Raw genomic sequence first — 130,401 nt, 5'->3', positions numbered from 1 at the left:
TCACTGAATCAGCTTTCCTCGCGTTTTGCATGCTTGCATTTCTGGCCCAGCTCTCCCTGCTCCCGGATCCTAGACCTGAACACCTGTCAGAACACTCTGGCCAACAGAGATCCCGCAGATGTACCTGCTCTCCTCGCTGCTCTAATTGCTGTGTTTTGCTGACAAGCAGCACAGGAGCAGCAGATTCAAAACTTCCTCTGCAGGTCTGTAGGAAATCATGGGATTCTTGCACAAACGTTTTGATGACAGAATCCCCACAGGTGCTCCGCAGCTGTTGCAGCTTGCCGCCTCGGTCCTGAAGGCACCCGCAGCACTGGCCTTTGCTCCACTTACTATGCGTGAACCTTGCGCCACCAGCGCGATTTTTGGGCCACCGTAGAGTGGGAAAGCCCATCGGCTAACTGTGCATCGTCCGCCGCATTTTCTGCCGAACTCCGGAAGGTTTTTAGCTCATCTATGCCACGCCGAGATGCCGCTCGCTCCCTGATCTTGGCCACACAGAGGCATCGCTCTGTGGCAGAGTTCGCGGCTGACTTCAAGACCCAGGCCATTGACAGCAGATGGGATCACATGGCACTTTATGCCACTTTCCTCCAGGGCCTCTCTTCTGCCGTTAAGGACGAACTCGCCACTCGTGATCCACCCCAGGATCTGGATTCTCTGATCTCCTTGGCTACACGCATCAATCGGCACATAAGGGAGCGCCACAGGAAGCGTTGTTACTCCGCTCATGCTCTTGATCCTTACCATCCTTCCCCTACACGCACCTCCCCACCACGTGCTTTGGGTCGAAGTACCCGCTCTCTCTCTCTCTCCGCCGCAGGCCATCGAGATAGGACGCCACCACCTGACCCCCACCGAGAAGGAGAGACGTCAGTCGCTGAGTCTATGCCTCTACTGCGGAAGCAAAGGGCACATGGCCGCATCCTGCCAAGTAAAAGGCACGGCTCGTCGGTGAAGGAGAAAGCACCCACAAGCCCATCTTCCCCTGCTCCCTCCAAACCCACCATCTTGGTCCACCTTCAGGCAGGCACGGAATTGGCTGTCTTCGTCGATTCTTGGGCCCACTCTGAGTGCATCAACCTCGAGCTTGCCAAGCAGCTACAAGTCCCCATGGAACCCCTACCCGAAGCTTTGATAATCAGAGCCCTGGACGGCAGCCTTTTAGACCAGGCCACTCACTGCACCAAGCCTCTACTCATGTCAGTGGGGGAACAACATCAGGAGTGGCTTTCCTTTCATTTCCCCACCCCAAGATCCCATCATGCTTGGGTTCCCTTGGCTGCAGAAACATAACCCATGTGTGGACTGGATGACAGGGCATTTACTGGATTGGGGTGTGCATTGCTTTGGTCACTACCTACCTTCCACCTACAAAAACTACTGCCGGTTGTCACTCCTAAGCTTTCAGATTTAGCTTCAGTTCCTAAAACCTATCATGACTTTGCACCTGTGTTTAGTAAGGCCTTGGTTACCTCCCTGCCTCCCCACCGTCACTTCGACTGTACCATTGAGCTGCTTCCCGGAACCAGTCCCCCACTGGCCTGTATCAGTTATCAGCCCCAGACAGAGCAGCCATGAACCAGTGTATTCAAGAGTCCCTGGCAGCAAGTATCATCCGACCATCCTCCTCCCCTGCTGGGGCAGGGTACTTCTTTGTAGAGAGGAAGGATAAATCCCTACGCCCATGTATCAAACTACCGGGGTCTCAATGCCTTCAGTGTTTGGAACCCTTGCCGCTCGGCGTTCAAGCGCCTGCATGGTGCCACGCCTTTATTAAGCTGGATCTATGCAACGCTTACCACCTGGTGCGTATCAGGGAGGGGGGAAAATGTAAGGCCACCTTCAATACCCCAGCCGGTCACTATGAGTATCTCGTCATGCCATTCCGCCTTACTAAAGCCCCGGCTGTCTTTCAGGCACTGGTAAATAAGGTCCTCAGAGACATGCTTAAGAGCTGTGTTTGTCTATCTAGACAATATACTGATCTTCTCCCGTTCCATGGACAAACACGTCCGGCAGGTGCGTCAGGTCTTGGAGAGACTCCTCAAAAATGGGCTCTACGTGAACATAAGAAATGTGAATTCCACACCTCACTAACCTCGTTCCTGGGATACCTGCTTTCAGCTGGAAACATCCAGATGGACCCTGCCAGGATACAGCCCATCCAGGATAGGCCAGCCCCCACCTCCCGCCGCCATCTACAAAAGGTTCCTGGGCTTCGCCAATTTTTATCTCCGCTTCATCAAGGGCTATAATTCGTTGGCGGCACCCCTCCACCGCCTGACGTCCTCCTTCTGCTTGTGCCTTTGGGCCCCGAGACCAAGGCACCCATCCTCGTCTTTCCCAACCCAGCCCAGCAATTCATAGTCGAGGTCGATGCTGCAACATAGGTGGAGGGGCAGTGCTCTCCGAGGTGTGTCTTGAGGATAACCGCCTGCATCCTTGTGCCTTTTTCTCCCGACGCCTTTGCTCCTCGGAATGTAACTACCCGGTGAGAGAGAGCTCCTTGCTGTCAAGCTGGCCTTGGAGGAATGGCACCACTGGTTGGCGGAGGTCCCCTTTCTGCAAACATATAAATACCTGGCACATTAATACATGACACATTTTAACAGTATTTCAACTATTCAAACTAGCACCACTGTTTCAAGTCAAGTCAAGAGGCTTTTATTGTCATTTTTACTATACACAGTGGTACACAGTACACAGTAAAAATGAAACAACGTTCCTCCGGAACCCTGGTGCTACACTAAACAACAACAGCATAGAGCTACAACACAAACATAAAGTGCTTCGAGTGCAACCTGGTGCAAACAGTGCAAACAAAAAACAGTGCAGACAGACAACACAAGACAACACAAGACAAGACAAAAAAACAAAAACAAAAAACAGAAATCTAATCTGTTTCTATCTAACTATCTATTTCCAATCAACAAACTTTATCAAAGATGGACTCTAATCAAGGTTTAGAAATGTCTCAGCAATGATAAAGACAAATTGGAGGCACCCAAGCTCATTTTAAGTTAATTTCAAGTCTTGACGCAGCTTCACAAAATGTAAGAATTATAGAATAAAAATTTGAATACAAGTGAACTATGTGTATTTATTCATGTTGAGCAAGTATGGGCAACTGTGGCAAGGAAAAACCCATTAGATGGTATGAGGAAGAAACCTTGAGAGGAACTAGACTTAAAAGGAAACCCATCCACATCTGGGGACAGCAAGATGGGAAATTATACTTCAGAAAAAGAATACAAAGAATTATTAATGCAAAGGATCTAAATGCTTATGTACACGTGAATTTTATTTTTTTATAAAAAAAAATGTATTACATACATATCTAGAATTCAGTTTTTACTTCGTCATTATGGGGACCTGAGTGAAGATTAATAAAAGATACCTTTGAATGATTTTAGTATCAGACAGCAATATAGCAACATTTAAAAGCAAATAGGTTTTAAAGTTATATTTTACATACTTGCACTTGGACATAAAACCTTCAGCATCAGCTTTAAAAAAGGAGTGAATGTGTGAGAGTGGGGGTAGTGGCGTCAACACCCAAACTTTCATGATCTCTGAATGCAAGATGGGTGTGGCAGAAGTTCCACAGGCAGGCAAAACAAGTTATTTATTAATGATTAACAGTTGCATAGAAAGGAGATGATGCACCAACACTCCCAGTGACAGAAATACTATTTAAAGGACTACAGTATTTTAACTATTGTGTTCTTCCTACTATCTAAAAATTGTAATATCTGATATTTCTTTGCCAAGCTCATCTCTGATGTGTTCAGTAAGATTCTACTGTTTCTTCTGTAAAACTTTTAATCTTAAGTTAAAATAATTTCATAAGTAAAACCGAATTTAATGGAATAATCTGACTGGAGAACTTTTGTAGCACAATTATTTTCACAGTAAACATTTATATAAAAGTTAATAATTGATCATTATTTGAACCGATGAAGATTTACTTGTGTGTGTGTGTGTGTGTGTGTGTGTGTGTGTGTGTGTGTGTGTGTGTGTGTTCATAGTTGGTCAAAGATACATGAAAACCTTAACTTTAAGTCAAAATGACCTACAAATTAACAGCAGCCACACCATGTATACAAATAAACTACTGTACTTTTGTATTTTAAAAATACTACACAAATACTTGAGCATGACATTTCTTCACAAAACTTAATTAAATTAAATTAAATTAAACTGTAATTTGGCCTGTTTGATTTGTTCCTTCAACATCAAACCGACTTATTCGATTAAGTAAACAATGTTTGATAGCAACAGCTTTTCTCTGCCCGAGGTACGCAAAAAATCTGACACATGCAACCAGTTAACAGAAAAAAAATTCACATACATAATCCATGTGATCCCTCAGATGAAGATGTGAAGATTCTTGCGCTACACACAATAACACAGTTGCTTAACCAAAGGTCACTTTTTTAAATGGACATTTGGTGGAACCCAGATGAGGATGAGGTTCCCTCTTGAGTCTGGTTCCTCTCAAGGTTTCTTCCTTCTGCATCTCAGGTAGTTTTTCCTTCACCACAGTCTCCACCGACTTGTTCATCAGGGACAAACTTACACTTATAAAGAACATCTTCATTTTAATCACCACATTATCTGTGTAAAGCTGCTCTGAGACAATGTTCATTGTTAAAAGCTCAGTACAAATAAACATGAAATGAAATTAATTGAATTATTTGTCTTTAAAAGGTAAAATATTACACCAAAAGGTGGTTGAACAATTGGTGCAGCCAGAACTTATAAAAAAACAAAACCCAGCCCTGCTTCATTCTGTTACTGACAGTGACAAAAGCTGTAGTTCTACAATCTTCTCTGACATCATAGAACTTAATCTCAAAAAGCTTCAGTTGTCCATCCAAATGATACTATTGCCGTTCAAAATAATTCCGTATATACACATAGTTTACATTTCTCATCAATATGTCAATAGCCATACTAATATTAATATTCATACAGTTACATTACTATTCAGAACATACCTAAACATATTTATAAAGTGAACATTTTATATGAATGTTTTTCTCTTTCAATACTGGAGCATTTTGGTGACTAATTAGTAATAACTATTAGGTTAAATGTCAACACATGTTGCCCAAATACTGACACATTAAAGTAAAATACTTGTATATTATGGTTAAATAATGACTAAATAAAATGGTTACTGTATATATTAAGGTCTGTATATACTGTAACTGTATATACTGTGTCTCCTTGTTTATATTGCTTGACCATAGTACAAATATTTCTTCTTGATAGAACATGTTTTTGTACTAAATAAAATGGTTACTGTATATATTAAGGTATTCTAATTTTAAACTTTATTTAGTACAAAAACATGTTCTTTCAAGGAGAAATATTTGTACTATGGTCAAGCAATATAAACAAGGAGACACAGTCTGGATCAGAGACCAGTAGAAGGTCATTTACCAATTAATCTTTAGCAGGGTGTCAAGATGATTAAGATTACTTTAGCAAATGTGATGATAACGGCAGTTACATTTTTTAAGCATGATATTGTAACTTTGACCAGTAGATGGCAGTGTCACAATAGTCTCAGACTAGTCTCAGGTAAAGGTCTGAGAATGATGCTCATGTTTTCTGTCAGTGAACAATGTTGCTGCTGAGGTACAGCCTTACCGCATGTCAGTTTTGCTTGGAGTCGGAGTGTATATTTAAAAACAGCATCACAAAACAGAATTACAAACAAAATCAAAGATTGGCTTGCAGCTCCAGATTCCGGCTTCCAACTCGGCTTGATATGGTCGCTCTATTGTGACTTCATCTAGGAGAGGTGGGCAAGGCAGCATTGGCCGGAGTGCAGGAAGGCCTGGACTGGGGTATGGAATAGCACATACATAGACTAGACATACAAACAACAAAGTACAATACAACACAACCAGTGAAATATTGTGGGACGTATCGTGGCTTACAAGAAGTACACTTTTAAATGGTGTGTGGTTACTTCAGGGAACTACATGCAGTTATAAAAAACATAAACAAAAAAACAATACAAATAATGAAGTGCCACAGAGATTCCAAGTGGCCTGTGCATATTAAGCTCTTACAGGTAACTCCATTTCCTTTAAATCTGCACACATTAGAACATGTTTATCTCAGTCGGTGTGTCAACATGGGTGTGTTTGTAGAAGTTCAGTAGCAAGCAGAACAGGTTTCATGTTGCAGTTCAACCCTTTCAAAGAGAGAAGATTCACTACAATTCTGACTGATGGTTTGGTAGAAGAAGTTAATGTACATTAGAGGGCCAGAGTGCAGTTAGTGTTATTTGTTATCCATGTTCATGTGAAGATGGTTCTTCTTCTTCTTCTTTCGGCTGCTCCCATTAGGGGTCGCCACAGCGGATCATCCGTTTCCATACCACCCTGTCCTCTACATCTGCCTCTTTCACACCAACTACCTGCATGTCTTCCCTCACCACATCCATGAACCTCCTCCTTGGCCTTCCTCTTTTCCTCCTACCTGGTGGCTCCATCTTCAGCATTCTTCTACCAATATAATTCATGTCCCTTCTCTGCACATGTCCAAACCATCTCAATCTCGCCTCCCTCACCTTGTCACCAAAACATCCTACATGCGCTGTCCCTCTAATAAACTCATTTCTAATCTTGTCCATCCTCGTCACTCCCAACGAAAACCTTAACATCTTCAGTTCTGCTACCTCCAGCTCTGCCTCCTGACTTTTACTCAATGCCACTGTCTCTAATCCATACAACATCGCAGGTCTCACCACAGTCCTATAAACTTTCCTTTCATTCTTGCAGATACCCTACTATCACAAATCACTCCTGTCACTCTTCTCCACCCACTCCACCCTGCCTGCACTCTTTTCTTTACTTCTCTAACACACTCTCCATTACTTTGCACTGTTGAACCCAGGTACCTGAACTCCTCCACCTTCTTCACCTCTTTTCCCTGCAACCGCATCACTCCACTGCCCTCCCTCTCATTCACACACATGTACTCTGTCTTACTCCTACTGACTTTCATTCCCCTTCTCTCCAGCGCATATCTCCACCTCTCCAGGCTCTTCTCAACCTGCTCTCTACTCTCACCACAAATCACAATATCACATGTGAAGATGGTTAATCCACTAAAATACTGTGTAGAACATTTACATTTACATTTGTGGCATTCAGCAGACGCCCTTATCCAGAGCGACGTACAAAAGTGCTTTGAGTCTCTAGTAATGAATAAATCTATACTGATACGCAAGATTACAAAACTTAATATAAATATAACTCTTGAATTCTACAAACTTGGAAAGTGCTAATTTAAGTGTTTCAGGAAGAGGTAGGTCTTCAGTCGTCAATTGAAGAACCTAGGGTTGAGTGGCCCTGGAGTAACAAGGTTTAAGCTAGCATGAACTTGCAATAAAAAAAAAACAAACAATGCAAATAATACATTTAATATGTAAACAATATTTTATTCACAATAGAACATAGAAATTTTTAAATTGGGGAAATGTACTATTTTAAGGAAAAAAATAATCTTATGTAATGACACATCAGAAAAATTATGCACCTTACTGTGTTTAATTTAGTTTTGCTAATTATAATACACATTCTCATTCCAGCAATGACTAGTCAAAACCCTTTATTGAATGCATTTTTGATGTAATGGAAACCAGAGAACCTGAAGTATATGTCATTTGAAATGAAAAAATCTGCACGAGGAGAAAGTCGGTAATTATTGTACACTGTAAAAAAAAAATCTGTAAAAAAACGGTAAAAAAGACTGGCAGCAGGGCTTCCAGAGATCTTCTTCTTCTTCTTTCGGCTGCTCCCAATAGGGGTCGCCACAGCGGATCATCCGTCGCCATACCACCCTGTCCTCTACATCTGCCTCTTTTACACCAACTACCTGCATGTCTTCCCTCACCACATCCATGAACCTCCTTCTTGGCCTTCCTCTTTTCCTCCTACCTGGTGGCTCCATCCTCAGCATTCTTCTACCAATATAATTCATGTCCCTCCTCTGCACATGTCCAAACCATCTCAATCTCAAAAACGTCCAACATGTGCTGTCCCTCTAATAAACTCATTTCTAATCTTGTCCATCCTCGTCAGTCCCAATGAAAACCTTAACATCTTTTGCGCAAAAGTAAGCTCCACAACATCTTCTCTTCACTACTCAACACCCCTGCTGCACCTGCTCCATCCTCCCTGACTGCTAATGACTTTGCCTCCTTCTATGATGAGAAGATTAAGAAAATCTGCCAGACCTTCACTTCCTTCCCAACAACGACTACACAACACAGCCGACAATCCACTACGTCTCTGTCAAGCTTCTCAAACTTAACAGAAGATGAAATACTGCAAGTCATCCAATCTTGCAATCCCACCACCTGTCCTCTGGATCCAATCCCTTCAACTATGCTTCAGACCATCACACAAGATCTCCTGCCCTTCATCTCCACAATCATCAACGGGTCATTAACATCTGGCTATGTACCAACTACCTTCAAGCAAGCAAGGGTCATTTCCATCTTAAAGAAAGCTGCTCTGGATCCATCAGACATCAACAACTACAGACTGGTATCACTTCTCTCCTTTCTTTCTAAATCTCTGGAACGCACTGTTTTTAACCAACTGTCTGTCTATCTCTCACAGAACAACCTCCATGATCCGAACCAGTCTGGGTTCAAAGCGGCACATTCCACAGAGACGGCCCTTTTGGCTGTTTCTGAGTAACTGCATGCTGTTTGGTCAGCCAAGCTGTTATCTGTACTTATCTTCCTGGACCTTACAGCAGCATTTGACACAGTCAACCACAAGACACTTTTGTCAACCCTCAAGAGCCTCGGTATCCACGGAACAGCATGGGAATGGTTTGCTTCCTACCTGGAAGGTCGTTCATACCAGGTAACATGGAGGGGATCCACATCTGCCCCATGCAGACTCACCACTGGTGTCCCACAAGGCTCGGTACTTGGTCCCCTCCTTTTTTCTCTCTATACCCGCTCCATTGGTGAAGACATTTCCTCAGATGGGTTTTCTTATCACTGCTATGCTGATGACACTCAACTAATCTTTTCTTTCCCTCCATCAGATACCACAGCTTCCGCTCGGATTTTGGCATGCTTGACAGACATATCTTCATGGATGTGTGCTCACCAACTAAAACTCAACCCCAGCAAAACAGAACTGCTGGTCATCCAAGCAGTCCCTGACTATCTTCAAGCGACGGCTGAAGACGTACCTCTTCCTGTAACACTTAAATTAGCACTTTCCAAGTTTGTTGAATTCTAGGGTTATATTTATATTGAATTTGTAATCTGGCGTACCACTCTAGATTTATTCATTACTAGAGATTCAAAGCACTTTTGTACGTCGCTCTGGATAAGGGTGTCTGCTAAACGCCGCAAATGTAAATGTAAATGTAAACATCTTCAGCTCTGCTACCTCCAGCTCCGCCTCCTGTCTTTTACTTAATGCCACTGTCTCTAAACCATACAACATCTCAGGTCTCACCACAGTCCTATAAACTTTCCCTTTCATTCTTGCAGATACCCTTCTATCACAAATCACTCCTGCTATCACTCTTCTCCACCCACTCCACCCTGCCTGCACTCTTTTCTTTACTTCTCTAACACACTCTCCATTACTCTGCACTGTTGACCCCAGGTACCTGAACTCCTCCACCTTCTCCACCTCTTCTTCCTGCAACCGCACACCTTCACTGCCCTCCCTCTCATTCACACACATGTACTCTGTCTTACTCCTACTGACTTTCATTCCTCTTCTCTCCAGCATGTACCTCCACCTCTCCAGGATCTTCTCCACCTGCTCCCTACTCTCACCAAAAATCACAATATCATCCACAAACATCATAGTCCAGGGAGACTCCTGTCTGACCTCATCCGTCAACCTGTCCATCACCACTGCAGCCAGGTAAGGGCTCAGAGCCAATCCTTGATGAAGTCCAACCTCCACCTTGAACCAGTCTGTCGTTCCTACTGCACACTTCACTGCCATCACACTGTCCTCATACATGTCCTGCACCACCCTCACATACTTCTCTGACTCACCTGACTTCCTCATACAATACCACAACTCCTCTCTCCACCCTGTCGTATGCTTTCTCTAAATCCACAAACACACAATGTAACTCCTTCTGACCTTCTCTATACTTCTCCATCAACATTCTCAAAGCAAATAATGCGTCTGTGGTGCTCTTCCTCGGCATGAAACCATACTGTTGCTCACAGATGGTCACCTCTTCTCTCAGCCTGGCTTCCACTACTCTTTCCCATAACTTCATGGTGTGACTGATCAACTTTATTCCCCTGTAGTTACTGCAGGTCTTTACATCACCCTTATGCTTAAAGATCGATACCAGCAAACTCCTTCTTCATTTCTCAGGCATCCTCTCTCCTTCTAGAATCTTGTTAAACAATCTGGTTAAAAACTCCACTGCATCTCTCCTAAACATCTCCATGCTTCTACCGGTATGTCATCTGGTCTAACCAACTTTCCACTCATCATCCTCTTAATCGCTGCTCTCACTTCCTCCTTACTAATACTATTCACTTCCTGCTTCACAATCTCCACATCATCCAACCTTCTCTCTCTCATTTTCCTTGTTCATCAGCTGCTCAAAATACTCCTCCATCTTCTCAACACACTCTCCTCACTAGTCAACACATTTCTATCTCCACCCTTTATTGCTCTAACTTGCAGCACATCCTTCCCAGCTCGGTTCCTCTGCCTGACCAATCGCTACAAATCCTTTTCTCCTTCCTTAGTGTTCAACCTCTTATACAGCTCCTCATATGCCTTTTCCTTGGCTTTCGCTACATCCCTTTACCTGCTGCTGCATCTCCTTGTACTCCTGCCTACTTTTCTCATCACTCTGTCTATCCCACTTCTGTTTTGCCAACCTCTTTCCCCTTATGCTCTCCTGCACTTCCTCATTCCACCACCATGTCTCTTTGTCTTCCTTTCTATTCCCAGATGTCACACCAAGTACTTTTCTAGCTGTCTCCCTCATCACTTCTGCAGTAGTTTCCCAATCATCCAGCACCTCTTCACCACCACGAGCCCTTGTCTGACCTCTTCCTGAACCTCACACTACACTCTTCCTCCTTCAGTTTCCACCATCTTATTCTTCTTTCAGTCCTCACGCTCCTTCTCTTCTTCTTTACCTCCAAAACCATCCTACAGACCACCATCTGATGCTGTCTAGCTACACTGTTGCCCGCCAACACCTTACAGTCTTCAATCTCCTTCAGGTTGCATCTCCTACATAGAACATAATCCAATTCAATTCAATTCATTTTTATTTGTATAGCACTTTTAACAATGAACATTGTCTCAAAGCAGCTTTACACAGATAATGTGGTGATTAAACGTAAATATGTTCTTTGTAAGTAAGTTTGTCCCTGATGAGCAACTGTGGCAAGGAAAAACTCCCCGAGATGGCATAAGGAAGAAACCTTGAGAGGAACCAGACTCAAGAGGAACCCATCCTCATCTGGGTTGCACCAAATGTCCATTTGAAGCAGATATACAAAGTTGCAGGGTACAGTGATGACGATCAGAAGCAAACTGCACTCCCGAGTCAGTGCAGCAGACCGCCAAAACCAACTACAGTCAATCCGTCCTCAAAGCACCCGTTCTACTCCGAATTACATGGAACCACCCAAGGTGTTGATGAGATACCGTCCCAAGCTGCACAAGTGTGAAGATCCACGGAGGAGAGGGGCAGGAACAGTGGTCACTGGAACCTCAGGAGCATGTTTAACTCGACCGAGAGAGAGAGAGAGAGAGAGAGAGAGAGAGAGAGAGAGAGAGAGAGAAGGATATGGATTATTAAGTGTCCCTATTGGTGTATGAAAGTTAATGTCACTGTGCAGTTTGGACTCCGGCAAGACTCGCTATGGCAGCATAACTAAAAGGGAGAACCAGAAGGTAACACAGACATGAGGATCTCTGGGATGAGGCGACCCACCACACCACCGTCAACAAACCCGAGTGAGCGTGTGAATGTGAGGGGCGACAGCATACAAATATACCAGTTCACCAAACACTCTATATCCATGCTCCTGATCAAAGGCTCTACTGATCAAAGGCTTGACTAAATAAATAAGTTTTCAACCTCGACTTGAACACTGGTTGGAAGGCTGTTCCATAACTGTGGGGCTTTATAAGAAAGATCTGCCCCTGCTGTAGTCTTCATTATTTGAGGAACCAACAGATAGCCAGCACCTTTTGATCTAAGTAGGCATGGAGGTCATACTGGTACAGAAGTTCACTCAGATACTGCGGTGCGAGACCGTTAAGTGCTTAATCGTCTGTCCCATTTGCAACAACCTGCAAAATGTGAATAATTTTAACAAAGAGGATCATACAATATACATGTTATTTTATATTTAGTATTGTCCTGACTAAGATATTTAACATCAACGATTTTTCCATATGGTCCACAAGTCAAAACATGTCTTTTTCTTCTTCTTTAGCTGCTCCCATTAGGGGTCGCCACAGCGGATCATCCGTCTCCATACCACCCTGTCCTCTACATCTGCCTCTTTCACACCAACTACCTGCATGTCTTCCCTCAACACATCCATGAACCTCCTTCTTGGCCTTCCTCTTTTCCTCCTGCCTGGTGGCTCCATCCTCAGCATTCTCCTACCAATATAACTCATGTCCCTCCTCTGCACATGCCCAAACCATCTCAATCTCAAAAACGTCCAACATGCGCTGTCCCTCTAATAAACTCATTTCTAATCTTGTCCATCCTCGTCAGTCCCAATGAAAACCTTAACATCTTTTGCGCAAAGTAAGCTCCACAACATCTTCTCTTCACTACTCAACACCCCTGCTGCACCTGCTCCATCCTCCCTGACTGCTAATGACTTTGCCTCCTTCTATGATGAGAAGATTAAGAAAATCTGCCAGACCTTCACTTCCTTCCCAACAACGACTACACAACACAGCCGACAATCCACTACGTCTCTGTCAAGCTTCTCAAACTTAACAGAAGATGAAATACTGCAAGTCATCCAATCTTGCAATCCCACCACCTGTCCTCTGGATCCAATCCCTTCAACTATGCTTCAGACCATCACACAAGATCTCCTGCCCTTCATCTCCACAATCATCAACGGGTCATTAACATCTGGCTATGTACCAACTACCTTCAAGCAAGCAAGGGTCATTTCCATCTTAAAGAAAGCTGCTCTGGATCCATCAGACATCAACAACTACAGACTGGTATCACTTCTCTCCTTTCTTTCTAAATCTCTGGAACGCACTGTTTTAACCAACTGTCTGTCTATCTCTCACAGAACAACCTCCATGATCCGAACCAGTCTGGGTTCAAGCGGCACATTCCACAGAGACGGCCCTTTTGGCTGTTTCTGAGTAACTGCATGCTGTTTGGTCAGCCAAGCTGTTATCTGTACTTATCTTCCTGGACCTTACAGCAGCATTTGACACAGTCAACCACAAGACACTTTTGTCAACCCTCAAGAGCCTCGGTATCCACGGAACAGCATGGGAATGGTTTGCTTCCTACCTGGAAGGTCGTTCATACCAGGTAACATGGAGGGGATCCACATCTGCCCCATGCAGACTCACCACTGGTGTCCCACAAGGCTCGGTACTTGGTCCCCTCCTTTTTTCTCTCTATACCCGCTCCATTGGTGAAGACATTTCCTCAGATGGGTTTTCTTATCACTGCTATGCTGATGACACTCAACTAATCTTTTCTTTCCCTCCATCAGATACCACAGCTTCCGCTCGGATTTTGGCATGCTTGACAGACATATCTTCATGGATGTGTGCTCACCAACTAAAACTCAACCCCAGCAAAACAGAACTGCTGGTCATCCAAGCAGTCCCTGACTATCTTCAAGCGACGGCTGAAGACGTACCTCTTCCTGTAACACTTAAATTAGCACTTTCCAAGTTTGTTGAATTCTAGGGTTATATTTATATTGAATTTGTAATCTGGCGTACCACTCTAGATTTATTCATTACTAGAGATTCAAAGCACTTTTGTCGTCGCTCTGGATAAGGGTGTCTGCTAAACGCCGCAAATGTAAATGTAAATGTAAACATCTTCAGCTCTGCTACCTCCAGCTCCGCCTCCTGTCTTTTACTTAATGCCACTGTCTCTAAACCATACAACATCTCAGGTCTCACCACAGTCCTATAAACTTTCCTTTCATTCTTGCAGATACCCTTCTATCACAAATCACTCCTGCTATCACTCTTCTCCACCCACTCCACCCTGCCTGCACTCTTTTCTTTACTTCTCTAACACACTCTCCATTACTCTGCACTGTTGACCCCAGGTACCTGAACTCCTCCACCTTCTCCACCTCTTCTTCCTGCAACCGCACACCTTCACTGCCCTCCCTCTCATTCACACACATGTACTCTGTCTTACTCCTACTGACTTTCATTCCTCTTCTCTCCAGCATGTACCTCCACCTCTCCAGGATCTTCTCCACCTGCTCCCTACTCTCACCAAAAATCACAATATCATCCACAAACATCATAGTCCAGGGAGACTCCTGTCTGACCTCATCCGTCAACCTGTCCATCACCACTGCAGCCAGGTAAGGGCTCAGAGCCAATCCTTGATGAAGTCCAACCTCCACCTTGAACCAGTCTGTCGTTCCTACTGCACACTTCACTGCCATCACACTGTCCTCATACATGTCCTGCACCACCCTCACATACTTCTCTGACTCACCTGACTTCCTCATACAATACCACAACTCCTCTCTCCACCCTGTCGTATGCTTTCTCTAAATCCACAAACACACAATGTAACTCCTTCTGACCTTCTCTATACTTCTCCATCAACATTCTCAAAGCAAATAATGCATCTGTGGTGCTCTTCCTCGGCATGAAACCATACTGTTGCTCACAGATGGTCACCTCTTCTCTCAGCCTGGCTTCCACTACTCTTTCCCATAACTTCATGGTGTGACTGATCAACTTTATTCCCCTGTAGTTACTGCAGGTCTTTACATCACCCTTATGCTTAAAGATCGATACCAGCAAACTCCTTCTTCATTTCTCAGGCATCCTCTCTCCTTCTAGAATCTTGTTAAACAATCTGGTTAAAACTCCACTGCATCTCTCCTAAACATCTCCATGCTTCTACCGGTATGTCATCTGGTCTAACCAACTTTCCACTCATCATCCTCTTAATCGCTGCTCTCACTTCCTCCTTACTAATACTATTCACTTCCTGCTTCACAATCTCCACATCATCCAACCTTCTCTCTCTCTCATTTTCCTTGTTCATCAGCTGCTCAAAATACTCCTCCATCTTCTCAACACACTCTCCTCACTAGTCAACACATTTCTATCTCCACCCTTTATTGCTCTAACTTGCAGCACATCCTTCCCAGCTCGGTTCCTCTGCCTGACCAATCGCTACAAATCCTTTTCTCCTTCCTTAGTGTTCAACCTCTTATACAGCTCCTCCTATGCCTTTTCCTTGGCTTTCGCTACATCCCTTTACCTGCTGCTGCATCTCCTTGTACTCCTGCCTACTTTTCTCATCACTCTGTCTATCCCACTTCTGTTTTGCCAACCTCTTTCCCCTTATGCTCTCCTGCACTTCCTCATTCCACCACCATGTCTCTTTGTCTTCCTTTCTATTCCCAGATGTCACACCAAGTACTTTTCTAGCTGTCTCCTCATCACTTCTGCAGTAGTTTCCCAATCATCCAGCACCTCTTCACCACCACCGAGCCCTTGTCTGACCTCTTCCCTGAACCTCACACTACACTCTTCCTCCTTCAGTTTCCACCATCTTATTCTTCTTTCAGTCCTCACGCTCCTTCTCTTCTTCTTTACCTCCAAAACCATCCTACAGACCACCATCTGATGCTGTCTAGCTACACTGTTGCCCGCCAACACCTTACAGTCTTCAATCTCCTTCAGGTTGCATCTCCTACATAGAACATAATCCAATTCAATTCAATTCATTTTTATTTGTATAGCACTTTTAACAATGAACATTGTCTCAAAGCAGCTTTACACAGATAATGTGGTGATTAAACGTAAATATGTTCTTTGTAAGTAAGTTTGTCCCTGATGAGCAACTGTGGCAAGGAAAAACTCCCCGAGATGGCATAAGGAAGAAACCTTGAGAGGAACCAGACTCAAGAGGGAACCCATCCTCATCTGGGTTGCACCAAATGTCCATTTGAAGCAGATATACAAAGTTGCAGGGTACAGTGATGACGATCAGAAGCAAACTGCACTCCAGTCAGTGCAGCAGACCGCCAAAACCAACTACAGTCAATCCGTCCTCAAAGCACCCGTTCTACTCCGAATTACATGGAACCACCCAAGGTGTTGATGAGATACCGTCCCAAGCTGCACAGAAGTGTGAAGATCCACGGAGGAGAGGGGCAGGAACAGTGGTCACTGGAACCTCAGGAGCATGTTTAACTCGACCGAGAGAGAGAGAGAGAGAGAGAGAGAGAGAGAGAGAGAGAGAGGGTGACAGGAAGAGAAGGATATGGATTATTAAGTGTCCCTATTGGTGTATGAAAGTTAATGTCACTGTGCAGTTTGGACTCCGGCAAGACTCGCTATGGCAGCATAACTAAAGGGAGAACCAGAAGGTAACACAGACATGAGGATCTCTGGGATAAGAGACGACCCACCACACCACCGTCAACAAACCCGAGTGAACGTGTGAATGTGAGGAGACGACAGCATACAAATATACCAGTTCACCAAACACTCTATATCCATGCTCCCTGATCAAAGGCTCTACTGATCAAAGGCTTGACTAAATAAATAAGTTTTCAACCTCGACTTGAACACTGAGACTGTGTCGAGTCGAACACTGGTTGGAAGGCTGTTCCATAACTGTGGGGCTTTATAAGAGAAAGATCTGCCCCCTGCTGTAGTCTTCATTATTTGAGGAACCAACAGATAGCCAGCACCTTTTGATCTAAGTAGGCATGGAGGGTCATACTGGTACAGAAGTTCACTCAGATACTGCGGTGCGAGACCGTTAAGTGCTTAATACGTCAGTAGTAATATTTTAAAATCAATGCGAGATTTGATGTAGTCTAATCTAGAAGTAACAAAAGCATGAACTAGTTTTTCTGCATCCTGTAACGACATCATATTTCTAATTTTAGCAATATTTCTAAGGTGAAAGAAGGCGATCCTGGTAATATTATTCACGTGAGACTCAAAGGAAAGACCTGGGTCAATAATCACACCAAGGTCTTTGACAGCCGTACATGCTGAAACAGAAACACCATCTAGAGATGCTACGTAATCCACCTGTGTGCACCTTCCTCCACTTATATCGTCACCCTATGATCCTCCTTCTTCTTAAAATACGTGTACACCATCTACCACTTCATCTAATTCATTTCAGAATCTAGTCAAAATGTCTAAAATGATTAAAATAACTACCTTTATGAACCTAAATGGTTCATAAAAAGCGCTGAAACTCGGCCAATAGCTGACACTTTAGACAGCTTAAAGTGTGTAGTTTTAGAATAAGTTGGTGAAATAAAAAAACATATGGTTCCAATGACTATAAATCATTTGAAACCAAGTAGAGGCACAGATTTTCCACCGCAGCTCATTATCTGATAATGAGCTGAGAGCGGACACGCCCCCCCGCTATTCACAGGTAAAACAGTTCACACGTTGAGTCACACACCCCAGACAGTGGCATAAAACAATGCCAGAGAATTTACCTTTTCATCCGAAGAAGATTGCGATTCCAACGAGGAGCGTTTGCATTTTGAAGAGCGAGGACTTTCCAGCAAGTTGCTACGATGAGTAAGTTATTTAGTCTTACATTCTGATCATATAAAACTGATATTGTTTGTAGACATCTCTGCCTAGCTTTTGTCAGCATTGCCTTTTAATGTTACAACAAAAATCCGCCAATATCTGCTCATTTGTAACATTAACTGTTTGTAATTGAATGCCCCAAATATTGTTGACGTTATATAGTTATATTTTAGCCTCAGTTCAGTTTTGGTTGGTGTCACTGATCATCCTGAAAGGCTGTTATGTAGTGTTAGCTAGCAGAGATGTTCCGGAAAGCTGAGGTGTAAATGCTATATGTACAATGCATGCTAACAAATATATTTTGCACATCGGCCCAAAAACCAGTACACAGAAGCTCCAGCATCTCAACCTGCATTTAGACAGATGTTCAGTGACCTGGGAGTTATTTTAGACAGCAACTTATCTTTTAAAAATCATATCAACCAAGTTACAAAAACAGCCTTCTTTCACCTTAGAAATATTTCTAAGCTAAGAAACATGTTATCTATATCTGATGCAGAGAGCTCCTCCATGCGTTCATGACCTCCAGAATAGACTACTGTAATGCATTACTAGGTGGATGTCCTGCATCATTAATAAACAAGCTTCAGTTAGTTCAGAATGCAGCGGCCAGAGTTCTTACAAGGTCAAGAAAATATGATCACATAACCCCAATCTTCTCATCCCTGCACTGGCTTCCTGTTAAGTTTCGAATCGACTACAAACCACTACTTCTTACTTATAAAGCCCTAAATGGTTTGGCTCCCATGTGTCTCTAAAGTCTTTTAGCACGCTACAATCCGTCACGCTGAGATCTCAAAACTCTGGACTTCTAGTAGTTCCTAGAATAGCAAAGTCCACTAAAGGTGGTAGAACATTCTCACATTTAGCTTCTAAACTTTGGAATAGACTTCATGACAGTGTTTGGGGCTCAGACACACTCTTCCAGTTTAAGTGTTAATTAAAGAGGGGAGAGGGGATGTCGGAAGCGCTGCTTGAGGACGCGGGAGTGCGGCAAGCGGGCGGGTGTCCATGCTAGGCTAAATGCTAACCCTAGCCGGCCAGCTCTCCCGTCCATTTTTCTTTCTAACTTCTGCTCCCTGGGCAATAAACAGGACTACATCCGACTCCAGTGAACCACACGGCGAGAGTTTAGAGACTGCTGCGTCTTTGTTTTCACAGAGACGTGGCTCAGTGACAGAGTTCCGGAAGCCGCCATCCAGCTAGACGGGCTAACCGTGTTTCGAGCCGACAGAAACGCAGCTCTGTGCGGTAAGACTCGCTGTGGTGGCGTGTGTTTATATCAACATGGAATGGTGTAAGAACTCTGTGCTTGTTTCACCTTAAACAATACTTTGATTTAAAATTTAAAAGACACTTTTTACTTTGAAAGGCCATATGCGAAGAGGCGTCGACATGCTGTGACTGACAGCTTCGTAGACAATGGGTCGCATAATGAGCTGTCGATTACATAATGAGCTGTGGATCACTGAGCCAGGATCTGAGTGAGAAGTACAGTACTACAACAAGGAATGCGTTTTCTTTGTGGTTTATTTAAAATACACATTAGCAAGGACAGCATTAAAAAGGGAATTGTGTAACAATAAAACAATACAGTACAGTATGTATAAAAAATAAAGAGTGCAACAAAAACAATACACTACAGTAGGGTTCCGCAAATCCTAGCCTGTAGGGCTACAATACTATGCATTAAATAATAATAGTGTATCCATTTGAGGAATCTGCAAGAACAAACAACTTGAACCCCCACTTAGTCGGCGATACATCTCACTCACGGTTACATCTCTCCATTTGTATTTGCGTCCCTTGGCTATTGACTTGGCAGCTTAAGCATTTGTGTTGTGGCACAAAGTTGACACAACACTGTCCGGGAAAAACATTTTCTATAGACTACATGGAGAATGAGAGTCAGAAGACCTCAGTTGAGGTCCAGGATCATGTGCGGGCAAGAATTGCTGAGTCTGTGGAACTGTGTCGTTATCTGTCTGATCCTTCCATGACATGGTGGACTGTGTGTGCCTTTGCCCTTTTTGGAGCAGGTGCTTGATCACATCTGTTTATGAAACACACACACACACACATCACTAATTGTGTCATTGGTAAAGTTGTTTGCATGTCATACAATGCAATAATGATTCAAACTAAATATAATTTAAGAAAATATAAAATATGTACTTGCTCAGGATGATTCTCGGTCGAACTCAAAATGGAGCGACGCCTGCGTGGCCTGGTGTGAGTTTCCAGTGAAGGCAGGGGTGAGGCAGCCACACTCCTAAAAATAACCAAACAATATATTTTAGGATGATGAATAAACTTGAACAATATATTTGTTAGCATGCATTGTATAGCCTATAGGCCTATTTGTTGATGGGCAATGGGACAGATAAATGTTTGTTGATGGGCCATAGACCATAATGCATCTCAGACATTTACACCATCACCATTTACAGCTGAGCAAATAATATTGTCATTGATAAAGTTGTTTGCATATGTCATACAAAGCAATAATGATTCAAACTGCATATAATTTAAGAAAATATGAAAAATGTACTTACTCAGGATGCTTCTCGGTCAAACTCAAAATGGAGCGACACCTGCGTGGCCTGGTGTGAGTTTCCAGTGAAGGCAGGGGTGATGCAGCCACACTCCTAAAAATAACCAAACAATATATTTTTCAGTATTTCTGATGAATACACTTGAACAATATCTCCGTCTTATCAGAATTTAATAATAGAAAGTTATGAGTCATCCAATCTCTTATTTCTTTAAGACACTCAGTTATCCGAGTTAATTGAGCGTATCGCCTGGTTTAGATGAGATATAAAGCTGGGTATCATCAGCATAACAATGGAAGCTAATTCCTTGCCTTCTAATAATACTTCCTAAAGGGAGCATGTATATTGTGAAGAGCAGGGGTCCTAGAACTGAACCTTGTGGCACACCATAATTTACTAGCATTAGCCTGGATAGCTTTCCATTTAAATCTACGAAATGGTAACGATCAGACAGGTAGGATTTAAACCAGCTTAAAACCTGTCCCTGAATGCCGATGTAATTCTGTAAGCGATCTAGGAGAAGATCATGATCTATAGTGTCGAGTGCAGCACTAAGATCTAGTAAAACCAACAGCGAGATGAAGCCTTGGTCTGAAGCTAAAAACAGGTCATTAGTGATTTTAACTAGAGCAGTTTCTGTTCTATGATGGAGCCTGAAACCTGACTGAAACTCTTCAAAGATGTTGGTTTCATTTAAGTAGGAACAGGACTGGGCAGCGACAATCTTTTCTAAAATCTTAGACATAAATGGGAGATTTGAAATGGGTCTGTAATTCGATAGCGTGTTTGGATCCAGATTAGGTTTCTTAATGAGGGGCTTAATAACTGCTAACTTGAGGGATTTAGGGACGTGACCTAAATATATTGAGGAGTTAATAATATTTAGAAGAGGCTCACCAGCTGTATATAACACTTCCTTTAATAGATGAGTTGGAATAGGATCTAACTGACATGTTGATTTAGCTTTGGTAATAATATTATACAGCTCTTCCTGTCCTGTACATGTAAAACAGTGTAGTTGTGGAGTTTTAGGTGAGACTGTGTCAGGAGATGATCTTAGAGGTTGGACCGCCACAATTGTTTTTCTAATGCTATCATTTTTTTCAGTGAAGAAATTCATAAAGTCCTCACTACTAAACTGTGATGGAACACATTTTTCAGATCCCTGATTTGTAGTTAGTTTAGCTACTGTACTGAAAAGGAACCTGGGATTGTTTTGGTTGTTTTCTATGAGTTTGCTCAGGTGTTCAGCTCTAGCATCTTTTAGCGCCTGTCTGTAGCTGAGCATACTGTCTTTATACGCAATTCTAAATACCTCCAATTTAGTTTTCCTCCATTTTCTCTCCAGATTACGGGCTGTTCTCTTGAGGGCATGCGTATGACTATTATACCAAGGTGCAGGTGCTTGTTCTTTAACCTTTTTTAACCGGATGGGGGCAACAGTGTCTAATGTGCTAGTGAGGATAAGGTCTATGTTGTTAACCATTTCATCAAGATCATTAGCAGTTATGGGTTTAGTAAGAAATTGAGATAAATCAGGCAGGTTATTTATGAATCTGTCCTTATTGGTCGGGAACAATATTCCTACCAGGTCGATAACGTGGTGAAACATGGCTAATCTGCTCCACCGGTAGTGTGTACAGTATGAGGTAATGGTCGGTGATGTCATCACTCTGAGGTAAAATATCTATATCAGTGACGTCTGCTCCGTGGGATATTATTAAGTCTAGTGTGTGGTTAAACGGTGAGTTGGTCTGGTGACGTTTTGTTGAACCCCAAAAGAGTTTAATACACTAGATGATTGAGCTCCCCTTAAGACCAAAATGATCAGGGAGAAAAAATTAGCACAGTGGTATAATGATCATACGCGCACCTTAAAACAGACCACTCGAAAACTAGAACGTAAATGGCGTCAAACAAAATTAACAGTATTTCAAATAGCATGGAAGGAGAGCCTCCTAAATTATAGAAAATCTCTTAGTGCTGCTAGGTCAGCATATTTCTCCTCCCTCATAGAAAATAACAAGCAGAATCCTAGATTTTTATTCTGTACTGCAGCAAAATTAATAGGGAATAAAAGCACTGCACTAACATGCACACCATCATTAGGTAGTAATGATTTCATGAACTTTTTTAATAATAAAATTGAGAACATCAGGCAAGAAATCCAGACGGTTAATATAAATCCAAATTATTTTACAAGTAACCCTGTAGACAGCAGTGTAATTATAGCAGACAATCAACTACAAAGCTTCACTCCTATTCATGAGAATGACTTAATTTCATTAATTACCTCATCAAAACTCATCAACCTGCATTCTCGATCCCTTGCCTACAAGTTTCTTTAAACAAATAACTCCAGAGGTAATCAAACCTGTTTTAAAAATAATTAACTCTTCCATTAGCACTGGTTATGTACCAAAATCCTTCAAACTGGCAGTTATCCACCCCCTTACTAAGAAACCTGACCTTGACCCATGTCAGTTATCCAACTACAGACCGATATCAAATCTCCCCTTTATATCCAAAATTCTAGAAAAGGTTGTAGCACAGCAGTTCTGCTCACATCTACTTATAAATAACATTTTTGAAATGTATCAGTCAGGATTTGCTTCCATTGCTATGCTGATGATACACAGCTGTATATTTCAGCAAAGATGAGAGAGATCAGCTTAACAATGTTGAGAAGTGTGTAAAGGACATTAGACAGTGGATGCTTAATAACTTTCTTCTGCTCAACTCAGATAAGACGGAAGTACTTTTACTAGGACCACATGCAGCTAGAAGTAAACTTTCTGATTCCGTAGCATCTCTGGATGGTGTTTCTGTTTCAGCGTGTACAGCAGTCAAAGACCTTGGTGTGATTATTGACCCAAGTCTTTCCTTTGAGTCTCACGTGAATAATATCACCAGGATCTCCTTCTTTCACCTTAGAAATATTGCTAAAATTAGAAATATGATTTCGTTACAGGATGCAGAAAAACTAGTTCATGCTTTTTGTAACATCTAGATTAGACTACTGTAACGCTTTACTGTCTGGGTGTTGGAGTAAGTGCAGAAATAAGCTTCAGTTAGTTCAGAATGCAGCAGCAAGAGTCCTCACTAGATCTAGGAAATACGATCACATCAGCCCTGTTTTAATCAGTCTACACTGCTCCCAATTACATCTCACACTGATTATAAAATACTACTACTGACATATCTTTTTAGCAAAGCCTACACATAACACACATCACATCATAATCTTGTGCTCCAGAACATCTGATCACATGCACATTATCAACTTGTGCTGTTAATATCATGAACAGCAGCTACGCTAATTTCTCTCCACTGCTTCTCTTTCTCTCCCCATCCCGAGGCTTCCTGAGGTTTGGCCAGCTCCAGTCACGTCCCACCTCATGAAGATTATGGACTTTAAAGAAGTAGATGCCAAACTCGCAAACATCCTGAACCATCTAGAGACGTACCAGTGCCAATTGGATCACACTACATGTGTGGAGTTTGACATTGGACTTCCTGAAGTGTTTAAAGGCTCTGGCATGGAGAAGCTGATGCTGGATCTGTGATGATCACAAATGTTGAGCTCAGTAGCTCCTACTTTTATACCAAAGACTGTAGAAAGAACATTTTACTTATAATCTTATACTCCAGTGCTCATGTTAGTTCTCACTCTCCAGTGTTCTGTATTGTTGAAAGATTTATGATCAAACTCTTCATGTCATCCAAATGAGGATGGTTCCCCTTTTGAGTCTGGTTCCTCTCAAGGTTTCTTCCTCATAACATCTAAGGGAGTTTTTCCTTGCCACATTCACCACGGCTGCTCATCAGGGATAAATGCACACTATTCACCTTGACTGTTGATTTCTGTAAAGCTGCTTTGAGACAATGTCTGTTGTGAAAAGCGCAATACAAATAAACTTGACTTGACTTGACTTAATAAAGCACTTAACGCTCTCGCACCGCAGTATCTGAGTGAACTTCTGTACCAGTATGATCCTCCACGCCTACTTAGATCAAAAGGTGCAGGCTTTTTGTTGGTTCCTCAAATAATGAAGACTACAGCAGGGGGCAGATGTTTCTCTTATAAACCCACAGTTATGGAACAACCTTCCAATCAGTGTTCGGGACTCAGACACAGTCTCAGTGTTCAAGTCGAGGTTGAAAACGTATTTATTTAGTCAAACCTTTGACCAGTAGATTGTTTTTTCTTAGGTAAAGGCTCAGATCTGGAGGGAACATGGATATGGAGTGTTTGGTGAACTGGGATATTTGTATGCTGTCGTCCCCTCACATTCACACGTTCACTCAGGTTTGTTGATGGTGGTGTGGTGGGTCGTCTCTTATCCCAGAGATCCCTCATGTCTGTGTTACCTTCTGGTTCTCCATTTTAGTTCTGCTGCCATAGCGAGTCTTGCCGGAGTCCAAACTGCACAGTGACATTAACTTTCATACAACAATAAGGACACTTAATAATCCATATCCGTCTCTTCCTGTCACCCTCTTCTCTCTCTTTTTCTCTCTCTCTCTCTCTTTCTCTCTCTCGGTCAAGTTAAACATGCTTCTGAGGCTCCAGTGACCACTGTTCCTGCCCCTCTACCCTCAGTGGATCTTCCCACTTCGTCCAGGCCTGCCTCTGGATAGTGTTTTCTTCGACTGGAGGCCTCTCTGTGCAGCTTGCGATGGTTTCTCATCAACACCTTGGGTGGTTCCATGAAATTCCTGAGTAAGAACGGGCGCTTTGAGGATGGATTGGACTGTAGTTAATGTCAATAGTCTGCTACACTGACTCAGGAATACAGTTTGCTTCTGATCATCATCACTGTACCCCGCAACATTGTATATCTGCTTCAAATGGACATTTGGTGCAACCCAGATGAGGATGGGTTCCCTCTTGAGTCTGGTTCCTCTCAAGGTTTCTTCCTTATGCCATCTCGGGGAGTTTTTCCTTGCCACAGTTGCTCATCAGGGACAAACGTACTTACAAAGAACATATTTACTTTTAATCACCACATTATCTGTGTAAAGCTGCTTTGAGACAATGTTCATTGTTAAAAGCGCAATACAAATAAAAATGAATTGAATTGAATTGAATTTACTAAGTCCACAAATGATAATCCTAGAGCATCGTTTACATCATCTACATGAATATTAAAATCTCCTACAAGCAGCACTTTATCAAAATTGATCAAGAGATCTAAAAGAAAACAAGCAAACTCTTGAAGAAAATCAGCGTAGGGCCCTGGGGGTCTGTACACGGTTACCAGAGCGAGTTTTCTATGCATGTCTGAAAGTACAACTTTAAGAACGAGCACTTCAAATGATTTAAAGCTGAATCCTAATCTCTGACTAACATTAAGAGAGGCACTATAAATGGTTGCTACACCCCCCCCACGACCAGTCTGACGCGGCTCATGCTTATAAACATATCCTGACGCTGTCGACTTGTTTAGACCCATATAATCACCTGGTTTAATCCAGGTCTCAGTGAGACAGAGTGCATCATGATTATTATCTGTGATCATCTCATTTACAATCAGTGCTTTGGGTGCAAGTGATCTAATGTTTAAAAGACCAAACTTTAGAACTTTGTTGTGTTTGTTTATCTGGCATTTTTCAGTTTTAACTGTAATAAGATTATTTCTGGATCTTGTGTATTTAATTCTTGGTTTTACTACACGAGGAATAGATACGTTTTCTATAAACTGGGCTGTGTGTGAACTTGTAACTATTTGGTCTGTTGTATGCGTGTTCTCATAGTCGAAGATTTCCTGATGTCTTACCAGTCAGATGGTGTGAAGGACCCTAGAGATGTTATCTGATAGTACTGCTGCTCCAACTCTGCTGGGGTGCAGGCCATCAGGGCGGAAGAACCTAGGACGCCCCCAGAAACAGTTCCAGTTATTAATAAAGAGAAGTTTGTGCTCTCGACACCATGACTGTAACCATTCATTTAGTGCAAGAAGTCTACTAAACTTCTCAGCCCCTCGCTAGTGAGTGGGAAGGGGTCCTGACACTATGATCCTGGTTGTGGGTGATGTACCGTCTCTACCAGGATCCTGAAATCCCGCTTTAAGATCTCCGTTTGCCTCAGCCTGGTGTCGTTCGTTCCGGCATGGAGAACAACCGCTCGGAAGTTCTCGTTCAGGATCGCGGGTACCTGCGCAGCGACATCGAGAACACGAGCACCAGGAAAACAGCGAGTGTGCAACTTACCTTTGGCTCCGGTAGCGTGGACATGCCGGACGATGGAATCTCCGAGAATCACAGTATTGCGTTCCGTCTCGCGGAGAGGGGCGAAGCGGTTCTAGTTCGAGATCTTGAAGGCAGGTGGTGGTGGCGGGGGAGACGTCCTCAACCGGGGCTTGGCTCGTGTATTTTTTTATTTTTTTTTTATATTTTTATTAAGGAAGGAACAGTGGGAAGCACAATAACAAACAACAGTAACATTAAGCAACAGATCATCAACAGTATTTTTCACATTTCCTGCCCCCCCCCCCCCCCCCCTTTTCTTTTTTTCCCTTTTTTCCCCTTTCTCTCTCCCTACAATTCTTTCAACAACCCCCCACCCACTACCAAAAAAAAAAACCAAAAAAAAAAAAAAAAACACAAAATCACATAGTTATGACATTACAGACAATGAGGAAATACTGAACAACATTGTTAGCCCATTGCACCTGACGGCATTACCTGTTACAATGCGCACAAGCCTTCCAACTCAGTTTGGGGGAAGTGCTGCACCCTTTCCAAAATATGAGATCATTGGAGTCCATACTAAATAGAAAAGTTTGTTGGATCCTCTAAAAGAGTATTTAATTTTTTCCAATTCCAAAAATAGCATCAAATCTTTAAGCCAGAGTGAGACTAAAGGTGGTTTACTTGATTTCCAATCAAGTAATATTCTTCTCCGAGCGACAACGCTCACACGCGTCAGTTACGTTGGTGTATATCTTGGACAGCTTAACCTTGCTGTAATAGAGTCTGTGGAGGACCTTGAACTGAATCAAGCCTAAACGAGTGCAGGAGGTCGTCCCATTCACCCTGAATAATGCATTTTTCCAGGTTTTCTCTGATATATCAACTCCCAAATCTTTTGTCCATTCCGCATGGATTTTGTTCAAATCTATATTATTTACTGACATTAAAGTGTCATACACATTAGAAATTACTCCCTTTAAGTGTATTAAAATATTTAGAACTGCATCCATTCCTGTACTAGGAGGAACAGAGGGATATGTGGGACAGTGGCTTTGGATTAGATGATGAACTTAAAAATATCTAAACAAGTGTGATCTTGGCAGACCGTATTTTGAAGAGAGAGTTGAGAATGAGGCAAAAACATTATCTAAAAAAAGATCACTAAATCTGACAAGACCTGAAATTTGCCACTGACTGAAAACCGAGTCCAGTTGACCCGGAAGGAATAGGTGGTTCTTGCATATAGGGCCGGCTATGGAGAAGTCTCTAAAACCAAAACGTTGTCTGAATTGAAACCAGATCCTGAGGGTATTTGCTACAACTGGGCATTGCGTATATGATAAAATACAAAGGGGCATTTTGGATAAAGCTAAAGCTGGGAGGGATGAAGAAGTACAAGAATACGCTTCTGAAATGCACCACACATCACCAGGGTTCTGAAGCCAATAAAGTACTTTAGATATATTTGCAGCCCAATAATAGTATCTGAAATTAGGTAGTGCTCATCCCCCTTGAATTTTTTGTCTCATGAGAAATTCCTTCTGAATCCTAGGTGTTTTCCCTCCCCATATAAATGATAAAATTAGACTGTCTAAGTTCTGAAAAAAGGATTAAGGTAAAAAGACTGGGACACACTGAAACAAGACAAGAGCCTCCGTAAATTGTTCATTTTTACACAATTAATCCTTCCTGCAAGGGAAAGAAACAGCAGGTTCCATTTTTTGAGATCAAGTTTTAACTTGTCAATTAAAGAAGCAAAGTTTTCTTTGTAAAGGTTAGGAAAACCCTGTGAGATATTTAAAACCTGATACAGACAATTGAAACGGTATAATCATTCCCTAAAATTTGGAGGCCCCTACTGTTTATGGGGAAACAAACACTTTTTGAAAAATTTAATCTATAACCTGAGAATTCTCCAAACGGATTCAAAATCTTAACCACTTGTGGAATACCTACAATCCGTCAGAAAGATACAACAACATATCATCAGCATACAAAGACACCCTATGTTCTATGTTTCTACTGCTAATGCCAGTAAAATGTTTAGAGCATCTTAACACTATGGATAGGGGTTCGATGGCTAATGTAAAAAGTAAAGGGCTAAGAGGGCACCCTTGTCCCATACCCCTTGATAGAGGAAAAGACTTTGAACGCACTCCATTTGTAATTATCGATGCCACAGGAGAGAAGTATAATAACTTAATATAACAGGGTCCTGAGAGAGTTTAGATAAGTGGATTACCACCAGCAATCTCCGAATATTACTAAAAGAATGACGACCTCTGACAAAACCTGTTTGGTCGCTTGAAATTAAATTCTCTGTTACTGTATCTAAACGTAAAGCAAGGATTTTTGACAAGATTTTAGTATCAGCGTTAAGGAGTGATATTGGCCTGTAAGAATTACATTTTAGGGGATCTTTGCCAGGTTTTAACAATAGAATTACGTTCGCTTCATTCAAAGTCTGCGGCAAGCTTCCCCTTACAAAAGAGTCCTCAAACATATCAAGAAGAATAGGGGCTAATTTAGTTGCAAATTAATTTTTATTCAATTAATCTATTGGGTAGCCATTTGGGCCAGGGTTTTTTTATTCTGCATTAATGTAATAGCATTTAGAATGTCCTCCATTTGTAGGTTTCCCTCCAAATATGTTTTCTGCACTGAATCAAGAGTGGGTATATCTATACTGCCCAAAAATTCCAGCATTCCAGAGTTTAATGTAGGGCTTTCAGAAGCATATAAAGCTAAAAAGTAGTTCCTAAAGGTTGTATTAATTTCAATGGGATTAACGATTAAATCATCATCATTGTTTTAAATTTGAGATATAATTTGAGAGGCAGCTTTAGATTTTAATTGGTAGGCTAAAAGTCGACCTGCCTTTTCCCTATGTTCATATATATACCCTCTAGCACGTAATATGCACCATTCAGTTTTATTTGTTAAGAGCAGGTTATACTGAACTTGAAGGTTCAACCTTTCCTTATAAAGTTCAGGTGAGGGGGACACAGAATAGAGGCAATCCAGTCTTCTAATAGAGTCAATTAAATTGTCTAATTTTTGTTTATTCTTTTTATTTAGAGTTGAAGTATATGAGATTATTTCCCCCCTTATGACTACTTTCAGTGTTTCCCACAATGTAGATGCCGATATAGATTCTGATCTGTTATGCAGTAAGAAGTTATCTATGGCCGTAGTTACGAATGTACAGAATTCAGGATCTAATAACAAGGACGTATTCCGTCTCCACAGAGGCCGTTCATTGTACCTCAGATTGCAAATGAGATCTAATTGCACAGGAGCATGATCTGATTCCACAATAGGTAAATAATCGATTTGTTCAACAGAAGGAAGGAGAGATTTATCTATAAAGAAGTAATCGATTCTTGAATAGGAGCGGTGTACTTGCGAGAAATAGGAGTAGGCTTTGCTGCGTGGATCCCACTTGATCAAAGAATGTGGATAAGGCTTGGGCCATCTTAGAACGGGATAACGACCTGGGATTAGAACGATCGAGGGGTGGATCCATAACAGCATTCATGTCACCACCAAATATCATGCGATGGGAGTTAAGATCTGGCAGTATAGAAACAAGCTTATCAATAAAACTCACATTGTCCCAGTTGGGGGCATATACGTTAACTAATAAGACAGGAACATGATACAAACTCCCAGAGACTATAACATATCTACCCTGAGGATCCATAATAGAAGCAGAGACCGTAAATTGAATGTTTTTGTGTCAAAATGGCAGTGCCCCGTGCCTTAGAGTCAAAATTAGAGTGAAAAATCTGTCCCACCCATGATTTCCTGAGTCTAAACTGATCACTAATACGTAGGTGTGTTTCCTGTAGGAATATTATTTCAGATTTTAATTTTCTTAAATATGCCAAAATCCTGCCCCTTGTGGTTGGGCCATTTAGGCCTTTTACATTCCAGCTAACAAATCTAACTTTTGACCCCCCAGGAAATTTAGCTAATTCGGCCTTATTAGCCATGTGCAAATATAAATTTAAACAGGCAATAACAGCACAGAGATGCAATCAGCAATACAAGTTTCCTCACCGCTAAGAACTTCTGAAGACATAACATAAAACAAAACTTCTTGTAATAAACAAAACGCAAAACCAAATCTCCCAAAATACTCCCTAAGCTTGTTTTCCCAACTGAAACAAGCCGCAGCAACCCGTTTAATTCGCATGGCTTCCAGTTATCCATTCTCTACCACTCAAACTTCTTGAGGAACCCCAAGCCACTAACATATACATGAAGTACAGTATAGTGTCACTACAATGAGTCGTGCAGCTTAAACTACAAGGCATTAAACAGAAACAAAAGCAAAAATTCCGTCTCTTCTTGGTGTTTTAAATGACCACATCCCTGAGTGTTTTGCTATTATTATTTACCTTCGCAGACACTGCAGCCTGTTACGGCCAAAGCCAGCTTTTAATCTTCTGCAAAAAGTCTCAGCAGCCGTAGGTAAATCAAAGGTGTGGGTTTCCTCCCCGAACTTCACACAGAGACGGGCAGGATACAGAAGTTTAAACTTTATGCCTTTCTGATAGAGGGACTGTATAACTTCTTTGAATCCGGCACGTTTCTTTGCTAAGGCTGGGCTCAGATCCGGGTACAGTCTCAGTGACACTCCGTTGTATTTAATATCATGTCTCCTGGCCCAGTGCAGTGCCCTCTCCTTTTCCTTAAATCTGTGGAAGCAGACAATGAATGGTCTTGGAGATTGTCCTGCACCCGGTTTGGGGCGAAGCGCGCGATGTGCACGCTCAAGTTCAGGAGGACTGTCAAACACGCTCTCCATAGTTTCTTTAAGCAACCCAGATACAAATCTAACGGGGTCTTTTCCATCTTCACTGCCTTCCGGAATGTTAATAATACGGAGGTTAGCCCTACTGGATCTGTTCTCCAGATCATCAATTTGGTCAAGAAAAGATGAATTTTGCGTTTTCAAGGCTTTAATCGTCACTTCCGCTGCGATCAGCCTTTCAAAGTTTTCACCAGCTAATACTTCAGTGGATGTGAGTCGATGTTGAAATGAGCTTACTGTCTCCCTTAACGTGTCAAGAGAGGCTTGCAACGGCTTGATTGAATCTTAAATTAAGCCAGCCATGTCCTCCTTTAAACTGGCCCGTTGTTTTGCCAGTTCGGAGATTAGCTGGCCCATCGACAAATTGTCTATGTTGTCTTTAACAGGTAAACCCTTGCTTTTAGCGGTTTCGTTAGACGCCATGATTGCTAACTTGCCCGCTATAGTAGCACCTGAACGTGTTGCTGGTGCAGTACCTTGCTTCTGCTTCAAGTTGCTCATTTCTCTTTCCGAATTAAGTGTAGATCTTATATCTGATGTCGTTAAGCAATTAGATAAAAAAAAAAAAAAAAGAAGACGCTTTAACAGGTTTGAAAAGAGTGTGGTTGAAAGGTCCTCATCCCTGCTGCCCTCTCTCACATCGCAAAAAACAGAAGTCTTGGCTCGTGTCGCTGCTGCAGCATCCAGGGTCCGTGGTGCACCAGTGCCAAAGTGAACGATACCTGGGTGGGAGTTGCGCTGGGCCTGGGCAGAGAAACACGCGGAGTTGAGGTGCTGGGAGCGTTAGGTTCAACCAGGGAATTTAGCCTCCATCTCCAACTCCACCGTTTGCAACTCGAATGAGTCCTCACCTGTGCTCAAAGGCAGACACACAGCCGGCATAGTGCTTATAATCGCGAACGGATTTAAGAGACAGAGATATAATAAAGTAAGAGGCAATGAATATAGTCAACACCAGTGATAGTCGAGTTAACCAACTACAGGCACAAGTCAGGAAGACAAAAACAATTTAGGATTATTAAAAGAGGAAAAAAAAGGATAGATAAATAGTAAAGTTTGTTTAAAAACGCAGAGAGAAATACAAACACAGAACTCGTGGCATACAAGCCAAACACAGGAAGTCATGGTCCAAGTTAACCCACAAAAATAATGTAAATTTAATGTAATATCAGTTATTATACCTTGACTTCAATACCGGGTCCAAAATGTTCAAACTTTTCTACCCTTTGATGCCTCGCCACAGCCAATCACAGCACCTGATTCAGGCACATCAAGCATTCTGCATGTTAAAGTATTACATTTGGTATTAAACAAAAACACATTTTGGTTTCAAAGCAATTGGGTCAGTAGTATTGATAACGATCTCCAGCCCTACTCTAAGCCCTCACCCTCATGACCCATGCATAAAGATTCAACTACTACTACAAATAATAACAACAAAAAAGTTGATTTGTGCTACACACCTTTGGCATGCTTTTCTGCTGCAGAGCTCCACAGTTTCTCCACACGACCTAAAACCAAGAACAATATTTATGACTTTGTATTGCAGTCACACATTACATACACATGTTCCACTGAGACAATGATCCAAAAGCTAAGCTGGAAAGATTAACGTGCATTTATATAACTTACTGTGACTTAGCTGCTTCACTGTATTACACAGGGTTGTTACTGTCTGGAACTGTCTAAGCTTCTAGCACATTTTCACAATCCAAACGATTCAATATGTAATGAGAGTTTACTTATCCAGCCAGGATTTACTTTCATTCAGTGTGTTGCCCTGCAGCTGTCATCATGTGACTGTACAAAATACTGCACGTTTTAACTTCAAAACTACATTTAACAACAGAAATACGCAGTCACTATAAAATGTGCTTCACATGTTTGAAACGCGTACCTTAGTCAGCTTGATGTCTTCTGTAGTTTCCTCAGATTCTTGTAGTTTTCGATGTTTAGTGAAAAAGCGCGTTATTATCTTAAACATTTCCCAGAGCAACAGCCTGAAACTCATTCAAACCGTTGTGGGCGGAGCTAATTCGGCGGCAAGTTTGAATTTGTGTCAGTATGCGCACGCGCGGAGCCTAACCGAAATCTATATCAAGTAAAAAACCAGCATTACGAAAATGGCATGCATAATAAACAAAACAGAAAATGACAGATGATCAGTTAAACTGTGTACACCCATCCTGGTAAGATGAATGCATCTCTAACATCTGTCAGCAAATATATGTTTTCTAGACCCTAGGAGGATTGGTCTAGGAGACTAGGAGAACCCTTGCAAGGAATCCAAAAAGTGTTTTGTTGGTTGGCACTATTGATGTTTTTAAGTGCAGTTTGCAGGTTGTTTTAATTTAATTTAATTTAATTTAATTTAATTTTATTTTATTTAATTTTATTTTATTTTATAGCTTTTATTTATTTGATGATTTTTTTAAAGAAGCTAATTATTTTGAGTTCTTTACTGTTTCAAAATGTTAACATGTGAGGTTTTTTTAGTTAAAAAATATAAAAAATGGGAACTTTCCAAACTCAACCAATGCCTTATGTTTAATAAAAAAAAAAAATTAGTTTGTAGTATTTCAGATTTGAATTCTGTGTAATTTTTTTAACATTATATTGTATTATATTTAATTAGATTTTTGGATATTGTAGGAATTGTTACTGAAAAAATATAAAACACAAAAACCTAAATTATTAACTTTTTGTTTACTGGGACATGGGCAAATACCACATATTAATTTATAATAATTTAAGGTGAAAAACAGACATATCATGTCTTTATGAATGATATATGTAGTTAGGACCTATAGGAAAATAATATAATGCCAAATAATTGTAAATAGAAGCACTTATTTGCAAGACAAGCTTAAAAGAGTAGTAAAAGAAACAATGCATAATTTACTGTATGTAAAAATACTATTATTTGACATTAAGTCAAGTCAAGAGTCAAGAAGCTTTTATTGTCATTTCAACCATATATAGCTGATGCAGTACACAGTGAAATGAAACAATGTTTCTCCTGAACCCAGGTGCTCCATAAAACAACATAAAACAACAGTCACAGAACAGAAGAACACAGGGCCAGGAACTAAGATCCTCGCCACATAAAGTGCATGTGTGCAACTGGTGCAAACAGTGCAAAAGACAACACAAGACAGTGCAGGACAACACAGGACAGTGCAAAAGACAACACAAGACAGTGCAAAAGACAACACAGGACAGTGCAGGACAATACACAAAATATAAAAATAAAAATAGCAATAGCTCCGCCAGTAAAACCTGTTGTGACAGAATAAGGTGCACAGTAGCAGAAAAATGTAAACAGAGAAATGTAAACAGAATTGTGCAATTCTACAATAGCAGAAAAATGTAATAGAATTGTGCAATTCAACAATATAGCAGCAATCAAAATAAACTGAACAGTGACCAAAGGATTGGACAGAATATTGTGCAAAAAGAGCAAGTCCCGGAAGATCAGCAACAAACGGCATGTAAACATTTTGCGATAATGAAAGGTGAATGGTGCTGAAACCTGGGTGTGCGAAGTGTATGTGTTGAGTCCGGTTGTACAGATCAGTCACTCAGTTGTGTGTAAGTGTGTGTGTGGGTGTGTATGTGTGTGAGAGAGAGTTCAGTTAAGATGTTTGTTGAGGAGCCTGATGGCTTGCGGGAAAAAACTGTTGCACAGTCTTGATGTGACGGCCCGAATGCTTCGGAACCGTTTCCCTGATGGTAGGAGGGTGAAGTGTGTGTGACAGGTGTGTCTGATCGTCCACAATGCTGTGTGCTTTGCGGATGCAGCGTGTGGTATAAATGTCCATGATAGAGGGGAGAGAGACTCCGATGATCTTCTCAGCTGTCCTCACTATCCTCTGTAGGGTCTTGCAATCCGAGATGGTGCAGTTCCCAAACCAGGCAGCGATGCAGCTGCTTAAGATGCTCTCGATGGTCCCTCTGTAGAACATGGTCAGGATGGGGGGACTGAGACGAGCTATCCTCAGCCTTCTTAGGAAGTAGAGACGCTGATGGGCTTTCTTGGTGATGGAGCTGGTGTTAAGTGACCAGGTGAGTTTGTCCGCCAGATGAACACCAAGGAATTTGGTGCTCTTGACGATCTCCACTGAAGATCCATCGATGATCAGTGGAGAATGGTCACTCTGTGTTCTCCTGAAGTCCACAACCATCTCTTTCGTTTTGTCCACGTTCAGAGACAGGTTGTTAGCTCCACACCAGGCTGTTAACCATTGCACCTCCTCTCTGTATGCTGACTCGTCGTTCTTGCTGATTAGACCCACCACGGTCGTGTCATCAGCAAACTTAATGATATGATTCGAGCTGTGCGTTGGTGCACAGTCGTGAGTCAACAGAGTGAACAGCAGTGGACTGAGCACACAGCCCTGAGGGGCTCCAGTGCTCAGTGTGGTGGTGCTGGAGATGCTGTTCCCGATCCGTACTGACTGAGGTCTCTCAGTCAGGAAGTCCAGGATCCAGTTGCAGTGGGAGGTGTTCAGGCCCAGTAGGCTCAACTTCTCGATCAGGTGCTGAGGAATAATTGTGTTGAATGCTGAACTGAAGTCTATGAACAGCATCCTTGCATAAGAGTCCTTGTTATCCAGATGGGTGAGAGCCAGATGGAGGGTTGTGGAGATGGCATCGTCCGTGGAGCGGTTTGGACGATATGCGAACTGCATGGGGTCCAGTGCGGGTGGGAGCTGGGTCTTTATGTGCCTCATGACGAGCCTCTCGAAGCACTTCATCATGATGGGTGTGAGTGCAACGGGACGATAGTCATTGAGGCAGGAGACAGAAGACTTCTTCGGCACAGGAATGATGGTCGTTGTCTTGAGGCACGTAGGAACAGTGGCGCTGCTCAGGGAGATGTTGAAGATGTCAGTGAAGACATCTGCTAGTTGTTCTGTACATTCCCTGAGCACTCTGCCAGGAATGTTGTCAGGTCCAGCAGACTTCCGTGGGTTAACTCTGCATAGAGTTTTCCTCAATTCAGCTGTGGTTAGACAGAGCACCTGGTCACTGGGAGGAGGGATGGTCTTCCTCGCCACCACGTTGTTCTGCACCTTGAACCGGGCGTAGAAATTCATTCAGCGCATCTGGGAGGGAGGCATCACGGTCACAAGCAGGTGATGTGGTCTTGTAATTCGTTTTGCTTGGATGCCCTGCCACATGCGCCGGGTGTCTCCGCTGTCCTGGAAGTGGCCATGGATTCTCTTGGCGTGTGCGCGCTTCGCCTCTCTGATGGCACGGGACAGTTAGGCCCTTGCTGTTTTTAAGGCCGTCTTGTCTCCTGCTCTGAAGGCAGAGTCTCTTGTTTTTAGCAGCGCACGCACCTTGGCGGTCATCCATGGCTTCTGGTTGGAAGCGTGTAGTGATGGTCTTGGAGACGTCATCAATGCACTTGACGATGTAGCTGGTCAATGTTGACGTGTACTCCTCTTAATTGATGAAATCGCCATTGGTTGCAGCTTCCCTGAACATGTCCCAGTCAGTGCATTCAAAACAGTCCTGGAGAGCAGACATGGATCCTGCTGGCCAGGTGCTCACTTGTTTTTGAGCTGGTCTTGAATGCCTGCTGAGTGGTCTGTATGCTGGGATCAACATAACATAGATGTGGTCTGAGTACCTGAGGTGGGGGCGGGGCTTTGCCCGGTATGCGCCCCGGATGTTTGTGTAAACAACATCCAGCGTGTTTTCTCCTCTGGTTGCAAAGTCCACATTCTGATAAAATTTGGGAAGCACAGTCCTGAGATTTGCGTGATTAAAATCTCCGGCGGCTATAAACAATCCATCAGGGTGTGTGTTTTGAAGTCCGCTAATGGTTCCGTAGAGCACACTGAGCGCTTCCTTAGCATTAGCGCTAGGTGGTATGTACACTCCGAGCACAATAGCGGTGGTGAATTCCCGTGGTAAATAATAAGGTCTACATCTCACAACAATAAACTCCAGCAGCGATGAGCAGTAGGTGGAAACAAGCACAGAGTTCTTACACCATTCCGTGTTGATGTAAACACACAGACCGCCGCCGCGAGTCTTACCGCACAGAGCTGCATTTCTGTCGGCACGAAACGCGGCTAGCCCGTCCAGCTGGATGGCGGCGTCCGGAACTCTGTCGCTCAGCCACGTCTCAGTAAACACAAAAACGCAGCAGTGTCTGTGCTCACGCCGAGTAGCTTGTTGGAGTCTGATGTAGTCTAATTTATTGTCCAGGGAGCAGACATTTGCCAGCAGTAGTGACGGTAGAGCGGGCCGGCTAGGGTTAGCTTTTAGCCTAGCATTAGCACCCGCTCGCTTTCCACGTTTCTGCTTCCTCGCGTTTCTGCTTCCTCGCGCAGCACTTCTGATTCCTCCTCCTCCGTCCGTCCGCCGCAAGCGATGCCGAAGTCTGGAGGCCTGGTTCTCGGAGCATGCAGAGGTCGCGTAGCTTCTGCCGCAGGTCATCATTAATAGTGTTGTTTGGGTTGTTTCTGAGTTCTTTCAGTGTTTTGCGGTTGTACACAGGGACACCGGTTGCTCCGATGTCCATGTGTTGTGTAGGGCGGGCTACAAAATGAAGTTAGCACCTTTTGGGTCCGGAGCGGCCGCTGCGAGCTACTGCCGCGCCGCCATATATCGATTCAATAACTTCGCTTTAACCTTCATATGATTAACTCTTTAATGGTAATAAAAACACTGACTTAATGATTACAAGAATAATCTGTAAATATTAGATATCATGTAAAAATACAAATTACTCTGTTAAAATACAGCTAATTTCTTTTAAAAAACTGAAAATTTCTATAATATCTAAATACAAAAATTTAATTAGGGAACGTTAAAATACAGAAAATAACCCAGCCAGTATGGATGCACAAGCCAGTGCACTCTTAGTGCCGGTCCCAAGCCCGGGTAAATGGGTAGGGTTGCGTTAGGAAGGGCATCCAGCGTAAAACATGTGCCAAATCAAATATGCGGTTCACAAATGAGAATTTCATACCGGATCGGTCGAGGCACAGGTTAACAACGACCGCCACAGGTATCGTTAGCCGACATGGTACCGGTGGAAATTGGGCTACTGTTGGCTGAAGGAGGAGAAGGAGAGGAGAAAGACGTCTACAGAGACGGCAGGAAAAGGAGAAGTGGAGGAGAGTGGAGGTTCGGGTTGGTACTTTAAATGTTGGTACTATGACTGGTAAAGGGAGAGAGGGAGCTGATATGATGGAGAGGAGAAAGGTAGATATGCTGTGTGCTCAGGAGTCCAAGTGGAAAGGGAGTAAGGCCAGTATCATTGGAGGTGGATTTAAACTGTTCTATCATGGTGTGGATGGAAAGAGAAATGGTGTAGGGGGGGATTCTGAAGGAAGAGTACAGTAAGAGTGTAGTGGAGGTGGAGAGAGTTTCTGATAGGGTGATGATCGTGAAGGTGGAAGTTGAAGGGATGATGATAAATGTAATCAGTGCCTATGCTCCACAAGTTGGCTGTGAGATGGAGGAGAAGGAAAGATTCTGGAGTGAATTAGATGAAGTGGTAGATGGTGAACCTAGGAAAGAATGATTGGTGATTGGGGCAGACTTTAATGGGCATGTAGGTAAAGGAACAGAGGTGATGAGAAGGTGATGGGTAGGAGAGCAATGTGGAAGGGCAGATGGTGGTAGATTTTGCTAAAAGGATGGAAATGGCAGTGGTGAACACTTATTTTAAGAAGAAGGAGGATCATAGGGTGACGTATAAGAGTGGAGGAAGGTGCACACAGGTGGACTATGTGCTATGCAGGAGATGCAACCTGAAGGAGATTGGAGACTGTAAGGTGTTGGCAGGGGACAGTGTAGCTAGACAGCATCGGATGGTGGTCTGTAGGATGGTTTTGGAGGCGAAGAAGAGGAGGAGAGTGAGGACTGAAAGAAGAATAAGATGGTGGAAACTGAAGGAGGAAGAGTGTAGTGTGAGGTTCAGGGAAGAGGTCAGACAGAGGCTCAGTGGTGTTAAGGAGGTGTTGGATGATTGGGCAACTACTAGTGATGAGGGAGGCAGCTAGAAAAGTACTTGGTGTAACATCTGGAAATAGAAAACAAGACAAGGAGACATGGAGGTGGAATGAGGAAGTGCAGGAGAGCATAAGGAGAAAGAGGTTGGAGAAACAGAAGTGGGATAGACAGAGTGATGAGAAAAGTAGGCAGGAGTACAAGGAGATGCGGCAGCAGGTTAAGAGGATGTGGCGAAAGCCTAAGAAAAGGCATATGAGGAGCTGTATGAGAGGTTGGACACTAAGGAAGGAGAAAAGGATTTGTACCGATTGGACAGGAAGAGGGACTGAGCTGGGAAGGATGTACTGCAAGTTAGAGCAGTAAAGGATGGAGAGGAAATGTGTTGACTAGTGAGGAGAGTGTGTTGAGAAGATGGAGGGAGTATTTTGAGCAGCTGATGAATGAGGAAAATCAGAGCGAGAGAAGGTTGGATGATGTGGAGTTGGTGAAGCAGGAAGTGGATAGGATTAGTAAGGATAAAGTGAGAGCAGCGATTAAGAGGATGAAGAGTGGAAAGTCGGTTGGACCAGATGACATACCGTAGAAGCGTGAGATGTTTAGGAGAGATGGCAGTGGAGTTTTTGACCAGATTGTTTAACAGGATTTTGGAAGGTGAGAAGATGCCTGAGGAATGGAGAAGAAGTGTGCTGGTACCGATCTTTAAGCATAAAGGAGATGTGCAGTCTTGCAGTAACTACAGGGGAATTAAGTTGATCAGTCACACCATGAAGTTATGGGAAAGAGTAGTGGAAGCCAGGCTGAGAGAAGAGGTGACCATCTGTGAGCAACAGTATGGTTTCATGCCGAGGAAGAGCACCACAGATGCCTTATTTGCTTTGAGAATGTTGATGGAGAAGTATAGAGAAGATCAGAAGGAATTGCATTGTGTATTTGTGGATTTAGAGAAGGCGTACCACAGGGTGCCAAGAGAGGAGTTGTGGTATTGTATGAGGAAGTCAGGTGTGTCAGAGAAGTATGTGAGGGTGGTGCAGGACATGTATGAGGACAGTGTGACGGCAGTGAAGTGTGCGGTAGGAACGACAGACTGGTTCAGGGTGAAGGTTGGACTGCATCAAGGATCGGCCCTGAGCCCTTTCCTGTTTGCAGTGGTGATGGACAGGTTGACGGACGAGGTCAGACAGGAGTCTCCCTGGACTATGATGTTTGCGGATGATATTGTGACTTCTTGTGAGAGTAGGGAGCAGGTTGAGACGAGCCTGGAGAGGTGGAGGTACACGCTGGAGAGAAGGGGAATGAAAGTCAGTAGGAGTAAGACAGAGTACATGTGTGTGAATGAGAGGGAGGGCAGTGGAGTTGTGCGGTTGCAGGGAGAAGAGCTGGAGAAGGTGGAGGAATTCAGGTACCTGGGGTCAACAGTGCAAAGTAATGGAGAGTGTGTTAGAGAAGTGAAAAAAAGAGTGCAGGCAGGGTGGAGTGGGTGGAGAAGAGTGACAGGAGTGATTTGTGATAGTAGGGTATCTGCAAAATGAAAGGGAAAGTTTATAGGTCTGTGGTGAGACCTGCGATGTTGTATGGATTAGAGACAGTGGCATTGAGTAAAAGACAGGAGGTGGAGCTGGAGGTAGCAGAGCTGAAGATGTTGAGGTTTTCGTTGGGAGTGACGAGGATGGATAAGATTAGAAATGAGTTTATTAGAGGGACAGCGCATGTAGGATGTTTTGGTGACAAGGTGAGGGAGGCGAGATTGAGATGGTTTGGACATGTGCAGAGGAGGGACATGAATTATATTGGTAGAGGAATGCTGAGGATGGAGCCACCAGGTAGGAGGAGAAGAGGAAGGCCAAGGAGGAGGTTCATGGATATGGTGAGGGAAGACATGCAGGTAGTTGGTGTAAAAGAGGCAGATGTAGAGGACAGGGTGGTATGGAGACAAATGACCCGCTGTGGCGACCCCTAATGGGAGCAGCCGAAAGAAGAAGAAGAAGTTAAAATACAGAAAATATATGTAAAACAATAGGCATTTTGTTGTAAATTGAAAAAAGATAAATTTCTATTTAAAAATACATTTAACTGTAAAAAAATGGGGTTTTTTTAAACAGTGTACTTAATCGCTATTTAAAACCGACGCTAAATGCCTTGACTCAATATATCATAAATGTCATCAATATTAATAATTTAAAGCATGGAGATGTTTAGGAGAGGTGCAGTGGAGTTTTAATAAGGTTGTCTAACAGGATTTTGGAAGGTGAGAAGATGCCTGAGGAATGGAGTGAAAAAGGAGTGTGCTGGTACTGATCTTTAAGAATAAGAGAGATGTGCAGACCTGCAGTAACTACAGGGAAATAAAGAGAGAAGAGGGAAGAGGTGACCATCTGTGAACCAGTATGGTTTCATGCCGAGGAAGAGCACCACAGATGCCTTATTTGCTTTGAGAATGTTAATGGAGAAGTATTGAGAAGGTCAGAAGGAGCTGCATTGTGTGTTTGTGGATTTAGAGAAAGCGTACGACAGGGTGGAGAGAGGAGTTGTGGTATTGTATGAGGAAGTCTGGTGTGTCAGAGAAGTATGTGAGGGTGGTACAGGACATGTATGAGGACAGTGTGACAACAGTGAAGTGTGCAGTAGGAATGACAGACTGGTTTTAGGTGGAGGTTGGACTGCATCAAGGATCGGCTCTGAGCCCTTTCCTGTTTGCAGTGGTGATTGACAGGTTGAAGGACGAGGTCAGACAGGAGTCTCTGTGGACTATGATGTTTGTGGATGATATTGTGATTTGTGGTGAGAGTAGGGAACAAGTGGAGAAGATCCTGGAGAGGTGGAGGTACATGCTGGAGAGAAGGGGAATGAAAGTCAGTAGGAGTAAGACAGAGTACATGTGTGTGAATGAGAGGGAGGGCAGTGGAGGGTGTGGTTGTAGGGAGAAGAGGTGGAGAAGGTGGAGGAGTTCAGGTACCTGGGGTCAACAGTGCAAAGTAATGGAGAGTGTGTTAGAGAAGTGAAGAAAAGAGTGCAGGCAGGGTGAAATGGGTGGAGAAGAGTGATAGCAGGAGTGATTTGTGATAGAAGAGTATCTGTGAGAGTGAAAGGAAAAGTTTATAGGACCGTGGTGAGACCTGAGATGTTGAATAGTTTAGAGACAGTGGTGTTGAGTAAAAGACAGGAGGTGGAGCTGGAGGTAGCAGAGCTGAAGATGTTGAGATGTTTGTTGGGAGTGACAACGATGGACAGTATTAGAAATTAGTTTATTAGAGGGGCAGCACATGTATGACGTTTTGGAGACAAGGTGAAGGAGGCGAGATTGAGATGGTTTGGACATGTGCAGAGGATCGACATGGGGTATATCAGTAGGAGAACGCTGAGGATGGAGCCACCAGAAAGGAGGAAAAGAGGAAGACCAAGGAGGAGGTTTATGGATGTGGTGAGGGAAGACATGCAGGTAGTTGATGTGAAAGAGTCAGATGTAGAGGACAGGGGGGTATGGAGATGGATGATCCACTGTGGAGACCCCACAGCCTAAAAAAGAAGAAGTCAAGTTGAGTTTATTTCTATTGTGCTTTTCACAACAGACATTGTTTTAAAGCAGCGTTACAGAATTTAACAGTGAAGGTGAATGGTGTGTGTTTATCCCTGATAAGCACCATGGAGACTGTGGTGAAGGAAAAACTTCCTTAGATGTTATGAGAAAGAAACCTTGAGAGGATCCAGACTTAAAAGCAGAACCTCATCCTCATTTGGGTGACATCAAGAGTGGGATTATAGTCTTTAAACACTACAGAACACTGGAGAGTGAGAACTAACATGAGAAGTCATCTATATTAATAATTTTATCTAAAGAGACATTTAGAAACATTTTAATAAGATTTATTAAAATATCCTAAATAAGTCATCTATATTAATAATATAAAATGTATGCACATTTTAAATGAGGAAAGTTATATACATTATCTTAATTATTCACTTTATTAAATGGTCTGCAGCTTTACATTAATATGCTAAACGTTACATCTAATAGAAAACAAAAAAATAAGAAAATAAATAAATAAGAAAAGAACTATGTGATTAAATAGATCTCTAAGTTTACATCATATTTTAATTTAGTTATTTTACACTCAAAAATGCAGTCTATTATGTGTTCTATATTCAACATTGTAGGACTGTCGGACTCTTCTGTTGTAGCGCCTCCTTAAACCAGCACAGCAACCACACAGCAGACACTGAGAGAAATGAAGAGAAAGGAAAAATAATAAAGAGTTAGATATATATGTGTGTGTGTGTGTGTGTGTGTGTGTGTGTGTGTGTGTATGTGTGTGTGTGTGTGTGTGTATATATATATATATATATATATATATATATATATATATATATATATATATATATATATATATATATATAATCACTGTGGTAAGTGCATCTGATAAGAATATAAGTGATATAACGTTTTCCTTTTACTGACATCCATGAATACAGATTACGGCATTTAGGGATTAGAAAAACTTTATTGACACTTACACAGAGTAGAATCCAGCATGGTATGAGAATGATGACTATACTGCAGGGAATAATGATACCCAGGATCCATGCAGAACTTCCACCAGTGGTGGTGGTGTTTGCTTGGACTGTAGGCCTCAGGACTACATAGATAGGGGCATCTGTTTGAGCAGCAGGAGTGGTGGAGATTGCCAGACCACTAATCTTGAGTATTTCAAAAAGAAATCTACTTGGTGTAAACTGGGTGACACCTTCCACAAAGATGTATTCTGAATTAGCCACAATTTCTGTACCATCATACCTGGAAGAAAAGAAGGGAAGTTTATTGTGTGTAAATAAATGATGGTGTTCTGTTCACTTTGATATAATTCTTTGATTTGACAGAAGAACATTTACAGAGATGAACTCTTTCACGGAAAACACCTCTGGTCAGTGATCAAATATATATATATATATATATATATATATATATATATATATATATATATATATATATAAAATATTAAATTTTTTTTTTTCTTTTTTAATTTTCATGATGAAATTATGCCCTACTGGGTGAGGTCATGCCTCTATGGCCATAGCTGCTTAATGGACTTTGCAGCCAATTCTGTCCAAATGACCACAGTGCAATTATTTTGTTATAACTAATAAATGACAGTTAAAAAGTTTTCTCTTTTAAAAACCCGTGACAACAAAGAATTTCACCATAGAGCTAAAAAATGTGGGTTCATTGTGTTATATTTCCTGACTTTGTTTTAGCCCTTGACCAACCATTGCTTCCTAGATTGTGTAATTTACAAGCAAAATGGTGGATTTTACCGTGACTAATAATGCTAAAGTAATTATAGCTCTTGACATGCCAGGACCAGACCAACATGCTAAACACCACTTAGCATACAGACTTGCTCTTGACATTTTATTGTATTACTAAGCCTTCTCTGTACTGTGCATTGTTTTCCCTATTTTAAGTTTGTTTGTCAAGTTATTGAGTTGGAATTAACCTAGCAAAATATAGATAATCTGAGTTACTGTATTCTTACATCTTATTCTACATCATTGTTCCAGTATTAAATTGTTCCACAAAATAGCACAGTTTAAATACAGCCTTTTATCGGTATTGTTGTAATGGTGTGACATTTGGTTTCTTTTAAATAGTAATTTATTAATCAGGTTATTTTTTATATTAAAAGGTTTTCTCCAATTCTGAAAAATTTGCTCATCCAGTTTAATACAATGACTTCAGCACCGAGAGATTTTTAAACCAGTATCCCGAAGATAACTTTTTAATATCCAGATATTTAGATATAATGCATCCAATATCCCACATAACTTTTTTAAGCCGCACTGGGACTAAAGTGCTGAACTAAGTCACTTACGTGTAGTTTGCTCGTGGGAAGACAAAAGTACCTTTGGCATTCAGGATAGTGTTTAACTATAAAAGAGGGGTAAAAGCCTTTGTTAATAAGAATGATCAAAATAGTATTTTATTTACAGAAAACACTGACTTACACTTACCAATGAGTTGACAGTGTTTTGGATTAAATCATATGTTTCATTCCTTAGCTGACTGTCCTTGTAGATGCTCACATTGCTGATTCGGAATCCAAAGCCAATAATGTATGACTTGTTGTCAATTACTAAAAGGAAAATAACCTTTTGTAATTATAATCAAAACAATAATACATATTTAAAAAAAAAAACAAAAACATATATATGCAGATTCATAAAAAACAAAGAATACACACTTTGATACGTGATGTTCTGGATGCTCACAGGGTCGTTAAGTTGTTGACTCGTAAGATCACGTGCTGTTCTGATGTTTGAGTTCAGGAAAGCATTAGCAGCTGTGAGAACATCAGCCTCACTAGGTACTTTCGTCAAATTCATAAAAAGTAGTTGAATATATATAAGGACATTCCCCAGTCTGAAACTGTAGAAAAGAAATGAACAAATTAATTATGCAAATGATCAAGAAGAAGGATAAAGAGCAAAGTTAACCTCTCAATTAAAAAAGTCAAACATTCATCAATAAAGCAATGAATGAAGATTGAAATATTACAATCACAACTCTAAAAAGTAAATGTAAATAAAAACAGAATACAATGATTTGCAAATCTAATAAAAAAAAAACAATTTAATTCACAATAGAAAATAGTAAACATTTCAAATGTGTAAACTGAGAAAATGTAGCAGTTTAAAGAGAAAATGAGGTCATATTAAATTTAATGTGTTGCAGTCAAGAAATTCAAAATTCATTTAAAAACTTTTTTTCATTTTCTGTAAATGGTATATTTTGTCACTTTAAGCATTTAACATATTTTCTATGTTCTATTGTGAATAAAATATGGGTATATGAATGAAATTGCCAAATATATAATTAATGATAACTGAATGATAAACACCAAATTGGAAGACTTGGATTAAAATGTATAGTTATAAATCAGTTACAAATCAGGAAACTAACATAGGTGTAATCTTATCTAGGAAAGCTGCTGGTGTTTTGGTGTCTCCATCTTGGAAGTGGTACTCCATGCTACCATTAACCTGGTTTCCTGAGCTCCTGTTACCAATAAAAGAAAGCACATACATCACAACACAATTCAATTTGCAATAAGAATTACAGAATTGATTTTCAGAGGACAAAAGTATAAAGCTTTGAACTTACACGAAGAAAGAGTTCTTGGGTTCAAATGAGGCTGCATCAGGGTTATTGAGCAAAGTGTTGAGCTGGAGATGGAAAGAGAACGAATGAGGTTTTAAGTGAGTTTAAAGAACTTGCCATTGTACAACTTTTAAACTTTTGTTTATAACAACTGAAATGTTATTTCTTTTTTTCAATGAAAAATATAAACATCATGTTATATTTAACCTAAGATTTTTAGAAGTCATTTTGTATGTAAATGTTAAACTAATATTCTGATCTTTTAAATACACCATGTTCTTAAAAGGATGTTGTACTACATTACATTTTGAAGCTGACTACTGTCTCCGGAAGCCTTTCTACTGGTTTCATTAAAGACTCTATGTTTAGAAAAATCCCTGTCGTTGTCCTGCTTTTGGGTCCCACCAGCTGGTAGGCTCACTGACACAATAATCTGGCCAAAACATGGATCCACAAAATCCTCAGAAGCACAAAACCGTCAGGCTCTTCTCACCTACCGTGGCAAACACCTAGAACCCCACATTTCCCTGAGCGACCATGGATCGAATTCGATCGCGAGCGCCACGATTCAATGCAGATGGTGTATGGAAGACTGTTTTACTTCCTGACAGACCAGGTGAAGATAAACTACATCATCTCCTTCCTATCGGGCAAAGCCCTAAGTGGGCCATGGCTGTTTGGGATGCCCAGGGTCCCAGCTGTTCGAGCTACCCGTTCAAGCTCCTGATTGACCAGCCTAGCAACAAACCTGTTCCCAAGCCTCTGAGTCCCGCTGGGGGCATTGGCCAGCCTCTGAACCCTGCACGGGGACCAGCAATGCCTGCATTACTGCCAGGAGCATCACACAGACTTCCTCTTTGGCTGGAGATGTTGACCAACTTTCCGGCCTGCCGAGATCACCGGGCCTGTCTGCCCTGCGGAGCATGCCCCCAGTATGCCTTTGTGCCAAGCAGGCTCATAAGCCTGTCAGCCTTTGACTCCTTGTCCTGCTGCGTTGCTGAGAATGTTCCCCAGCCTGCCTGCTCTTCTGAGAATGTCTCCCAACCCGCCTGCCATGCTAAAGTCTTCGCTCAGCTTCCGAGCCTCACTGATGATGTCACTCTGCGCACTAGCCCAGCAGATGGCGTTGCACCACTCTCTAGCCCGCCGATAACATCGCTCCATTTTCTAGTCCGTTGACAATGTTGCTGACAACATATTTATGTTTCTGAGCCACGCAGAAAACGTCGCTCTGATCACAAGTGCCGCTCAGGCCTTTCGGGAGGCGCCGCTCCGCCCATTCACCTCGGCCAGAACGTCTGGGTGCGCACCAGGGACCAGCCCCTGAATGCAGCCTCCAGCAGACTCACCCTGCTCTTTATCAGGCCTTTCCGGCCCCAAGGAACCGATATTCTGTGTCAGTCTGTGTCGGTGTCAAGGGATTGCATATTTTTGAAAGAATTTTTTTCCAAGTCTTCAACTGTTTCCAACCCATCTCTGAATATATAACAGCACTGTAAGGCGCACGGTCATGCTCACTCACATTCTTATTGACGATCCTCTGCACCTCTTTGTAGGTGTCATTGGTGAGGGAGGTGTTCACTGGAATGCTGATGTTACTGATGAGAAACGTGAAGTTGACTGCAAAGGTCGTGTCTGAAATTTCTGTAGAACAAAACAAATGTGATTTAGAAGAGCTGATAATGTTCATGGTGATGAGACAATGATTTGTATTTTATATAAATGTTTTGTAAGAAGAAAGCAGACATACTTGCATAGGTGAAGTTCAGCACTGTAACAGCATCAGTAAGATTTGAGAGTCGAGCACTCAGTAGAGATTGAGTTGCATTGATGACCATATTCTCAGTTGGAACAAGAGAGGAGAAGTTAAAGACCATCAAGGTCTGAACTACAGCTGATCCAGGTCTGAAAAGATTAAATATTTTATCATTATTTTCACACAATCAAGATAAAAATATCCATATTTAATACCGGGCACCATCTGGAACCGAACCTACATTACTGACGGAGTTGCTGCTGATGTCAGAACAACAGTTCCTGCAGTTGAAGGAGAAGCCGTTGTAGTCGACGCTGCAAACAAAACAATTTTGTAACTTGTTCGTCCATTAAACCTGCTGTGATTCACAACTGAAAGTAGCATAGCGTGTGATTCAAGAAGTTATTGTGGCATACCATTCTGTGTCATGAGCCTACTGAGGAAAGCTGCTGGTGTTTTGGTGTCTCCATCTTGGAAGTGGTACTCCATGCTACCATTAACCTGGTTTCCTGAGCTCCTGTTACCAATAAAAGCACATACATCACAACACAATTCAATTTGCAATAAGAATTACAGAATTGATTTTCAGAGGAGAAAAGGATAAAGCTTTGAACTTACGAAGAAAGAGTTCTTGGGTTCAAATGAGGCTGCATCAGGGTTATTGAGCAAAGTGTTGAGCTGGAGATGGAAAGAGAACGAATGAGGTTTTAAGTGAGTTTAAAAACTTGCCATTGTACAACTTTTAAACTTTTGTTTATAACAACTGAAATGTTATTTCTTTTTTTCAATGAAAAATATAAACATCATGTTATATTTAACCTAAGATTTTTAGAAGTCATTTTATATGTAAATGTTAAACTAATATTCTGATCTTTTAAATACACCATGTTCTTAAAAGGATGTTGTACTACATTACATTTTGAAGCTGACTACTGTCTCCGGAAGCCTTTCTACTGGTTCCAATAAAGACTCTATGTTTAGAAAAATCCTGTCGTTGTCCTGCTTTTGGGTCCCACCAGCTGGTAGGCTCACTGACACAATAATCTGGCCAAAACATGGATCCACAAAATCCTCAGAAGCACAAAACCGTCAGGCTCTTCTCACCTACCGTGGCAAACACCTAGAACCCCCACATTTCCCCTGAGCGACCATGGATCGAATTCCGATCGCAGAGCGCTACGATTCAATGCAGATGGTGTATGGAAGACTGTTTTTACTTCCTGACAGACCAGGTGAAGATAAACTACATCATCTCCTTCCTATCGGGCAAAGTCCCTAAGTGGGCCATGGCTGTTTGGGATGCCCAGGGTCCCAGCTGTTCGAGCTACCCGTTCAAGCTCCTGATTGACCAGCCTAGCAACAAACCTGTTCCCAAGCCTCTGAGTCCCGCTGGGGGCATTGGCCAGCCTCTGAACCCTGCACGGGGGACCAGCAATGCCTGCATTACTGCCAGGAGCATCACACAGACTTCCTCTTTGGCTGAAGATGTTGACCAACTTTCCCGGCCTGCCGAGATCACCGCCGGGCCTGTCTGCCCTGCGGAGCATGCCCCCCAGTATGCCTTTGTGCCAAGCAGGCTCATAAGCCTGTCAGCCTTTGACTCCTCGTCCTGCTGCGTTGCTGAGAATGTTCCCCAGCCTGCCTGCTCTCCTGAGAATGTCTCCCAACCCGCCTGCCATGCTAAAGTCTTCGCTCAGCTTCCGAGTCTCACTGATGATGTCACTCTGCGCACTAGCCCAGCAGATGGCGTTGCACCACTCTCTAGCCCCGCCGATAACATCGCTCCATTCTCTAGTCCCGTTGACAATGTCGCTGACAACATATTTATGTTTCTGAGCCACGCAGAAAACGTCGCTCTGATCACAAGTGCCGCTCAGGCCTTTCGGGAGGCGCCGCTCCGCCCATTCACGTCGGCCAGAACGTCTGGGTGCGCACCAGGGACCAGCCCCTGAATGCAGCCTCCAGCAGGCTCACCCTGCTCTTTATCAGGCCTTTCCTGGCCCCAAGGACCCGATATTCTGTGTCAGTCTGTGTCGGTGTCAAGGGATTGCATATTTTTGAAAGAATTTTATTCCAAGTCTTCAACTGTTTCCAACCCATCTCTGAATATATAACAGCACTGTAAGGCGCACGGTCATGCTCACTCACATTCTTATTGACGATCCTCTGCACCTCTTTGTAGGTGTCATTGGTGAGGGAGGTGTTCACTGGAATGCTGATGTTACTGATGAGAAACGTGAAGTTGACTGCAAAGGTCGTGTCTGAAATTTCTGTAGAACAAAACAAATGTGATTTAGAAGAGCTGATAATGTTCATGGTGATGAGACAATGATTTGTATTTTATATAAATGTTTTGTAAGAAGAAAGCAGACATACTTGCATAGGTGAAGTTCAGCACTGTAACAGCATCAGTAAGATTTGAGAGTCGAGCACTCAGTAGAGATTGAGTTGCACTGATGACCATATTCTCAGTTGGAACAAGAGAGGAGAAGTTAAAGACCATCAAGGTCTGAACTACAGCTGATCCAGGTCTGAAAAGAGTAAATATTTTATCATTATTTTCACACAATCAGGATAAAAATATCCATATTTAATACCGGGCACCATCTGGAACCGAACCTACATTACTGACGGAGTTGCTGCTGATGTCAGAACAACAGTTCCTGCAGTTGAAGGAGAAGCCGTTGTAGTCGACGCTGCAAACAAAACAATTTTGTAACTTGTTCAGTCCATTAAACCTGCTGTGATTCACAACTGAAAGTAGCATAGCGTGTGATTCAAGAAGTTATTGTGGCATACCATTCTGTGTCATGAGCCTACTGAGGAAAGCTGCTGGTGTTTTGGTGTCTCCATCTTGGAAGTGGTACTCCATGCTACCATTAACCTGGTTTCCTGAGCTCCTGTTACCAATAAAAGAAAGCACATACATCACAACACAATTCAATTTGCAATAAGAATTACAGAATTGATTTTCAGAGGAGAAAAGGATAAAGCTTTGAACTTACACGAAGAAAGAGTTCTTGGGTTCAAATGAGGCTGCATCAGGGTTATTGAGCAAAGTGTTGAGCTGGAGATGGAAAGAGAACGAATGAGGTTTTAAGTGAGTTTAAAAAACTTGCCATTGTACAACTTTTAAACTTTTGTTTATAACAACTGAAATGTTATTTCTTTTTTTCAATGAAAAATATAAACATCATGTTATATTTAACCTAAGATTTTTAGAAGTCATTTTATATGTAAATGTTAAACTAATATTCTGATCTTTTAAATACACCATGTTCTTAAAAGGATGTTGTATTACATTACATTTTGAAGCTGACTACTGTCTCCGGAAGCCTTTCTACTGGTTCCAATAAAGACTCTATGTTTAGAAAAATCCCTGTCGTTGTCCTGCTTTTGGGTCCCACCAGCTGGTAGGCTCACTGACACAATAATCTGGCCAAAACATGGATCCACAAAATCCTCAGAAACACAAAACCGTCAGGCTCTTCTCACCTACCGTGGCAAACACCTAGAAACCCCACATTTCCCCTGAGCGACCATGGATCGAATTCCGATCGCGGAGCGCTACGATTCAATGCAGATAGTGTATGGAAGACTGTTTTTACTTCCTGACAGACCAGGTGAAGATAAACTACATCATCTCCTTCCTATCGGGCAAAGTCCCTAAGTGGGCCATGGCTGTTTGGGATGCCCAGGGTCCCAGCTGTTCGAGCTACCCGTTCAAGCTCCTGATTGACCAGCCTAGCAACAAACCTGTTCCCAAGCCTCTGAGTCCCGCTGGGGGCATTGGCCAGCCTCTGAACCCTGCACGGGGGACCAGCAATGCCTGCATTACTGCCAGGAGCATCACACAGACTTCCTCTTTGGCTGGAGATGTTGACCAACTTTCCCGGCCTGCCGAGATCACCGCCGGGCCTGTCTGCCCTGCGGAGCATGCCCCCCAGTATGCCTTTGTGCCAAGCAGGCTCATAAGCCTGTCAGCCTTTGACTCCTCGTCCTGCTGCGTTGCTGAGAATGTTCCCCAGCCTGCCTGCTCTCCTGAGAATGTCTCCCAACCCGCCTGCCATGCTAAAGTCTTCGCTCAGCTTCCGAGTCTCACTGATGATGTCACTCTGCGCACTAGCCCAGCAGATGGCGTTGCACCACTCTCTAGCCCGCCGATAACATCGCTCCATTCTCTAGTCCGTTGACAATGTCGCTGACAACATATTTATGTTTCTGAGCCACGCAGAAAACGTCGCTCTGATCACAAGTGCCGCTCAGGCCTTCGGGAGGCGCCGCTCCGCCCATTCACCTCGGCCAGAACGTCTGGGTGCGCACCAGGGACCAGCCCTGAATGCAGCCTCCAGCAGACTCACCCTGCTCTTTATCAGGCCTTTCCGGCCCCAAGGAACCGATATTCTGTGTCAGTCTGTGTCGGTGTCAAGGGATTGCCATATTTTTGAAAGAATTTTATTCCAAGTCTTCAACTGTTTTCAACCCATTCGGTGTTTAAACCAGGAAACACCCAGGATCTAAAGCTGGTCCACTCTCTCCATCATCACACTTCTTCTCTGAACAGATCTCACCTTTCGCACCACGACACTTTAAACTCTGGACTTGCACAGCAAAGTGCACTTTATATTTTATTTATTTTATACCACACCATTCTGCACACGGACACTTCATGGACACTCTATACACACGGACACTTACGGACCCTTACACCACACCATACTGCACACGGACACTTTATGGACAACCCACCACTAAAATTGTCTATTGTTTACACTTTGGTACACATTGTTTACTGTTTCACTGTCTACTGCCATAAGGATTTTCTTGTATATACATTTTTCTCTTTGTTCACATACATATCTTTATTTATCCTTTATATCTTATATTTTATTTTATATAGTTTTATACTTTATTTATCTGCTCTTTATCAGGCCTTTCCCGGCCCCAAGGAACCGATATTCTGTGTCAGTCTGTGTCGGTGTCAAGGGATTGCATATTTTTGAAAGAATTTTTTTCCAAGTCTTCAACTGTTTTCAACCCATCTCTGAATATATAACAGCACTGTAAGGCGCACGGTCATGCTCACTCACATTCTTATTGACGATCCTCTGCACCTCTTTGTAGGTGTCATTGGTGAGGGAGGTGTTCACTGGAATGCTGATGTTACTGATGAGAAACGTGAAGTTGACTGCAAAGGTCGTGTCTGAAATTTCTGTAGAACAAAACAAATGTGATTTAGAAGAGCTGATAATGTTCATGGTGATGAGACAATGATTTGTATTTTATATAAATGTTTTGTAAGAAGAAAGCAGACATACTTGCATAGGTGAAGTTCAGCACTGTAACAGCATCAGTAAGATTTGAGAGTCGAGCACTCAGTAGAGATTGAGTTGCATTGATGACCATATTCTCAGTTGGAACAAGAGAGGAGAAGTTAAAGACCATCAAGGTCTGAACTACAGCTGATCCAGGTCTGAAAAGATTAAATATTTTATCATTATTTTCACACAATCAAGATAAAAATATCCATATTTAATACCGGGCACCATCTGGAACCGAACCTACATTACTGACGGAGTTGCTGCTGATGTCAGAACAACAGTTCCTGCAGTTGAAGGAGAAGCCGTTGTAGTCGACGCTGCAAACAAAACAATTTTGTAACTTGTTCGGTCCATTAAACCTGCTGTGATTCACAACTGAAAGTAGCATAGCGTGTGATTCAAGAAGTTATTGTGGCATACCATTCTGTGTCATGAGCCTACTGAGGAAAGCTGCTGGTGTTTTGGTGTCTCCATCTTGGAAGTGGTACTCCATGCTACCATTAACCTGGTTTCCTGAGCTCCTGTTACCAATAAAAGAAAGCACATACATCACAACACAATTCAATTTGCAATAAGAATTACAGAATTGATTTTCAGAGGAGAAAAGGATAAAGCTTTGAACTTACACGAAGAAAGAGTTCTTGGGTTCAAATGAGGCTGCATCAGGGTTATTGAGCAAAGTGTTGAGCTGGAGATGGAAAGAGAACGAATGAGGTTTTAAGTGAGTTTAAAGAACTTGCCATTGTACAACTTTTAAACTTTTGTTTATAACAACTGAAATGGTATTTCTTTTTTTCAATGAAAAATATAAACATCATGTTATATTTAACCTAAGATTTTTAGAAGTCATTTTGTATGTAAATGTTAAACTAATATTCTGGTCTTTTAAATACACCATGTTCTTAAAAGGATGTTGTACTACATTACATTTTGAAGCTGACTACTATATCCGGAAGCCTTTCTACTGGTTTCATTAAAGACTCTATGTTTAGAAAAATCCCTGTCGTTGTCCTGCTTTTGGGTCCCACCAGCTGGTAGGCTCACTGACACAATAATCTGGCCAAAACATGGATCCACAAAATCCTCAGAAGCACAAAACCGTCAGGCTCTTCTCACCTACCGTGGCAAACACCTAGAACCCCCACATTTCCCCTGAGCGACCATGGATCGAATTCCGATCGCAGAGCGCCACGATTCAATGCAGATGGTGTATGGAAGACTGTTTTACTTCCTGACAGACCAGGTGAAGATAAACTACATCATCTCCTTCCTATCGGGCAAAGCCCTAAGTGGGCCATGGCTGTTTGGGATGCCCAGGGTCCCAGCTGTTCGAGCTACCCGTTCAAGCTCCTGATTGACCAGCCTAGCAACAAACCTGTTCCCAAGCCTCTGAGTCCCGCTGGGGCATTGGCCAGCCTCTAAACCCAGCACGTGGGACCAGCAATGCCTGCATTACTGCCAGGAGCATCACACAGACTTCCTCTTTGGCTGGAGATGTTGACCAACTTTCCCGGCCTGCCGAGATCACCGCCGGGCCTGTCTGCCCTGCGGAGCATGCCCCCCAGTATGCCTTTGTGCCAAGCAGGCTTATAAGCCTGTCAGCCTTTGACTCCTTGTCCTGCTGCATTGCTGAGAATGTTCCCCAGCCTGCCTGCTCTTCTGAAAATGTCTCCCAACCCGCCTGCCATGCTAAAGTCTTCGCTCAGCTTCCGAGCCTCACTGATGATGTCACTCTGCGCACTAGCCCAGGAGATGGCGTTGCACCACTCTCTAGCCCCGCCGATAACATCGCTCCATTCTGTAGCCCCGTTGACAATGTTGCTGACAACATAGTTATGTTTCTGAGCCACGCAGAAAACGTCGCTCTGATCACAAGTGCCGCTCAGGCCTTCGGGAGGCGCCGCTCCGCCCATTCACCTCGGCCAGAACGTCTGGGTGCGCACCAGGGACCAGCCCCTGAATGCAGCCTCCAGCAGACTCACCCTGCTCTTTATCAGGCCTTTCCCGGCCCCAAGGAACCGATATTCTGTGTCAGTCTGTGTCGGTGTCAAGGATTGCATATTTTGAAAGAATTTTTTCCAAGTCTTCAACTGTTTCCAACCCATCTCTGAATATATAACAGCACTGTAAGGCGCACGGTCATGCTCACTCACATTCTTATTGACGATCCTCTGCACCTCTTTGTAGGTGTCATTGGTGAGGGAGGTGTTCACTGGAATGCTGATGTTACTGATGAGAAACGTGAAGTTGACTGCAAAGGTCGTGTCTGAAATTTCTGTAGAACAAAACAAATGTGATTTAGAAGAGCTGATAATGTTCATGGTGATGAGACAATGATTTGTATTTTATATAAATGTTTTGTAAGAAGAAAGCAGACATACTTGCATAGGTGAAGTTCAGCACTGTAACAGCATCAGTAAGATTTGAGAGTCGAGCACTCAGTAGAGATTGAGTTGCATTGATGACCATATTCTCAGTTGGAACAAGAGAGGAGAAGTTAAAGACCATCAAGGTCTGAACTACAGCTGATCCAGGTCTGAAAAGATTAAATATTTTATCATTATTTTCACACAATCAAGATAAAAATATCCATATTTAATACCGGCACCATCTGGAACCGAACCTACATTACTGACGGAGTTGCTGCTGATGTCAGAACAACAGTTCCTGCAGTTGAAGGAGAAGCCGTTGTAGTCGACGCTGCAAACAAAACAATTTTGTAACTTGTTCGGTCCATTAAACCTGCTGTGATTCACAACTGAAAGTAGCATAGCGTGTGATTCAAGAAGTTATTGTGGCATACCATTCTGTGTCATGAGCCTACTGAGGAAAGCTGCTGGTGTTTTGGTGTCTCCATCTTGGAAGTGGTACTCCATGCTACCATTAACCTGGTTTCCTGAGCTCCTGTTACCAATAAAAGAAAGCACATACATCACAACACAATTCAATTTGCAATAAGAATTACAGAATTGATTTTCAGAGGAGAAAAGGATAAAGCTTTGAACTTACACGAAGAAAGAGTTCTTGGGTTCAAATGAGGCTGCATCAGGGTTATTGAGCAAAGTGTTGAGCTGAAGATGGAACGAGAACGAATGAGGTTTTAAGTGAGTTTAAAAAACTTGCCATTGTACAACTTTTAAACTTTTGTTTATAACAACTGAAATGTTATTTCTTTTTCAATGAAAATATAAACATCATGTTATATTTAACCTAAGATTTTTAGAAGTCATTTTATATATAAATGTTAAACTAATATTCTGATCTTTTAAATACACCATGTTCTTAAAAGGATGTTGTACTACATTACATTTTGAAGCTGACTACTGTCTCCGGAAGCCTTTCTACTGGTTCCAATAAAGACTCTATGTTTAGAAAAATCCCTGTCGTTGTCCTGCTTTTGGGTCCCACCAGCTGGTAGGCTCACTGACACAATAATCTGGCCAAAACATGGATCCACAAAATCCTCAGAAGCACAAAACCGTCAGGCTCTTCTCACCTACCGTGGCAAACACCTAGAACCCCCACATTTCCCCTGAGCGACCATGGATCGAATTCCGATCGCAGAGCGCTACGATTCAATGCAGATGGTGTATGGAAGACTGTTTTTACTTCCTGACAGACCAGGTGAAGATAAACTACATCATCTCCTTCCTATCGGGCAAAGCCCCTAAGTGGGCCATGGCTGTTTGGGATGCCCAGGGTCCCAGCTGTTCGAGCTACCCGTTCAAGCTCCTGATTGACCAGCCTAGCAACAAACCTGTTCCCAAGCCTCTGAGTCCCGCTGGGGGCATTGGCCAGCCTCTGAACCCTGCACGGGGGACCAGCAATGCCTGCATTACTGCCAGGAGCATCACACAGACTTCCTCTTTGGCTGGAGATGTTGACCAACTTTCCTGGCCTGCCGAGATCACCGCCGGGCCTGTCTGCCCTGCGGAGCGTGCCCCCCAGTATGCCTTTGTGCCAAGCAGGCTCATGAGCCTGTCAGCCTTTGACTCCTCGTCCTGCTGCGTTGCTGAGAATGTTCCCCAGCCTGCCTGCTCTTCTGAGAATGTCTCCCAACCCGCCTGCCATGCTAAAGTCTTCGCTCAGCTTCCGAGCCTCACTGATGATGTCACTCTGCACACTAGCCCAGCAGATGGCGTTGCACCACTCTCTAGCCCCACCGATAACATCGCTCCATTCTCTAGTCCCGTTGACAATGTCGCTGACAACATATTTATGTTTCTGAGCCACGCAGAAAACGTCGCTCTGATCACAAGTGCCGCTCAGGCCTTTCGGGAGGCGCCGCTCCGCCCATTCACGTCGGCCAGAACGTCTGGGTGCGCACCAGGGACCAGCCCCTGAATGCAGCCTCCAGCAGACTCACCCTGCTCTTTATCAGGCCTTTCCCGGCCCCAAGGAACCGATATTCTGTGTCAGTCTGTGTCGGTGTCAAGGGATTGCATATTTTGAAAGAATTTTATTCCAAGTCTTCAACTGTTTTCAACCCATTCGGTGTTTAAACCAGGAAACACCCAGGATCTAAAGCTGGTCCACTCTCTCCATCATCACACTTCTTCTCTGAACAGATCTCACCTTTCGCACCACGACACTTTAAACTCTGGACTTGCACAGCAAAGTGCACTTTATATTTATTTATTTTATACCACACCATTCTGCACACGGACACTTCATGGACACTCTATACCGCACACGGACACTTACGGACCCTTACACCACACCATACTGCACACGGACACTTTATGGACAACCCACCACTAAAATTGTCTATTGTTTACACTTTGGTACACATTGTTTACTGTTTCACTGTCTACTGCCATAAGGATTTTCTTGTATATACATTTTTCTCTTTGTTCACATACATATCTTTATTTATCCTTTATATCTTATATTTTATTTTATATAGTTTTATACTTTATTTATCTGCTTTTTCTTTCTCCCACCCTATTTCCCTCTTGCCGGACCGTCGTATAAAGCATTTCACTGCATGTCGTGCCCTGTATGTATGTGTATGTGATGAATAAAATTTGATTTGATTTGATTTGATTTGATTTGATTTGATTTGATTTGATTTGATTTGATTTGATTTGATTTGATTTGATTTGATTTGATTTGATTTGATTTGATTTGATTTGATTTGATTTGATTTGATTTGAACCCATCTCTGAATATATAACAGCACTGTAAGGCGCACGGTCATGCTCACTCACATTCTTATTGACGATCCTCTGCACCTCTTTGTAGGTGTCATTGGTGAGGGAGGTGTTCACTGGAATGCTGATGTTACTGATGAGAAACGTGAAGTTGACTGCAAAGGTCGTGTCTGAAATTTCTGTAGAACAAAACAAATGTGATTTAGAAGAGCTGATAATGTTCATGGTGATGAGACAATGATTTGTATTTTATATAAATGTTTTGTAAGAAGAAAGCAGACATACTTGCATAGGTGAAGTTCAGCACTGTAACAGCATCAGTAAGATTTGAGAGTCGAGCACTCAGTAGAGATTGAGTTGCATTGATGACCATATTCTCAGTTGGAACAAGAGAGGAGAAGTTAAAGACCATCAAGGTCTGAACTACAGCTGATCCAGGTCTGAAAAGATTAAATATTTTATCATTATTTTCACACAATCAAGATAAAAATATCCATATTTAATACCGGGCACCATCTGGAACCGAACCTACATTACTGACGGAGTTGCTGCTGATGTCAGAACAACAGTTCCTGCAGTTGAAGGAGAAGCCGTTGTAGTCGACGCTGCAAACAAAACAATTTTGTAACTTGTTCGTCCATTAAACCTGCTGTGATTCACAACTGAAAGTAGCATAGCGTGTGATTCAAGAAGTTATTGTGGCATACCATTCTGTGTCATGAGCCTACTGAGGAAAGCTGCTGGTGTTTTGGTGTCTCCATCTTGGAAGTGGTACTCCATGCTACCATTAACCTGGTTTCCTGAGCTCCTGTTACCAATAAAAGAAAGCACATACATCACAACACAATTCAATTTGCAATAAGAATTACAGAATTGATTTTCAGAGGAGAAAAGGATAAAGCTTTGAACTTACACGAAGAAAGAGTTCTTGGGTTCAAATGAGGCTGCATCAGGGTTATTGAGCAAAGTGTTGAGCTGGAGATGGAAAGAGAACGAATGAGGTTTTAAGTGAGTTTAAAGAACTTGCCATTGTACAACTTTTAAACTTTTGTTTATAACAACTGAAATGGTATTTCTTTTTTTCAATGAAAAATATAAACATCATGTTATATTTAACCTAAGATTTTTAGAAGTCATTTTGTATGTAAATGTTAAACTAATATTCTGGTCTTTTAAATACACCATGTTCTTAAAAGGATGTTGTACTACATTACATTTTGAAGCTGACTACTATATCCGGAAGCCTTTCTACTGGTTTCATTAAAGACTCTATGTTTAGAAAAATCCCTGTCGTTGTCCTGCTTTTGGGTCCCACCAGCTGGTAGGCTCACTGACACAATAATCTGGCCAAAACATGGATCCACAAAATCCTCAGAAGCACAAAACCGTCAGGCTCTTCTCACCTACCGTGGCAAACACCTAGAACCCCCACATTTCCCCTGAGCGACCATGGATCGAATTCCGATCGCGGAGCGCTACGATTCAATGCAGATGGTGTATGGAAGACTGTTTTTACTTCCTGACAGACCAGGTGAAGATAAACTACATCCTCTCCTTCCTATCGGGCAAAGCCCTAAGTGGGCCATGGCTGTTTGGGATGCCCAGGGTCCCAGCTGTTCGAGCTACCCGTTCAAGCTCCTGATTGACCAGCCTAGCAACAAACCTGTTCCCAAGCCTCTGAGTCCCGCTGGGGGCGTTGGCCAGCCTCTAAACCCAGCACGTGGGACCAGCAATGCCTGCATTACTGCCAGGAGCATCACACAGACTTCCTCTTTGGCTGGAGATGTTGACCAACTTTCCGGCCTGCCGAGATCACCGCCGGGCCTGTCTGCCCTGCGGAGCATGCCCCCCAGTATGCCTTTGTGCCAAGCAGGCTTATAAGCCTGTCAGCCTTTGACTCCTTGTCCTGCTGCATTGCTGAGAATGTTCCCCAGCCTGCCTGCTCTTCTGAAAATGTCTCCCAACCCGCCTGCCATGCTAAAGTCTTCGCTCAGCTTCCGAGCCTCACTGATGATGTCACTCTGCGCACTAGCCCAGGAGATGGCGTTGCACCACTCTCTAGCCCCGCCGATAACATCGCTCCATTCTGTAGCCCCGTTGACAATGTTGCTGACAACATAGTTATGTTTCTGAGCCACGCAGAAAACGTCGCTCTGATCACAAGTGCCGCTCAGGCCTTCGGGAGGCGCCGCTCCGCCCATTCACCTCGGCCAGAACGTCTGGGTGCGCACCAGGGACCAGCCCCTGAATGCAGCCTCCAGCAGACTCACCCTGCTCTTTATCAGGCCTTTCCCGGCCCCAAGGAACCGATATTCTGTGTCAGTCTGTGTCGGTGTCAAGGGATTGCCATATTTTTGAAAGAATTTTTTCCAAGTCTTCAACTGTTTCCAACCCATCTCTGAATATATAACAGCACTGTAAGGCGCACGGTCATGCTCACTCACATTCTTATTGACGATCCTCTGCACCTCTTTGTAGGTGTCATTGGTGAGGGAGGTGTTCACTGGAATGCTGATGTTACTGATGAGAAACGTGAAGTTGACTGCAAAGGTCGTGTCTGAAATTTCTGTAGAACAAAACAAATGTGATTTAGAAGAGCTGATAATGTTCATGGTGATGAGACAATGATTTGTATTTTATATAAATGTTTTGTAAGAAGAAAGCAGACATACTTGCATAGGTGAAGTTCAGCACTGTAACAGCATCAGTAAGATTTGAGAGTCGAGCACTCAGTAGAGATTGAGTTGCATTGATGACCATATTCTCAGTTGGAACAAGAGAGGAGAAGTTAAAGACCATCAAGGTCTGAACTACAGCTGATCCAGGTCTGAAAAGATTAAATATTTTATCATTATTTTCACACAATCAAGATAAAAATATCCATATTTAATACCGGGCACCATCTGGAACCGAACCTACATTACTGACGGAGTTGCTGCTGATGTCAGAACAACAGTTCCTGCAGTTGAAGGAGAAGCCGTTGTAGTCGACGCTGCAAACAAAACAATTTTGTAACTTGTTCGTCCATTAAACCTGCTGTGATTCACAACTGAAAGTAGCATAGCGTGTGATTCAAGAAGTTATTGTGGCATACCATTCTGTGTCATGAGCCTACTGAGGAAAGCTGCTGGTGTTTTGGTGTCTCCATCTTGGAAGTGGTACTCCATGCTACCATTAACCTGGTTTCCTGAGCTCCTGTTACCAATAAAAGAAAGCACATACATCACAACACAATTCAATTTGCAATAAGAATTACAGAATTGATTTTCAGAGGACAAAAGTATAAAGCTTTGAACTTACACGAAGAAAGAGTTCTTGGGTTCAAATGAGGCTGCATCAGGGTTATTGAGCAAAGTGTTGAGCTGGAGATGGAAAGAGAACGAATGAGGTTTTAAGTGAGTTTAAAGAACTTGCCATTGTACAACTTTTAAACTTTTGTTTATAACAACTGAAATGGTATTTCTTTTTTTCAATGAAAAATATAAACATCATGTTATATTTAACCTAAGATTTTTAGAAGTCATTTTGTATGTAAATGTTAAACTAATATTCTGGTCTTTTAAATACACCATGTTCTTAAAAGGATGTTGTACTACATTACATTTTGAAGCTGACTACTATATCCGGAAGCCTTTCTACTGGTTTCATTAAAGACTCTATGTTTAGAAAAATCCCTGTCGTTGTCCTGCTTTTGGGTCCCACCAGCTGGTAGGCTCACTGACACAATAATCTGGCCAAAACATGGATCCACAAAATCCTCAGAAGCACAAAACCGTCAGGCTCTTCTCACCTACCGTGGCAAACACCTAGAACCCCCACATTTCCCCTGAGCGACCATGGATCGAATTCCGATCGCGGAGCGCTACGATTCAATGCAGATGGTGTATGGAAGACTGTTTTTACTTCCTGACAGACCAGGTGAAGATAAACTACATCCTCTCCTTCCTATCGGGCAAAGCCCTAAGTGGGCCATGGCTGTTTGGGATGCCCAGGGTCCCAGCTGTTCGAGCTACCGTTCAAGCTCCTGATTGACCAGCCTAGCAACAAACCTGTTCCCAAGCCTCTGAGTCCCGCTGGGGCATTGGCCAGCCTCTGAACCCTGCACGGGGACCAGCAATGCCTGCATTACTGCCAGGAGCATCACACAGACTTCCTCTTTGGCTGGAGATGTTGACCAACTTTCCCGGCCTGCCGAGATCACCGCCGGGCCTGTCTGCCCTGCGGAGCATGCCCCCCAGTATGCCTTTGTGCCAAGCAGGCTTATAAGCCTGTCAGCCTTTGACTCCTTGTCCTGCTGCATTGCTGAGAATGTTCCCCAGCCTGCCTGCTCTTCTGAAAATGTCTCCCAACCCGCCTGCCATGCTAAAGTCTTCGCTCAGCTTCCGAGCCTCACTGATGATGTCACTCTGCACTAGCCCAGGAGATGGCGTTGCACCACTCTCTAGCCCGCCGATAACATCGCTCCATTCTCTAGTCCCGTTGACAATGTCGCTGACAACATATTTATGTTTCTGAGCCACGCAGAAAACGCCGCTCTGATCACAAGTGCCGCTCAGGCCTTCGGGAGGCGCCGCTCCGCCCATTCACCTCGGCCAGAACGTCTGGGTGCGCACCAGGACCAGCCCTGAATGCAGCCTCCAGCAGACTCACCCTGCTCTTTATCAGGCCTTTCCGGCCCCAAGGAACCGATATTCTGTGTCAGTCTGTGTCGGTGTCAAGGGATTGCATATTTTTGAAAGAATTTTTTCCAAGTCTTCAACTGTTTTCAACCCATCTCTGAATATATAACAGCACTGTAAGGCGCACGGTCATGCTCACTCACATTCTTATTGACGATCCTCTGCACCTCTTTGTAGGTGTCATTGGTGAGGGAGGTGTTCACTGGAATGCTGATGTTACTGATGAGAAACGTGAAGTTGACTGCAAAGGTCGTGTCTGAAATTTCTGTAGAACAAAACAAATGTGATTTAGAAGAGCTGATAATGTTCATGGTGATGAGACAATGATTTGTATTTTATATAAATGTTTTGTAAGAAGAAAGCAGACATACTTGCATAGGTGAAGTTCAGCACTGTAACAGCATCAGTAAGATTTGAGAGTCGAGCACTCAGTAGAGATTGAGTTGCATTGATGACCATATTCTCAGTTGGAACAAGAGAGGAGAAGTTAAAGACCATCAAGGTCTGAACTACAGCTGATCCAGGTCTGAAAAGATTAAATATTTTATCATTATTTTCACACAATCAAGATAAAAATATCCATATTTAATACCGGGCACCATCTGGAACCGAACCTACATTACTGACGGAGTTGCTGCTGATGTCAGAACAACAGTTCCTGCAGTTGAAGGAGAAGCCGTTGTAGTCGACGCTGCAAACGAAACAATTTTGTAACTTGTTCGGTCCATTAAACCTGCTGTGATTCACAACTGAAAGTAGCATAGCGTGTGATTCAAGAAGTTATTGTGGCATACCATTCTGTGTCATGAGCCTACTGAGGAAAGCTGCTGGTGTTTTGGTGTCTCCATCTTGGAAGTGGTACTCCATGCTACCATTAACCTGGTTTCCTGAGCTCCTGTTACCAATAAAAGAAAGCACATACATCACAACACAATTCAATTTGCAATAAGAATTACAGAATTGATTTTCAGAGGACAAAAGTATAAAGCTTTGAACTTACACGAAGAAAGAGTTCTTGGGTTCAAATGAGGCTGCATCAGGGTTATTGAGCAAAGTGTTGAGCTGGAGATGGAAAGAGAACGAATGAGGTTTTAAGTGAGTTTAAAGAACTTGCCATTGTACAACTTTTAAACTTTTGTTTATAACAACTGAAATGGTATTTCTTTTTTTCAATGAAAAATATAAACATCATGTTATATTTAACCTAAGATTTTTAGAAGTCATTTTGTATGTAAATGTTAAACTAATATTCTGGTCTTTTAAATACACCATGTTCTTAAAAGGATGTTGTACTACATTACATTTTGAAGCTGACTACTATATCCGGAAGCCTTTCTACTGGTTTCATTAAAGACTCTATGTTTAGAAAAATCCCTGTCGTTGTCCTGCTTTTGGGTCCCACCAGCTGGTAGGCTCACTGACACAATAATCTGGCCAAAACATGGATCCACAAAATCCTCAGAAGCACAAAACCGTCAGGCTCTTCTCACCTACCGTGGCAAACACCTAGAACCCCCACATTTCCCCTGAGCGACCATGGATCGAATTCCGATCGCAGAGCGCCACGATTCAATGCAGATGGTGTATGGAAGACTGTTTTTACTTCCTGACAGACCAGGTGAAGATAAACTACATCCTCTCCTTCCTATCGGGCAAAGCCCCTAAGTGGGCCATGGCTGTTTGGGATGCCCAGGGTCCCAGCTGTTCGAGCTACCCGTTCAAGCTCCTGATTGACCAGCCTAGCAACAAACCTGTTCCCAAGCCTCTGAGTCCCGCTGGGGCGTTGGCCAGCCTCTAAACCCAGCACGTGGGACCAGCAATGCCTGCATTACTGCCAGGAGCATCACACAGACTTCCTCTTTGGCTGGAGATGTTGACCAACTTTCCGGCCTGCCGAGATCACCGCCGGGCCTGTCTGCCCTGCGGAGCATGCCCCCCAGTATGCCTTTGTGCCAAGCAGGCTTATAAGCCTGTCAGCCTTTGACTCCTTGTCCTGCTGCATTGCTGAGAATGTTCCCCAGCCTGCCTGCTCTTCTGAAAATGTCTCCCAACCCGCCTGCCATGCTAAAGTCTTCGCTCAGCTTCCGAGCCTCACTGATGATGTCACTCTGCACTAGCCCAGGAGATGGCGTTGCACCACTCTCTAGCCCGCCGATAACATCGCTCCATTCTGTAGCCCGTTGACAATGTTGCTGACAACATAGTTATGTTTCTGAGCCACGCAGAAAACGCCGCTCTGATCACAAGTGCCGCTCAGGCCTTTCGGGAGGCGCCGCTCCGCCCATTCACCTCGGCCAGAACGTCTGGGTGCGCACCAGGGACCAGCCCCTGAATGCAGCCTCCAGCAGACTCACCCTGCTCTTTATCAGGCCTTTCCCGGCCCCAAGGAACCGATATTCTGTGTCAGTCTGTGTCGGTGTCAAGGGATTGCATATTTTGAAAGAATTTTTTCCAAGTCTTCAACTGTTTCCAACCCATCTCTGAATATATAACAGCACTGTAAGGCGCACGGTCATGCTCACTCACATTCTTATTGACGATCCTCTGCACCTCTTTGTAGGTGTCATTGGTGAGGGAGGTGTTCACTGGAATGCTGATGTTACTGATGAGAAACGTGAAGTTGACTGCAAAGGTCGTGTCTGAAATTTCTGTAGAACAAAACAAATGTGATTTAGAAGAGCTGATAATGTTCATGGTGATGAGACAATGATTTGTATTTTATATAAATGTTTTGTAAGAAGAAAGCAGACATACTTGCATAGGTGAAGTTCAGCACTGTAACAGCATCAGTAAGATTTGAGAGTCGAGCACTCAGTAGAGATTGAGTTGCATTGATGACCATATTCTCAGTTGGAACAAGAGGAGAAGTTAAAGACCATCAAGGTCTGAACTACAGCTGATCCAGGTCTGAAAAGATTAAATATTTTATCATTATTTTCACACAATCAAGATAAAAATATCCATATTTAATACCGGGCACCATCTGGAACCGAACCTACATTACTGACGGAGTTGCTGCTGATGTCAGAACAACAGTTCCTGCAGTTGAAGGAGAAGCCGTTGTAGTCGACGCTGCAAACAAAACAATTTTGTAACTTGTTCGGTCCATTAAACCTGCTGTGATTCACAACTGAAAGTAGCATAGCGTGTGATTCAAGAAGTTATTGTGGCATACCATTCTGTGTCATGAGCCTACTGAGGAAAGCTGCTGGTGTTTTGGTGTCTCCATCTTGGAAGTGGTACTCCATGCTACCATTAACCTGGTTTCCTGAGCTCCTGTTACCAATAAAAGAAAGCACATACATCACAACACAATTCAATTTGCAATAAGAATTACAGAATTGATTTTCAGAGGAGAAAAGGATAAAGCTTTGAACTTACACGAAGAAAGAGTTCTTGGGTTCAAATGAGGCTGCATCAGGGTTATTGAGCAAAGTGTTGAGCTGAAGATGGAACGAGAACGAATGAGGTTTTAAGTGAGTTTAAAAAACTTGCCATTGTACAACTTTTAAACTTTTGTTTATAACAACTGAAATGTTATTTCTTTTTTTCAATGAAAAATATAAACATCATGTTATATTTAACCTAAGATTTTTAGAAGTCATTTTATATATAAATGTTAAACTAATATTCTGATCTTTTAAATACACCATGTTCTTAAAAGGATGTTGTACTACATTACATTTTGAAGCTGACTACTGTCTCCGGAAGCCTTTCTACTGGTTCCAATAAAGACTCTATGTTTAGAAAAATCCCTGTCGTTGTCCTGCTTTTGGGTCCCACCAGCTGGTAGGCTCACTGACACAATAATCTGGCCAAAACATGGATCCACAAAATCCTCAGAAGCACAAAACCGTCAGGCTCTTCTCACCTACCGTGGCAAACACCTAGAACCCCCACATTTCCCCTGAGCGACCATGGATCGAATTCCGATCGCAGAGCGCTACGATTCAATGCAGATGGTGTATGGAAGACTGTTTTTACTTCCTGACAGACCAGGTGAAGATAAACTACATCATCTCCTTCCTATCGGGCAAAGCCCCTAAGTGGGCCATGGCTGTTTGGGATGCCCAGGGTCCCAGCTGTTCGAGCTACCCGTTCAAGCTCCTGATTGACCAGCCTAGCAACAAACCTGTTCCCAAGCCTCTGAGTCCCGCTGGGGGCATTGGCCAGCCTCTGAACCCTGCACGGGGGACCAGCAATGCCTGCATTACTGCCAGGAGCATCACACAGACTTCCTCTTTGGCTGGAGATGTTGACCAACTTTCCTGGCCTGCCGAGATCACCGCCGGGCCTGTCTGCCCTGCGGAGCGTGCCCCCCAGTATGCCTTTGTGCCAAGCAGGCTCATGAGCCTGTCAGCCTTTGACTCCTCGTCCTGCTGCGTTGCTGAGAATGTTCCCCAGCCTGCCTGCTCTTCTGAGAATGTCTCCCAACCCGCCTGCCATGCTAAAGTCTTCGCTCAGCTTCCGAGCCTCACTGATGATGTCACTCTGCACACTAGCCCAGCAGATGGCGTTGCACCACTCTCTAGCCCCACCGATAACATCGCTCCATTCTCTAGTCCGTTGACAATGTCGCTGACAACATATTTATGTTTCTGAGCCACGCAGAAAACGTCGCTCTGATCACAAGTGCCGCTCAGGCCTTCGGGAGGCGCCGCTCCGCCCATTCACGTCGGCCAGAACGTCTGGGTGCGCACCAGGACCAGCCCTGAATGCAGCCTCCAGCAGACTCACCCTGCTCTTTATCAGGCCTTTCCGGCCCCAAGGAACCGATATTCTGTGTCAGTCTGTGTCGGTGTCAAGGGATTGCCATATTTTGAAAGAATTTTATTCCAAGTCTTCAACTGTTTTCAACCCATTCGGTGTTTAAACCAGGAAACACCCAGGATCTAAAGCTGGTCCACTCTCTCCATCATCACACTTCTTCTCTGAACAGATCTCACCTTTCGCACCACGACACTTTAAACTCTGGACTTGCACAGCAAAGTGCACTTTATATTTTATTTATTTTATACCACACCATTCTGCACACGGACACTTCATGGACACTCTATACCGCACACGGACACTTACGGACCCTTACACCACACCATACTGCACACGGACACTTTATGGACAACCCACCACTAAAATTGTCTATTGTTTACACTTTGGTACACATTGTTTACTGTTTCACTGTCTACTGCCATAAGGATTTTCTTGTATATACATTTTTCTCTTTGTTCACATACATATCTTTATTTATCCTTTATATCTTATATTTTATTTTATATAGTTTTATACTTTATTTATCTGCTTTTTCTTTCTCCCACCCTATTTCCCTCTTGCCGGACCGTCGTATAAAGCATTTCACTGCATGTCGTGCCCTGTATGTATGTGTATGTGATGAATAAAATTTGATTTGATTTGATTTGATTTGATTTGAACCCATCTCTGAATATATAACAGCACTGTAAGGCGCGGTCATGCTCACTCACATTCTTATTGACGATCCTCTGCACTTCTGTGTAGGTGTCATTGGTGAGGGAGGTGTTCACTGGAATGCTGATGTTACTGATGAGAAACGTGAAGTTGACTGCAAAGGTCGTGTCTGAAATTTCTGTAGAACAAAACAAATGTGATTTAGAAGAGCTGATAATGTTCATGGTGATGAGACAATGATTTGTATTTTATATAAATGTTTTGTAAAAAGAAAGCAGACATACTTGCATAGGTGAAGTTCAGCACTGTAACAGCATCAGTAAGATTTGAGAGTCGAGCACTCAGTAGAGATTGAGTTGCATTGATGACCATATTCTCAGTTGGAACAAGAGAGGAGAAGTTAAAGACCATCAAGGTCTGAACTACAGCTGATCCAGGTCTGAAAAGATTAAATATTTTATCATTATTTTCACACAATCAAGATAAAAATATCCATATTTAATACCGGGCACCTTTCGGAACCGAACCTACATTACTGACGGAGTTGCTGCTGATGTCAGAACAACAGTTCCTGCAGTTGAAGGAGAAGCCGTTGTAGTCGACGCTGCAAACGAAACAATTTTGTAACTTGTTCGGTCCATTAAACCTGCTGTGATTCACAACTGAAAGTAGCATAGCGTGTGATTCAAGAAGTTATTGTGGCATACCATTCTGTGTCATGAGCCTACTGAGGAAAGCTGCTGGTGTTTTGGTGTCTCCATCTTGGAAGTGGTACTCCATGCTACCATTAACCTGGTTTCCTGAGCTCCTGTTACCAATAAAAGAAAGCACATACATCACAACACAATTCAATTTGCAATAAGAATTACAGAATTGATTTTCAGAGGACAAAAGTATAAAGCTTTGAACTTACACGAAGAAAGAGTTCTTGGGTTCAAATGAGGCTGCATCAGGGTTATTGAGCAAAGTGTTGAGCTGGAGATGGAAAGAGAACGAATGAGGTTTTAAGTGAGTTTAAAGAACTTGCCATTGTACAACTTTTAAACTTTTGTTTATAACAACTGAAATGGTATTTCTTTTTTTCAATGAAAAATATAAACATCATGTTATATTTAACCTAAGATTTTTAGAAGTCATTTTGTATGTAAATGTTAAACTAATATTCTGGTCTTTTAAATACACCATGTTCTTAAAAGGATGTTGTACTACATTACATTTTGAAGCTGACTACTATATCCGGAAGCCTTTCTACTGGTTTCATTAAAGACTCTATGTTTAGAAAAATCCCTGTCGTTGTCCTGCTTTTGGGTCCCACCAGCTGGTAGGCTCACTGACACAATAATCTGGCCAAAACATGGATCCACAAAATCCTCAGAAGCACAAAACCGTCAGGCTCTTCTCACCTACCGTGGCAAACACCTAGAACCCCCACATTTCCCCTGAGCGACCATGGATCGAATTCGATCGCGGAGCGCTACGATTCAATGCAGATGGTGTATGGAAGACTGTTTTTACTTCCTGACAGACCAGGTGAAGATAAACTACATCCTCTCCTTCCTATCGGGCAAAGCCCCTAAGTGGGCCATGGCTGTTTGGGATGCCCAGGGTCCCAGCTGTTCGAGCTACCCGTTCAAGCTCCTGATTGACCAGCCTAGCAACAAACCTGTTCCCAAGCCTCTGAGTCCCGCTGGGGGCGTTGGCCAGCCTCTAAACCCAGCACGTGGGACCAGCAATGCCTGCATTACTGCCAGGAGCATCACACAGACTTCCTCTTTGGCTGGAGATGTTGACCAACTTTCCCGGCCTGCCGAGATCACCGCCGGGCCTGTCTGCCCTGCGGAGCATGCCCCCCAGTATGCCTTTGTGCCAAGCAGGCTTATAAGCCTGTCAGCCTTTGACTCCTTGTCCTGCTGCATTGCTGAGAATGTTCCCCAGCCTGCCTGCTCTTCTGAAAATGTCTCCCAACCCGCCTGCCATGCTAAAGTCTTCGCTCAGCTTCCGAGCCTCACTGATGATGTCACTCTGCGCACTAGCCCAGGAGATGGCGTTGCACCACTCTCTAGCCCCGCCGATAACATCGCTCCATTCTGTAGCCCCGTTGACAATGTTGCTGACAACATAGTTATGTTTCTGAGCCACGCAGAAAACGTCGCTCTGATCACAAGTGCCGCTCAGGCCTTTCGGGAGGCGCCGCTCCGCCCATTCACCTCGGCCAGAACGTCTGGGTGCGCACCAGGACCAGCCCTGAATGCAGCCTCCAGCAGACTCACCCTGCTCTTTATCAGGCCTTTCCCGGCCCCAAGGAACCGATATTCTGTGTCAGTCTGTGTCGGTGTCAAGGGATTGCATATTTTTGAAAGAATTTTTTTCCAAGTCTTCAACTGTTTCCAACCCATCTCTGAATATATAACAGCACTGTAAGGCGCACGGTCATGCTCACTCACATTCTTATTGACGATCCTCTGCACCTCTTTGTAGGTGTCATTGGTGAGGGAGGTGTTCACTGGAATGCTGATGTTACTGATGAGAAACGTGAAGTTGACTGCAAAGGTCGTGTCTGAAATTTCTGTAGAACAAAACAAATGTGATTTAGAAGAGCTGATAATGTTCATGGTGATGAGACAATGATTTGTATTTTATATAAATGTTTTGTAAGAAGAAAGCAGACATACTTGCATAGGTGAAGTTCAGCACTGTAACAGCATCAGTAAGATTTGAGAGTCGAGCACTCAGTAGAGATTGAGTTGCATTGATGACCATATTCTCAGTTGGAACAAGAGAGGAGAAGTTAAAGACCATCAAGGTCTGAACTACAGCTGATCCAGGTCTGAAAAGATTAAATATTTTATCATTATTTTCACACAATCAAGATAAAAATATCCATATTTAATACCGGGCACCATCTGGAACCGAACCTACATTACTGACGGAGTTGCTGCTGATGTCAGAACAACAGTTCCTGCAGTTGAAGGAGAAGCCGTTGTAGTCGACGCTGCAAACAAAACAATTTTGTAACTTGTTCGGTCCATTAAACCTGCTGTGATTCACAACTGAAAGTAGCATAGCGTGTGATTCAAGAAGTTATTGTGGCATACCATTCTGTGTCATGAGCCTACTGAGGAAAGCTGCTGGTGTTTTGGTGTCTCCATCTTGGAAGTGGTACTCCATGCTACCATTAACCTGGTTTCCTGAGCTCCTGTTACCAATAAAAGAAAGCACATACATCACAACACAATTCAATTTGCAATAAGAATTACAGAATTGATTTTCAGAGGAGAAAAGGATAAAGCTTTGAACTTACACGAAGAAAGAGTTCTTGGGTTCAAATGAGGCTGCATCAGGGTTATTGAGCAAAGTGTTGAGCTGAAGATGGAACGAGAACGAATGAGGTTTTAAGTGAGTTTAAAAAACTTGCCATTGTACAACTTTTAAACTTTTGTTTATAACAACTGAAATGTTATTTCTTTTTTTCAATGAAAAATATAAACATCATGTTATATTTAACCTAAGATTTTTAGAAGTCATTTTATATATAAATGTTAAACTAATATTCTGATCTTTTAAATACACCATGTTCTTAAAAGGATGTTGTACTACATTACATTTTGAAGCTGACTACTGTCTCCGGAAGCCTTTCTACTGGTTCCAATAAAGACTCTATGTTTAGAAAAATCCTGTCGTTGTCCTGCTTTTGGGTCCCACCAGCTGGTAGGCTCACTGACACAATAATCTGGCCAAAACATGGATCCACAAAATCCTCAGAAGCACAAAACCGTCAGGCTCTTCTCACCTACCGTGGCAAACACCTAGAACCCCCACATTTCCCCTGAGCGACCATGGATCGAATTCCGATCGCAGAGCGCTACGATTCAATGCAGATGGTGTATGGAAGACTGTTTTTACTTCCTGACAGACCAGGTGAAGATAAACTACATCATCTCCTTCCTATCGGGCAAAGCCCCTAAGTGGGCCATGGCTGTTTGGGATGCCCAGGGTCCCAGCTGTTCGAGCTACCCGTTCAAGCTCCTGATTGACCAGCCTAGCAACAAACCTGTTCCCAAGCCTCTGAGTCCCGCTGGGGGCATTGGCCAGCCTCTGAACCCTGCACGGGGGACCAGCAATGCCTGCATTACTGCCAGGAGCATCACACAGACTTCCTCTTTGGCTGGAGATGTTGACCAACTTTCCTGGCCTGCCGAGATCACCGCCGGGCCTGTCTGCCCTGCGGAGCGTGCCCCCCAGTATGCCTTTGTGCCAAGCAGGCTCATGAGCCTGTCAGCCTTTGACTCCTCGTCCTGCTGCGTTGCTGAGAATGTTCCCCAGCCTGCCTGCTCTTCTGAGAATGTCTCCCAACCCGCCTGCCATGCTAAAGTCTTCGCTCAGCTTCCGAGCCTCACTGATGATGTCACTCTGCACACTAGCCCAGCAGATGGCGTTGCACCACTCTCTAGCCCCACCGATAACATCGCTCCATTCTCTAGTCCGTTGACAATGTCGCTGACAACATATTTATGTTTCTGAGCCACGCAGAAAACGTCGCTCTGATCACAAGTGCCGCTCAGGCCTTTCGGGAGGCGCCGCTCCGCCCATTCACGTCGGCCAGAACGTCTGGGTGCGCACCAGGACCAGCCCTGAATGCAGCCTCCAGCAGACTCACCCTGCTCTTTATCAGGCCTTTCCGGCCCCAAGGAACCGATATTCTGTGTCAGTCTGTGTCGGTGTCAAGGGATTGCCATATTTTGAAAGAATTTTATTCCAAGTCTTCAACTGTTTTCAACCCATTCGGTGTTTAAACCAGGAAACACCCAGGATCTAAAGCTGGTCCACTCTCTCCATCATCACACTTCTTCTCTGAACAGATCTCACCTTTCGCACCACGACACTTTAAACTCTGGACTTGCACAGCAAAGTGCACTTTATATTTTATTTATTTTATACCACACCATTCTGCACACGGACACTTCATGGACACTCTATACCGCACACGGACACTTACGGACCCTTACACCACACCATACTGCACACGGACACTTTATGGACAACCCACCACTAAAATTGTCTATTGTTTACACTTTGGTACACATTGTTTACTGTTTCACTGTCTACTGCCATAAGGATTTTCTTGTATATACATTTTTCTCTTTGTTCACATACATATCTTTATTTATCCTTTATATCTTATATTTTATTTTATATAGTTTTTATACTTTATTTATCTGCTTTTTTTCTTTCTCCCCACCCTATTTCCCTCTTGCCGGACCGTCGTATAAAGCATTTCACTGCATGTCGTGCCCTGTATGTATGTGTATGTGATGAATAAAATTTGATTTGATTTGATTTGATTTGATTTGAACCCATCTCTGAATATATAACAGCACTGTAAGGCGCACGGTCATGCTCACTCACATTCTTATTGACGATCCTCTGCACTTCTGTGTAGGTGTCATTGGTGAGGGAGGTGTTCACTGGAATGCTGATGTTACTGATGAGAAACGTGAAGTTGACTGCAAAGGTCGTGTCTGAAATTTCTGTAGAACAAAACAAATGTGATTTAGAAGAGCTGATAATGTTCATGGTGATGAGACAATGATTTGTATTTTATATAAATGTTTTGTAAAAAGAAAGCAGACATACTTGCATAGGTGAAGTTCAGCACTGTAACAGCATCAGTAAGATTTGAGAGTCGAGCACTCAGTAGAGATTGAGTTGCATTGATGACCATATTCTCAGTTGGAACAAGAGAGGAGAAGTTAAAGACCATCAAGGTCTGAACTACAGCTGATCCAGGTCTGAAAAGATTAAATATTTTATCATTATTTTCACACAATCAAGATAAAATATCCATATTTAATACCGGGCACCTTCGAACCGAACCTACATTACTGACGGAGTTGCTGCTGATGTCAGAACAACAGTTCCTGCAGTTGAAGGAGAAGCCGTTGTAGTCGACGCTGCAAACAAAACAATTTTGTAACTTGTTCGGTCCATTAAACCTGCTGTGATTCACAACTGAAAGTAGCATAGCGTGTGATTCAAGAAGTTATTGTGGCATACCATTCTGTGTCATGAGCCTACTGAGGAAAGCTGCTGGTGTTTTGGTGTCTCCATCTTGGAAGTGGTACTCCATGCTACCATTAACCTGGTTTCCTGAGCTCCTGTTACCAATAAAAGAAAGCACATACATCACAACACAATTCAATTTGCAATAAGAATTACAGAATTGATTTTCAGAGGACAAAAGTATAAAGCTTTGAACTTACACGAAGAAAGAGTTCTTGGGTTCAAATGAGGCTGCATCAGGGTTATTGAGCAAAGTGTTGAGCTGGAGATGGAAAGAGAACGAATGAGGTTTTAAGTGAGTTTAAAGAACTTGCCATTGTACAACTTTTAAACTTTTGTTTATAACAACTGAAATGGTATTTCTTTTTTTCAATGAAAAATATAAACATCATGTTATATTTAACCTAAGATTTTTAGAAGTCATTTTGTATGTAAATGTTAAACTAATATTCTGGTCTTTTAAATACACCATGTTCTTAAAAGGATGTTGTACTACATTACATTTTGAAGCTGACTACTATATCCGGAAGCCTTTCTACTGGTTTCATTAAAGACTCTATGTTTAGAAAAATCCCTGTCGTTGTCCTGCTTTTGGGTCCCACCAGCTGGTAGGCTCACTGACACAATAATCTGGCCAAAACATGGATCCACAAAATCCTCAGAAGCACAAAACCGTCAGGCTCTTCTCACCTACCGTGGCAAACACCTAGAACCCCCACATTTCCCCTGAGCGACCATGGATCGAATTCCGATCGCGAGCGCCACGATTCAATGCAGATGGTGTATGGAAGACTGTTTTTACTTCCTGACAGACCAGGTGAAGATAAACTACATCCTCTCCTTCCTATCGGGCAAAGCCCCTAAGTGGGCCATGGCTGTTTGGGATGCCCAGGGTCCCAGCTGTTCGAGCTACCCGTTCAAGCTCCTGATTGACCAGCCTAGCAACAAACCTGTTCCCAAGCCTCTGAGTCCCGCTGGGGGCGTTGGCCAGCCTCTAAACCCAGCACGTGGGACCAGCAATGCCTGCATTACTGCCAGGAGCATCACACAGACTTCCTCTTTGGCTGGAGATGTTGACCAACTTTCCGGCCTGCCGAGATCACCGCCGGGCCTGTCTGCCCTGCGGAGCATGCCCCCCAGTATGCCTTTGTGCCAAGCAGGCTTATAAGCCTGTCAGCCTTTGACTCCTTGTCCTGCTGCATTGCTGAGAATGTTCCCCAGCCTGCCTGCTCTTCTGAAAATGTCTCCCAACCCGCCTGCCATGCTAAAGTCTTCGCTCAGCTTCCGAGCCTCACTGATGATGTCACTCTGCGCACTAGCCCAGGAGATGGCGTTGCACCACTCTCTAGCCCGCCGATAACATCGCTCCATTCTGTAGCCCCGTTGACAATGTTGCTGACAACATAGTTATGTTTCTGAGCCACGCAGAAAACGTCGCTCTGATCACAAGTGCCGCTCAGGCCTTTCGGGAGGCGCCGCTCCGCCCATTCACCTCGGCCAGAACGTCTGGGTGCGCACCAGGACCAGCCCTGAATGCAGCCTCCAGCAGACTCACCCTGCTCTTTATCAGGCCTTTCCGGCCCCAAGGAACCGATATTCTGTGTCAGTCTGTGTCGGTGTCAAGGGATTGCATATTTTGAAAGAATTTTTTCCAAGTCTTCAACTGTTTCCAACCCATCTCTGAATATATAACAGCACTGTAAGGCGCACGGTCATGCTCACTCACATTCTTATTGACGATCCTCTGCACCTCTTTGTAGGTGTCATTGGTGAGGGAGGTGTTCACTGGAATGCTGATGTTACTGATGAGAAACGTGAAGTTGACTGCAAAGGTCGTGTCTGAAATTTCTGTAGAACAAAACAAATGTGATTTAGAAGAGCTGATAATGTTCATGGTGATGAGACAATGATTTGTATTTTATATAAATGTTTTGTAAGAAGAAAGCAGACATACTTGCATAGGTGAAGTTCAGCACTGTAACAGCATCAGTAAGATTTGAGAGTCGAGCACTCAGTAGAGATTGAGTTGCATTGATGACCATATTCTCAGTTGGAACAAGAGAGGAGAAGTTATAGACCATCAAGGTCTGAACTACAGCTGATCCAGGTCTGAAAAGATTAAATATTTTATCATTATTTTCACACAATCAAGATAAAAATATCCATATTTAATACCGGGCACCATCTGGAACCGAACCTACATTACTGACGGAGTTGCTGCTGATGTCAGAACAACAGTTCCTGCAGTTGAAGGAGAAGCCGTTGTAGTCGACGCTGCAAACAAAACAATTTTGTAACTTGTTCGTCCATTAAACCTGCTGTGATTCACAACTGAAAGTAGCATAGCGTGTGATTCAAGAAGTTATTGTGGCATACCATTCTGTGTCATGAGCCTACTGAGGAAAGCTGCTGGTGTTTTGGTGTCTCCATCTTGGAAGTGGTACTCCATGCTACCATTAACCTGGTTTCCTGAGCTCCTGTTACCAATAAAAGAAAGCACATACATCACAACACAATTCAATTTGCAATAAGAATTACAGAATTGATTTTCAGAGGAGAAAAGGATAAAGCTTTGAACTTACGAAGAAAGAGTTCTTGGGTTCAAATGAGGCTGCATCAGGGTTATTGAGCAAAGTGTTGAGCTGAAGATGGAACGAGAACGAATGAGGTTTTAAGTGAGTTTAAAAAACTTGCCATTGTACAACTTTTAAACTTTTGTTTATAACAACTGAAATGTTATTTCTTTTTCAATGAAAATATAAACATCATGTTATATTTAACCTAAGATTTTTAGAAGTCATTTTATATATAAATGTTAAACTAATATTCTGATCTTTTAAATACACCATGTTCTTAAAAGGATGTTGTACTACATTACATTTTGAAGCTGACTACTGTCTCCGGAAGCCTTTCTACTGGTTCCAATAAAGACTCTATGTTTAGAAAAATCCCTGTCGTTGTCCTGCTTTTGGGTCCCACCAGCTGGTAGGCTCACTGACACAATAATCTGGCCAAAACATGGATCCACAAAATCCTCAGAAGCACAAAACCGTCAGGCTCTTCTCACCTACCGTGGCAAACACCTAGAACCCCCACATTTCCCCTGAGCGACCATGGATCGAATTCCGATCGCAGAGCGCTACGATTCAATGCAGATGGTGTATGGAAGACTGTTTTTACTTCCTGACAGACCAGGTGAAGATAAACTACATCCTCTCCTTCCTATCGGGCAAAGCCCCTAAGTGGGCCATGGCTGTTTGGGATGCCCAGGGTCCCAGCTGTTCGAGCTACCCGTTCAAGCTCCTGATTGACCAGCCTAGCAACAAACCTGTTCCCAAGCCTCTGAGTCCCGCTGGGGGCATTGGCCAGCCTCTGAACCCTGCACGGGGGACCAGCAATGCCTGCATTACTGCCAGGAGCATCACACAGACTTCCTCTTTGGCTGGAGATGTTGACCAACTTTCCTGGCCTGCCGAGATCACCGCCGGGCCTGTCTGCCCTGCGGAGCGTGCCCCCCAGTATGCCTTTGTGCCAAGCAGGCTCATGAGCCTGTCAGCCTTTGACTCCTCGTCCTGCTGCGTTGCTGAGAATGTTCCCCAGCCTGCCTGCTCTTCTGAGAATGTCTCCCAACCCGCCTGCCATGCTAAAGTCTTCGCTCAGCTTCCGAGCCTCACTGATGATGTCACTCTGCACACTAGCCCAGCAGATGGCGTTGCACCACTCTCTAGCCCCACCGATAACATCGCTCCATTCTCTAGTCCCGTTGACAATGTCGCTGACAACATATTTATGTTTCTGAGCCACGCAGAAAACGTCGCTCTGATCACAAGTGCCGCTCAGGCCTTTCGGGAGGCGCCGCTCCGCCCATTCACGTCGGCCAGAACGTCTGGGTGCGCACCAGGGACCAGCCCCTGAATGCAGCCTCCAGCAGACTCACCCTGCTCTTTATCAGGCCTTTCCCGGCCCCAAGGAACCGATATTCTGTGTCAGTCTGTGTCGGTGTCAAGGGATTGCCATATTTTTGAAAGAATTTTATTCCAAGTCTTCAACTGTTTTCAACCCATTCGGTGTTTAAACCAGGAAACACCCAGGATCTAAAGCTGGTCCACTCTCCATCATCACACTTCTTCTCTGAACAGATCTCACCTTCGCACCACGACACTTTAAACTCTGGACTTGCACAGCAAAGTGCACTTTATATTTATTTATTTTATACCACACCATTCTGCACACGGACACTTCATGGACACTCTATACCGCACACGGACACTTACGGACCCTTACACCACACCATACTGCACACGGACACTTTATGGACAACCCACCACTAAAATTGTCTATTGTTTACACTTTGGTACACATTGTTTACTGTTTCACTGTCTACTGCCATAAGGATTTTCTTGTATATACATTTTTCTCTTTGTTCACATACATATCTTTATTTATCCTTTATATCTTATATTTTATTTTATATAGTTTTATACTTTATTTATCTGCTTTTTCTTTCTCCCACCCTATTTCCTCTTGCCGGACCGTCGTATAAAGCATTTCACTGCATGTCGTGCCCTGTATGTATGTGTATGTGATGAATAAAATTTGATTTGATTTGATTTGATTTGATTTGAACCCATCTCTGAATATATAACAGCACTGTAAGGCGCACGGTCATGCTCACTCACATTCTTATTGACGATCCTCTGCACTTCTGTGTAGGTGTCATTGGTGAGGGAGGTGTTCACTGGAATGCTGATGTTACTGATGAGAAACGTGAAGTTGACTGCAAAGGTCGTGTCTGAAATTTCTGTAGAACAAAACAAATGTGATTTAGAAGAGCTGATAATGTTCATGGTGATGAGACAATGATTTGTATTTTATATAAATGTTTTGTAAGAAGAAAGCAGACATACTTGCATAGGTGAAGTTCAGCACTGTAACAGCATCAGTAAGATTTGAGAGTCGAGCACTCAGTAGAGATTGAGTTGCATTGATGACCATATTCTCAGTTGGAACAAGAGAGGAGAAGTTAAAGACCATCAAGGTCTGAACTACAGCTGATCCAGGTCTGAAAAGATTAAATATTTTATCATTATTTTCACACAATCAAGATAAAATATCCATATTTAATACCGGGCACCTTCGAACCGAACCTACATTACTGACGGAGTTGCTGCTGATGTCAGAACAACAGTTCCTGCAGTTGAAGGAGAAGCCGTTGTAGTCGACGCTGCAAACGAAACAATTTTGTAACTTGTTCGGTCCATTAAACCTGCTGTGATTCACAACTGAAAGTAGCATAGCGTGTGATTCAAGAAGTTATTGTGGCATACCATTCTGTGTCATGAGCCTACTGAGGAAAGCTGCTGGTGTTTTGGTGTCTCCATCTTGGAAGTGGTACTCCATGCTACCATTAACCTGGTTTCCTGAGCTCCTGTTACCAATAAAAGAAAGCACATACATCACAACACAATTCAATTTGCAATAAGAATTACAGAATTGATTTTCAGAGGACAAAAGTATAAAGCTTTGAACTTACACGAAGAAAGAGTTCTTGGGTTCAAATGAGGCTGCATCAGGGTTATTGAGCAAAGTGTTGAGCTGGAGATGGAAAGAGAACGAATGAGGTTTTAAGTGAGTTTAAAGAACTTGCCATTGTACAACTTTTAAACTTTTGTTTATAACAACTGAAATGGTATTTCTTTTTTTCAATGAAAAATATAAACATCATGTTATATTTAACCTAAGATTTTTAGAAGTCATTTTGTATGTAAATGTTAAACTAATATTCTGGTCTTTTAAATACACCATGTTCTTAAAAGGATGTTGTACTACATTACATTTTGAAGCTGACTACTATATCCGGAAGCCTTTCTACTGGTTTCATTAAAGACTCTATGTTTAGAAAAATCCCTGTCGTTGTCCTGCTTTTGGGTCCCACCAGCTGGTAGGCTCACTGACACAATAATCTGGCCAAAACATGGATCCACAAAATCCTCAGAAGCACAAAACCGTCAGGCTCTTCTCACCTACCGTGGCAAACACCTAGAACCCCCACATTTCCCCTGAGCGACCATGGATCGAATTCCGATCGCGGAGCGCTACGATTCAATGCAGATGGTGTATGGAAGACTGTTTTTACTTCCTGACAGACCAGGTGAAGATAAACTACATCCTCTCCTTCCTATCGGGCAAAGCCCCTAAGTGGGCCATGGCTGTTTGGGATGCCCAGGGTCCCAGCTGTTCGAGCTACCCGTTCAAGCTCCTGATTGACCAGCCTAGCAACAAACCTGTTCCCAAGCCTCTGAGTCCCGCTGGGGGCGTTGGCCAGCCTCTAAACCCAGCACGTGGGACCAGCAATGCCTGCATTACTGCCAGGAGCATCACACAGACTTCCTCTTTGGCTGGAGATGTTGACCAACTTTCCCGGCCTGCCGAGATCACCGCCGGGCCTGTCTGCCCTGCGGAGCATGCCCCCCAGTATGCCTTTGTGCCAAGCAGGCTTATAAGCCTGTCAGCCTTTGACTCCTTGTCCTGCTGCATTGCTGAGAATGTTCCCCAGCCTGCCTGCTCTTCTGAAAATGTCTCCCAACCCGCCTGCCATGCTAAAGTCTTCGCTCAGCTTCCGAGCCTCACTGATGATGTCACTCTGCACACTAGCCCAGCAGATGGCGTTGCACCACTCTCTAGCCCCGCCGATAACATCGCTCCATTCTGTAGCCCCGTTGACAATGTTGCTGACAACATAGTTATGTTTCTGAGCCACGCAGAAAACGTCGCTCTGATCACAAGTGCCGCTCAGGCCTTTCGGGAGGCGCCGCTCCGCCCATTCACCTCGGCCAGAACGTCTGGGTGCGCACCAGGGACCAGCCCCTGAATGCAGCCTCCAGCAGACTCACCCTGCTCTTTATCAGGCCTTTCCCGGCCCCAAGGAACCGATATTCTGTGTCAGTCTGTGTCGGTGTCAAGGGATTGCATATTTTTGAAAGAATTTTTTTCCAAGTCTTCAACTGTTTCCAACCCATCTCTGAATATATAACAGCACTGTAAGGCGCACGGTCATGCTCACTCACATTCTTATTGACGATCCTCTGCACCTCTTTGTAGGTGTCATTGGTGAGGGAGGTGTTCACTGGAATGCTGATGTTACTGATGAGAAACGTGAAGTTGACTGCAAAGGTCGTGTCTGAAATTTCTGTAGAACAAAACAAATGTGATTTAGAAGAGCTGATAATGTTCATGGTGATGAGACAATGATTTGTATTTTATATAAATGTTTTGTAAGAAGAAAGCAGACATACTTGCATAGGTGAAGTTCAGCACTGTAACAGCATCAGTAAGATTTGAGAGTCGAGCACTCAGTAGAGATTGAGTTGCATTGATGACCATATTCTCAGTTGGAACAAGAGAGGAGAAGTTATAGACCATCAAGGTCTGAACTACAGCTGATCCAGGTCTGAAAAGATTAAATATTTTATCATTATTTTCACACAATCAAGATAAAAATATCCATATTTAATACCGGGCACCATCTGGAACCGAACCTACATTACTGACGGAGTTGCTGCTGATGTCAGAACAACAGTTCCTGCAGTTGAAGGAGAAGCCGTTGTAGTCGACGCTGCAAACAAAACAATTTTGTAACTTGTTCGGTCCATTAAACCTGCTGTGATTCACAACTGAAAGTAGCATAGCGTGTGATTCAAGAAGTTATTGTGGCATACCATTCTGTGTCATGAGCCTACTGAGGAAAGCTGCTGGTGTTTTGGTGTCTCCATCTTGGAAGTGGTACTCCATGCTACCATTAACCTGGTTTCCTGAGCTCCTGTTACCAATAAAAGAAAGCACATACATCACAACACAATTCAATTTGCAATAAGAATTACAGAATTGATTTTCAGAGGAGAAAAGGATAAAGCTTTGAACTTACACGAAGAAAGAGTTCTTGGGTTCAAATGAGGCTGCATCAGGGTTATTGAGCAAAGTGTTGAGCTGAAGATGGAACGAGAACGAATGAGGTTTTAAGTGAGTTTAAAAAACTTGCCATTGTACAACTTTTAAACTTTTGTTTATAACAACTGAAATGTTATTTCTTTTTTTCAATGAAAAATATAAACATCATGTTATATTTAACCTAAGATTTTTAGAAGTCATTTTATATATAAATGTTAAACTAATATTCTGATCTTTTAAATACACCATGTTCTTAAAAGGATGTTGTACTACATTACATTTTGAAGCTGACTACTGTCTCCGGAAGCCTTTCTACTGGTTCCAATAAAGACTCTATGTTTAGAAAAATCCTGTCGTTGTCCTGCTTTTGGGTCCCACCAGCTGGTAGGCTCACTGACACAATAATCTGGCCAAAACATGGATCCACAAAATCCTCAGAAGCACAAAACCGTCAGGCTCTTCTCACCTACCGTGGCAAACACCTAGAACCCCCACATTTCCCTGAGCGACCATGGATCGAATTCGATCGCAGAGCGCCACGATTCAATGCAGATGGTGTATGGAAGACTGTTTTTACTTCCTGACAGACCAGGTGAAGATAAACTACATCATCTCCTTCCTATCGGGCAAAGCCCCTAAGTGGGCCATGGCTGTTTGGGATGCCCAGGGTCCCAGCTGTTCGAGCTACCCGTTCAAGCTCCTGATTGACCAGCCTAGCAACAAACCTGTTCCCAAGCCTCTGAGTCCCGCTGGGGGCATTGGCCAGCCTCTGAACCCTGCACGGGGGACCAGCAATGCCTGCATTACTGCCAGGAGCATCACACAGACTTCCTCTTTGGCTGGAGATGTTGACCAACTTTCCTGGCCTGCCGAGATCACCGCCGGGCCTGTCTGCCCTGCGGAGCGTGCCCCCCAGTATGCCTTTGTGCCAAGCAGGCTCATGAGCCTGTCAGCCTTTGACTCCTCGTCCTGCTGCGTTGCTGAGAATGTTCCCCAGCCTGCCTGCTCTTCTGAGAATGTCTCCCAACCCGCCTGCCATGCTAAAGTCTTCGCTCAGCTTCCGAGCCTCACTGATGATGTCACTCTGCACACTAGCCCAGCAGATGGCGTTGCACCACTCTCTAGCCCCACCGATAACATCGCTCCATTCTCTAGTCCGTTGACAATGTCGCTGACAACATATTTATGTTTCTGAGCCACGCAGAAAACGTCGCTCTGATCACAAGTGCCGCTCAGGCCTTTCGGGAGGCGCCGCTCCGCCCATTCACGTCGGCCAGAACGTCTGGGTGCGCACCAGGACCAGCCCTGAATGCAGCCTCCAGCAGACTCACCCTGCTCTTTATCAGGCCTTTCCGGCCCCAAGGAACCGATATTCTGTGTCAGTCTGTGTCGGTGTCAAGGGATTGCCATATTTTTGAAAGAATTTTATTCCAAGTCTTCAACTGTTTTCAACCCATTCGGTGTTTAAACCAGGAAACACCCAGGATCTAAAGCTGGTCCACTCTCTCCATCATCACACTTCTTCTCTGAACAGATCTCACCTTTCGCACCACGACACTTTAAACTCTGGACTTGCACAGCAAAGTGCACTTTATATTTTATTTATTTTATACCACACCATTCTGCACACGGACACTTCATGGACACTCTATACACACGGACACTTACGGACCCTTACACCACACCATACTGCACACGGACACTTTATGGACAACCCACCACTAAAATTGTCTATTGTTTACACTTTGGTACACATTGTTTACTGTTTCACTGTCTACTGCCATAAGGATTTTCTTGTATATACATTTTTCTCTTTGTTCACATACATATCTTTATTTATCCTTTATATCTTATATTTTATTTTATATAGTTTTATACTTTATTTATCTGCTTTTTCTTTCTCCCACCCTATTTCCCTCTTGCCGGACCGTCGTATAAAGCATTTCACTGCATGTCGTGCCCTGTATGTATGTGTATGTGATGAATAAAATTTGATTTGATTTGATTTGATTTGATTTGAACCCATCTCTGAATATATAACAGCACTGTAAGGCGACGGTCATGCTCACTCACATTCTTATTGACGATCCTCTGCACTTCTGTGTAGGTGTCATTGGTGAGGGAGGTGTTCACTGGAATGCTGATGTTACTGATGAGAAACGTGAAGTTGACTGCAAAGGTCGTGTCTGAAATTTCTGTAGAACAAAACAAATGTGATTTAGAAGAGCTGATAATGTTCATGGTGATGAGACAATGATTTGTATTTTATATAAATGTTTTGTAAGAAGAAAGCAGACATACTTGCATAGGTGAAGTTCAGCACTGTAACAGCATCAGTAAGATTTGAGAGTCGAGCACTCAGTAGAGATTGAGTTGCATTGATGACCATATTCTCAGTTGGAACAAGAGAGGAGAAGTTAAAGACCATCAAGGTCTGAACTACAGCTGATCCAGGTCTGAAAAGATTAAATATTTTATCATTATTTTCACACAATCAAGATAAAAATATCCATATTTAATACCGGGCACCATCTGGAACCGAACCTACATTACTGACGGAGTTGCTGCTGATGTCAGAACAACAGTTCCTGCAGTTGAAGGAGAAGCCGTTGTAGTCGACGCTGCAAACAAAACAATTTTGTAACTTGTTCGGTCCATTAAACCTGCTGTGATTCACAACTGAAAGTAGCATAGCGTGTGATTCAAGAAGTTATTGTGGCATACCATTCTGTGTCATGAGCCTACTGAGGAAAGCTGCTGGTGTTTTGGTGTCTCCATCTTGAAGTGGTACTCCATGCTACCATTAACCTGGTTTCCTGAGCTCCTGTTACCAATAAAAGAAAGCACATACATCACAACACAATTCAATTTGCAATAAGAATTACAGAATTGATTTTCAGAGGACAAAGTATAAAGCTTTGAACTTACACGAAGAAAGAGTTCTTGGGTTCAAATGAGGCTGCATCAGGGTTATTGAGCAAAGTGTTGAGCTGGAGATGGAAAGAGAACGAATGAGGTTTTAAGTGAGTTTAAAGAACTTGCCATTGTACAACTTTTAAACTTTTGTTTATAACAACTGAAATGGTATTTCTTTTTTTCAATGAAAAATATAAACATCATGTTATATTTAACCTAAGATTTTTAGAAGTCATTTTGTATGTAAATGTTAAACTAATATTCTGGTCTTTTAAATACACCATGTTCTTAAAAGGATGTTGTACTACATTACATTTTGAAGCTGACTACTATATCCGGAAGCCTTTCTACTGGTTTCATTAAAGACTCTATGTTTAGAAAAATCCCTGTCGTTGTCCTGCTTTTGGGTCCCACCAGCTGGTAGGCTCACTGACACAATAATCTGGCCAAAACATGGATCCACAAAATCCTCAGAAGCACAAAACCGTCAGGCTCTTCTCACCTACCGTGGCAAACACCTAGAACCCCCACATTTCCCTGAGCGACCATGGATCGAATTCGATCGCGAGCGCCACGATTCAATGCAGATGGTGTATGGAAGACTGTTTTTACTTCCTGACAGACCAGGTGAAGATAAACTACATCCTCTCCTTCCTATCGGGCAAAGCCCCTAAGTGGGCCATGGCTGTTTGGGATGCCCAGGGTCCCAGCTGTTCGAGCTACCCGTTCAAGCTCCTGATTGACCAGCCTAGCAACAAACCTGTTCCCAAGCCTCTGAGTCCCGCTGGGGGCGTTGGCCAGCCTCTAAACCCAGCACGTGGGACCAGCAATGCCTGCATTACTGCCAGGAGCATCACACAGACTTCCTCTTTGGCTGGAGATGTTGACCAACTTTCCGGCCTGCCGAGATCACCGCCGGGCCTGTCTGCCCTGCGGAGCATGCCCCCCAGTATGCCTTTGTGCCAAGCAGGCTTATAAGCCTGTCAGCCTTTGACTCCTTGTCCTGCTGCGTTGCTGAGAATGTTCCCCAGCCTGCCTGCTCTTCTGAAAATGTCTCCCAACCCGCCTGCCATGCTAAAGTCTTCGCTCAGCTTCCGAGCCTCACTGATGATGTCACTCTGCGCACTAGCCCAGGAGATGGCGTTGCACCACTCTCTAGCCCGCCGATAACATCGCTCCATTCTGTAGCCCCGTTGACAATGTTGCTGACAACATAGTTATGTTTCTGAGCCACGCAGAAAACGTCGCTCTGATCACAAGTGCCGCTCAGGCCTTCGGGAGGCGCCGCTCCGCCCATTCACCTCGGCCAGAACGTCTGGGTGCGCACCAGGACCAGCCCTGAATGCAGCCTCCAGCAGACTCACCCTGCTCTTTATCAGGCCTTTCCGGCCCCAAGGAACCGATATTCTGTGTCAGTCTGTGTCGGTGTCAAGGGATTGCATATTTTGAAAGAATTTTTTCCAAGTCTTCAACTGTTTCCAACCCATCTCTGAATATATAACAGCACTGTAAGGCGCACGGTCATGCTCACTCACATTCTTATTGACGATCCTCTGCACCTCTTTGTAGGTGTCATTGGTGAGGGAGGTGTTCACTGGAATGCTGATGTTACTGATGAGAAACGTGAAGTTGACTGCAAAGGTCGTGTCTGAAATTTCTGTAGAACAAAACAAATGTGATTTAGAAGAGCTGATAATGTTCATGGTGATGAGACAATGATTTGTATTTTATATAAATGTTTTGTAAGAAGAAAGCAGACATACTTGCATAGGTGAAGTTCAGCACTGTAACAGCATCAGTAAGATTTGAGAGTCGAGCACTCAGTAGAGATTGAGTTGCATTGATGACCATATTCTCAGTTGGAACAAGAGAGGAGAAGTTAAAGACCATCAAGGTCTGAACTACAGCTGATCCAGGTCTGAAAAGATTAAATATTTTATCATTATTTTCACACAATCAAGATAAAATATCCATATTTAATACCGGGCACCATCTGGAACCGAACCTACATTACTGACGGAGTTGCTGCTGATGTCAGAACAACAGTTCCTGCAGTTGAAGGAGAAGCCGTTGTAGTCGACGCTGCAAACAAAACAATTTTGTAACTTGTTCGGTCCATTAAACCTGCTGTGATTCACAACTGAAAGTAGCATAGCGTGTGATTCAAGAAGTTATTGTGGCATACCATTCTGTGTCATGAGCCTACTGAGGAAAGCTGCTGGTGTTTTGGTGTCTCCATCTTGGAAGTGGTACTCCATGCTACCATTAACCTGGTTTCCTGAGCTCCTGTTACCAATAAAAGAAAGCACATACATCACAACACAATTCAATTTGCAATAAGAATTACAGAATTGATTTTCAGAGGAGAAAAGGATAAAGCTTTGAACTTACACGAAGAAAGAGTTCTTGGGTTCAAATGAGGCTGCATCAGGGTTATTGAGCAAAGTGTTGAGCTGAAGATGGAACGAGAACGAATGAGGTTTTAAGTGAGTTTAAAAAACTTGCCATTGTACAACTTTTAAACTTTTGTTTATAACAACTGAAATGTTATTTCTTTTTCAATGAAAATATAAACATCATGTTATATTTAACCTAAGATTTTTAGAAGTCATTTTATATATAAATGTTAAACTAATATTCTGATCTTTTAAATACACCATGTTCTTAAAAGGATGTTGTACTACATTACATTTTGAAGCTGACTACTGTCTCCGGAAGCCTTTCTACTGGTTCCAATAAAGACTCTATGTTTAGAAAAATCCCTGTCGTTGTCCTGCTTTTGGGTCCCACCAGCTGGTAGGCTCACTGACACAATAATCTGGCCAAAACATGGATCCACAAAATCCTCAGAAGCACAAAACCGTCAGGCTCTTCTCACCTACCGTGGCAAACACCTAGAACCCCACATTTCCCTGAGCGACCATGGATCAATTCCGATCGCAGAGCGCTACGATTCAATGCAGATGGTGTATGGAAGACTGTTTTTACTTCCTGACAGACCAGGTGAAGATAAACTACATCATCTCCTTCCTATCGGGCAAAGCCCTAAGTGGGCCATGGCTGTTTGGGATGCCCAGGGTCCCAGCTGTTCGAGCTACCGTTCAAGCTCCTGATTGACCAGCCTAGCAACAAACCTGTTCCCAAGCCTCTGAGTCCCGCTGGGGGCATTGGCCAGCCTCTGAACCCTGCACGGGGGACCAGCAATGCCTGCATTACTGCCAGGAGCATCACACAGACTTCCTCTTTGGCTGGAGATGTTGACCAACTTTCCTGGCCTGCCGAGATCACCGCCGGGCCTGTCTGCCCTGCGGAGCGTGCCCCCCAGTATGCCTTTGTGCCAAGCAGGCTCATGAGCCTGTCAGCCTTTGACTCCTCGTCCTGCTGCGTTGCTGAGAATGTTCCCCAGCCTGCCTGCTCTTCTGAGAATGTCTCCCAACCCGCCTGCCATGCTAAAGTCTTCGCTCAGCTTCCGAGCCTCACTGATGATGTCACTCTGCACACTAGCCCAGCAGATGGCGTTGCACCACTCTCTAGCCCCACCGATAACATCGCTCCATTCTCTAGTCCGTTGACAATGTCGCTGACAACATATTTATGTTTCTGAGCCACGCAGAAAACGTCGCTCTGATCACAAGTGCCGCTCAGGCCTTTCGGGAGGCGCCGCTCCGCCCATTCACGTCGGCCAGAACGTCTGGGTGCGCACCAGGACCAGCCCTGAATGCAGCCTCCAGCAGACTCACCCTGCTCTTTATCAGGCCTTTCCGGCCCCAAGGAACCGATATTCTGTGTCAGTCTGTGTCGGTGTCAAGGGATTGCCATATTTTTGAAAGAATTTTATTCCAAGTCTTCAACTGTTTTCAACCCATTCGGTGTTTAAACCAGGAAACACCCAGGATCTAAAGCTGGTCCACTCTCTCCATCATCACACTTCTTCTCTGAACAGATCTCACCTTCGCACCACGACACTTTAAACTCTGGACTTGCACAGCAAAGTGCACTTTATATTTATTTATTTTATACCACACCATTCTGCACACGGACACTTCATGGACACTCTATACCGCACACGGACACTTACGGACCCTTACACCACACCATACTGCACACGGACACTTTATGGACAACCCACCACTAAAATTGTCTATTGTTTACACTTTGGTACACATTGTTTACTGTTTCACTGTCTACTGCCATAAGGATTTTCTTGTATATACATTTTTCTCTTTGTTCACATACATATCTTTATTTATCCTTTATATCTTATATTTTATTTTATATAGTTTTTATACTTTATTTATCTGCTTTTTTTCTTTCTCCCCACCCTATTTCCCTCTTGCCGGACCGTCGTATAAAGCATTTCACTGCATGTCGTGCCCTGTATGTATGTGTATGTGATGAATAAAATTTGATTTGATTTGATTTGATTTGATTTGATTTGATTTGAACCCATCTCTGAATATATAACAGCACTGTAAGGCACGGTCATGCTCACTCACATTCTTATTGACGATCCTCTGCACTTCTGTGTAGGTGTCATTGGTGAGGGAGGTGTTCACTGGAATGCTGATGTTACTGATGAGAAACGTGAAGTTGACTGCAAAGGTCGTGTCTGAAATTTCTGTAGAACAAAACAAATGTGATTTAGAAGAGCTGATAATGTTCATGGTGATGAGACAATGATTTGTATTTTATATAAATGTTTTGTAAAAGAAAGCAGACATACTTGCATAGGTGAAGTTCAGCACTGTAACAGCATCAGTAAGATTTGAGAGTCGAGCACTCAGTAGAGATTGAGTTGCATTGATGACCATATTCTCAGTTGGAACAAGAGAGGAGAAGTTAAAGACCATCAAGGTCTGAACTACAGCTGATCCAGGTCTGACGAAAGAAATAATTATATTATTTCTAATTAAGAAACTATTGTGAATTTTTAGTATTTTTTTTATATATGTTTCAGAACATAACATACATTACGGAGACTGTATTGGTAGAACTCTCAGTTGATGCCGCTGTGTTTGTAGTGTTGAGTGGAGGAGGAGGTGGGAATGAAATTGTCGTTGCATCATTTGCCTTTATAGTGTTTAGATTTGAAGACATATACACATTATTATTTGCTGAATCAATGTTGCCAGTTATTGGTTTAAAAGATGTTGTACCCTGTGTTCTGGTCACTTTGGATGTGATCATTTCTGTTGTTTGTGTTGTAGTTGCTGCAGAATTTGTAGTTGTATCTGTTATTTCTGTACCTGTGCTTGGAGCTAGATTAGATGTAAATGCAGTTATTTGTGGAATTATTGTAGCCTGTGATGTGGGTACACTACTTGCAATAAATTCTGGTGATAGTGCTGTATTTGGCACTACAGCTGTAAGCTTGGTTGTCCCTGATGTTGTTGATTCATAGTTTGCTACTGATGCAGCTACACTAGATGTAGATTTAAGTGTTTGTGTGGTTGTTTGCCCTGTGTGTGTTGGAGGCCATGTTGTAAATATAGTGCTTGTAGTAAGTTCTGTTTTTGTCAATATAGTAGAGTTTTGCAATAGAGAAGATGTTGTTGTAGCCTGAGTTGAGGGTACAGTACTAGTGGTCGCCTCTGGTGATAATGTTGTAGGTGATGGTACAGTTGTAGGTTTGGTTGGTGTCACTGTACTTGGTGTTTCATTGCTTCTAGTTATTCCAACTAAAGTAGAGATAGATTCAAGTGTTTGTGTGGTTGTTGTAACCTGTTTTGTAGGTACTGTACTAGGGCTCACTTCTGGTGATAGTGTTGTAGTTGATGAAATAGCTGTAGGGTTGTTTGTTGGTGATGTAGTTTTTGTTTCATTGCTTGCAGTTGATGCAACTAAAGTAGACATAGATTCAGGTGTTTGTGTGGTTGTTGTAGCCTGTGTTGTAGGTACTGTACTAGTGTTTAATCCTGGTGATAGTGTTGTAGTTGATGAAATAGTTGTAGGGTTGTTTGTTGGTGATGTAGTTGTTGTTTCATTGCTTGTAGTTGATGCAACTAAAGTAGACATAGATTCAGGTGTTTGTGTTGTTGTTGTAGCCTGTGTTGTAGGTACTGTACTAGTGGTCACGACAAGCAATACATTTGTAGTTGAATGAACAGCTGTAGTTGTTGATTCATTGACTGTAGTGGTTGTAGCTGGAGTAGATTGGGTTGTTGTATCCTGTGTTGTAGGTAAAGTTCTAGTGGTCACCTCTCGTGATAGTGTTGTCGTTAATGGAATAGTTGTAGGGTTGGTTGTTGCTGATGTAGTTGTTGATTCACTGTTGGCAGCTGTTGAAGCTTGAATAGATGTGGTTTCAGTTGGTTTTGTGGTTGTTGTAGCCTGTGTTGTATGTACTGTACCAGTGCTTACTTCTGGTGATGGTGTTGTTGATGGAGAAGTTGTAGTTTTGGTTGTTTCCACTGTACTTGTTGTTTCATTGCTTGTAGTTGATGCAACTAAAGTAGACATAGATTCAGGTGTTTGTGTGGTTGTTGTAGCCTGTGTTGTAGGTACTGTACTAGTGTTTAATCCTGGTGATAGTGTTGTAGTTGATGAAATAGTTGTAGGTTGTTTGTTGGTGATGTAGTTGTTGTTTCATTGCTTGTAGTTGATGCAACTAAAGTAGACATAGATTCAGGTGTTTGTGTGGTTGTTGTAGCCTGTGTTGTAGGTACTGTACTAGTGGTCACGACAAGCAATACATTTGTAGTTGAATGAACAGCTGTAGTTGTTGATTCATTGACTGTAGTGGTTGTAGCTGGAGTAGATTGGGTTGTTGTATCCTGTGTTGTAGGTAAAGTTCTAGTGGTCACCTCTCGTGATAGTGTTGTCGTTAATGGAATAGTTGTAGGGTTGGTTGTTGCTGATGTAGTTGTTGATTCACTGTTGGCAGCTGTTGAAGCTTGAATAGATGTGGTTTCAGTTGGTTTTGTGGTTGTTGTAGCCTGTGTTGTATGTACTGTACCAGTGCTTACTTCTGGTGATGGTGTTGTTGATGGAGAAGTTGTAGTTTTGGTTGTTTCCACTGTACTTGTTGTTTCATTGCTTGTAGTTGATGCAACTAAAGTAGACATAGATTCAGGTGTTTGTGTGGTTGTTGTAGCCTGTGTTGTAGGTACTGTACTAGTGGTCACCTCTGATGATAGTGTTGTAGTTGATGGAGTAGTTGTAGGGTTGATTCTTGCCGATATAGTTGTTGATTCACTGTTAGCATTTATTGAAGCTTGAGAAGATGTAAATTCAGATGTTTGAGAGGTTGTTGTAACCTGTATTGTAGGTACTGTGCTAGTGCTCACTTCTGGTGACGGTGTCGTAGTTGATGAAATAGTCGTAGGGTTAGTTGTTGCTGATGTAGTTGTCGATGTACTGTTAGCAATTGTTGAATTTAGAGTAGATGTAGATTCAGTTATTTTTGTGGTTGTTGTAGCCTGTGTTGTAGGTACTGTACTTGTGGTCGGTCCTTGTGATAGTTTTGTAGTTGATGAAATAGTTGCAGGGTTGTTTGTTGGTGATGTAGTTGTTGTTTCATTGCTTGTAGTTGATGCAACTAAAGTAGACATAGATTCAGGTGTTTGTGTGGTTGTTGTAGCCTGTGTTGTAGGTACTGTACTAGTGTTTAATCCTGTTGATAGTGTTATAGTTGATGGAATACTTGTAGGGTTGGTTGTTGCTGATGTAGTTGTTGATTCACTGCTGGCATTTGTTGAAGCTTGAGTAGATGTAGATTCAGTTAGTTTTGTGGTTGTTGTAGCCTGAGTTGTATGTACCGTACTATTGCTTACTTCTGATGATGGTGTTGTTGATGGAGAAGTTGTAGTTTTGGTTGTTTCCACTGTACTTGTTGTTTTATTGCTTGTAGTTAATGCAACTAAAGTAGACATAGATTCAGGTGTTTGTGTGGTTGTTGTAGCCTGTGTTGTAGGTACTGTACTAGTGGTCACGACAAGCAATAAATTTGTAGTTGAATGAACAGCTGTAGTTGTTGATTCATTGACTGTAGTGGTTGTAGCTAGAGTAGATTGGGTTGTTGTATCCTGTGTTGTAGGTAAAGTTCTAGTGGTCACCTCTTGTGATAGTGTTGTTGTTGATGGAATAGTTGTAGGGTTGGTTGTTGCTGATGTAGTTGTTGATTCACTGTTGGCAGCTGTTGAAGCTTGAATAGATGTGGTTGCAGTTGGTTTTGTGGTTGTTGTAGCCTGTGTTGTATGTACTGTACCAGTGCTTACTTCTGGTGATGGTGTTGTTAATGGAGAAGTTGTAGTTTTGGTTGTTTCCACTGTACTTGTTGTTTCATTGCTTGTAGTTGATGCAACTAAAGTAGACATATATTCAGTTGATTTTGTGGTTGTTGTAGCCTGTGTTGTATGTACCATACCAGTGCTTACTTCTGGTGATGGTGTTGTTGATGGAGAAGTTGTAATTTTGGTTGTTTCCACTGTACTTGTTGTTTCATTGCTTGTAGTTGATGCAACTAAAGTAGACATAGATCCAGTTGGTTTTGTGGTTGTTGTAGCCTGTGTTGTATGTACCGTACCAGTGCTTACTTCTGGTGATGGTGTTGTTAATGGAGAAGTTGTAGTTTTGGTTGTTTCCACTGTACTTGTTGTTTCATTGCTTGTAGTTGATGCAACTAAAGTAGACATAGATTCAGGTGTTTGTGTGGTTGTTGTAGCCTGTGTTGTAGGTACTGTACTAGTGGTCACCTCTGATGATAGTGTTGTAGTTGATGGAGTAGTTGTAGGGTTGATTTTTGCCGATATAGTTGTTGATTCACTGTTAGCATTTATTGCAGCTTGAGACGATGTAAATTCAGATGTTTGAGAGGTTGTTGTAACCTGTGTTGTAGGTACTGTACTAGTGCTCACTTCTGGTGATGGTGTTGTAGTTGATGAAATAGTCGTAGGGTTGTTTGTTGGTGATGTAGTTGTTGTTTCATTGCTTGTAGTTGATGCAACTAAAGTAGACATAGATTCAGGTGTTTGTGTGGTTGTTGTAGCCTGTGTTGTAGGTACTGTACTAGTGGTCACCTCTGATGAAAGTGTTGTAGTTGATGGAGTAGTTGTAGGGTTGATTCTTGTCGATATAGTTGTTGATTCGCTGTTAGCATTTATTGAAGCTTGAGAAGATGTAAATTCAGATGTTTGTGTGGTTGTTGTAGCCTGTGTTGTAGGTACTGTACTAGTGCTCACTTCTGGTGATGGTGTTGTAGTTGATGGAACAGATGTAGTTGTTGAGTCATTGTTCGCAGTGAGTGTAGCTAGAGTAGATGGGCTTGTTGTAGCCTGTGTTGTAGATACTGTACTACTGGTCAATCCTGGTGATAATGTTGTAGTTAATAGAACAGTTGAAGTTGTTGATTCATTGTTCGTAGTGGTTGTAGTTAGAATAGATTCAGGAGTTTGTGTAATTGTTTGTCCTGTCAGTGTTGTTGGCTGTGCTCGGAATACTGTGCTTGTAGTCAGTTCAGTTGGTGGTACAATCATGGTTTCCCCTGCCATTTGTGTTGTCCATTTGGTGGTACTGTTCCCGTCTGTAGTTTCTGCTGTATTTGATATTGTAGTTTGTGCTCCAGCCCCATAAAGCACCAGCCAAAAGCACACTGTTGCAATAATACATTATAATCATTTAAAGTTGCAAAATAATTCATTTACAAAAGCTTTTTAATAAAATTACTTTAAGACTTATTGATTATTTTGGGTTCATCTGACATCATATAGCCAAGCAACTTCCTGTGTGTTTTGACAGATTGTAAGAGGAATATTTACTTATATTAGATTTATTTTTCATATTAAGAAAGTAAGGTAATTCACTAATTATTTCTTGTAGGCCACACACACACACTCACAAATTGAATTTAAGAACAGATATCTGTATTATACATAAGCATTCATTAATATGCATTAAACATAGTAGCAGAAGTGTGTGTAGTATAATGTTATACTTTACATTACAAAATATGGCATAAACATACATTACATTTTGAAGTGAAAGATCAAATATACTTACATATCTTGAAGGGAGTTGTGTAAATGGTGCCATATCTTTTAACGATAGCACACCTGCTGATATTTAGCCAGATCAATTCAGAATTATTAATACAATACCTGAGGGCATGGTCTGAAATTGTTGCTAAAATACAACCTACATGTAATTTTTGGCATGTAACAATATGAGTAAACTTTCATCCAGGTTGGTCTGGAAATCATGTTTTCCAAATATGCTCCTGAGGCTTTTTAGTAGAATACAATAAGCAAAAACCTTTTTTTAAAATCACCCAAGATGTTGGAAATAATGGGCATAGTTTTGACATATTGGGGTGTTTTGAACATTTTGTACAGATATTTCAAACAACTATAACCATAAACCTACTTCCAAATTAAGTATCTATCTATCTATCTATCTATCTATCTATCTATCTATCTATCTATCTATCTATCTATCTATCTATCTATCTATCTATCTATCTATCCATCCATTTCATAGAAATGCTAGTCATAATAATAACAATTATTATACTAACAAAGTTATCTGGTTGAAAAAAGTTACCTTATTATATTTTTCATGGTGATAATTTCCAAAGATTTTCCAAGCTCAAATGATGCTCTCTCTCACTCTTCCAGCAATATCCTTACTGAGAACAGGATCTCATTAAGAAATAATTTACCACAATTTCACCCTGATTTATAAGGAGTGGTTATGGGTGTAATGCTGAAGATGTCATTGAGACAAAGGCTATTTTTAAAACACTTACAATAATGGGTGTTTCTTTATACAGAGATGTTTTACATACTGTTTGATACAAATTATAAAAGTAGCCCAGGCAACAGAGTTAAACTTGATTTAGAAACAGACCAAATTTTAGAATTATATGGATTTTATGTACAAGGTGTACAATTGGTTTAAATGTATAGTAATGGACTATATTATATTAATCAAACGCTAAGATTGTTTTTATTTATTGTTTAGCAATTACCAATTTACACGTATTGCAAATGTGTGCTGCATTCAAAGTATAAATCAGTCTAACAAAATAGTCACTGGTTCACTGAGTTTTTAAGGTCAAGAAAATATGATCATATAACCCAAATCTTCTCATCCCTACAATGGCTTCCTGTTAAGTTTCAAATCCACTACAAACTACTGCTACTTACTTATAAAACACTAAATGGTTTATCTCCATGTATCTCTCCAGTCTTCTAACACGCTACAATCCGTCACGCTCCCTGAGATCTCAAAACTCTGGACTTCTAGTAGTTCCTAGAAGAACAAAGTCCACTAAAGGTGGTAGAACATTCTCACATTTAGCTCCTAAACTCTGGAATAGTCTTCCTGACAGTGTTTGGAGCTCAGACACACTCTCCCAGTTTAAGTGTAGATTAAAGACGTATGTTTTTAGCGAGTTCTACACATAACACACATCACATCATAACCTTGTGCTCCAGAACATCTGATCACATCACATTATCAACTTGTGCTGTTAAGTCAAGTCAAGTTTATTTGTATTGCTCTTTTCACAACAGACATTGTCTCAAAGCAGCTTTACAGAAATAAACAGTGAAGGTGAATGGTGTGCATTTATCCCTGATGAGCAGCCGTGGCGACTGTGGCAAGGAAAAACTCCCTTAGATGTTATGAGGAAGAAACCTTGAGAGGAACCAGACTCAAAAGGGGAACCTCATCCTCATTTGGGTGACATCAAGAGTTTGATCATAAATCTTTCAACAATACAGAACACTGTAGAGTGAGAACTAACATGAGTACTGGAGTATAAGATTATAAGTAAATGTTCTTTCTACAGTCTTTGGTATAAAAGTAGGAGCTACTGATCTCAACATTTGTGATCATCACAGATCCAGCACCAGCTTCTCCGTGCCAGAGCCTTTAAACACTCCAGGAGGTCCAATGTCAAAACTCCACACAAGTAGTGGGATCCAATTGGCACTGGTACGTCTCTAGATGGTTCAGGATGTTTGCGAGTTCGGCATCTACTTCTTTTCGGATTGTAGCGTGTTAAAAGACTGGAGAGATACATGGGAGCCAAACCATTTATGGCTTTATAAGTAAGTAGCAGTAGTTTGTAGTCTATTCGAAACTTAACAGGAAGCCAGTGTAGGGATGATAAGATTGGGGTTATATGGTGATATTTTCTTGACCTGGTAAGAACTCTTGCTGCCGCATTCTGAACTAACTGAAGCTTGTTTATTAATAATGCAGGACATCCACCTAGTAATGCATTACAATAGTCTATTCTGGAGGTCATGAACGTATGGACGAGCTTCTCTGCATCGGATATAGAACATATTTACTTTTAATCACCACATTATCTGTGTAAAGCTGCTTTGAGACAATGTTCATTGTTAAAAGCGGTATACAAATAAAAATGAATTGAATTGAATTGAATATAGACAACATATTTCTTAGCTTAGAAATATTTCTAAGGTGAAAGAAGCTGTTTTTGTAACTTGGTTGATATGATTTTTAAAAGATAAGTTGCTGTCTAAAATAACTCCCAGGTCTTTTACTGTTGAAATAGTGGTTACAGAACATCCGTCTAAATGCAGGTTGAGATGCTGGAGCTTCTGTATACTAGTTTTTGGGCCGATAAGCAAAATCTCCGTCTTATCAGAATTTAAAAGTAGAAAGTTATGAGTCATCCAATCTCTTATTTCCTTAACACACTCAGTTATCCAAGTTAATTGAGCGTATCGCCTGGTTTAGATGATATATATAGCTGGGTATCATCAGCATAACAATGGAAGCTAATTTCATGCCTTCTAATAATATTTCCTAAGGGAAGCGTGTATATTGTGAAGAGCAGGGGTTCTAGAACTGAACCTTGTGGCATGCCATAGTTCACTAGCATTAGCCTGGATAGCTCTCCATTTAAGTCTACGAAATGGTAACGATCGGACAGGTAGGATTTAAACCAGCTTAATGCCTGTCCCTGAATGCCGATGTAATTCTGTAAGCGATCTAGGAGAAGATCATGATCTATAGTGTCGAATGCAGCACTAAGATCTAGTAAAACCAACAGCGAGATGAAGCCTTGGTCTGAAGCTAAAAACAGGTCATTAGTGATTTTAACTAGAGCAGTTTCTGTGCTATGATGGAGCCTGAAACCTGACTGAAACTCTTCAAAGATATTGTTCTCTTGCAAGTGGGAACATAACTGTGCAGCGACAATCTTTTCTAAAATCTTAGACATAAATGGGAGATTTGAAATTGGTCTGTAATTCGATAGCGTGTTTGGATCCAGATTAGGTTTTTTAATGAGGGGCTTAATAACTGCTAACTTGAGGGGTTTAGGGACATGTCCTAATGATAGTGAGGAGTTAATAATATTCAGAAGAGGCTCACCAGCTGTATATCACACTTCCTTTAGTAGATTTGTTGGAATGGCATCTAACTGACATGTTGTTGATTTAGCTTTGAGAATAACATTATACAGCTCTTCCTGTCCTATACATGTAAAACATTGTAGTTGTGGAGTTGTAGGTGAGACTGAGTCAGAAGATGCTGTCAGAGGTTGATCTGCCACAATTGTTTTTCTAATGTTATCATTTTTTTCAGTGAAGAAATCCATAAAGTCCTCACTACTAAACTGTGATGGAACACATTTTTCAGATCCCTGATTTGTAGTTAGTTTAGCTACTGTAGTAAAAAGGAACCTGGGATTGTTTTTGTTATTTTCTATGAGTTTGCTCAGATGTTCAGCTCTAGCAGCTTTTAGCGTCTGTCTGTAGCTGAGCATACTGTCTTTATACGCAATTCTAAATACCTCCAATTTAGTTTTCCTCCATTTTCTCTCCAGATTACGGGCTGTTCTCTTGAGGGCATGCGTATGACTATTATACCAAGGTGCAGGTGCTTGTTCTCTAACCTTTTTTAACCGGATAGGGGCAACAGTGTCTAATGTGCTAGTGAGGATAAGGTCTATGTTGTTAGTCATTTCCTCAAGATTATTATCAGTTATGGGTTTAGTGAGAAATTGAGATACATTAGGCAGGTTATTTATGAATCTGTCCTTAGTGGTTGGAACACATGGTAGTCCTACCAGGTCGATAGCGTGGTGAAACATGGCTAATCTGCTCTACCGGTAGTGTGTACAGTATGAGGTAATGGTCTGTGATGTCATCACTCTGAGGTAAAATATCTATATCAGTGACGTCTGCTCCGTGTGATATTATTAAGTCTAGTGTGTGGTTAAAACGGTGAGTTGGTCTGGTGACGTTTTGTTTAACCCCAAAAGAGTTTAATAAGTCGACAAATGATAATCCTAGAGCATCGTTTACATCATCTACATGAATATTAAAATCTCCTACAAGCAGCACTTTATTAAAATTTATCAAGAGGTCTGAAAGAAAACAAGCAAACTCTTGAAGAAAATCAGCGTAGGGCCCTGGGGGTCTGTACACGGTGACCAGAGCGAGTTTTCTATGCAACTTTAAGAACGAGCACTTCAAATGATTTAAAGCTGAATCCTAATCTCTGACTAACATTAAGAGAGGCACTATAAATGGTTCCTACACTCCCCCCATGACCAGTCTGACGGGGCTCATGCTTATAAACATATCCTGACGGTGTCGACTCGTTTAGACCCATATAATCACCTGGTTTAATCCAGGTCTCAGTGAGACAGTGCATTGAGATTATTATCTGTGATCATCTCATTTACAATCAGTGCTTTGAGTGCAAGTGATCTAATGTTTAAAAGACCAAACTTTAGAACTTTGTTGTGTTTGTTTATCTGGCATTTTTCAGTTTTAACTGTAATAAGATTATTTCTGGATCTTGTGTATTTAATTCTTGGTTTATCTATCGAGGAATAGATACAGTTTCTATTAACTGGGCTGTGTGCTCACTTGGATCCCACAGTCACCCTCAGACTTAATCAGTCATAAACACACACATAATTCAATTCTTAAATTCTGTAAAGTTGTGTTGAGACAATGTCCATTGTGAAAAGCACAATAGAAATAAACTTGATTTGAAACTTGGACTGTCAGCAAGGTCACAGCTCAAACCCGGATTGGCTGTTGACATGGCAGGCATGTTGGTGGTCTTCCACTGGGGAGTGTGAGCCCATATGCAGAGACAAACAAGGGGTTGGGAAAAGCCCGTGATATTTATTAACATTATATGAAGTGCAAGAAAGCAAAAATAAAAGCAAAAATAAATATAATCCCAACAGTAAGAAAAAAAATACAAACTGGGAATTAAACAGGTAGAAGCCAAGGAAAACACAGGAAAACTATTAGTATTACACAGGTGTGAGATATCCTTGATCAGCAGTTATAGTAACCTTGTCCTAGATTAGGTTGACCCAGAACATTCATGTGAGAAAAATTGTCACCTTCTGGTATGGCTAACCTGCATTTTGTTGCTTCTGCTAAACAAATAACATGCCCAGATGTGGAGTTATTATCGTCAACCGGTTTTATGTTCTCACAATATGTTAATATGTATCTTGTTGTCATTAGTAGTTTTGTGTGTGCTGACCTAGAATAACCTTTTTGTATACTTCTGTTGACCTCTATCTTTTTGTGGCACGTACACACACAGTGGTTCCTGTGTTTTTGTTTTAGGCTTATCTTTTGCAGGCTCAGCATAACCTAGTGGAGTTGTCTCTTCTGTTCACACACACACACACACACACACACACACACACACACACACACACACACACACACACACACACACCTGGCAGCCCACCCCCTTCCTCTCCTTCTATTCGGAAGTATATATTAATGTGTGACACAATAAAACTTTGGAACTTCCCTCTGAAAGGCTGACTCGTGTGTTTCATTGAGACATCCCCTTGAGCACGTAGGAAAGCAGAGATCGAGAGGAAAGGCTGAATTCGAGGGAATCCTGTCCATGCAACAGAAGGCAATCCTGCCCAGGCGGCAGAGGAAAAGGCAATTCCTTACAACACTACAGTACAGGAAACTATTGTGTGTAGTCTGTGAGCTCATAGCAGTCTAGAGAGAGGTGGGGCTGGAGCAGCTTGCTGTGGAAGCAGATAAGGGGGTTGCAGCAGGGGGGACTGGATGGGGCAGGGGAGGGTAACTGATCAAATCTGAGAGCTGGGCTCCTTATGACCAGTGATGGTTTTGAGTCCCTTCCACACACCACTTACACTGTTCTGCTGCAGCTGATCCTCTATGTTCCGTCTGTAGTATTTTATTCGTCCCACAGTGGGGACATTTCTCTGTTACAGCAGCAAAGAAAAAGAAATGCAAATATATAAAAGAATAGACACATACTACAGTAACCCAGCCATTAGGGGGGCACAAGCCAGTGCACTCTTAGTGCCGGTCCCAAGCCCGGGTAAATGGGGAGGATTGCGTTAGGAAGGGCATCCAGCGTAAAACGTGCCAAATCAAATATGCGGATCACAAAGGAGAATTTCATACCGGATCGGTCGAGGCCCGGGTTAACAACGACCGCCACAGGTATCGTAAGCCGACAGGGTACCGGTGGAAATTGGGCTACTGTTGGCCGAAGGAGGAGAAGGAGAGGAGGAAGACGTCTACAGAGACGGCAGGAAAAGGAGCAGTGCAGGAGAGTGGAGGTTCGGGTTGGTACTTTAAATGTTGGTACTATGACGGGCAAAGGGAGAGAGATAGCTGATATGATGAAGAGGAGAAAGGTAGATATGCTATGTGTTCAGGAGACCAAGTGGAAAGGGAGTAAGGCCAGGAACATTGAAGGTGGATTTAAACTGTTTTATCATGGTGTGGATGGGAAGAGAAATGGTGTAGGGGTGATTCTGAAGGAAGAGTACAGTAAGAGTGTAGTGGAGGTGAAGAGAGTTTCTGATAGGGTGATGATCGTGAAGGTGGAAGTTGAAGGATGATGATAAATGTCATCAGTGCCTATGCTCCACAAGTTGGCTGTGAGATGGAGGAAAAGGAAAGATTCTGGAGTGAATTAGATGAAGTGGTAGATGGTGTACCTAGGAAAGAACGATTGGTGATTGGGGCAGACTTTAATGGGCATGTAGGTGAAGGAAACAGAGGTGATGAGGAGGTGATGGGTAGGTATGGTTTTAAGGAGAGGAATGTGGAAGGGCAGATGGTGGTAGATTTTGCTAAAAGGATGGAAATGGCAGTGGTGAACACGTATTTTATGAAGAAGGAGGATCATAGGGTGACGTATAGGAGTGGAGGAAGGTGCACACAGGTGGACTATGTGCTATGCAGGAGATGCAACCTGAAGGAGATTGGAGACTGTAAGGTGTTGGCGGGGACAGTGTAGCTAGACAGCATCGGATGGTGGTCTGTAGAATGGTTTTGGAGGCAAAGAAGAAGAGGAGGAATGTAAGGATTGAAAGAAGAATAAGATGGTGGAAACTGAAGGAGGAAGAGTGTAGTGTGAGGTTCAGGGAAGAGGTCAGACAGGAGCTCGGTGGTGGTGAAGAGGTGCGGATGATTGGGGAACTACTGCAGGAGTGATGAGGAGGCAGCTAGAAAAGTACTTGGTGTGACATCTGGAAATAGAAAGCAAGACAAGGAGACGTGGTGGTGGAATGAGGAAGTGCAGGAGAGCATTAGGGGAAAGAGGTTGGCAAAACAGAAGTGGGATCGACAGAGTGATGAGAAAAGTAGTCAGGAGAACAAGGAGATGCAGCAGCAGGTAAAAAGGGATGTGGCGAAAGCCAAGGAAAAGGCATATGAGGAGCTGTATAAGAGGTTGGACACTAAGGAAGGAGAAAAGGAGTTATACCGATTGGCCAGGCAGAGGGACCGAGCTGGGAAGGATGTACTGCAAGTTAGAGCAATAAAGGATGGAGAGGAAATGTGTTGACTAGTGAGGAGAGTGTGTTGAGAAGGTGGAGGGAGTATTTTGAGCAGCTGATGAATGAGGAAAATCACAGAGAGAGAAGGTTGGAGGATGTGGAGTTGGTGAAGCAGGATGTAGATAGGATTAGTAAGGAGGAAGTGAGAGCAGCGATTAAGAGGATGAAGAATGGAAAGTTGGTTGGACCAGATGACATACCGGTAGAGGCGTGGAGATGTTTAGGAGAGATGGCAGTGGAGTTTTTAACCAGATTGTTTAACAGGATTCTGGAAGGGGAGAGGATGCCTGAGGAATGGAGAAGGAGTGCGAGTTTGTAATCTTGCGTACCAGTGTAGATTTATTTATTACTAGAGATTTAAAGCACGTTTGTACGTCGTTCTGGATAAGGGCGTCTGCTAAATGCCGCAAATGTAAATGTAAATGTAATGGTACCGATCTTTAAGCATAAGGGAGATGTGCAGACCTGCAGTAACTACAGGGGAATTAAGTTGATCAGTCACACCATGAAGGTATGGGAAAGAGTAGTGGAAGCCAGGCTGAGGGAAGAGGTGACCATCTGTGAGCAACAGTATGGCTTCATGCCGAGGAAGAGCACCACAGATGCCTTATTTGCTTTGAGGATGTTGATGGAGAAGTATAGAGAAGGACAGAAGGAATTGCATTGTGTATTTGTGGATTTAGAGAAAGCGTACGACAGAGTGCCAAGAGAGGAGTTGTGGTATTGTATGCCTAAGTCAGGTGTGTCAGAGAAGTATGTAAGGGTGGTGCAGGACATGTATGAGGACAGTGTGACGGCAGTGAAGTGTGCAGTAGGTACGACAGACTGGTTCAGAGTGAAGGTTGGACTGCATCAAGGATCGGCCCTGAGCCCTTTTCTGTTTGCAGTGGTGATGGACAGGTTGACGGACGAGGTCAGACAGGAGTCTCCCTGGACTATGATGTTTGCAGATGATATTGTGATTTGTGGTGAGAGTAGAGAGCAGGTTGAGAAGACCCTGGAGAGGTGGAGATATGCGCTGGAGAGAAGGGGAATGAAAGTCAGTAGGAGTAAGACAGAGTACATGTTTGTGAATGAGAGGGAGGGCAGTGGAGTGATGCGGTTGCAGGAGAAGAGGTGGAGAAGGTGGAGGAGTTCAGGTACCTGGGGTCAACAGTGCAAAGTAATGGAGAGTGTGTTAGAGAAGTGAAGAAAAGAGTGCAGGCAGGGTAGAGTGGGTGGAGAAGAGTGACAGGAGTGATTTGTGATAGTAGGGTATCTGCAAGAATGAAAGGGAAAGTTTATAGGACTGTGGTGAGACCTGCGATGTTGTATGGATTAGAGACAGTGGCATTGAGTAAAAGGCAGGAGGCAGAGCTGGAGGTAGCAGAGCTGAAGATGTTAAGGTTTTCGTTGGGAGTGACGAGGATGGACAAGATTAGAAATGAGTTCATTAGAGGGACAGCACATGTAGGATGTTTTGGTGACAAGGTGAGGGAGGCGAGATTAAGATGGTTTGGACATGTGCAGAGAAGGGACATGAATTATATTGGTAGAAGAATGCTGAAGATGGAGCCACCAGGTAGGAGGAAAAGAGGAAGGCCAAGGAGGAGGTTCATGGATGTGGTGAGGGAAGACATGCAGGTAGTTGGTGTGAAAGAGGCAGATGTAGAGGACGGGGTGGTATGGAGACGGATGATCCGCTGTGGCGACCCCTAATGGGAGCAGCCGAAAGAAGAAGAAGAAGAAGAAGAAGACACATACTACAGTATACAGTATATACACAACACAATGTATAAATACAAAGAAGAAAAAATAGACCATGAGTAAGTAGTTACGCTAACAGACATATTGCACACAGGTAATATTGCACAGTTTTAAAATTTTCTGTTATTGCACGTGTTGTTTAAGATACGATGTTATTGTTAATATTGCAGTTTAACAGTTATAAGAGTGTGTATTATGGTGACTGGTTCACTGGAAGCAGCTTTGATTGTAAAGTCTAATAATAGCAGGGAGAAAAAAAGTCTGTATCGCTTAGAGCTACAGTAATGATGATAGTTTTGATGATAGCTACCATCCTCCTTCTCCCACCTCCTGTAGAGTGTCCAGAGGATGGATGGATGGATGGATGGATGGATGGATGGATGGATGGATAGATAGATAGTACACAGCAACGAAATGCAGTTTGGCATCTACCAGAAGCGCAAAAAGTAGCAATCGTGCAAAATGTGCAGATAAATATCTAGCATATTTACAGCATGTCATATATATGTAAGCAAATGTACAGTGAATAAATATAAAGGCTGTAGCAGTACAGAGACGTGTGGACATCATTAAGAAGTACAGATAGATGTTCTAAGGCTAAGACATTGAAGAGGAATGTGCAGAAGTGGAAGGTTATAAGATTATGGCATTTAAGAAATGTGCAAGCTGAATAAACAAGTCCACTATATATATATATATATATATATATATATATATATATATATATATATATATATATATATATATATATATATATAATATAAAATAAATAAATGCCATAATCTCGTAACCTTCCACTTCTGCACATTCCTCTTCAGCTCTAGTTAAAAAAGCACAACACCACCTGTACTTATTGAGAAGTCTCGTCCCTGAACCTATTGAGAAGCCTTTTTCCTGAACCTGCTGGTTCTGGTGCGTATGTTCCTGTATCTCTCTCTTGATGGAAGGAGGTTAATCAGTTTATGAATGGAATGTAAAAAGTCCTTGATGATGGTGTGAGCTCTGAGCAGACATCTGCTGTGGTGAAGGTGGTCAATGGCAGGTAGTTGGGTGCCAGTGATGCGTTGGGCGGTTTTGACCACACTTTGCAGGGCTTTACGTTCACACACAGTGGAGCCTCCGTACCATACAATGATAGAGTTGGTCAGAATGCTCTCGATGATGCAGCGGTAGAAACTCGTTAAAATCCCTGGGGACAGTTGAGATTTCTTGAGACTTTTCAATAAGTACAGGCATTGTTGTGCTTTTTTAACTACAGCTGAAGTGTTCTGCTGCCAGGACAGATCCTCAGGGATGTGAACTCCCAGGAAATTAAAGCTGGAGACTCGCTCTACCTCAGTTCCATTGATGTTTACTGGTAGATGTCTCCTGCTGTTGGATTTCCGAAAGTCCACAATGAGGTCTTTAGTCTTTGTGGCGTTGAGGGTCAGGTTGTTGTTGGCATACCATGCCGTCAGACTTTAGATCTCTTCCCTGTAGGCCGATTCGTCATTGTTGCTGATCTGGCTGACCACGGTGGTGTCATCTGCATACTTGATGATGTTGGAGTTATACAGAGGAGCACAATCGTGGGTGAACAGGGAGTAGAGTAGTGGGCTCAAGACACAGCCATGTGGATTGCCAGTGTTTAGAATGAGGGTTGAGGATACCTGGTTGCCCAACCTAACAGATTGAGGTCTGTTGGTGAGAAAGTCCAGAATCCATCTGCAAGTGGAGGTGCAGATACCCAGGTCATTAAGCTTAGTGATCAGTACAGTGGGGAGGACTGTATTGAATGCAGAGCTAAAGTCAATGAACAGCATTCTGATGTAGGTGTAGCTTTTATCCAGGTGGGTGAGAGCTGAATGAAGGGCTGTGAAAGCTGCCTCCTCTTTGACAGGTTGAAAAATGTCAGTAAAAACCTGTGCCAGTTGTCCAGTGCATGCTATGAGAACACGTCCTGGTATGCCATCCGGGCCAGCTGCCTTGCGTGCATCCACTCTGCTAAACGCTGAATAGACGTCCGTTGTTGAGAGTGAAAGTGGGCTGTAAGCTGTAGAAGAGTATGTGGTTTAAGTGAAATGTCCTGTGCTTTGATTGAAACGAACAAAAAAGCGATTGAGTTTCTGTTGTGAAAAGCGCTATAGAAATAAACTTGACTTGACTTGACTTGATGTGTTGATATGGTCCAAAACAGATGATGTGTAAATGTCCATGTTCGTGTGAGAGTCCAGCGTGGCTTGTAAGGCAAACATGTTCCAGTCACTATCCTGAAACTGTTGCTGTAGAGAAGAAATGGCCCCCTCTGGCCATACCTTTACTGTCCTCACAGCTGGTTTCACCCATTTGATCAGTGGTGTGTATTTGGGTAGCATGGACAAAGAGAGGTGATCAGACTGACCCAAGTGGGGGAGGGGAATGGCTCTGTATGCCCCAGGTATGTTTGTGTATACCTGGTCCAGTGTTTTGTCCCCTCTGGTAGAGTAGGAGACATTACGGTGAAATTTTGGAAAAACAGATCTCAGATTGGAGTGGTTGAAATCTCCAGCAACAATGATAGCTCCTTCAGGATGTGCAGACTGCTGTATGCTGATAGCTGCGTGCAGTTCCTCCTTCGCTAGTTTAGTTTTAGCATTCGGCAGAATGTACACCACAGTCACAACAATGGCTGAGAATTGTCTCGGTAAATAAAAGGGTCTGAACTTAATCATCAAATACTCTAAATTAAAACCAGTGATAGTTTTAAATCCCTTCCACACACCACTGACATTGTTCTGCTGCAGCTGATCCTCCATGTTCCTCCTGTAGTATGCTTTTCCTTCCCCGATCTTTTTTCTCAGTTCTCTCTGGACAGATTTCAGCTCTTCCTTGTTTCCCGATTTAAAAACCCTATTTTTATTTCTATTTCTTCTCTTTAAGGAGAGTCTTTATATCAGGGTTGATCCATGGTTTGTTGTTGGGAAAACACCGTACAGTCCTGGTGGGTACAGTATTCTCCACACAGAAGTTAATGTAGTCAGTGATACAGTCTGTTAGACTGTCAATATCCTCCCCATGTGGATTGCACAATTCCTCACTGGTCTCATTAGACTATGTCCTCACTGTGCAGGAGGCAGCTGGTTGGCTGCATACAAGGGGTTTGTACACAGGTAGGAGATGAACCAGGTTGAGATCCGATCTTCCCAAGAGGGGGAGGGGTGCTGAGGTATAAGCCTCCTTTGAGTTTGCATAAAATAAATCCAGTGTTTTATTGTCTCTGGTGTGGCATGAAACATACTGAGTAAATGTGGGAAGAGTGGAGGATGGAGAAGCATGATTGAAATCTACAGAGATAATTAGAAGGGCATTTGGGCTCTGTGTTAACAGTCTGTTAACAACAGAATGCAGGACATTGCATGCCGATTCACCGTCAGAAGAGGAGGGAATATATGCAGCTATTGCGATAACATGCGACAATTTCCTGGGCAGATAGTACGGCCTCATGCTAGCGGCTAACAGCTCAATATCCTTACAGCATATCTGCTCTTAAATAGTGACGTGACCAGGTTTACACCATCTATTATTCATAAACACTGCCAGGTCTTCTTCCTTTCTCTTACCGCTCTCCATCGTTCTGTCCGCGTGCAATAATTGAAATCCATCCCATCGCCATGTTGCGGAATGCTAACAGCTGATCCCTGGTGTAAACAATAGGACCACGGCTGTAAACAGAGTTTCCAGACATGACTGTGAACAAAGTCCAAAAAAGCAGGAAATATAGAGCAAACTATGTGACTTTGTTGATGTCCATTGTGCAGTTTACAATTACACACATACACTTGGAAAGAAAAAAAAAAAAAAAGTGCCAGAACACTATAAAATAAATAAAAAGAGTACAAACTTAAAGGGAGCTGCTGCAACAGGCTGCCACTTGGGCAGAGCCTAACTTAAAAGGTTCACTTGGTGTAACATCTGTAAAGAGAAATGAAGACTAAGAGACGTGGTGATGGAATGAGGACGTGCAGGACAGCATAAGGAGAAAGAGGTTGGCGAAACAGGATTGGGATCAACAGAGTTATGAGAAAAGTAGGCAGGAGAACAAGGTGATGAGGCAGCAGGTGAAGAGGAATGTGGTGAAAGTCGAGGAAAAGGCATATGAGGAGCTGTAGAAAAAGGTGGACACTATGGAAGGAGAAGGAATTAGCGTAGCTGCTGTTCATGATATTAACAGCACAAGTTGATAATGTGATGTGATCAGATGTTCTGGAGCACAAGGTTATGATGTGATGTGTGTTATGTGTAGAACTCGCTAAAAGAATATGTCTTCAATCTACACTTAAACTGGGAGAGTGTGTCTGAGCCCCGAACACTGTCAGGAAGACTATTCCACAGTTTAGGAGCTAAATGTGAGAATGTTCTACCACCTTTAGTGGACTTTGCTATTCTAGGAACTACTAGAAGTCCAGAGTTTTGAGATCTCAGGGAGCGTGACGATTGTAGCGTGTTAAAAGACTGGAGAGATACATGGAGATAAACCATTTAGTGTTTTATAAGTGAGTAGCAGTAGTTTGTAGTGGATTTGAAACTTAACAGGAAGCCAGTGTAGGGACGAGAAGATTGGGGTTATATGGTGATATTTTCTTGACCTTGTGAGAACTCTGACTGCTGCATTCTGAACTAACTGAAGCTTGTTTATTAATGATGCAGGACATCCACCTAGTAATGCATTACAGTAGTCCAGTCTGGAGGTCATGAACGCATGGACGAGCTTCTCTGCATCAGATATAGACAACATGTTTCTTAGCTTAGAAATATTTCTAAGGTGAAAGAAGGCTGTTTTTGTAACTTGGTTGATATGATTTTTAAAAGATGAGTTGCTATCTAAAATAACTCCCAGATCTTTTACCGTTGAACAAGTAGCTACAGAACATCCTTCTAAATGCAGGTTTAAATGCTGGAGCTTTTGTGTACTGTTTTTTGGGCCGATGAGCAAAATCTTATCAGAATTTAATAATACAGTAGTAAGTTATGATTCATCTAATTGAGTGTGGTTTTGATGAAATGTACAGCTGGGTGTTATCAGCATAACAGTGGAAGCTAAACCCATGCCTTCTAATAATATTTCCAAAGGGAAGCATGTATATTTTGAAAAGCAGGGGTCCTAGAACTGAACCTTGTGGCACCCCATAATTTACTAGCATAAGCATGGATAGCTCTCCATTTAAGCCTACAAAATGGTAACGATCGGACAGGTAGGATATAAACCAGCTTAATGCCTGTCCCTGAATGTGATTCAGGAGAAGATCATGGTCTATAGTGTCGAATGCAGCACTAAGATCTAGTAAAAACCAACAGCGAGATGAAGCCTTGGTCTGAAGCTAAAAACAGGTCATTAGTGATTTTAACTAGAGCAGTTTCTGTGCTATGATGGAGCCTAAAACCTGACTGAAACTCTTCAAAGATATTGTTCCCTTGTAAGTAGGAACAGAACTGGGCAGCGACAATCTTTTCTAAAATCTTAGACATAAATGGGAGATTTGAAATTAGAAATTGGTTTAGGATCAAATTTTGCATGAACAGTTCTGCATATCTACATCCATCACTGAACAGAGTTCATCAATAATGATAGAACTGTAATAAATGGACATTTGGTGCCGTTTATTTGAGGATAGGTTCCTTTTGAAGTCTGGACATATCAAATGTTTAAACCGAGAAAATGTGTCATTTTATGGTAAGAATAAGTAGATTTTAAATGTCATGGCATCAACACCTAAAAAAAAGTTGGGACTAGGAGGAAAACTTAGTTGTGGAAGTGGAAACTGGATTTTTTTAATAGTAGCTGTCAAACTTGGCTGCGGCAACTCCAGCACTCTCCTCATGTTGTACATATTGTGTTTTTTTGTTGTTTATATAATCCTATGTAAAATAAAAATGAATGTTAAAGTAAAAATGTCATGGTGTGAGTGCACTGCAAATATAACAATAAATAGTTGCCCTTGTCTTGTCTTGTCATGTCATGTCTTGTTATCTTGATGTTCTTTGCTGAAAATGTTTCTTTCATCATTCACTTGTTTACACACCTGGCAAGCAATTTAACAATACTATAAATGTGCAACAAATGTATTTAGCTACAGATTAGGAACTTTAAATCTGCTTTGCTCAAAGGGCCAACAAAGGAAACTTAAAGTGCTACATAATACAAATACATCTTGTGTAATTGTGTCCTTTCAACTTGAGGCAACAGACTGGGGATGAACTACAGTGTTCTAAAACTGGCCATATACTGTACAATATTCATGAAAAAAGGGCATTCTTGGGCTATTTGTGCTGTAATGTTTATTTACATGAAAAGCTGTGTAACCCAGGTCATTAACCTAGGTCACTAGCATTTATTGGCAATTTTATATAACTATTTTTATCAAATGTATAAATATATATAGAAAAAGAAAGAGAAGAAAAATGCTGGAAAATTGCTTTATAAATGAAAATTAGAAATGCTTTTGAGCCGATTGCTCGTTGGTGAGGTGAAAGGTTAGCCCCGCCCCTTGCCGGGAAATTAGCAGCCATGCAGGCAGAATGAGAGTGAACCTGACCGAGAGAAAATGATAGATTATTAAAAAGTTGAATATACAGCTGTGATATGTAAGTTTTGAAACTCGATGTTTTGAGAATAGTATTGTGTGTACGTTTAAACGGGAATTGATGAGATTGAGGCAAAAAAAAGTAATGTGATGTAAAAGTTCAAAAATGCTTTAAGTGTATGAATATGATGTTATGACTGTATATAGTCATGTTTAAAGGTTTATAAGATGTTTTATGTGTCAGACAGAGAGAATTTCTTAACGTGAAATAAGCGCCATGCGGTGCTAGCATGCTCACACTGTGCACAGGCCTAGTGATGGACTGAGCACATGGATGTGCAAATGATTGAGACAGAGAGTTTGGTTTAAATTGAAATGATTTATTTGGACAATGGCATTAATGTTTCATTTTGGCTTTGTTGTTACAAGGCTGGGTTTTTTTTATTTTTTTGTGAGAATTGTTCCTGAATCCTGTCCATGCTGAATATTCGTATTCCGGTCGGTGAGCCATTCCATCATTTCGTACCTGGAAACAGAGAAAAGAGCGTGAAGTCTGAACTGGTAGGATCAAACTATTTTTGCTTTGATTTGATTCTTCCCAAGTTTATTTTTTTCTACCTGGACCTTCAGTGGATCAAACATTTATTTATTTTTTCTCTCCTGGATTGAATTTTTTCTTCCACTTCTGCTGAACATTGCCAAGAGCCCTGTCCATACGCTTTCTCTAAATCCACAAACACACACTGCAACTCCTGACCTTCTCTATACTTCTCCATCAACATTCTCAAAGCAAATAATGCATCTGTGGTGATCTTCCTCAGCATGAAACAATACTGTTGCTCACAGATGGTCACCTCTTCTCTCAGCCTGGCTTCCACTACTCTTTCCAGAACTTCATGGTGTGACTGATCAACTTTATTCCCCTGTAGTTACTGCAGGTCTGCACATCTCCCTTATTCTTAAAGATCAGTACCAGCACACCCCTTCTCCGTTCCTCAGGCATCTTCCCACCTTCCAGAATCTTGTTTAACAATCTGGTTAAAAACTCCACTGCATCTCTCCTAAACATCTCCATGCTTCTACATGCTTCAACTGACTTTCCACTCTTCATCCTCTTAATCGCTGCTCTCACTTCCTCCTTACTAATCCTATCCACTTCCTGCTTCACATCTCCACACCATCCAACCTTCTCTTTCTCATTTTCCTCGTTCATCAGCTGCTCAAAATACTCCCTCCCCCTTCTCAACACACTCTCCTCACTAGTCAACACATTTCCATCTCCATCCTTTATTGCTCTAACTTGCAGCACATCTTTCCCAGCTCGGTTCCTCTGCCTGGAAAATCGGTATAATTCTTTTTTTTCTTCCTCAGTCAGTCATATTTATTTATAGAGCACATTTAAAAACAGCTGTTGGCCAAAGTGATGTACAGAATTTAAACATATATCAAAATACAAAAGTCAACATAGAACATGGCAACAGATATTACACTACAGTTATGCCAGTGTGCTTTATGGCATAACTGATCATAAGCAACAGTAAATAAATAGGTTTTAAGAAGAGACTTAAAATCAGCGTATGTTGGTGCACTTCTTATATAGAGTGCCAACTTGTTCCATAACTGTGGAGCAGCCACTGAAAATGCACAATCTCCTTTCGATTTCAATCAAGCTGCCATTGATAGATATTTGAGCAAGCCTGTAACCCTCATACGTTTAGATAATTGTAATTCGCTCTTGGCAAGGGTGTCTGCCAAACGTCATTAAATGTAAATGATAGCAAGATAGACCATGCAGCCACCCAAGAACCGCATGCTCTGCATAACTACAGCTGATGTGACAAACCACAGAAGGCTGCTGGACCAGACAACATTCCTGCATCAGTGCTCATATTGTGGAACTGCAATGACTAACAGACTGGTGCAAAACCAACAACCTCTGAACACAAACAAAAGAAAAAATGGCACTGTGTGACACCAGATCAGCACAAGAAAATCCTTTGTTTTTTTACTTGATGGAGAATATTACTTGGTCCCTCAATACTAGCTCCACAGACAAGAAAGGAGAGCAGCATCTTTTTATTTTTTCAAAGGCAGAGAAGGACACAAGTACACACATATAGAAAAATCTCCAATTGGATTCTTTTACATATCACTTTTCAAAACACTTTATAAAATATTAGTTTGCACTGTACTGTTATTTACTATTCCTATTGTTTTGTTTTTATCAAAGTTCTTATTTTGAACTTTTTTGGTTGGAGGTTTTACCTTTGACACTGTCACTGTCAGAGAACCATCAGCCACACCTCCCTCCAAGGCGCACACTCACTCAGCCTCTCCCTGCTCTAATCACCGACACCTGTTTCCTATTTACCTTTCCCCTATATAAGGTTCCGATCACTCATGTTCCCCATACTTCCATGCTCCTGGCCACGCTTCGGATGAAGCGCTCAAGATAAGTTTGTGTTTGTACGTTGAGTTTAAATAAAGACTTTGTGGTTTACTCCCGGTTTCTCACGCCTAGTCTATATCCGTGACCGTCACCACTGGCTTGCATTATCATTAGTAGGAATACACTTAATTTTGTAATAATGAAAACATATCTGTAACTTCTTTCTGATTATTTTATCTGTAAACTATAGAGCTGCAACAAAAAATCAATAAAATATATAATCATATTGGTAATAATTGGTAATGAAATTCATTGTTAAATGAAATATCGATTAGTTGGGCTGCTCAAGAGTTAGCACGACTCAAGTCATACATTTGTACACCAATGCATATCATTTTTATTTTTGTTAAAATAAGCAAGTTAGCTTGCTGCATTTCTGTTTCATTCTCATTTTTTAGTGTATCTACAAAGCTTAAAATGTGTGTTTTCAAACATGATTTACTGCAGCTTTTCTGCTTGTTTTTAATGTTTGTATATTTGTAATTTGTATATTTTATGCATACCATTTAATTATTTTAAAAAAGAGTGATATTCCAGATACTTATCTTCACAACTAAACAAAATCTCTTTTTTATAAATAAAAACTGTCATAACAATGTTTTATTATATTTTATATAGATTTTTTAAAAATGGTTGTCAACTTGCCATCTGCAAAATACTATTTAAATGTTGATTTACACAAATTGCTTTCTTTCATACCCAAATCCTTTTTTTTTTTTTTTTTTTTTTAAATAGGATGGAACAGCGCAACATGAGTGAATTTGTTACATGTCAGATCAAAAAGCCTGAGAAAAGTTATATAAATATTGTTTTACTGTGTACTGTATCAGCTGTATAAAGTTGGCAATAAAAATTTCTATAAAAGCTACTTGAACAACATGGGTGTGGTAGCAGGTGTTCAACAGCAGGGAAAACAAGTTTTATATTAAACTGACACTTGCGTAAAATGGAAATGATACACTGCCACTCCCAGAAACAGAAGTATTATTGAAGGACCAGTGTGGCCTAATCACAACATTCTTTCAAACACATACTTCACACCCTGACACTTTGTCCCTTGGGGATTTAGTTGGGTTATTTGAATAAAACAATGTACGGAAGCATTTATTTTTAGCCAAATGCAGAAGTAAAATAATAGGTTTTTATGATCCAACTATATATGAGTAATGCCTCAGTTCTATTTGTTTCGTTTTCATACAACAAAAACACATCAGATGTTTAAACGGAGAATATGTATAAAAAAAAATTAAAAAAAAAAAGGCCATGAAATGTGAAAAAAACGGCCATTTTGAATTTGATGGCTGCAACACGTCTCAGAAAAGTGAGAAAGGGCCATGTTTCCCACTGTGTATTATCTTATTTTCTGTCTGTATATTTCTGGGAACTGAGATCAGTTGTTTGAGTTGTGAGAGAGGAATGTTTCTGGATCATGTTCAAACACGACTTCTTCTCTGCATGATAGAGATTTAACCTGCATTTGTGGATGACATGCAAACTGTGTTCACAAACAAAGATTTCTGGAGGTGTTAATGATCCCATACAGTGATTCATGACTGGTTTAAATGCAGTGGCCTCTGAGGGCCCGAAGATCACGGCCATCCGATATTAATTCTTCCCCTCATCCCTTGAGCACAGAGATTTCTCCAGATTCTCAGAAACTTTTGATATTATGTTATGTAAATGATAGTCAGATGTGTTTTTTTCAATTTGATGTTAAGAAACATTCTTCTGAAATTGTTCAACAGTATGTACACATTCACAGATTAGTGAAGCTCTGCCCATCTTTATTTCTAAATATATCACTAATTATACCCAATCATCTTACTGACCTGCTGTCAATGAACCTCATTAGTTACTAAATGTTTCTGTACTGTTAAATTTTAATAACACATTACTTCCCAGCTAACATTTATGTTCTGAGAACGTTTTTCTAACATTCTCCTTTGGTTGTGATTTGAAATGTTCAAAAAGCATGAAAATGTCAATTTTGCTTAACGTTGTGGGAATGTGATTTTAGAGTTACCATTACATTCCTGCAACGTTCTTTTCACCTAAATTGTATCAAAGACGATATTTTATGAAAGTTATGTTGGAATATTCCAAAAATGTTAAAATGTCCAGTTTCTTTAATGTTACAGAACATTTTTTAAGGTTAGTACAACATTCCTGTAACAATCTTATTTATTTATTAACAGAGTAACATTTTGTTAATAACTTTAACATATTTACCTTCTAAGAACATTCATTTAGAACATTACAAAGTTTAATTTAATATATTTGAATTCTAAAAGTTGAACATTTTCCAAAAAAAAAAAAATGAATATGGAGACGATGGCAGATTGATATGGAGATGCTGGCATTTAATGTTAAAAAACTTTAATATTTGTGAAAAACACATTTATATATACAAATTATATTTAAAGAAATAAATTGAGATAATTTATAGGTTTTATAATAAAAAAGTGTGATGTGTGTCAATTATTCCAAGTGTTCTGGGGTATTTGATAAGGTTTAATAAAAAATAAGCCCAAATTAAAATTTTTAAATTTCATAAAAATCCTAGCATTGGCTTTTGGTGGTCCGTGCCTAACTGCATGCTCATGAGACTATTAGTACCACAGTTCACTCCTTAGTGAACACAATATACTGTATACACATTTTGACAGAAAGGTCTGTCCAGACCAGTCCGTGTTGAGCAGGACTCTGTCACTGTTTAAAATGATTTTAGTTTTAATGCATTCATTTTAATCTGGCAATGTCGAATTATCAAATGTCAATGCTGAAATGGGTTTTTCTTGTTAAAGGTTCAGACTTATCTAGGGCCCATGTTTCTTTGGCTTTAAAATAGTGAGCATGTGCATTTGCAATTGTATCAGAAAAAGGTGAAATTCTAGGGTATGAGATGTTTCTTTGTATTCTTGAAAGTATATACTTTGTTGTATGTATATGTTATCCATGAGTAATCTTTATTCACTCCAAACTAATTCTAAACACACGTTTGTTTTTCAGGTGGTTCATCGGGATAAATCCGGGAAAAGGGCACCAAAGCTGTTAGGGTGATATCAAAGAAGAAAGAAAAGGTCACCCAGAAAAAGACCACCAACCCTCATGTCTCCAGTCTGCTAAAATATATTGTATTTTAACTGGGACTTTATATAAGTAATACACACCACACACATATGAGCAAACTTGCATCACACAAATATCACATACACGAGCATCTTACACACACACACACACACACACATGTGCATATTCACTAAAAAACCTATACTCGGATTAAGTCTTTCACTTAATCTTTTTGTCCAGAGTTAATCTTTTTATTCACATTTATACTTATCATATAAGCTTTGGGATTTTGGTTTACCATTTGTTTTAATTTTATACAAATGTTCTGTAAGTCAGAATCTGATGTGGGGAATATTTTGAGTTATTTTCTTTAATGTTGTTTAGGTGTTATTCTAAGAAAGTTTTCCAACAGTTTAATAAATAATAATAATAAGTTTAATTTATATAGCGCCTTTCCCAAGCTCAAGGACGCTTTACAAGGTCCAATATTTCAAGACAGATGAAATATAATGAACATACTTAAACATATTCGTCGGACATTTGCCCAGGACGAAGGATCACATGCAGCTGCATGAGTTAATAGCAGAGACAACACAGACACAAAAACATACAGGACAAGAGATAGAACACTACATAGTACATGAAACATAAACCACATTTCAGAAAATGAAGGACTCCTAATACATATGCATTTACTTTAAGTGGAGGTTGAAAAGGTGGGTCTTAAGCCTTGATTTAAATTCAGTCAAAGTGGTGATGGTTCTGAGTGCAATGGGTAAGGAGTTCCATAGTGTTGGAGCAATGACAGAAAAGGATCTGCCACCCGCAGAGGATAGACGGTATCTAGGAACACATAGAAGTTCAGAATTTGAAGACCGGAGTGATCGTGAAGGAACATAGGATGAGAGAAGATCGGAAAGATGGGGGGGGGGAGCATTTAGTGCCTTATAAGTGAGCAGTATGATTTGATATTTTATGTGAGATGAGACTGGCAGCCAGTGAAGATCAAATAATATAGGGGTAATGTGGGCAGATTTTTTATTGGAGGTTAACATTCTGGCAGCCGAGTTTTGTATGTACTGTAAACGTGAGATTGAGTGAGCTGATAAACCAGAGAAGAGTGAATTGCAGTAGTCGAGACGGGACGTAATCAGAGCATGCACTAATATTTCTGCATCATTTCTGCAGATAAAAGGTCGAAGTTTGACAATGCGTTGCAGATGGAAAAAAAGACGTTTTAGAGAGGCTGCGAATATGGGCATCAAAGGATAGTGAGGGGTCGAATATGATACCTAAGTTTCTAACAATAGCTGAGGGGAAAATCGTAGTAGCATCCAGAAAAAGACTAAAGTCCACAGAGTTGTTTTTTATTAGAGATGGGGGACCAGTTATCAGAATGTCGGTTTTACCCAGATTCAGGCTAAGAAAATTTGAGTGTAGCCATAGTTTTAACTCGCTAACACAAGAGGAGAGTGAGGATTTTACATTAGGAGAATCTGGTTGACAAGCAGTATATAACTGAATATCATCAGCCTAACAATGATAACTAAAACCATGTCAATGAATGATGTTACCAAGCGGCTGAATGTACAGAATGAATAGTAGTGGGCCAAGAACAGAGCCCTGTGGGACACCCTGTTTAGGTAAGAAAGTAGGAGATTTGGAATTGTGTATAAAGATGTGATATTGCCTGCCCGTGAGATAAGAGGAAAACCAGGATAGTGCAGAGCCTGATATGCCAAATTCCGTGGGAAAGTAAGATCTTATGACAGACAGTATCAAAGGCAGAGCTGAGGTCTAATAACAGAAGTATAGAGAGACTACCTGAGTCTCCAGTGAGTAAAAGATCATTAACAACCTTTACTAGCGCGGTCTTCGTGCTATGCTGTTGGTGGAAGCCAGATTGTAAAATATTGAAGAGGTTGTTACCAGCTAGGACTGACTGCAGCTGAGAGGCCACAGCCTTTTCCATGTTCTTCGATACAAATGGCAGGTTGGAGATAGGGCGGTAGTTGGATAAGTCTGCTGGGTCCAGATTAGTCTTTTTGAGTATAGGAGTAACAGCAGCAGTCTTAAGTGACAGTAGAGGAGATAAATGACATATTAATGAGGTGGGAGATGGGGGCAGAAATCGCCGATGTACAGTCTTTTAGCAGGAAAGTAGGTGCAGGATCAAGAGTGCATGATGAGAAGTTAGATTTTTGTATTAACTCTGATTAATGAGGAATTGGTTAAGGCTAGGGTTGTCATAGAAATATTAGATTGAGGTTTCATACGCACATCGTTAGTTGGTTCCTCACCAAATGTCGCATACAGAGTATCTAGCTTACCCTGAAAATGGTTCAAGAAAGAGCAGCACATAACCATGGATTCAGAGTCACTAAGGCTGTGCTTTGGTGCTTGAGTCAGTTTATTAATTGTGCTAAATAATATTTTGGGCCTATTGCTTGCTTTGTTAACGATGCTGGTGATATGGGAAGAGCGGGCTGTATTTAAGACCAGTTTGTATTGCTGAAGGCATTCAGCGTATATAAGAAAATGGCCAGTTAACCCAGTTTTCCTGAACAGACGTTCATGTTGTCTATATTAAAAGAAGAGATGTTTTAAAACAACATTTAAAGCTGCTTTATTTCTGTTAGATTTTAAGTCAATATTTCATAGGGTACATTTATACACTGTATACATTTATGGATGTTGGCGTGTTGTGTGCTAATCCCGGTTGTAGGACATCGCAAAAGATTTGTGTCAACATGGAAAACACTTTATAACTGCAAAGGATTTGATTTCTTTTATTAAAGGTGTGTTTTGTGTTGTAGCATGTGAGTGACACTTGTCAGAGAAAAAAAAGAGGTTTAGCATAATTCACACCACTGGCGGTTGAAGTAAACAATAATCTCTGAATCATGAAACAGATTGTTTTTCTGACCTTTTACCATCTTGTCAGCTGATTTTGAGAAGGGGGAGGAATGACAGGAGGTGTGTTCGACTTGAAGCGCCGCTGCACAGACTAATCGGTTTCTGACATCAAAGTGACGGGAGAGCAGTTTGAAAGCAGGTGGAGCAGACGGCAATCTAATAGTTCTCGCAGTACTTTGACGTCATACACTGAATGGTCTGCGCAGTTCCGCTTTAAGTCGAACACACCTACACCCTCAGTTAACATGCGCGTGACCACAAGCACCGCAATCCTTTACATGACTCACAAATCACATTACCTGATCAAAAAATGCTTTCGCGCAAGTTTCTTTCAAAAGTCTGTTTTCTTTCCGTTTTTTTTTTTCCTGGGACAGTCCTGTATTTCAGCTCTATTTTAAATATCTCAACTTGTTATGAAAAAATGTTTGTTCTGTGTTTTTTCATTTTTTCTAAAATCACTGAAACCAGATGTGTGCCTTGGTTGAAAACTGATATCACTGAAAAGTATCCTAAACCAGGTTTAAATCCTGTAAGTGGGTGACAACACTACTGAGGTAAATATTATATACTTATATAAATATTTATATTTATACACAGCTGTTCTTTGTATCCAAAGTAGATGTATTGCATCCCAGATTTCGTAAAGTTCTTGCAGGTCCTGGGAGCGCTGGGTGATGCTCACTAAGAATTTTAGGAAGGCCATCCACTGCATTATGTTTGACCTGAAATTCATTGGCCGACTGTGCAAATCAAAATCTTAAAGAAGGTGTACCAGCGGTGTGCGAGTGGAGGCGGAGCCAGACGGTAAGAAACACCTGCAGCTGATGAGACTAATCAGTGTGATCTGTTTCAGGCCGGCGACGGGAATAAAGGGAAGAGAGACGCCAACCTCCAGGAGAGAGATCCCTGCGAGATGTGTGTGTGTGTGTGTGTGTGTGTGTGTGTGTTGGTGTTGGTGTGTGTGTGCGCGCACGTGTGTGTGTATTTGCATAAACAGTGAATTTAACTGATCTGTTCAAAACTGGTCACTGTCCTGAGAGTGTTCCTTCCCCTGAAACGCTTGCCATCCCACAGAAGGCATGCTGTCTGCATCATCAGAATTTTAATTTGGTCAGAACTTGCTTGAACCCCCTGGATTTCAACATTAAACTCCAAATCACAGCCAAAAGGGGCAAACTAACATTCTCCAGACTAGTAGAGCTTGTTTGCACCTCAGAGTTGTCTACAATAATCCAATTCCTGCTGTTCTCTTTTCCAGAATGTGTTGTATTTTTGTTTTGTAGGCATTGTTAATCACTACAGTAAAAAAAAAATAAAAGACATAGAATGGCAGATTCCATCTGGACTTTCTCCTTTCTTCCTGTGGATGAGAATGCAGAGAAGCTGTAAACATACTGAGCGAGACACTGTGTGTCAGTGTCATTAAACTAGTCCTTTAACTTCTAAACGTTCTGTCCCACTGACAGGATGCTTGCTACTACAAATATTAAATCAAAAGTTATTTTTGTAAATCTACATGCAAACCTGACACACACATCACTTGATCGCTTAAAGATTCAAGCTTTTATAATTAGTGCCAATTTTGCAGTTCTCATTAGGTGAATTTAGACATTTACTTTTAAGTAGCAATTCACATGTAAAATCATACAAAATGAACAAAACTCTTATGTCCATGACAAGAGTTCAAAATGTCTATCCTGTCTATATGTTTGGGGGAAAAAAGGTTTGAAAATATTTTATATATTTAACAAGGGAATATGAAAAATTCTCTTTAGGATGCAGCATATTTTATAATGCACACCTCGGTTTCTTGCTAAACATCTTTGATGTGCTTTTTAGAAGCTGAATTATAATCAAATTCTTCCAAACTGCATTTTCTACTTTTAAATAGTAATTGGTACACTTTTTATTTATAATTATATTTCAGATTGTCAGGTCAAGTTTATTTCTATTGCGCTTTTCACAACAGACATTGTCTCAAAGCAGTTTTACAGAATTTAACAGTGAAGGTGAATGATGTGTATTTGTCCCTGATGAGCACCATGGAGACTGTGGTGAAGGAAAAACTCCCTTAGATGTTATGAGAAAGAAACCTTGAGAAGAACCAGACTCAAAAGCAGAACCTCATCTTTATTTGGGTGACATCAAGCGTGTGATTATAGTCTTTAAACACTACAGAACACTGGAGAGTGAGAACTAACATGAGTACTGGAGTGTGTGATTATGAGTGATGATCTTTCTACAGTCTTATACAGTCATTTGAGATTATGGAACCAGGATCTACTGAGCAACTTATAAAATAGCTCAACATCTGAGATCATCACAGATCCAACACCAGCTTCTCCATGCCAGAGCCTTTAAACACTCCAGGAGGTCCAGTGTCCAAACTTCACATGAAGTGGAATCCAATTGGCACTGGTACGTCTCTAGATGGTTCGGGATGTTTGTGGGCATCTACTTCCTTAAAGGTCCATAATCTTCATGAGGTGGGACGTGACTGGAGCTGGAGCAACCTCAGGATGTGGAGAGAAAGAGAAGCAGTGGAGAGGAATTAGCGTAGCTGCTGTTCATGATATTAACAGCACAAGTTGATAATGTGATGTGATCAGATGTTCTGGAGCACAAGGTTATGATGTGATGTGTGTTATGTGTAGAACTCGCTAAAAAGATACGTCTTTAATCTGCACTTAAACTGGGAGAGTGTGTCTGAGCCCCGAACACTGTCAGGAAGACTATTCCAGAGTTTAGGAGCTAAATGTGAGAATGTTCTACCACCTTTAGTGGACTTTGCTATTCTAGGAACTACTAGAAGTCCAGAGTTTTGAGATCTCAGGGAGCGTGACAGATTGTAGCGTGCTAAAAGACTGGAGAGACACATGGAGATAAACCATTTAGTGTTTTATAAGTGAGTAGCAGTAGTTTGTAGTGGGTTTGAAACTTAACAGGAAGCCAGTGTAGGGACGAGAAGATTGGGGTTATATGGTGATATTTTCTCGACCTTGTGAGAACTCTGACTGCTGCATTCTGGACTAACTGTAGCTTGTTCATTAATGATGCAGGACATCCACCTAGTAATGTAAGGTCAAGTCAAGAGGCTTTTATTGTCATTTCTACTATACACAGTGGTACACAGTACACAATAAAAATAAGACAACGTTCCTCCAGAACCCTGATGCTACACTAAACAACATAGAGCTACAACACAACATAAAGCTACATAAAGTGCAAACAGTGCAGACAGAAAGACAAGACAGTGCGCGACAATACACATAACACGAGAGCACCGACCAGTAAACCTGCTTTATACTCTGAATATACAGTAGTGTGTAAAGAGAACTTAAAAAACTATAACTTGGAGTAAATATAAACAAACACAATGCAGTGCAGAAAACAGCAGCAGCAGCAGTCTGGAGGAGCAAAACACAGCATGTAAACAGTGTAATATGGTGAAGTATAAATAATAATAAATAAATAAATGATGGTGAAATGGATTGAGATGAGTAATGAGTGTGTGTGTGTGTGTGTGTGTGTGAGCTCAGGTTGTACAGTTCAGTAACACACATTTGAGTGTTTGTGTGTGTGTGTGTGTGTGTGTGTGTGTGTGAGTGAGAGAGAGAGTTCAGTTTAGTTCTGGATGTGAGGCCCGAATGCTTCGGAACCGCCTCCTGATGGCAGGAGGGTGAAGAGTGTGTGTGACGGTTGTGTCTGAGGGGTGTGTGTGTGAGGGATGTGTGTGTGTGTGAGGGGTGTGTGGGTTTTGTGTGTGAAGGGTATGTGGGGTCGTCCACAATGCTGTTGGCTTTGCGGATGCAGCGTGTGGTGTAAATGCCCATGATAGAGGGGAGAGAGACTCTGATAATCAGTCAGGATGGGGGGAGGGAGATGAGTTTTCCTCAGACTTCTCAGGAAGTAGAGATGCTGCTGAGCTTTCTTGGTGATGGAGCTGGTGTTGTGTGACCAGGTGAGGTTATCCACCAAATGAACACCAAGTAATTTGATGCTTTTGATGATCTCTACGGAGGATCCATCCATGATCAGTGGAGAATGGTCGCTTTCTGCTCTCCTGAAGTCCACAACCATCTGTTTGGTTTTGTCAACATTCAGAGACAGGTTGTTCTCTCCACACCAGGCTGTAAACTGTTGCACCTCCTCGCTGTATGCTGAGTCTTCGTTCTTGCTGTTGACGACCATGGTCGTGTCTTTGGCAAACATGACCACGTGATTCGAGCTGTGCATTGCTAAACAGTCATGATTTAGCAGAGTGAACACTTCATCACGATGGGTGTGAGTGCGACAGGACAATAGTCATTGAGGCAGAAGGCAATAGACTTCTTCGGCACAGGGACGATGGTTGTTGGTAGGAACAATGTTGGAACAATGTTGCTGCTCAAGGAGATGTTGAAGATGTCAGTAAAGACATCTGATAGCTGTTCTGCACAATCCCTGAGCACTCTGCCAGGAATGTTGTCTGGTCCAGCAGACTTCCGTGGGTTAACTCTGCATATAGTTTTCCTCACTTCAGCTGTGGTTAGACAGAACACCTGGTCACTGGGAGGAGGGGGGGTCTTCCTCGCCTTCACCTTGTTCTGTACCTCAAACCGGGCGTAGAAGTCATTCAGCGCATCTGGGAGGGGGCGTCAAGGTCACAAGCAGGTGATGTTGCCTTGTAGTTCATGATCGAGGGAGCAGACGTTTAAAAGAAGAATTAACTAGAGAGATGGCCAGCTAGGGTTAGCATTTAGCTCAGCACGGATACCCGCCCGCTTCCTTGAGCAACACTTCCCGACGTCACCTCTCCTGGCCACCGGCATCAGGTGACACCGAGGGCTGGGGGCCTGGTCGTTGTGGCCGAGGTCGCAGCAAGCTGAGGTCACAAAGGTTATTAATTTTATCATGCAGATTAGTGGTTAAACATAACTGCGTCTGGTGGTCAGACACTAACACAGCTGTCTCTGGTGTCCATGTATTATGAAAAGTCAGGCTAAACATGGTGGTTTATGGATCTGGAGATCCATGGATCTGGCCTCTGTGAGCTACTGCCGCACCATCATCTTGCAGTACTGATAATGCATTACAATAGTCCAGTCTGGAGGTCATGAATGCATGGACAAGATTTTCTTCATCAGATATAGACATGTTTCTTAGTTTAGCAATAATCCTAAGGTGGAAGAAGTCTGTTTGTGTAATATGGGTGATGTGATTTTGGACAAGGTTGTTTTAGACACAAGTTACTGTCTAAAATAACTCCCAGGTTTGTCACTGTTGAACAAGTAGCTACAGAACATCCTTCTAAATGCAGGTTAAAACGCTGGAGCTTCTGTGCACTGGTTTTTGGGCCGATGAGCAAAATCTCCGTCTTATCAGACTTTAATAATAGAAAGTTATGTCTTTCAATTCTTTAACGCACTCGGTTATCCGAGTCAATTGAGCTGTATCGTCTGGTTTTGATGAGATATATAGCTGGGTATCATCAGAATAACAGTGGAAGCTAATCCCATGCCTTCTAATAATATTTCCCAAGGTAAGCATGTATTTTATGAAAAGCAGGGGTCCTAGAACTGAACCTTGTGGCACCCCATAATTTACTCGCATTAACCTGGATAGCTCTCTTTTTAAGACTACAAAATAGTAACAATCAGACAGGTAGGATTAATGCCAGTCCCTGAATGTAATCCAGGAGGAGATCATGATCTATAGTGTCGAATGCAGCACTAAAATCTAGTACAACTAACAGTGAGATGAAGCCTTGGTCTGAAGCTAAAAACAGGTCATTAGTGATTTTAACTAGAGCAGTTTCTGTGCTATGATGGAGCCTAAAACCTGACTGAAACTCTTCAAAGATCTTGTTCTCTTTTAAGTAGGAACAGAACTGGGCAGACACAATGTTTTCCAAAATCTAGGAAATCTAGACATAAATGGGACATTTGAAATGGGTCTGTAATTTGATAGTGTGTTTGGATCCAAATTATTATTAATAACTGCTAATTAGGTGTTTAGGGACATGACCTAAAGATAGTGAGGAGTTAATAATATTCAGAAGAGGCTCACCAGCTGTATGGAACACTTTCTTTAGTAGTTTAGTTGGAATGGGATCTAACTGACATGTTGTTGATTTAGCTTTGGTAATAACATCATACAGCTCTTCCTGTCCTGTACATGTAAAGCAGTGTAGTTGTGGAGTTGTAGGTGAGATTGGATCAGGAGATGCTCTCAAAGGTTGGACCGCCACAATTGTTTTTCTAATACTATCAATTTTTTAGGTGAAGAAATTCATTGTCCTCACTACTAAACTGTGATGGAACACATTTTTCAGATTCCTGATTTGTAGTTAGTTTAGCTACTGTACTGAAAAGGAACCTGGGATTGTTTTGGTTGTTTTCTATGAGTTTGCTCAGGTGTTCAGCTCTAGCAGCTTTTAGCGCCTGTCTGTAGCTGAGCATACTATCTTTATACGCAATTCAAATTCTAATGTGTCCAATGTGCTATTGAGGATAGTGTCCAAGGCATAATTTACCTTATCTACATGAATATTAAAATCACCTTGAAGCAGCACAAATTGATCAAAAGGTCTGAAAGAAAATAAGCAAACTCTTGAAGAAAATCAGCATAGGGCCCTGGGGGTCTGTACACGGTGGCCAGAGCGAGAGACAGTAGTGGTTTTCTGTGAAGATCTGAAAGTACAACTTTAAGAACAAACACAAAATGATTTAAACCTGAATAATAATCTCTAAAGGGCACCATAAATTGTTGAACTATTTTATGAGTTGCTCAGTAGATCCTGGTTCCATAATCTCAAATGACTGTATAAGACTGTAGAAAGATCATCACTCATAATCACACACTCCGGTGCTCATGTTAGTTCTCACTCTCCAGTGTTCTGTAGTGTTTAAAGACTATAATCACACTCTTGATGTCACCCAAATGAGGATGAGGTTCTGCTTTTGAGTCTGGTTCCTCTCAAGGTTTCTTCCTCATAACATCTAAGAGAGTTTTTCCTTCACCACACCATGGCTGCTCATCAGGGACAAATACACATCACAACCCTGGTATCGCCAAGCTGACTATCTTGAGCCCTTGAGCAAGGTCCTTAACCCTCTGTGCTCCAGGGGCAGCGTATCATGGCCAACCCTGCGCTCTGACTCCAGCTTCCAAACAAGCTGCGATATGCAAAGAACAAATTTCACTGTGCTGTAATGTATGTGTGATAAATAAAGGCTCTTCTATTCTATGAATAGACACGGTTTCTATAAAGTGGGCCATGTATGTACTTGTAACTTTTTGGTTTGTTGTACAAATGTTAACATAGTTGTAAATTGCATGATGTCTCACCAGTCAGATGGTATGCAACATCCTAGAGATGGTCAGGCCGCGTTCTAGGTGCCCTGGGCCTGGGCACGGAAACACAAGGAGTTGAGTTGAGTTGGATGTTTTCAGTGCAGCTTTCCACTCTAGCAGCTAGGCATGCTTTCCATGACGGTCGTGGATCTGTTTCTCCACAGCCTCCAGCTCCAACTCCACTGTGTGCAGCTGGAACGAGTCCTCACCTGTGCTCAAAGGCAGACACACAACCGACATAGTGCTTATAATAGTGAGTAGATGTAAGATAAAGTGTGAGGCAATGAATGTAATCAACACTAGTGTTAGTCGGTTAACGAGCTACAGGCACAAGTCAGGAAGACAAAAATCTATTGTTTAGGTTCAGATTTTAAAAAACTGTGAAGTTTAAAGTATGAAAATGCTGAATAAAATACAAACACGGAACTCGCAACAAACAAGTCAAACACAGGAAGTTATGTCACAGGATGTGAGATCAGTGATAATGCTGAGAGTAAATTGAAAATCTTTTTTTTTTACATCATTACATCAAGTCATCCATAATTTCCTTTTTCTGCATTTTAGAGCTGTTTATAACTTTTAGAAATGTAGACATAAATTAAATATATAGCTTTTACCTTTTTTATTTTGCTTACCTATTTAAGTTATTCAGTACATTACACCTCCCGTACTGCTTAACGGGAAAATGATATTATAATGTGACAAAAATGCACATTAATTAAATGAGTCAACAGCTATAGTTACATTAATAAGAAAGTAAACCTCTGGTATTTACCTTTTGGTTTATGTTTTCATCTGCAAATGCTGATCCGAAACTGTACTTAAATACATATGATAAATCGCCTGCATTGTCACAGTAAAACTCCTGAACACCGACTGAACCACTGTGAATAATGCAATAATGACCAACCATCACAAAATGGTGAGTGGAACCCACAAGATCTATTTATACTGAAGAAAGATGGATGCCGTTCTGGCGCTGCTGACTGCAAGATGGAGCCAAACCTGAAGCGAAAGTGGCAACCACGGAAGTGACTGACTGACACTATCATGGTGTGGATGGAAAGAGAAATGGTGTAGGGGGGATTCTGAAGGAAGAGTACAGTAAGAGTGTAGTGGAGGTGAAGAGAGTTTCTGATAGGGTGATGATCGTGAAGATGGAAGTTGAAGGGATGATGATAAATGTCATCAGTGCCTATGCTCCACAAGTTGGCTGTGAGATGGAGGAGAAGGAAAAATTCTGGAGTGAGTTAGATGAAGTGGTAGATGGTGTACCTAGGAATGAAAGATTGGTGATTGGGGCAGACTTTAATGGGCATGTAGGTGAAGGGAACAGAGGTGATGAGGAGGTGATGGTAGGTATGGTCTTAAGGAGAGGAATGTGGAAGGGCAGATGGTGGTAGATTTTGCTAAAAGGATGGAAATGGCAGTGGTGAACACGTATTTTAAGAAGAAGGAGGATCATAGGGTGACGTATAAGAGTGGAGGAAGGTGCACACAGGTGGACTATGTTCTATGTAGGAGATGCAACCTGAAGGAGATTGGAGACTGTAAGGTGTTGGCAAAAGATGTCGCAAATGCAAATGGAATGATCTGTGTGAAGAAACGTGTAGGTAAATGATCTACAACAAAAGTTGATGGTTTTGATTATAAGATTGATACGAATGATAAGGTCAATTGCTGTAATCCAATTTTACTTAAATATGTTTATCGAAAGCAAACCTCAATCAATAAAGTTAGGTGTGTTTTGCGTTAATTGATGGTGTGGTTTAAAAAAAGCCTGTGGTAGTAATTAAAGGTTTACTGCAAATCTACATACTAAAGAAAGACTATGACTTGTTGTTTAGTGCCCACAACAGAACCCCCACCACCCCCCAACCCCCCCCTTAATTAAATGTAATAGTCTGACTGGGCCAATATGTGTTAATATAATATTTTGCTGCCACCTTCTGGTTAAATACTGCCACACTCTGGTTAGGTACTATGTGATGTCATTATAAAGCTTTAGTTAGTAACATTTTTAAAGGACAGTGGCTGGCTTATACTCTATTAGAATCACTGAGTTATGTTTTAATGTATTTTTGTCCATGAATATGTATTAATTATTCGCAATAATCTACTCTCTTTTCTCTTTTTAGATACGGCAGCGTACCCGCATTTGCAAATATGCATATGTTTTTTGGAAAGATTAATTAAAATGTGGGAAAATGTATACTTTATTCCAACACTCTTGATAATAAACTTGGAAGCTTCTTTAGCTGTGCAAATAATCTTCACCAGCTCCATTACAGTCTGGTTTTGAAGCACAGCAGGTAATGAGAGCTGCTCAAACTGTCTAATCTAGAAGGCCAGAGCGCCATCAACTGCATCTCATTTTTGTTATCTTATTTTTATTTAATTGGAAATCTACATCAGGCAAGGAGTTTAAAATAAACCAGCACACAGCGCTAATGTGGTGTAAAGCATTGTTCATATATAGTATTGTCCATATACTTATTAAAACTGTATGTGTAAACACAACATGTAGATTTACCAGCAGTTTTGTGTGTCTTCTGTGTGCGTGTGTGTGTGTGTGTGTGTGTCTGAGGAGCATGTGCATGGTGTGATGTAATTGCCTGTGATGGAAGGAGAGAGTCCCTGATGATCTTATCTGCTTTCTTTGCTATCTGCTGTTGGTTTGCAGCTGCTCCTGGAGTGGCAGTGATTCAATTCATGTTTATTTGTATAGCGCTTTTAACAGTGAACATTGTCTCAGAGCAGCTTT

At 42.0% G+C, this 130,401-nt stretch overlaps 5 protein-coding genes and 1 long non-coding RNA gene across 6 annotated transcripts; 1 reads left to right on the top strand and 5 right to left on the bottom strand.

The window, feature by feature from the left end:
• Positions 1 to 31,122: 31,122 nt before the first annotated feature.
• Positions 31,123 to 33,580, bottom strand: LOC124399717. The gene is made up of 3 exons (XM_046870857.1): positions 33,307 to 33,580; positions 32,873 to 32,920; positions 31,123 to 32,153 (listed from the first exon to the last, which is right to left on the bottom strand). The coding sequence occupies exons 1-3, from the start codon at positions 33,418 to 33,420 to the stop codon at positions 31,695 to 31,697; spliced, it is 621 nt and encodes a 206-aa protein (XP_046726813.1). The 5' UTR covers positions 33,421 to 33,580; the 3' UTR covers positions 31,123 to 31,694.
• Positions 33,581 to 43,287: 9,707 nt separating this feature from the next.
• Positions 43,288 to 48,804, bottom strand: LOC124399711. The gene is made up of 11 exons (XM_046870842.1): positions 48,709 to 48,804; positions 48,534 to 48,606; positions 48,287 to 48,441; positions 48,059 to 48,180; positions 46,540 to 46,601; positions 46,339 to 46,434; positions 45,620 to 45,804; positions 45,390 to 45,511; positions 45,251 to 45,306; positions 43,896 to 44,175; positions 43,288 to 43,600 (listed from the first exon to the last, which is right to left on the bottom strand). Exons 1-11 carry the CDS (start codon positions 48,779 to 48,781, stop codon positions 43,496 to 43,498), a joined length of 1,329 nt encoding a protein of 442 aa, XP_046726798.1. The 5' UTR covers positions 48,782 to 48,804; the 3' UTR covers positions 43,288 to 43,495.
• Positions 48,805 to 48,877: 73 nt separating this feature from the next.
• On the bottom strand, positions 48,878 to 77,425 carry LOC124396922. The gene is made up of 50 exons (XM_046866313.1): positions 77,306 to 77,425; positions 77,131 to 77,203; positions 76,884 to 77,038; positions 76,656 to 76,777; positions 75,130 to 75,191; positions 74,924 to 75,024; positions 74,748 to 74,820; positions 74,504 to 74,658; positions 74,276 to 74,397; positions 72,171 to 72,232; positions 71,965 to 72,065; positions 71,789 to 71,861; positions 71,542 to 71,696; positions 71,314 to 71,435; positions 69,783 to 69,844; positions 69,577 to 69,677; positions 69,401 to 69,473; positions 69,154 to 69,308; positions 68,926 to 69,047; positions 66,827 to 66,888; positions 66,621 to 66,721; positions 64,064 to 64,136; positions 63,817 to 63,971; positions 63,589 to 63,710; positions 62,067 to 62,128; positions 61,861 to 61,961; positions 61,686 to 61,758; positions 61,439 to 61,593; positions 61,211 to 61,332; positions 59,680 to 59,741; positions 59,474 to 59,574; positions 59,299 to 59,371; positions 59,052 to 59,206; positions 58,824 to 58,945; positions 56,623 to 56,684; positions 56,417 to 56,517; positions 56,241 to 56,313; positions 55,995 to 56,149; positions 55,767 to 55,888; positions 54,240 to 54,301; positions 54,034 to 54,134; positions 53,858 to 53,930; positions 53,611 to 53,765; positions 53,383 to 53,504; positions 51,298 to 51,359; positions 51,092 to 51,192; positions 50,916 to 50,988; positions 50,669 to 50,823; positions 50,441 to 50,562; positions 48,878 to 48,970 (listed from the first exon to the last, which is right to left on the bottom strand). Exons 1-50 carry the CDS (start codon positions 77,376 to 77,378, stop codon positions 48,878 to 48,880), a joined length of 5,133 nt encoding a protein of 1,710 aa, XP_046722269.1. The 5' UTR covers positions 77,379 to 77,425.
• A 53-nt stretch (positions 77,426 to 77,478) lies between these two features.
• LOC124396914 lies at positions 77,479 to 85,652 on the bottom strand. The gene is made up of 15 exons (XM_046866302.1): positions 85,601 to 85,652; positions 85,425 to 85,497; positions 85,178 to 85,332; positions 84,950 to 85,071; positions 82,854 to 82,915; positions 82,648 to 82,748; positions 82,472 to 82,544; positions 82,225 to 82,379; positions 81,997 to 82,118; positions 80,463 to 80,524; positions 80,257 to 80,357; positions 80,081 to 80,153; positions 79,837 to 79,991; positions 79,609 to 79,730; positions 77,479 to 77,571 (listed from the first exon to the last, which is right to left on the bottom strand). Exons 1-15 carry the CDS (start codon positions 85,611 to 85,613, stop codon positions 77,479 to 77,481), a joined length of 1,482 nt encoding a protein of 493 aa, XP_046722258.1. The 5' UTR covers positions 85,614 to 85,652.
• A 6,655-nt stretch (positions 85,653 to 92,307) lies between these two features.
• LOC124396909 (mucin-5AC-like) lies at positions 92,308 to 96,385 on the bottom strand. The gene is made up of 3 exons (XM_046866289.1): positions 96,329 to 96,385; positions 95,789 to 95,841; positions 92,308 to 95,381 (listed from the first exon to the last, which is right to left on the bottom strand). Exons 1-3 carry the CDS (start codon positions 96,343 to 96,345, stop codon positions 92,308 to 92,310), a joined length of 3,144 nt encoding a protein of 1,047 aa, XP_046722245.1. The 5' UTR covers positions 96,346 to 96,385.
• Positions 96,386 to 111,820: 15,435 nt separating this feature from the next.
• LOC124402632 lies at positions 111,821 to 121,635 on the top strand. Its single transcript, XR_006928758.1, has 3 exons — positions 111,821 to 111,929; positions 117,327 to 120,856; positions 121,156 to 121,635. It is a non-coding gene; the product is annotated as an uncharacterized LOC124402632 (long non-coding RNA).
• Positions 121,636 to 130,401: the final 8,766 nt, after the last annotated feature.

Source organism: Silurus meridionalis, chromosome 2 (assembly GCF_014805685.1).
Source record: "Silurus meridionalis isolate SWU-2019-XX chromosome 2, ASM1480568v1, whole genome shotgun sequence".
Classification (NCBI taxonomy): domain Eukaryota; kingdom Metazoa; phylum Chordata; class Actinopteri; order Siluriformes; family Siluridae; genus Silurus; species Silurus meridionalis.
The sequence above is the reverse complement of the archived record's forward strand: the minus strand, read 5'-3'. Positions and strand labels throughout refer to the sequence as shown.

Coding starts and splice junctions, on each gene's coding strand:
- LOC124399717 (XM_046870857.1), bottom strand. CDS start 33,420: ATGAGTTTCAGGCTGTTGCTCTGGGAAATGTTTAAGATAATAACGCGC. Junction 32,921..33,306: donor AAGACATCAAGCTGACTAAG/GTACGCGTTTCA, acceptor TCTTGGTTTTAG/GTCGTGTGGAGAAACTGTGG. Junction 32,154..32,872: donor AGCAGAAAAGCATGCCAAAG/GTGTGTAGCACA, acceptor TTCTCTGCCCAG/GCCCAGCGCAACTCCCACCC.
- LOC124399711 (XM_046870842.1), bottom strand. CDS start 48,781: ATGGAGTACCACTTCCAAGATGGAGACACCAAAACACCAGCAGCTTTC. Junction 45,512..45,619: donor CCAGAACATCACGTATCAAA/GTGTGTATTCTT, acceptor TTTTCCTTTTAG/TAATTGACAACAAGTCATAC. Junction 45,307..45,389: donor AAAACACTGTCAACTCATTG/GTAAGTGTAAGT, acceptor CCTCTTTTATAG/TTAAACACTATCCTGAATGC.
- LOC124396922 (XM_046866313.1), bottom strand. CDS start 77,378: ATGGAGTACCACTTCCAAGATGGAGACACCAAAACACCAGCAGCTTTC. Junction 75,025..75,129: donor CCCAAGAACTCTTTCTTCGT/GTAAGTTCAAAG, acceptor TATTGGTAACAG/GAGCTCAGGAAACCAGGTTA. Junction 66,889..68,925: donor AGAGGATCGTCAATAAGAAT/GTGAGTGAGCAT, acceptor TTCCATCTTCAG/CTCAACACTTTGCTCAATAA.
- LOC124396914 (XM_046866302.1), bottom strand. Junction 85,333..85,424: donor GCAGCAACTCCGTCAGTAAT/GTAGGTTCGGTT, acceptor TAATCTTTTCAG/ACCTGGATCAGCTGTAGTTC. Junction 85,072..85,177: donor GCTGAACTTCACCTATGCAA/GTATGTCTGCTT, acceptor TTTGTTCTACAG/AAATTTCAGACACGACCTTT.
- LOC124396909 (XM_046866289.1), bottom strand. Junction 95,382..95,788: donor CACAACTCCCTTCAAGATAT/GTAAGTATATTT, acceptor TTATTGCAACAG/TGTGCTTTTGGCTGGTGCTT.